Here is a 144,179-nt window from a genome sequence, read left to right as displayed (position 1 = left end):
TATCCCTTTGTTCACAAGACCGACTGTTGTGTATGGCCGAACGTTAAGACAGGTACAAATAGTAAGTACGCCGCCTATGCCCCTGGACGACTGGTTGTCTGTTTCCAGGATAGACGATCAGTCGGCCACTCATTCAATCGGTATTCGAACTATTTATTCAATTGGTCTGACCAAGTAAATAGTATTACCTAGTCGTCAAGGAATTAAGTAGGATAACAAGCGGCGGGTTCCGGTTGTTTCCCTTTATTGCCAATGTTGGCTTTTGACTCGTAATTTGTTAACCTAGCAAGAGTAGTGGTTGAGAGCCCCTGTTTATTAAAAACAGGTGGACGACTCCAACCTTTTAGGTTCCATACCAAGTTTGAAGGAGTGACTATGAGTTAACGTTAGAGTTACTCAGTCGCCGCCACTTTTGTTTGAGAAGTAGAGGTACCAGGCGGCGTAGGCCGGCTAGACCCCTTGATTCCCCAATGTTTGTTGGCTATTAACTCAATAGGTACCCCCTGCATTTATCCCAAGTAATACAGGCGGTTATCTGACTCAGATGTCAACTGCTACCACTGGTTTGGTTAGTGATAGAGTTATCCTTGTCTCAAAAACGGCTACGTGGTTGCCCTTGGGGACAGTCGTATAGGTGCCGTGTAGTTAGTTTATAGAACAATGTTCCACCCAAAAGGGAGCTGCTCTCTGCGACGAATTTCATCCGGAGGGATGCCGTCGGACGCCTGCTATGATGTTGGGACAGGTCGTATTAGTTTTGTAAATTGATCAGGTGGCTTGGCGCCTGGTCTGATCATTCGGCCGGTGGCCTTGGTAAGTTCTTGGTGAACGTAGGTGCTAAGTCAAAGAAGGGTAGCCGCCTGTTAGGCACAGGGTCGGCCAGGCCCTAATCTTTTTAGCTAAGTATTGTGAGTAAAATACTCAATGGAGAGTAGCCGACTGTAAAGGAACAGGCGGCATGCCCCTCTGAAGATAGAGTGAAAAACTCAATGGAGAGTAGCCGACTGTAAAGGTACAGACGGCATGCCCCTCGTAATACAATTAAATAGTAAGTGCAAACTTTATTAAGTAGCTCTTTACTTTACATCTCTCAGAAGAAATATTTTTTAAGGTTATCTACATTCCAAGTTCGAGGCAACGGTTGTCCGTCTGGTGTTTCCAGACGGTAGGTACCGTCCCTGACTTCCTCATAGATTCGGTAGGGTCCTTCCCAGTTGGGAGTTAGTTTGCCAGACTCATTAGCCCAACCAACTGCTTCCATTTTTCTAAGTACAAAGTCCCCTACTTTGAGTGGACGCCTGTGTACTTTTTTTGTTGTATGATCTAGTCATTCTCAGGCGATAGATCTCATGGCGCAAAACAGCATTGCCCCTCTTTTCAGGAAGAGAGTCTAATGCCAGGCGCATGGCTTCCCAGTTTGCCTCTTCGTTATACAGCATTACTCGAAGAGTCGGCTCGTAGTGTTCTATTGGAAGAACAGCTTCTGCACCATAAGTTAGGAGGAATGGAGTTTCTCCAGTCGCCCCTTTTTCAGTCGTCCTAATGGCCCAGAGAACATGTGGTAGTTCATCCGCCCATAGGCCGCCTGCTCGTTCAATCTTTTTCTTGAGACCGTCTGAGATGATTTTATTAAAGGCTTCTACCTGGCCGTTTGCTTGTGGACGGCCGACAGATGCAAAGTAGTTTGCAATTCCTTGGTCACCCAACCAGCTTTTGAGAACAGGCGTCTCAAATTGGGGACCATTATCAAAAACCATAGACATGGGAACCCCGAACCGAGTGATGACGTTTTTCCAAATGAATGAAATTACATCTTTCGTCTTGATTCCCTTTACAGCCTCCGCCTCTACCCATTTAGTGAAGTAGTCAACGGCAACAAGTATATACCTTCTGCCGCCTGTAGCAGGCGTATATGGACCCAGAATGTCCATGCCCCACTTAGCAAACGGTAGTGGGCTGTGAATGGTAGTGAGGTCAGTAGCCGGACGGTGAATTAATTTGCCAAACCTTTGGCACTTGTCACATTTTTTCACCATCTCCATTGCATCTGCTTCCAAAGTAGGCCAAAAGTAGCCCTGCCGCCTTGCCCGTTGAGCAAGCGTCCTTCCACCTATATGTGAAGCACAGTAACCAGAGTGGAGATCGTCTAGTATCTCTCGTCCCTTTTCAGGAGTAACACACTTTAAGAAGGGTTGTAGGTACCCCCTTTTGTGAAGTTCTCCCTTTATAATTTCAAAATTGGTGGCTCGTCTTTTCAGTGCTGCCGCCTGTTGAGGATCATCCGGCAGTGTACCGTTTGTCAGATATGCCCTGATTGAATCCATCCAGGTTGAGCTTCTGTCTAGGACTCCAATAGGGTTTTCCTCGATGCTTCTCTTCTCCATTACTTCCCAAAAAACAGTTCGAGGAGTATCGGAGGAGGCGGATGATGCTAATTTTGACAGTGCATCTGCCTGGTTGTTTTCTGATCTCGGCACTTGGATCAGATGGAAATCCTCAAGGGAGCCGACTGCTTGTCGGACCGCCTGTAAATACTTGATCATGGCCGGACGGGTTGCTTCGTATTCGCCATTGTACTGACTCACTATCAATTGTGAATCTGAACAGGCGTCTATTTTTCTTGCCCCTGCCGCCTTGCACATGCGGATCCCGGCTAGTAAAGCTTCATATTCTGCCTCATTGTTTGAAGCCTGAAAACTGAAGCGTAGAGCATACTCGAACCTGTCGCCCTCTGGAGATTGACATACAACGCCTGCTCCACAACCATTTGAAGTAGAGCTTCCGTCCACATATACCTTCCAGACTTGGTCTGGAACTTGAGAGTCAGGAGGACGAGTCATCTCTACAATAAAGTCAGCAAAGGCTTGCCCCTTCACTGCTTTTCTAGGCTCGAACGTAACTTCGAGGCTCTGTATTTCTATGGCCCATTTGATCATTCGTCCTGACGACTCCATGATGGTAAGGGGCCGTTTGATTGGTTGGTCGGTATACACGACGACTGCATGTGCCAAAAAGTAGGGCTTCAATTTTTTAACAGCCATGAAGAGTGCAAGACCAAATTTCTCCACTAGGGGATACCTCAACTCGGCATTTTTCAGTACGTGACTGACAAAGTACACCGGGAGCTGACAGCCGTCCCTTTCAGCAAGGAGCACAGCGCTTAACGCATGATCAGAGACGGCCAGGTACATGTAGAGATCTTCTTTGGGAAAAGGGCTGACCAGCCTCGGCAAGGAATGCAAGTGAACCTTTAATTTCTGGAAGGCGGCCTCAGCATCCGGCCCCCATTCAAACCTTGCCTTTTTCTTAATTGCCTGGAAAAAGTATAGGCATTTGTCGCCTGATCGGCTTAGGAATCTCCCCAAGGCCGCCAGACAACCTGTTAACTTCTGAACCTCTCGGACGGTACGAGGCGACTGCATGTCAATGACCGCCTGTACCTTCTCAGGGTTCGCCTCTATTCCTCTCTGATTGATAAGGAATCCGAGAAATTTCCCAGACTCAACTCCAAATACACATTTCTTGGGATTGAGCATGACATGGTGCCGCCTGAGTGTGGCGAAAGTTTCTCGGAGGTCCGTTAGATGATCTTTCTGAAGTTTAGTCTTGACAATCATATCATCAATATATGCCTCGACGTTTCTCCCAATCTGATCAAAGAACACTGTGTTTATCATTCGTTGGAAGGTAGCCGGGGCATTCTTAAGACCAAACGGCATGACCGTGTAACAGTATAACCCCTGATCAATGACGAAGGCCGTCTTCTCCTGATCTTTCTTCCATAAGGGAATTTGATGGAAACCAGAATAGGCGTCCATGAAACTCATCAAGGCATGGCCGGCTGTTGAGTCGACCAGGTTATCAATTTTAGGCAGAGGGTAACTGTCTTTGGGGCACGCCTTGTTTAAGTCTGTGTAGTCTACACACATTCGCCAGGTGCCATTCGGCTTTTTAACAAGCACCACATTTGCAACCCAGTCTGGGAAGTAACATTGCCGAATGAACCCTGCATCAAGTAATTTTTTAACTTCGGCGGCTGCCGCCTGACTTCTTTCTTCGCCATGGTTCCGCTTCTTTTGCCGTACCGGCTTCTTTTTCGGATCCACAGCAAGTTTATGTACCGCCAGATCAGGACTAATGCCTGGCATTTCATGGACTTCAAATGCAAAGATGTCCTTGTATTCTTTCAACAGGTTGTGAAGGTCGTCACCAAGGTTTCTCAGAGCAGTCGTCCCAACTTTGACTGTTCGGTCAGGACGTGAGTCGTCTAATATCAGGTCCGCATGCTCACCAGCCGGCTGAGGGCGGAACTCATCCGGCCGCTCCTCTGCCAATGATTGCTATTTTCTTGCTTTTCTTGCGGACTCTGTCTGGGACGCCTTTCTCTTTTTGTCGCCTGTTTCTTGAACAGGCGCACTCTCCTTGACATTGTCAAGGTCTGTTTTTCCTCCACTTGACCCAGTGGCCATAACAGTGGGCTTGACATCCGAGAGATAGCACTCTCGGGCCATCCTCTGATCTCCCCTTAGGGAGCCGACTGTTCCATTATCCCTCTCAAACTTAAGCAGCATAAGAGACGGGATTATAACAGCCTTGGAATTATTCAGGGTTGGTCGACCCAGAATCATGTTGTAGGCCGAGAGTTCCTCTACTACTAGGAACCGGACTACCATGTGTCGTCCTTCCCCTTTTTCGCCCAGGCGAATGGGTAAATCTACTCGTCCCAGTGGGTGGACGACTCCTCCTCCAAACCCTATTAAAGGGTGGGAGGCCGGATGTATGCAGTCCGTCTGATATTTCAGTTTTGACAGACATTTGCTGCTGATGAGATCTGAGGAGCTCCCGGTATCTATGAGGATTCGGCCAACTCTCTGGTTGGCCACTTTACATTCAATAACGAGAGGGTCGTCATGCGGCCCCCTTACCCCTCCTAGATCCTCTTCAGTGATAACAATCTCAGGAAAAGTATATTTGGACGGCCGTTCTTGGTGAACGGAATTTACATCTAACCGCCTTATATTATCTTTGTTGCCCCTAATAGTGGGGCCGCCTCCTGAGAAGCCGCCTGCAATGGTGTAGACGACTGCATCATCAGTGTCGGAACTGTCGGCCTGTTGATTCTTTTTGGCCGACTGCTTTTTTGAGGAGGTGTTCCCCGTAGATTTCTTGACATAAGTGTCAAGATCACCTTGCTCAGCCAAGCGGTCTAGGTACCGCATGAGACTGATGCAGTCATTGGTGTGATGACCAACGTCATCATGATAAGCACAGATTTTGTCTTGGTTCCGGTTGCTTGCAGAACCCTTCATGGGGAGCGGCTTCTCAATTGAGAACCGTCCCTTTTTTCTTTTAGGATAAACTGGTTATCCTTGTTAAACACATACTTTGGGGAGTATGGTTTGAATTCTTTTTTCTTTTTCTGAGCCGGCTGTTTAGAGGAATCAGCCGCCCAGACCTCTTTTCTTTTCTCATCTTTGTTGGACGACTGTTTCTGTCGTCCCTCTCTTTTGTCGAACCTCTTCCCGTCCGACTGTTTTATCGTACACAGATCAGTCGCCTGTATATAGGCTTCTGCTTCAATCAAGGCCTCTTGAAGAGTCGCCACCCTTTTTCGAACTAAATCAAATTTGAAGGTAGACCCGTCTTTGAGACCTCTAAAAAAGTCAGTATAAGCTACCTCATCCGGTAACCCTTGAATCTGTATTCTCATCAGGTTGAACCGCCTGATGTAAGAACGAAGCCCCTCCTTCTCGCCCTGCTGAATTGTTCCCAAATCAAGGGTCGTTTTCTTCGCAGGGATGTTCATAGCGAAGTTGGAGGCAAATAAGTAAGCAAGCGTCCTGAAGCTGTTTACACAACCAGTCGGCAGGTTGCCGAACCATTGCTGTGCAATTCCCTTGAGAGTCGCTGGGAAACACTTGCACCAAGTGGGATCATCCAACCCTTGAAGGTACATCAGGTTGGTGAATGCCATCAGATGGTCTTCTGGGTTAGTAGTGCCGTCATAGGCGCCTACTAGAACAATTTTTACTTTGGCCGGCTGAGCGGCTTCAGTAATTTCCTTGGAGAAGGCCGACGACTGTTCACCAAGTCTAAGCAACCGTAGCTGCCAGTCCATAGGTTGGACGTTTTTTGCTGCAGGTCCACCAAATGGAGGTGGCTGCATAAAATACTGTTGTTGCGGCACAAATGGTAAGTTTGGTACCGCCTGGGCACTATGAAAGCCGGACTGACGGGAGGTGCCGCCTGACTGACTCTCATGGTACGACTGAGTATGCCTCATCGAGGCATTTCGCAAACTGTCTTGAAAATTTGAAGTAGAAGCCGACTCTGATAATCGGTCACTCTTCTTCTGCTCTAGCAGGAGCCGAGCATCTGTGAACGTTTGCTTTGACCCGTCCGCCTGAATATGACGAACCGGTTTCCTATTTCCCGTAGGATAACGGAATTTTGTGAAATCAAGAGCAGGTGTCTCCCGCTTCTTGGATTTAGGATGAGGAGTCGCCTCTCGCCCTTGAACTGGCTTCCTCTTCAGTGAAGTGGAAGGTTTCTTGGCCGACTGCTCTTTGACTGAAGCAGGCGGTTTTTTATTGATCAACTCTTGAATCTCTCCCTTGAAGTCCCTCATGAAGGTCATGAGTTCGTTCCTTGTGATGGGAGCAGACCCATCAGTCGGCTGTTGCCGAGCAAGCGGTGCGCCTGCTGGCTCGCTTCCTGTTTGAAGATGCTCCCGTTCCCTCCTTTCGGTATGACGGGTACGTCGGGCCCTTAGGGTCCCGTCTGGAGCTGTATGAGTTTCAACTTCAAATTCACTTTCGGTATCATGGTCCGACTGAACTTGAGGGTCGTTTAGGGGACGCCTCTCTTCAGGAGTCGGTACAGACTTGGATGCCATCTCAGAAGTACTCTCCCCACAGACGGCGCCAAATGTTTCGGGGTTTTCTGATGTCCTGCGGGAGAGTTACAATTCCGAGACTGGAACCGGACGCCTGTACCTGCAAAATAACGGAGACTCCTGAGAGCTCCGCCTCCAACGGTCAAGTTAGTACCTGATTAAGGAGTAATTAATACGGAAATTAAAGTAATAAGGTCTCTCTAGGTGAGAGTGCTTAGTGTTGGTAATCTGCTTTGTTAGCGAGATCAGCCGGTTATTACTGTGTGTAATTAATGTATTTTTCGTAATCCCCCTCTTAATGAGGATTAAGGGAGGTATTTATAACCTTGGGAAACGTGCCCATCCTAGGTTTAAGGTAAACCTAGGGCTGATCGGGCCTCTAGACTGGATTGGGCCTTGATGGCCGGTTTTCCCATTTGGCATGGGTGGACACGTGGCGTGCCTTGATTGGTCCGTAGAGGACGTATCTGTGATTGACACGTGGCAAGCTCCTATTGGCCTACGTGAAAGACACGTGGCGGAACCTGGTTGGTCCACTTGTCAGACGGTGATTGGTGGATGAAAATCCCCTAATCAACACTCATAATTATTTATTGGTATTTCCTCACTCATCTCATGCAATTTTCTATGAACAAGTCGTGTATTGCACGGGCCAGAAGGCTAGTTTATAATAAATAGACATCAAAGTTAAACTTATTCTTAATAATTAATCAAAATTGAACTCAATATTGGAAGACTATCTAAAGTTCAACTTATTGTTATTAATTTTTCCTAATTATTTTAAATCACTAAAATTTGATTTTTAGTTATTAAAAGAGCACAACTTTATCAATAAAGTATGTGTAACTTTAAAATAAAGTATGTGTAACTTTAACTTATATTGGGATAACTTTATATATGATTTTTTTTTTCATTTTATGGGTAAATTTTGATTATTTTAGGGCAATTGTTTAACAAATTACAATACTTACTGTACACTCGATTTTTGTAAAAATTTGTGTTATCTCTAATTTTTTTATATAAAATGCCACATTTTACTTTTGCTACCCTTTCTTTAATGTTATAGATGTTATTTTATGGTTAACCATTAGCTCATATATGCTACTTATTAGCAAATAAACATAAAACATAGAAAAATGTTCTACTACATACATAATAGGTGACAGGTGGTTGCCTGGAGAAATATATTCAACCAATAGGATCGGATGATAAAAAGTACCAGGCCACTACATGCACAATAGTACAAAAAGTAGTATTAAGACAACTTATACTTTAATGGTACATTATACACGCATAATGACATATAATTTACCACGGCAGAGTCAGTTTTTTTACAAAAGCTTGCCAAATTTACATTTCTGCCCTCCTAGCTATATGCTTTGTAAATGTATAGTAGCTATGCGCCGAGATGCACTCATTATTTTATTGGATGGTACTCCCTTTGATTTGCCCCACTCTACTTAACATATACTTTGACCGTTACAATTACTCTTTTTGTAATGGATTTGGTCATGTCCGTTACAAATAGGCTGTTACAAATGACAATTTTTCCACTAGTGGGTGCATTGTTACATTTTTTTTATTTAAGTTTGAATAGTTGATTGAATATAATAATTGTGAGATTAAATTTGTAGTACTACCTCCATGAACTATTAGTCCCTCCATTCTTAAATAACTAACAGAGTGAAACTTGGCACACATGTCAATGCGTTATTTTAGCCTTAGATACATACTTTTTCTGTTTTTTTTATTATTTTTTTATTTATAGTTACAACACTTCTCTTTTCACACTTGTTGATGCATGATTTCAATCATTAATATCTTTAATTACCAATGTGTAAAAATTATAAACATTTGCTTTTAAAATAATATAAATCGAAACGAATCTAACAAGATCCCAAATGACTGTATTATTGCTTACGTATAAATCATCAAATCTAGCCAAAGTGAACCACATGAATAGTGTAAAGTCAAATTGTTGCAACTATAAAGAAATGGAGGAAGTATATGATTAAATATTAAAAAAACTATATATAAAAAATTAAAGTTATGAAACTATATAGTATTCCCTCCGTTTTTAAATACTTGCTCCATTTCTACATTTTGCATTATTCATTTATTCTACTTTAATTCATGTTTGTGATTTATTCATTAGAAAAAATATAGTCTTATGGGTACTTGTTGGAATCTTCTTAATGAATAGATTATTAATTTTCAATTGTTAGAATTTGTACTTAATGATAATTAAAGATATTATTTATCAAAGATTAACATCAACATATGTGCACAAGAGAAATGGAACAAGTATTTAAAAACAGAGGGAGTAATACTTATTTATATTAACAATATGTTTCATGATAAAATTTAGGAATTTTTTATTTTTACCACCTTCAAAAAACAACTTATTTGCTTTTACCACCTATATATAAAAAAAAGTTTTATTTTACCACCACATAAAAAAAATAAAAGTTGGCTTTTACCACCAATCACTGCCAACTAACGAATTCTATCCATAAATTCGTTAGTGGGGCCTATCATGTCCACGTGTCACCATAATATTGGGTAAATTTAAAAAACAAATAAAATAAAATGAAATAAATTAAACCCAGCTACCAGTCCCACCATCGGACCGACTACAAGCTAGCCCCACCACCAACTCGTCGTACAACCAGCCAGCCACCGCATTGCATGCACACCGCACCAACCACATCCACTGCACCCAAAACACACCAGCCACAAGCACAACACCCACAACGTACCGTCCCACTGCCACCGCACCACACCACACAACGCAGCACCCATAAAGCTCCCTCATACTAAATTTCAACCACTCCTAAAACCCTAGACCCACCAAATTTCGCACTCCTAAAACCCTAACCGCTACCTAATTCCAACCGTCCCTAGCCCCACTCGAAATTCTGACCAACCGAGGTGAGTCGATACTGCTGCCGGCTGGTTGACATGGAAGATCGAGGGAGATAAAGAGGAAACGCCAAAAGGTGGGCCCTACTAACGGATTCATGGACGAAATCCGTTAGTTGGTGGTGAATCTAATTTTTGGAAATTTTGTTGGTGGTAAAATAAAACTTTTTTTTTTAATGTAGGTGGTAAAAACGAATAAGTTGTTTTTGGAGTTGATAAAAGTCAAAATTTCTTTTATTTTTTATACATTATTTTAAAACGATGGTCAAAGTTTGTACGTATGTGAATAGTGAAAAAAATAAAATTAAACATGTCAATTATTTAGGAACAGAAGTAGTATGTGCAATTTTGGAGAGTATCGCAGACTCTGAAGCTAAATTTCCAAATGGTGTTTAACGAAAGTTAATTTATGTAATTAGAACTTTGTGGATGCCAATTGACATTAGGCGGAAAAAGACTAATCAATTCGGCTCCGTTTATTTTGAAGGGAAACAATTGTCACAAAAAATCACTAGGAAAACACTTTGTCAATGGAAAACATGATTTTAAAATCAAATGTGTCAATTTTATTGTTTTGCTTCATTTCTTTCCTTCTATTTTCGACTTTTCCCAAGATCTAACTTGCAGCATAAAGATTATCTAGCACATATACTATTAAATATTAATGCCATAAACATTAGGAACCACTTAATCACTAATACTAGGTGGGTAAACATACTCCATGATTTACTTCACTAATCTACTGAATTTATTATTGTTCCTATACTAGGAACCGGATACTTTGAAACAATAATCCAACAAACTAGTGACATTGTGTACTTAATTAGAAAAAAAAAAAAACAATCACAATCACCGTGACATTTTTTTTATATTATGTAGCCTCACATTTAACAATAATTTTGTTGATTTATTTATGAAATTAAAAGTAGGGGTGTGTTCTATTCACCTGATTTTTATTTATCTGGTCTTATATGAATTTATTAAAACTTATTTTAGTTGTGATTTAAACTTGGACAATCCTTATCAAAAATTATTTTTCCTGAATTGAGGGTCTGAACTGCACCCGCAAATCAAGAGAGAGTCCAATGAACTTTAGCCATTTAGGGTCCCATATCATGAGCTTTACTCTAATACCATGTTAAATCGGGTCTGAGCCGTACCCGCAAACCGAGAGAGAATACACTTCACAATACCAAAGGAGGTTCCATCCCAAAATCACATGACAATAAGAAGAGAAGTCCCTTAGCCTTTTAAAGTAATTAACTCTGTCATCTTCAATCAATATGGAACACTTACACGTGGTGATTCTCGAGACATCTATTCTTCAACAAAAACAAAACCTAAATCATTGAATTCAGTATAGCTCCCTATGTAGTATATTGAACCCTAAAGGTCTAATTATCCAACCCTTCGAGCAAATTGCTCCAAATACGCAAAAGCCCAACCCACAAAACAAAAATCAAAAATCCAAAATCCAAAATCCAAACCCTTACCACAATCATCCCTTCAATTCCCCTGTATTTCCCATAATACATCACCAAAGCCGCTGAACACCCTGCCACTTCCAAATCTCCGGCGACCATATCTCAGCGACGGTGAAATTTTCCGACCGTTCTCATGCATGGATACTTCCGATGCTCCTCCACTACGATGAGAAGATCCTCCTCCATCCTCACCACTTTCCGCCGCCATATTTCCTCCACCACCGCCGTCGTCACCGCCACCACCTCCGACACCTCCGATGACATCACCACCCTCCTCTCCTCCATTCTCTCTCTTCCGAATTGGCAAAAATACCCCTCCTTCAAACGCATCCTCCCTTCCATCTCCCCCACCCATGTCTCCCTCCTCTTTGACCTCCACTCTCTCTCTCCTCAAACTGCCCTCACATTCTTCTACTTTCTCTCTCATCGCCCTAACTTCCGCCACAATGCCCGCTCCCACGCCTCGCTTTTACCCATCTTGGTTCGAGCTAAGGAGTTTCAAAGTGCTGAGAGAATCAGGATGTCGATGATCAGGTACTGCGTACAAGATTCCGATGAGGTGAGGAATGTTGTAAACTCTTTGATCAAGTTGAACTCTAAAGATTTGGGGGAATTTCGATTTGGGTTGAATCTCAGGTGTTATAATTTCTTGCTTATGGCTTTATCTAGGTTTAATTTGATTGATGATATGATTCGTGTTTATAATACTATGTTGAATGATGATGGAATTCAGCCGAATATTTATACTTTTAATATCATGATTAATGGGTTTTGTAAGTTGGGGAATGTTGATGAAGCTCGGGTGTATTTGGGTAGGATTTTGGGGGCGGGTTTGAGCCCCGATTCGTTTACGTATTCTTCGTTTATTTTAGGGTATTGTAGGAATAAGGATTTGGATAGTGCTTTTAAGGTGTTTAGGGAGATGCTGCGAAAAATGTGTAAGAGGAATGAGGTTTCGTATAACTATATTATTCATGGTCTTTGTGAGGAGGGTAGGATTGATAAAGGGTTGCATTTGTTGTCTAAGATGGAGGTGGACAATTGTCGGCCCAATGTGAGGACGTATACGATTCTTATATCTGCGTTGTGTGGAGCGAGTAGGGGAGTTGAGGCGATGAAATTGTTTGATGAGATGAGGGAGAAAGGGTGTGAGCCAAATGCTCATACTTACACCGTGTTGATTGATTACTTGTGTAAAGAACATAAGCTCGATGAGGCTAGGAAGTTGTTTGATGAGATGTCGGAGAAGAGACTGGTTCGTAGTGTTGTTACATACAATGCCCTGATTGATGGTTATTGCAAGCAAGGGAAGATTGAAGCGGGATTTCAGATTTATAACCTAATGAAGACGAATGGTTGTTATCCTAATGTTCGAACTTACAATGCATTGATATGCGGGCTTTGTAAAGTTAATAAAGTACCCGTAGCTATGGCATTGCTTGATAAAATGGCTGCACGTAAACTAACTCCTAGTTTGATTACATATAACTTGTTGATTAAGGGGCAGTGTAAAGATGGGCATATAGAAACTGCTTTTCGATTGCTTGATTTGATGAAGGAAAGCGAGGTGCAACCTGATGAATGGACTTACAGCACTATTATTGATTCCCTTTGTAAAGCGGGAAGGGTCCAAAAGGCTCGTGCCATTTTTGACTCTCTTAAGGAGAATGGTGTAAAGGCAAATGAAGTAACTTTTGCTGCACTAATTGATGGCTATTGCAAGGCAGGAAAAAATGATTATGCCCATGCCTTATTTGAGATGATGCTCCAAGAGAAGTGCATGCCAAATTCTTTTGTCTACAATGTGCTCATTGATGGCTTGTGCAGAGAGAAAAAGTTGAACGAGGCTTTATTGTTGTTGAAGAAAATGATAGTTGCAAATGTGAAGCCAGACATATGTACATATTCCATAATTATTAATGGAATTCTCAAAGATGGCTCTCTTGATGATGCTTATAGAGTTCTAGAGCAGATGCACACTGCAGGTTATAAGCCTGATGCTTGCATATATACTTCATTTATCCATGCTCACTGTAGCAGGGGAAACTTAGAGGAGGCAGAAAATTGGACGAAGATTATGATTGAAGGAGGCGTTTTGCTAGATGTTGTCACTTACACTGTCCTTATTGACGGGTATGGTTGCCTAAGATCACTAACTCAAGCCTTTAATGTCCTCAAGCAAATGATGGATGCTGACTGTGAACCTTCTGAGCTTACTTATTCTGTTTTGATTAAGCATATTTTGAATGAGAAGCGGCTAATTAGTGAAGAAAAAGGAACTGGTACTGTTGTGCATATGTATGTCAGTTCATCTGATGTAGCTTATGTTTGGAAGGTGGTGGACTTTGAAACAGTTATAGAGCTCTTAAAAAACATGACTAAACATGGCTGTGCACCGAGCATTTGCACTTATAAAACTCTCATTGATGGATTTTGCAAAAGAGGACGAATCAAGGAAGCTCAATGGCTGGTTGATTACATGAAACATGGTGGAATTCAACCAGATGAAGGTATCCATAATTCCATCATAAAATGCAACTGCATGCTAGGATTGTACGAAGAAGCCTTCCAGCTGATCAATAACATGGTTACAATGGGTGAGTTACCACACCTGGAATCTTATACATCAATTATTTGTGGATTGTGTGCTAAAGAGGATATGAATCAAGCAGAGGCAGTATTTTGCAGCCTACTTCGTTGTGGGTATAATAATGATGAGATAGCATGGAAAGTTCTGATTGATGGCTTGCTGAAGAGGGGTCTTGTCGATAGTTGTTCTGAACTAGTTAAAGTCATGGAGAACAATAATTGCCACCCAAAACCTCACACTTATTCAATGTTGATTGAGGGTCTTCTAGGTATTTCAGAGGGAAAATAACCTATGATATCACCGTTGCTACCAAGTCAGATGTATTCTTTTTGGTTATATGTGCTCCAGTATTTTTATAAATGGCAATGTAGGATGTTATCCATGTGATGGATTACCAGACGAAGATATTGAAACTGCGGTTCATAATTCAAGGGGACCAAGATCTGCTTTATTTGCTGCAGAGGTTAATTTCCTCCTTTTACTGTTAAATGGCTTACCTCTTGTTTTAGCTAAGAGACAAAGATATCAATTTGGCTAATTGTTTTCAGCAGTCTAACTATAGCAAGATTTTTTGCAGTGGAAAATTTTAGATGAGCCACTCATCCATGGTTAATGAGCTGCAATGTTATGCTGTCCTCAGAAAACGAGTCGATGAGGTTGTGGGATGATTTTTGCGGGAAAGCCTTAACTCTTCAGAGAGCATTATAAGACACCTCATTGAAATGGAGGTATGTTGATAGACAATCTTGATTGCATTATACGAAGTGCTTTTAAGGGCATACCAAAATTGAAGTGAAAAAGGAAATTTTGTATTGTTTGCCATATATATCTAGTTTTGCTTTCTTAAATTTAGATGACCAATGCATGCCCTCAAATTAAATTTAAATCAATTGTCTGATGAGCTGGCAAGGTCATGTCAGCTAATTTGGTTTATGCTGGTATGAGCCAAGAAGTCATCCAACAGGGGAGACTGAAGAACGAAAATTATTACTACCTCCATTTAATATTATTTGCAGCGATTTGACATAAATAGAGAGGAAAATGTCTAATTGTTGCAAATAATATGAAACGGAGGTAGTATGTATAATCTTTATTTCCAAAACTTTATGGTACTGGGAAGGGGGATAAACTACTGTTAAGGACATATTCTTGCAACGGCTATCATGGTAAAAGGAAGATATCTGTTTCTACATGTTTTTTAATATCAATAGTTTGATAATCACTGTATAAAGACCATCAAAGGAATTCGAGATTCTCCAGATTACCAAGTTCAAATATATATCACCATTATTTTTTCCAAGTTTCAAAGCATTTTGTTAACCTTCTAGTGGTACCATATCTTCTCTAAACCTTTGAAGATTGATATAGCTTGTATGGGTAGCAGTCAAATTGATTGATTAAAAAATTACTGTTAAGAAAGTGCTCAGAGGTTGTGCTGTTTTAAAGTGGAATTAGGATAATTGCATTCATTAAAATCCATTCGCTTTACATCTACGAATGGAGGATTTGAAGCATTTTGTTTGATGACTAATATTTCAGCCAAGTATCTCTTTCACTTAAGGTATAGGAAAGATGTCTTCTAGAAAAAGTGTTAGTGGGCCCATGTACCTTAGGGATCTGTCATGCATGTGCTATGAAGTATGAACTCACCCAGACCCCCCCAATTAAGCAAGTGTATGTGTGTCGCTGTGGGAAGAGTATTAGGACAAATCTCCTTGAGTTGGATAGAAGAGCAGAGTGGTGTGAAGAGTTAATTACATGAGAAGAAAGTGACGACGCTAAATAACAGAGACAAGGGAAGGGGAATGTACTGAGCAATTTGTTGTGAACTAAGGAGATCGACCACCATGAGGGTTTACAGGAACAAATAAAATCAAAGTGCACATCTCACAAACGAACATGGGGAAGAATGGAGGCGGGAACAACACAGACAATGCCTGAACAGTGAACACCAATCACCCATAAATTCAAGTTTCATAAAGGATGACATTATACTGTACTAAACTGGCTCAGATCTGGAAATACGGATTGATTTGCAGAAGAGATGATAAAAAAAAAAAAAAAAAAAAAAAAAAGAAGACTCATTGCAAAAGAAGAAAGAAAAAAAGAGATCTAGAGATAGAGAGAGAGAGAGAGAGTTTTCTGTATAAACATTGCCCAGAGAAAATATTTTTGACTGCTATTGAGAGGCAGTTTCTCTCACAAAACAAAAAGAATATTCTGTCATAAATTATTATATGGAAGCCATTTGTCTTTGTAACTATTTGCTGCACAAATATCATCTTTATGATTTTTCGTATTCTGGATCAGGATGGTGGTGAATCTGACACAACTCAAGTTTCTCAAAGGAGTTCAAGATTTAGAGCAAATGTCAGGTCACTAGCAAATGGCTTTATTAAGCCACCAGCCAATGGAGTGATATCGGATCAGGTGCAATAATTTACTTCCTGGTTTATACTTCTTGATGCTAGAAATTTCACCTGATCTCTTTTGAAAAGTATAGGGAAGAACTTCATGTTTCTTTTATAGACTGTATGGAACATGCAGAGTTTAGTTGTTATTGCTTCATTGATTCCATGTATGGAATACTTTCTCAATTATTCATCTGTTTGACTGGATAGGGAGTTCGAGCAAGTACGGAAGCAGAAAGAAATTGACCTACCAGTAATCTCCTCCCCTTCCCCCCCCCCCTTTTTATTGGTGTATGTATGCTTGTAATTTTTTTCTTCCTTCTAGCAGTGTTTATATCCAGTCTCTTGATCAAGAGCACTGCTGGTTTATTGCTGTGAATAGTGTCACGATTCACAGAATTAGGATGTCATTGTCACTGGTCCGTACGTGCGAGGGAGGGTGATATTTATGCTTTATCAGTATGTTGAAATGTGCATTCATAATTACAATTTTCTTTTTGTGGATTCTTTTGGGAATGTATTGTAGATGCTGACCATGCAGTGGTGCTGGTTACTTAGCTAAGTTGTCAGAAGGGATATCTTAATCTGGCTACTATGCTGGTAAATGATGCTAATGAAGTAATATTTTCTACAGAAAATTGCACTTTGATACTAATCAATATCATAGGTTTTAGCTATTGAAGTACCCATTGTCTTGTTAAGAAAAAGTTATACATGGTAGACATTATTGAAAGACTGAGTTCAAACAGTATATTATCATAGAGATTGATTGCCTTTGCAATTACCTGTCAGGATTAATGATGTCAAGTCCTTGGCTTCAGCTTATAAGTAGTGAGACGGAGACCCACCTACCAATGATCTATGTGAGTGCATCTTCCAATTTATTCTTCATTTATACTTATAACTTAGAAGGGGGTTGAAACGTGAACATTTCAGATTTAGTCAAGTTACATGCATATGTTTGGCTTAGCAGGTAGATATTGTGAGGAGAGAGTGATGCCTAATTACTTTTACTTGTGTCAATACGGGTAACAAGTAGAGATTGTGAAACAATGAAAGCAGTTGAACAATCAATGTACCCAGAATATACTATGTGCATGACATTGAGAAATAACCTTTCATGTCCATTGGATTTTAGTTGGATATTCCATGGCACATCCGTTGCACCTTAGCAAATGCTGAATATATGTGGTCTGTAACACTTGATTTATACTGATTCTCTTGTACAAAAAACTCATCATAAAATATTGCCCTATGAAAGTTGCCACTTTGAAAGAATTTGAGCCATACACATACCAAGTACTCAATTTGGTCAACAGTTATATTTGTTTCACAGAATTACTGCCCTTATAAAACGCAATTAGTTGGGAAAAAGGAATTTTTGATAGTCACTTGATTATATATGATCTAACAAAAAAAAGTTGAAGAAGCTGCTAAAACTTTGTAGCCATATTCTATTTTAGCCAGCATCCGAAAGCCAAAATGGAGCGTGTTTCTTGTTGCAAGAGGCACTACAATTTTAAAAAGTCTACTTTGGGTAGAGTAGTAAAGAAACAACGATGGAAGAAGTTGAAACATATTTATCAAAACCCAAGAGAAAGATGTACTAAATTCATATTTTTCATCAGCCACAAAAGTAAATATAGATAAGTAATAATAATAATAATAAAGAAAATCAGCACCTGTTACGATAGATTCTACCATATGCGCATGATAAAAGGATGCATGGTAGGAATTGTCTTCTAACATATGGCATGGTTTTCTGTAATCATATCCAAAATTAAGGTGTAATTGAATGCATATAAAAATGATCACACTTAATTTGATGGTGGCTCGATCTACCAATCTACCATGGATGTCAAGTGTCTCGCAAGGGAACGAGGAGATGCAGGGTTAAGGAATTGCAGTGCAATTCTCCTTTGACAGAAAAGGTTGAGTGTGCTAAGCTTATACCTTACATTCTAATTTTGCCAAACGTGACTTGCCTTGTGATTTCCTTTGCATACATGTGGTGATATGAAAGGCAGTTTCTTATGAGCTAGAAGTAAGTTGGGTTTGTCTTGTTTAAACCTAGTTTGTTGACGATCTCTTTGTTTCTTGTAATCAGACTATCTATCTACATTGAAGACCTTGTTAACGTGTGAATTTGATATTTCTATCTGAAGGTAATAAATCTATCTTGATTATGTGCTTAAGTGGGTCTATATCCTTCATAATCACTTGAAGGTGTTGGGGAATTTGAGTGATAATTGTTCATTTTTGCACTACTTATTAAAAGATATGTACATTTTTTCTTAAGCTTGCTAATGTATATCTCTGCAAAGATCACTAAAAGCTGATGTCTTATTCTAGTAAAGATATATAAAAACTTCTATACTAGGGTCATGGTCATAGATTTAATTATTGATGTCCATTTTTTGACAGAAATCTCCTGTGTCTGCTGGAAGGAGTTCAGTTAACCTTCTTCTTTGGGGCATGTGCTAGTTATTTATACAAGCTTTGGAGAGTATAGAGAGATGAAAGATTCTTCTGAGATTGAATGCTTGATTAGTCTTTGAGATTTGAGGCTGAAAAACTCTTCACAGTACATCTACAGGGTTTATATTTATGTAAGATAGGTCAGTTTACCCAAGTGCCCACTCTTTTTAAGGGTTTTGGAAGCTTTCTTTCATTACTGTTAAGTGTTGGCATTTTTGGAGTATATTTTCCCCTCTATAGTTTTACTGTTATACATTCTTTAACGAACTTATCAGACTGTAATATGAATTGCATGCAGTTATATATCTGAACTTCAGTACCAAGCTTAGAAATCTTGTAAATAATTTGCCAGCACCTTTCTGCTTTATTTGTCAACTACTTATGTGCTTGATCATTACATGAGCTTCTTGAAGAGTCTGATAATATATGGATAATCACATTCAATTTGCGTAATTGACCTCTGAAACCAATCAAACTGCCAGATTTTTGGCTTTGATGTAATGATTTATTCATCATAAAAGCCATATTGCTTTGGATTTGTTTCAGAAACTACTGGAGAGTTTCCCTTAATAACAAGAACATGCTGCATGATCCTCGGCTTTCACTACCACATCTGGATTGACAATCACTTGAACATTGTCACCATTCTGCTACTCAGATTTCTTGTTAAGTGTCAAATTCATGACAAACAAGAGTACCTTTTTTTTTTTTGTCTAGCACAGCAATCTCTATTAGCTGTATGTTTGACAAGCATTCCAACTTATGATTCAGATCATATATGTTTTAAAAAAACACACACACCCAAAAAAAAAAAAAAAAGACCTTTCATCATTCAGCATTAGAACTTGGCAATGACTGATTGAGAAGTCTTTTGGGTTTGAGGCTGCAGTTAAGACTAAATGGAGTATAAAATAAGAGCGCAATTCTTGTTAGGCAGAAATTTTTATCACATAACTCTAATCATGTATGATATAAAATTCTGCCAACAAAGAAATTGACCTGTTAAATTTTTCAATCTATAGGTTGAACATCTTGATGGCACTTGTGGTTGTGTCAATGATTGATGAAATAGTAACCTTTTTTTTTTTTTTTTTTTTTTTGAAAACATGAAATAGTAACCTTTATACCGATATAATTTGTGATAATTCTGTGAACATTTCATGGTTTATGCTATGATGTATTCCTTATACCATATTACCATACCTTTTGTTTATTTGATTCTTTCTTTACTCCTATGGTCCCGATTTGCTAGGTTCCTCAGCTCCTCCCCTGCCTTTTATAGCTTTTCTCCAACATTGCATCGTAGCACAAGGAATTTTGTATGCGTGTCTAGCATGATATGTCTTATTTACACCTGTGAACCTGTCCATTCATGTGAGCCATCTTGGTGTCTTGGAAAAAAAAAAAAATCTTTTGTCTCCGATTTCCTCAGGCTGACCGTTAATCTTCATGCTAGACCTTACAGTTTAAGTGAAAAACATTACTTGTATGTAAGTATGTTAATAGCAGATAAGATGCTCCTCTAAGAGTCTGCTAATACTGCTAAGAGTGTGTCTTAGAGTCAGCTTACATGAGCTCCTCTAAGAGTCCGCTAATTTACCTCTGACATAAGACCATTAATATTCATGCTAGACTTATGACCTTACTGTTTAAGAGAAAAAAAAATATATATTACTCAGATGTATATTACATTGGATAGTGTAATAATGGAAACATCTTGTGAGAATGAGATAGAGATATTTATCTGAGACTAATTTAAAGAGAATACTTACAAAAGCTGGTAGGAGCATTATAGTGTTACTAATTACATATTAACCGGAGTATTACATTTCAAAGCTGTGTTGTTTTATCTTTCGCACTCATTAACCATGAACTACACAAAGTCACAGACCTTAAGCTTCAGATCATTCAAGCAAAGACACCAGCATTGTAATTTGTTGTCCAAAAAGTTCTTCAAACTGTCAACTTTTGCCAGGTTTAAACAAGAAACAACAGTATATATGTTATCTACTCGAATTGTATATATTCTGAACAGGTAGACCATTTGACTGTAGGACTATACAAATCTTGTGCACCTGGAAAATTTTGAGTAATCTGGTTTACCTTCTGAAGTCTTAAGCATTTATCAGATTATGAAGAACCAAGCTTACTTCCTTAACATAGGATGTTTTAGGTGCAGAGTTCTGTATACTTCTGCTGTTGAAGTCTGTACAACAAGACCATAAAAGTTGCATTACGAAATTCTTCTGCTTTATTCTTTTAGAGCACAGAAGAAATAGCAATCCTCCTGCATAAACTCTGAACTAGTAGCTTACTGTAAACATGCCTATGTGCTATGCTGCATAAGAATTACAAGACCGGGACAAAATGTAAATGGTTTAATGCGCCCAAAGAAAAAGCACATTTCATTTCACAATTGACAGGGAAAAAAAAGAAGAGAATTAAGAAGAAAAAACTACTTAGCTATTTCAGAAGCAATGTTTCAGACCGAGAAGTGAATCAAAATAACCGTGGTAGTAAATTACAGGGCAATTCTCCTTTGGCACAACAGAAGTATGCAATGTATAAGCATGGATTGTATGCCAAAGGAGAATTGCACTGTCATTCACCATCACCAACCACAATTTGTCTTCTGAAACCTCTGCCTAATTTGCTCGGGACTTATTCAATGCTGTATTTATACCTGAACTACTTGTATCCTAAACATGGATATTCCATGGGAAAATAGAGCATATGCTAGGACAGCACAAGTGGGTCTTCCCTATCACATTTATGGAGTATGGTCCCTAAGCTTTCTCCTTAATTCTTTCCTCAGTTAATACTCGGGAATCTTTAGCGTGCATCTGCATATCTCTTGTTTAGATTATACTCATATTGTGCATTAGTACAGAAAACAATGTCAAAACAGTCTTAGATTGTGATAGATATTGTGCATTAAAATCTTTATTTATTAATTAAATTCATAATGCAGTTCATAATATCAGTTTAACATGCTTGAGAGCTCAATTTCTAGAGGACTTCAGATAATTGAGCTAGTTGAGATTCATAGTTTCCTAAAATTGTAAGTTTGTTTTGAAACTCACCTCATATGTTTGTCAAAGGGTCTGGAATGTGTATAGTTACTTGACTAACTTTTTTGGGATCTCATAGCAACCATCAATTGTATGTTGTACTTGCATTCGTTACACGGAGGCAACGTAGCAAGAATATTTAGCAGAAGATAAAATGCCTCCCCTTGAAGGAAGTATATCGCCCATGACATATTTCAGCCTATAACTTTCATATTCTGTTCATAACACTTGGATGCTTCTTGTTTCTTATTGAGAATATCCTTGTAAGAGTTATAACAGCATAACCCTGCGTCTAGTACAACATAGTCTCACGGAATCAAATCTTGTAAGCAATTTGTATTCGAAAAGTTATAAAGTAATTGAATAAATGCTGGTAAGAACTAATGTAGGTAGTAATATGTCCTCTGATATCTCAAGGATATGCTGTTTGAACATCCTTATCAGTGCAACATAGCATGGGTCGTAGTTGAACCAAAATCTGTAGTCAAAATTGTGTTTATTTCGAAAGATAGTCAAGTGGTATTTGTCCCTCCTGAAGGGGCAGATCAAATGCTTTTAGAACAAAAATTAAGTACAATGCTAGAATGCCAGATTGTTGTGATAATAATCAGCACAATTTCTAAAGAAATTTATAAAAATATGTTCATATAGTCACATTTGAGTTATATATAAAGCAGTAGATAATTTTCTTTGGCAGATTATATCGCCTAATTAGTAGAAATCTAAGTTCATCAGTGTTTTCTTATGTTGGATACTTGAGTTTTTGCTGTTAATTGTAGTAAGACCTTTAAAACTAGCATGTTTTCATTATAGTTAATTGACCAACGATGTTGTCAATGTAGCTCCTTAAGCAGAGGTGTATGTTTTACTATCATATAACTACTAGTCCCAAAGCCTAATAGGACAAGGTTATGAGTCTAATATAAAACATGTCTGACAAAAAAAATTAGTTAGTTTTTTCTCCCAAAAAGCTAAAACTTAAGCACAAATATGCATGTCTAGGAACCATTGCAAATCATGACAGTTAGACTGCATGTTAAAAACATAATACACAGTATAATGCAAGTTTTATACTTTCTAATGAATCGAGTTACTATATTAGCTGTAGTCTAGTGGATATGCTAAGAATATTCCGTGTTTCTATAGAAAATACTGAACTCTAACATTAGCTATAAATACTTGTGCAACATGTAAGTAATTTGCATCAGTGCAACAGCAACTGCATGGCTGCATTACAGGGCAATTACTCCATTGGCAGGCAACAATTTCCTCTGTATGCAGTTTCTTAAGCAAAAATGGAGGAGTTTAGTTCACTGCCAAAGGAGATTTGCCCGGCAATTCAGATATGCATGGTAGAAAGTCTGGTAAAGGTACTCTTGGCCTTAAACTGGTTACATAGAGGGGGAAATCCTGTTTATTCATGCAGCGATGAATGATTCTTTGCAAGGGTAAGTTTCGAGTTTCTTTCTTTCAAGGTTTGCAGCTGTACTATAGAAGATAAAGCGAAGGGAAGTCATAAATATGCTTGGTTTGTATCCTTATTTTATTTGATGTGAATTCATTTAACATCCCTTAAAAAATAACTGTCACTGCTTCTAACATATCTTGATACCTGTGAATTGACAATACGACATGCTTACTCGAGTTGATTGATCTTAGTAAAGAACAAAATACTATATTTTTTATTTTGATGAGTACAACCCTGAACTTGATGATAATACCTACTTAGTTATGCATTGTGCATGTATTGTTTAGAAGTACAGTGTAATTGATGAAAATGTCAACAAAGAAACAGGTTGTGCAGAAGTTAGTGAGATGTAGTGTATGATTGCTTAATCTTGATTATATGCTTACGTTGGTCTACATACCTTCATAACATGTTGTCATATTCGTTTAACTTCCTTGTATAATGTATGCATATTCAATAATCCACATGCTTGCTAAGGTATTTCTCTGCATATATCACTATAAGCCGAAGGCTCTGTCTAGTACTGATGTACAAAAACTTCTAAACTTGGGTCATAGAGGTATATTATTGATGACATTTTGTTGACAGAAATCTCCTCTTTGTCAATAACTCGTCTGTTGGAAGCGAATTCACTTGACCATAAGACCACTTCACAACATTTGCAGTACTTTTACAGAGCATTTTTTGTAGGATAGGTCAAATCTACCTTCTTTCCCTATGTTCCACTCTTTGTAGTGTATTTGAGCCTTAATTTAGTTGATTTTAAGTGTAGTCATTCTACATTGTATCTTTAGTTTCTTTGGAGTACATTGCTTTCTTTAAAGATTTTTCTTATCTAACAAAGACCATAATATGAACTGCAGTAACACAAGAATACAATGTATAGTAGCGAGTTTGTTTGCAAATGAGCTTGCTGGTTAACATGAGTACCATACTAAGCGTCTGCTTATATCTCTGATCACTACATTTAACTTTTGTTATTATCTCTGAAATTAAACCGCCAACTGTTTGTCTTTGATATATATTTTATAATAGCCAAACTGCAGAGCTAATGGGATTCCATCTCAGAATGGAGTTGCTTCAGAAACTAGTGAAGAAAGTTTCCCGCAATAACAACAGCATGCTGCATGAACCTTGACATTAACTACTGCATCTGGATCAATGTTCACATGAACATTAAAACCGTCTATGTTGCTTGGATTCTCTAAACATGTCAAATTTGTTAGAAATAAGAATACTAATTTCTTGTCTAGCACAACAATCCATTAGTTGTATGTTTCAAAAGCATTCCTAAAGAGCAAAGAATTAAAAAAAATTATATAAGCATTCCAACTTAAGTTTCAGATGATGCAGGTTTAATTAACAAAACACGACCTTTGATCATTTCAGTATTAGAACTTGGCAATAACTGATAAATGATGACTTGAAAAGTCTTTCAGTTTTGAGGTTGCAGTTACGAGTAGAGAATGGCAGAATAACTCTTGTTTTACGTATGATTTAAAATTCTGCAAAGCGAAGAAATTGCCCTGTTAATCTTCTATACCTACACTAATGGATATCATTTCACTTATGTCAATGATTAATGAATTGTGGCTTTTACATTAATATAGTTTGTGATATTCTGTGAGCATTTCATGGTTTATGCTATGATGTATTCCTTATACCTTAACTTTAGTTTCTGCCTTTACTCATTATGGTCCCCCTTTTGCTAGGTTCTTCCTCTCCTGCCTTATACTGCGTTTCTCCAACATTGCGCTGATGCATGAAGAGTTACTTAACGTTTGCGTGAAGCACAAAAAATATCATATCGTATGTCCTTCTAAAACAATAGTTAGTCACTTACACCTGTCCATTCTTGTAAGCTAATATGTTTCATATTGAAATCTTTAAAAATCTTTTAAGACCTTACTTTTTTCTTAGAGAAATTATTATATTTTACTTTTTCTGTCCCTTTTTGTTTGCACCATATGACTCGTAAAGCTCTCACAAAAAGTCGGCCTATGGTGCAAATATAAGGGACAGAGGGAGTATGTATTATGGTGTAACGGTGGAAACATCTGTGAAGATTTCAGAAAGAGTGTTGTAAGAATGAGATAGAGATTTATTGGAGCATTATTGTGTTTATCAATACACTTGATCACATCATAACTTTTCGGAGCAATGACTAACTACATAAAGTCATAAACCTTAAGAATTTAAGATTTAGATCATTCAAGCAAACAGACCTACGTTTAGCTGTTCAAAAGTTCTTCGAACTGCCAAACTTTTGATAGGTTTAAACAAGACCAACAGCAGTAAATTTCTAAGCAGTACAAAATGTTATTTATATATTATAAACAGATAGACCATAAGACCATATAACAGTGGGACTAAACTAATTGCCCTGACATTCACCAAACAAGAGCAACATTATCTTGTACACCTGGAAAATTTTGAGTAATTTGGTTTAGCTTCTATATTCTTAAGCCTTTATCAAATTAAGGGACCTAAGCTAATTGCCTTAACATAAAGTGTTTTTAGTGCAAAGCTCTGTATAATTCTGCTCTGGAATCCTGTACAACAAGGCCATAAAAGTCTTGCTATGTCTAACGAATTTCTTCTGCTTGCCTCTTTTAGATTAGAGCACGAAGGAAACAGCATTCTGCACAAACTCTGTTCGGGTAACATACTGTAACAATGCCTATGTGCAATGCTGCATACGAATAAGACGGTCAAAGAAAAAGCACATTTCCTTTCATACAATTGACAGGGAAAAAGTAAGAGCATTGCACATAGGAAGAGAATTTAGAAGAAGAAAACTGCTTAGCAATTTCAGTAGAAATGTTTTGGACTGAGAAGTTACTCAAAATAAACGTGGTAGTGAATTACAGGGCAATTTTCCTTTGGCACAACAGAAGCATGCAATGTATGAGCATGGATTGTATGCCAAAGGAGAATTGCACTGTCATTCACCGTCACCAATTTGTCTTCTGAAACCTCTGCCTTAATTTGCTCAGGACTTATTCAATGCTGTATTTATACCTGAACTATTTGTACACAAACATGGATATTCCATAGGAAAATAGAGCATATGCTAGGACAGCACAAATGGGTCTTCACTATCATATTTATGGAGTTCTGGTCCCTAGGTTTTCTCCTTTTTCCCCAATACTCTGAATGAATCTTTGGCGCGTACGTATCTGCATATCTCTTGTCTAGATTGTACTGATAGTGTGCATCAACAAAGAAAACAATGTCGAAACTGCCTCAGATTGTGATAGAAATTCTGCATCACAATCAATATCTATTTACTTATTTTTCATAATGTAGTTCATAAGACTAGTTAACATGTTTGAAAGCTCATTTTCGACTGGACTAAAGATAATTAAGCTAGTGATGTATATAATTATTGTACAAGTGACTTGCATGCCTTTGCACCTCCTATGTAAGAGAGAAAACAAAGAAAAATAAGTCGAATAAAGTTTGATTTGAAACTCATCTCTTATATGTTGGATCTATAGTTACCTGATTACCTTTTTGTGACCTCATTTCAACCATCAATTTCTTGTATATTGTACTTGCATTTGTTATACGAAGGCATCATAGCAAGAATATTTAGCAGCACATATATCTTGACCGCGATAAAATGCCTCCCCTTAAAGGAATTAAGTATATCCAAGACATATTTCCGCTTCCTTAACTTTCATATTTCATCATACACTTTGTTGCCTCTACAATTTTAATGCGAATATCCTTGTAACAGGCATAACCCTGCGTCTAGTATATCATAGTCTCACAGAATCAAATCTTGTAAGCACTTTGTATCCGAAAAGGCATAAAGTAATTGAATATATACTGGTAAGCACTAATGTATAGGTCATATGACCTCTGATATCTTGAGAATATGCTGTATAAACTTCCTTGTCTGTGCGACATAGCATGAGCCGTAGTTGAACACTTGAACCAAAATCTGAAGCCAAAACTATGTTTATTTCGAAATATAGTCAAGTGGTGTTTGTCCCTCCTGAAGGGGCAGATACACAAAGGCTTTATAAAAATTAAGTACAATATCAGACTGTTATGTATCAGCACAATTTCTAACATTTCAAGAAACTCCTCCATAATATGTTCACATTATGAGTTATATACTAATTAAATTATCTCCTTCGGAAGATTATATCTTCTTATCAGTAGAAGTTTAAGTTCATCAGTGTTTTCTTATAGTATTGGATTTTGGCTTTAAATTGTAGAAAGAGCTTGATATTCTGGTCCTAAATCTGAAAAACTAGTATGTTTCTGTTATAGTTAATTGACTAACGGCGTATTTCTTAAAGCAGTTAGAGGTTTATGTTTTTACTATCATATCAATGAACTACTAGTTCCAAAGTCTAATAGGACAAGGCTTTGAGTAATGTTGAAATTAGACAAGAAATAGCACAAACTTGAGCACAAATATGCATGTCTAGGAAGTATAACATGCAAATTGTGTGTAAGACTACATGTTGTTCAAACATTATGCACGAGATAATGCAAGTTTATTACATTTGAATGAAATCTATAAACAATACTAGATTGGATATGCTAAGAATATTCCGTGTTTTTATAGGAAATGCTGAACCCGAACATTAGCTATAAATACTTGTGCAACATGTAAGTAATTTTGCATCATTGCAGCAACAACTGCATGGCTGTATTACAGGGCAATTACTCCATTGGCAGGCAACAATTTCCTCTGTATACATTTCTTAAGCAAAAATGGAGGAGTTAAGTTCACTGCCAAAGGAGATTTGCCCGGCAATTCAGACATGCATGGTACTAGTCCTGGTAACGGTATTCTCTTCCTTAATGTACACTGGTTTCTTAGAGGGGATATCCTGTTTTTCATGCATTGATGAATGATTCTCTGCAAGGGTAAGTTTCAAATTTTCTTTGAGGTTTATTTGCAGCTTTTACTATAGAAGATAAGCGAAAGGAAGTCAGAAATATGCATGATTTGTAAGTGACTACCTCATTGCTGCTAACATATTCTGATAATCTGATACTTCTGACATTAGTATTCTTACTTGAGTTGCTTAATCTTAGTGAAGAATAACTAGTTAATATATAGTTGTTATTATGATTTTACCTATTTAGTTATGCATTGTGCGTGTATTCACTGTATTGTTTAGAATGTATGGTGTAAGATTGATGAAAAATGGCAAGAAAGAAACAGGCTGTGAAGCAGTTTGCAGGGAAAAAAATGGTGATTGGATCGAAGCTCTAACATGGAAAGGATATAACATCTCCATCGTACAAGCTGAGTTAACTGAAATACACAAGGCTCTGCAATGGATTGAAGATAGAGCGTAGTCCAACTGTGTCATAGCAACAGATTAGAACCAAGTAATCGAGGAGACTATACAACAGAATAGTCACAGTATCAGACTCTAATCTTCATTCAGTCCTTCACTATAAATCGATGCAGGGAGTTGCTTAACAGTTGTCTTAGAAAATGGAGTTGTAGATATCTTGGGAGGCTAAAATTTACAATGCATACTGGGATACAAGCTACTGTCTTTTGACCCCACTGTTGGTCTGTAATATTTTGATTCATGGTGACAAACATGGTACTGTCATGAACACCGCGACTGTAACAACTTTATGCCATGTCAATTGGATATTAGAAGTTCATATATAAGGAGTTTTGAGGCGAAAAGAACACAACCTAGTTAGATTTGTCCCAATGTAGTGCAATTCAGTTGCACACTTAATCAACTTTCATTTTCACCAGTCTAATTCTATGTGGTACCTTTACAAGTTATATTTTAGTTGGAAACTTTTCTTTATAAATTTTGTACCAACAGAATTCAGCTAGATCAATCATAGGATCTGATATCCTCTACAAAAAGTGTACGGCCATCCAAGCATATCATTCTAAAAGTTCGTTGCAATGAGATTTTATGTAACTTCGAATGTGGAACTGAAGCTAATTAGCTAAGCATGCATAAAGTTTAAGTTGGTTAGTCCTGTAAATGACATTATTAAGGAAACAAATTGACCAAATTATTGGTGCTTTAAGTGATCCTAAACCAGATTTTATTCCTGTAAATGCAACATCACCGGTGTTTTAGAGAGCCACAAAGGCATGATGAAAATCAATCCCAGGATCTCCTAGAAACGAGGAGGGAAGCTCTGACCATCAGAGCTATCACTCACTCTCTGCCTCACTGGTCAACGTATCATTCTCTGACATTTTTTGTTATTGGATACTGCCTAGATCATTATCTACACTGAGTCGACGCATCATTCTCTGACATTTTTGTTATCGGATGGATGTAATGGACCACAGGATTCCTGAGGATATGCCGAGAATATTCTGTATATGCATGAAGAATGCACGGCTCAGTTATCAGCTAAATGTCTATGAAACATTTGTCGCGGCTTTTACATTTATGTCACAGCTGTTGGAACGCCTGGTGAAGACTGATGACAATGAGAAGCAGTTCAATTTAATAAAAAAAAATACTAGAATCTTGAATGTTTTAATAAGTTTCTAGTGAGATTAAGAATCTTAACTGATAGCTTTGTTTTCATGAAACATTAGTCTAGTATCATCAGAGTATTGTATGATACTAAGAGAAGCAGATATTAAAATTAGTCCTGTAAATGACATTATTAAGGAAACAAATTGACCAAATTATTGGTGCTTTAAGTGATCCTAAACCAGATTTTATTCCTGTAAATGCAACATCACCGGTGTTTTAGAGAGCCACAAAGGCATGATGAAAATCAATCCCAGGATCTCCTAGAAACGAGGAGGGAAGCTCTGACCATCAGAGCTATCACTCACTCTCTGCCTCACTGGTCAACGTATCATTCTCTGACATTTTTTGTTATTGGATACTGCCTAGATCATTATCTACACTGAGTCGACGCATCATTCTCTGACATTTTTGTTATCGGATGGATGTAATGGACCACAGGATTCCTGAGGATATGCCGAGAATATTCTGTATATGCATGAAGAATGCACGGCTCAGTTATCAGCTAAATGTCTATGAAACATTTGTCGCGGCTTTTACATTTATGTCACAGCTGTTGGAACGCCTGGTGAAGACTGATGACAATGAGAAGCAGTTCAATTTAATAAAAAAAAAATACTAGAATCTTGAATGTTTTAATAAGTTTCTAGTGAGATTAAGAATCTTAACTGATAGCTTTGTTTTCATGAAACATTAGTCTAGTATCATCAGAGTATTGTATGATACTAAGAGAAGCAGATATTAAAATTAGATTCATCAAAAGTTGGATCAAACATCTTAATATTTGTGCAATATTACATTGATAGAATGTAAAACTAATCTTCGTACTCCAACCATCAACTTAGAGTCTTGGTTAAATTGATCCTTTGACATGGTATCGGAACCACTGTAACAAGGTCCTGAACCATTAGCTTAGGCTTTTAGTACACATAAATATAGGGAAGCCGCAGTCCATGGGTGACACTTGTCAAATCAAGCAAATGAGATCATGTACTAAATTGGACTGGTACATTTTTTCTGCTAGAAGATCAGATCAGATGCCTGTATCATATATCTGTAAGATAGAATAACAGGAAGCTGGATTTCTTTCTGTTATTTCTTTTGGAAATGCTGATATTCTTCCTATATCTCTTTATTCCATGCAATATTCAGGGATTGCATGAGCTATGTTCCTTCCTCAAATTGGATATGCCAAAAGGAACATAAGGCATATGCTAGGACTGAGGACAGTACAGGTTGGTGTACCCTGTCATATGCGGCTTTGCGGAACAATGCTATACTGCTCATCTTCTTGGAATTGCACTTGGTGAAGGCTTAAGTGACAAGCCATATATAAATATGAAGTCATGACTAGTATATATTTCCAAAGTACAAAACCCTTTTTATTCTAGCCTTTTATGAACTTTTGCAACATTAGACATTTGGACTAAAATTTGATTCCTAGAATTTGGTATACTGTATCAAAAGGTATTGGCATAATACAGAAAATATGCTTGAAATGGAAAAGGATTAAACCAATGAGATTTAACGCGATTTGGTTACTAGTACTATAAAGTCTAAGCAACCACTTTGTGTTTTGAATTTGGAAAAGAGGTGTAGCATAGAATATAGTATATGTTATGCTGTTGGATCTTCCCTTTTATGAATATATATAAATAAAATTTTCAAAAAATCGTAAGTGAATTGTAAAGAACTCCACTTCTTGCAAACCTCAAAAGGGCAGGGCAAAAGCAAAAGGTCACAAAAATGGATGTAGTTTGGAATAAAATTTTCTCTTTATTTGCTTCCAGTTATCTTCGGATATTGTAAGAAATCTATGTTATCAGGAGAATGCTATGGACCGTATGAACTCTCAAGGATATGCCATAAATATGCTAAATATTTTGATAATACGCGGCTTCATAGCCTTTAGTCATCAGTTATGCAAACATTTGGTTTAATTTGGTTTGTATCTCCGTGTTAATGTCACAAACCAACTGCATTAATGTGTAGCATGGTGCTCTTACATAGCAACCTGTGTGATGCGTGCGCACTGTTTAGTCATGCAAATATGGATTCATGCCAAAATAGTTTGTTGATCACCCTGAACTGAGTCTAGAAATGCTTATGCAGTATTCTTAACCAATAATATAAGAGGATGATCTGAATATTAAACTGAGTACAATGAGAAGCAGGTTGTTTTTTAAAGCTGATTCTCATTTGTTTTAATGGAAAGAAAAACTACCACAAAAGTTCGTTACAAAAGTTTCACAATACCTTTAATATCTGCTTCTTGTAGACTAATAGAGGCAAATGAAAGTACTTTTTGAAGGTTCTCATAAGTCGCCGTATGATATCTTGTTACTCATAAAAAGTTAATAGTAGTTGGTTTCATTGCTAATTGCAAAAAGACCTTAAAGTTTTGATTCTTTGTTAATGCTTGTATGTTTCTGTTATTGTATAATGACTAACTGCATGTATATTTTTGTGTAGTTTGTTTCAATTTTACATATCTACCAAACAGTTTCTGGTTTAATTATTAAGAAAACATGCAGCATCAAAATAAGACTAAATGTTGATAAAAAAAAAGTCTAAGGAAACAATGTAAAGCTTTTTGGTGGAATGAAATCTATTTTAATACAATAATGCTGTAAAACTATTTTGGATATGCTTAGAATGTTCTATCTTTTACAGGAAATGCTAGCCCCAAACATCAGCTATAAATACTAATGTAAAGATGTCAGTATCTGTAACGTAACAACAACAGCTGCATTGGCTGTATTACAGGGCAATTACTCCATTGGCAGGCAACAATTTCCTCTGTATGCAATTTACTCATCATAAGCCGAGGAGTATGTTTACTGCCAAAGGAGATTTGCCCGGCAATTCAGCAATGCATGGTACCGAAAGTATATGATGCTCTTTTACTTAGAAGGCCAAGTCTAGTGTAACAGTGTAGCTTGATAACCATGCTATATATGATTCTCCTCAGGTGTAAGGTAACATTGAATGGAGGGAAGTTGCATGGTTGCATCTTTATTTTGTTTAATGTGGTTTCATTCTAGCTTCCTGTAAAATGTCTTTCTATTGCTATTACTTTATTTCTGTCATGTTCTTACTCATGCTGCTAAGTTATGGTTGATTACACCCCCTGAACTATTCCATGCACTAGATTTTGGTTGATTACACCCCTGAACTAGAAGATGCTGTGTGCTTTAGGCCGTAGATTTCCTATTATGTGACAGATTCAAGTATGAACTTGCTTATGTCCCAACTAATTGGAGTAACATTAAATTGTCCCAAGTAACAGGTTTTCCAAGGCACAAGTTTAATGTTTCAAATGTGATATGTTTTACCTGCTACAGGAAGACTGATGTCAAGCATTGTGCTGCTAAGTCCTTATTATCATTGTGTAATTAATATTACAAAACTAACGTAGGATCATCGGAGACTATTCCTACTAAATCCTCGTTCTCTCCACCTTGGGGCTTAAAAATTATAAATCGCTTATGCTATGCTCTCTCTTTTAGTCTTTTGAATTTGAATAACATGGTACTAAAGTTTGTGCACTAGTTAACTGAATGCCACATTTTTCTTGATTAATGCAGTTGGCCAACTAAGTGAACTAGCTATGATACTTGGAAGATTTCTCTCCGTTCATTTTATCATATTTTTGTACATTCCTACACCACGCGCTCTTAACTGATGTGACAAAATGCAGCCATCAAGCTTTCGCGTTTCCTGATACACAATATGACTGTACTATCACATTCAACATATTCTAAGACTTCTTATTCTCAGACTTCTTGTTTTCTATGACAATTCCATTGCATGATTGGACAGCAAATTTTTTCTAATAATGAAAATTTGTTCTATTTTAAGCCTTCAACACCACTAGATTATTATTATTATACATGTTATTAATTTGTAAGCCTGAAATCAAATGCAGTGGAGCAATGTGCAAGGGGGCCTTAAACGTCCATGATAGAATTAATACTAGCTAACTAAAGTCACTGATCTGATCAACTATGTTACAAGACTAAAATACATACATGATCTCTTAAGGTGCGACGAATCACTAGTGCTGTATACGTTACATTTCTAAATCAAATTTACTAATTCATGAAGTAAATAGACTAACAAAATTGCACTGGCTGATTAGTCCATTGGAAGACCAAATGTCTATTTGTATAAGAGGTTCATGATACGGTGAATAATTATGATTGTTTTCTTCTTATGAAGAAGTACATTTTTAACTAATCATAAATAAATCAATGCCATATGCCTTGATCAATCAAGATTCGCCAATAAAAACCTCAACTATAGAAGGCATATGCTAGGAGGACAGTACAGCTTGGTGTACCCTATCATGTATGGCATAGAGGGGCAATATTACTCGTTCCCATAGCAAATGCACTTGATGGAGAAGCCATAGTAATAGAGAACATTATTCTTCCCACAAAAGTTAGATTTTTATTATTCAAGGAACAACACAGTTCTATTACACATTTTGAATTTTATTTTACTAAATGACTTAGAATTTGGCTAATATTCTTTTGGAATACTACAGTATTAATGTTTTATGATGCAACATAGCACAGCGATGAGATTTAACTCGTTTTGACAGCTTAAGATTTGAGATTTCAAGCATTTTGACAGCTTAAGATCTGAACTGCCATTATGTATGTGATAAAAGATTGTTGTTAGTACTTTTCGCATGTTGGAATATATAACATGCTGTTGGATCTTCCCTCTTTATGTATTTGAGCGATATTGTCAAAGATAAAAAGTAACAATAACATTAATGCTTCAGTAGATCGTATCTAGAAAGCCTTAAAGCAGGACAAAATGAAAAGTAAGGAATAAAACTCCCTCCCTTTTGCTGTTTCATTCAATTCAAAATAATGTCCTAGTAGAAATTGCCTTTGCTGTTTATAACTACCTATATGTGTGTATTGGAGCAAAACAGTTTGTAAGCTATTCGTCGAATTTATAGGCCAAATATATTTTCTTATTAACAAGAATACTTTCATTAATGATAATTAAACCATTCAATTATGTCACTACACACTATATATACTTGGTTGATCACCCTTGACTAGGAAGGTAAGGGTTATGGAGTCTTCATCACTCAATGATTTAGAATATAATCCATCCTTATCCCAAGATCTGCCTCTAATTATATTGTTAATTGCATACAATATATGGATTAAGAAGAATGACTAAGGGTTTGTTCACTTCAGTTTAATTTCAGTTCAGTTCAGCTTCAATCAATTCAGTTTAGTTTCTAATTTCCTTCTCTCATAAAATATTTATTTTAGCTCAGTTCAGTTCAGTTCAACTCCAATTAATTCAGTTTAGTAAATGTGAACAGGCCCTAAAAAGCACATAACACTTGGAAGACTACAATATTATTAGTAGAAATTCAAACCATTAAAAAAAAAACGAAAACAAATCTGCTGTAAGGAGAATATTGCAACAGCTAAACAATTTCTAAACACTAAAGAAGAGTTCTCATGTGCACAAGGGTACAAAACAAGACGCTCATGTAATGGCTTCTTTGTACTAATAATATTGCAGTCTCATCAAATGTCAGATAGTAAAATAGTCAGCCCAATCAAGATAAATCCATTATAACAAAGGCCTATCTACTTAGTTTAACAATTCAATGGATGGATATTCTGCTTAAGTCTTAGCATATGCTGCAAAGTTCTCGTGTTGATCCGGTTTCAAATTTTCATGGTTTAGATCATCTGCCGTAATCTTTAGAAAAAGATAAAGTAAAGGCCAACTCTGCACTTTACACTTTTCCTAAAAGATTATCATGTTCTTTTGATTAATCCAACTTCATATTCTTTTACTGATCAATTAGTTCCCAATATTCTGAAACTGCAGCGCAGAATATAGAAGTGGTTATAGAGTACATCGTTATACCATTTGACATTGTTTTAAATCAAAACTCTATATTACTCTCACATTAATTCAAATTTGAGCACTAATCAAGTAAAATTCGGTATTTAGTTTATTCTTCAGGATATTACAGATGAACAACATAACATATCTAAAGCACCTTTGTACCTCTAATAGCCTGCAGACTGCAGTAAATCTGAATGAATGCAGAGGACCACAATTTGCTTCAAAAATACAGGATGTGCTTAGAATATCTTCCTCGCAAACAGATATACCTCGCGAGTTTACTTTTTAATTCATTTTTGACTTCAAGAAGAGTCGTAAAACCTTAAAGGTAGGTACCATTGATCCTAAGGCTAAAATTATGTTGTGCTAAGAATATGCGGTTTTCTTCAAATGAGGTGCATCACATATAAATATAGTGTAAGCTCCAACTGTAAGTATCGAAGTCATAAGAAAAGTGTATGTATGCATTACTGGGCAAGATCACCTTTGGCAGGCATCCATTAGTCGCTAGCTCGTACACTGCAGAGACGCTAGTCGATCTAGTGAGCTCACTGCCAAAGGAGATTTGCCCGGTAACGCGTTCGTGCGATGCAATCATAATCATATGTTAGCTTTTATTCTACTGCACTTTTTATTGACTGCAGTATACGAAGTATTTGTACTGCAGAATCTCGTCTGTTTGACAAGGTATGTTTATGTATAACATGTTTCTACATGCATATTTTAGAATATTTTATATCTCCCAAATAATACGCCGAACTTATAAATAATAATTAACGAAGGTAGTATAATAAGATGTAATTTAATTGTCTATTGTTACTCTTGATGGAAAAGTAGATGTGCTTGGAGTCGGGATTTTTTTTTTATCGTATTTTAACTTAATTTAGACATAATCACATAAGTATATTTAGACATAATCACGTACAAATAAAACAAATTCAGACAAAATAAAACTTTAACCAACATAATTAAGTTTAAATAATTTCAGAGATATAATATTCATATGAATTATAACATACATTAATACATGTTGAATGGTCTACGTAAAAATTATAACATACATAAATAAAATTTAAGTTACATACATACTATCTTTACTTAGTTTTTGATATCTAACGAACACAAGTCATAATATTAAGTATAGATGTAATGGCTTAAGTCAGCACCTTATATATATTAATGTGTACGAAAGAAATTCTAGCTAAACTTAGCACCATAAATATATGAGTGTTACCCAGTTAATTTGTTTATCTGGGGTTATAATTGTCTTTTCAAGTATCAGTGGATGGGTATATGCGTATTTTCATGTACTAGTTCAGGGGTACATGTGTAATTTCCTCATCAAACATTAAAAAAGCAAGTTGCAAACAGTAAATTAAACAGCTCACCAAATGTACAGAATAAATGACTCTGCTTTTTCAATATATTTACTAAAATGTCATCAGATTAACAAAAATTCGATATCTGATCGATTAACTTTTATTTTCCTTAAATATATAAACTCTTTTTTATTGAAGTTAGTTGAAGTAGCTTAACAAACATTGCAAATAACCAAATAGTCATTTCCACACAAACAAACTGAATTTAATATGTTTGGCCCATAAGAAATAATCATAGGTAATCATCCATTAATCTCCCGTAATTTGGTAACCATTTAATATTATAAGGTTCGTCTAATAAAGGATTTATAATATTTTCTCTATTTTTTTTAAAAAAAGAGTAACTCACTTATCGTTTATATATATGGTTTCCGTACATTGCACATTTTTTACCATTAATATACTCCGTATTTGATTATACATGATGAATTTAATAAAAATTTGAATACTAAACCTATAATTAGACTTCACTTGCTAATCTTGATCTTTTCCTTTTCTAAAAAATATGGTTTAAGTTTTGTTATAATTTGTCAAAACAAATTATTTTATTATAACCGTGTGAATAATATTGAATGACTCAAACTTTCAAGAATTGTTATTATTATAATTACTTACAACTTACTATGTACTATTTGCTACTGGTATTGTTAATGTATAAGTTTAGGGGTGGGACTTCGGTCTGGCAGTTCGGTTTGACCTCAGTTTGAAACGGTTTCGGTTTGAAACGGTTCGGGTTAAAACGGTTTCATTTAGACGGCGGGTGGGTTTAGTTCGGTTTTGATTAGTCACAGGTCGGTTCGATTTCGGTTTATTTTTGTACGATTTAAATTCGGGTTCGGGTCATAAACGGTTCGGTTTATAAACAGTTCAGGTCATAATCAGATCGGTTAGAAACGGGTCGCTTCAGGGGCGGATTTACTCGGGTCAATGCCGGTTCGGTTTTTAAACGGTTCGGTTAATAATCGGGTCGGTTTGAAACAGGTCGGTTCAGGGGCGGGTTTACCCGGGTCAATGCCCGTTCGGTTTATAAATGGTTCGGGTCATGATCTGACCGGTTTGAAACGGATCTGTTCAGGGGCGGTTTTACCGGGTCAACGTCGGTCCGGGTTCATATCGGTTCGGGTCATGAACGGATTATTTTGAAATGGGTCGGTTCAGGGGCGGGTTTACCCGGGTTAATGCTAGTTCGATTCATATCGGTTCGGTTTATACTCGGTTTGGTGCTAAAATCGTTCGGGTTAGTTTGGTAATCGGTTAAATTGGATCGGGTTGAAATCGAGTTCTAAAAAGTGGTTTTGACCAGTTAGCGCGTTTTGTTTTATATCAAGTTGGGACTAGTATTTCCATTTCATTAGCGGGTCGACATAGGTTGGTGAAAAAAAATAATGGATCGAGTAGAAATTGGGTTTTAAGAGATTTTTGACCGGTTAGCTATTTTCGTTTTATATAAAGTTGGGACTTCGTCACTTTATTTTCAGACATCGGATTATATACAATTACACAAATCTTCATTTATTCAATTATTCTATATCATGTTAATATGTTATGTTTCAAGTTTGGTTATACTCTTGTTGTTGTTTATTCGATATTATCATATTAGTCTATTACAAATTTATAATGTATTAATGTATTATTGTTTCATTATTAAATATATATCATTAGGTTATCAGCTTCTTGTTGGATTGTTTTAGATATCGTGTCATGACCATGTTTTGATGAGTTGCTACTTTGAATACGATAAATCGATTCAGATATCAGATTATATAGAATTACAGAAATTCTCATTCATTCTATATCATGTTAATGTGTTATGTTTCAAATTTGGTTATAGTCTTGTTGTTGTTTATTAAATATTAGTCTATTACAAATCTATAAGGTATTAATGTATTATTGTTTCATTATCAAATATTATCAGGCTATCAGCTTCTTGTTTTAATTGTTTTAAAGATCGCGTCATAACCATGATTTGATGAATTGGTACTTTGAATACGATAAATCGATAATTGATATTGTAATAAACTAATAATTTAATGTTACGGAACTATATTTGGATGTTTAATTAAAATCACGATTATTCAATTTCCCATTAATCTAATAAAGTAATAATTGACAATTGTTTGTAACTATTCCATAATTTTGGTGTTAAAGTTATATTGCTGAATTACTTTGTTGTCTTACCCTCTCTAATCACCTTTTAAGATTACGTGCCTACAAGGCTGCAACATATATATGTTGCAACTTGCAAGTTAAAGAAAACGGGTGGGGAAGTAGAAGTATTCAATTAGATCGATCATCAACTGTTTTAAGTTTTAATAATCAGATACATTTATCGATTATCTATACATACCAATGATAGTATGATACCAATCGTACCATACATTATTATTTATTACATATACTGATATACATATAACTAATATACATTAAATATGTCATATTGAATCAATTCCAATTTCCAAACATTTGTGTTTCTTACAATTTATAAGTTACATAAAGTTAAGAGTACAGTAGTGTTTTTATTAGTACGTAGCTATAAATAAAAAAAAAACATACTATCCAAATCCATTATCCCATGATCCGTGTCACCGTCTTATATTAAATATCAGCCATTGATTTGCATGTCATCTAACGGCCTATCATCGCACACATTCCAATTCACGATCCGTGTGTTTTTTTTTTCCACCAATCAGATCACTCTTACCATCGTCTCTTTAGTACTCTTTTTTATTTCTCTCTCGTTTTCTTAATCCTATTCTGTAATAATGTCAATTTTTTGAAGCCATGGCTGCTAATATGCTCACTGCTCTCTCGTTTTCTCTCTCATCTCCTCTTCCTTCTTCCTTTCTTCTTCTTCCTTCTCCTCCCTTCTTCCGTCTATGTACTCCTTTCTTCCATCTCGTTTCTCCGTCTCCGTCCACCGGCACCACGCACGACGGTTTTTATGGTCAAATTCGACCACGAAACTCTAGATCTAGTTGTTTCATGATCGAATTTGGCCTTTTAAAACCAAATTCGAGGCCAAATTCAGGATTAATATATAAGGTGTTTTCGTTCTTCCTTTTTTTATTTTCTGTTTTTCTTTTTAATTTTTTTTCAAGTTGTGGGCAACGGAGGGGGCCGAGTTAGGGTGGGTGCGGCGGCGGTTAGACTGGGTTCGGGTGGGTGGGGAGGGAGGATTTTTCGAGGGAGGGAGGGAGTTTTATGGTGGGTGAGCAATTAGAGTGAGTTGGGGGGTTTCAAGGATGTTGGGTTTCGTGGGGGTGGGTGGGGTGGGGTTACGGTGGGGTTGGGTTTTTTTTTCGATTTTTTTGTATGGGGTGGGGTGGGGTGTGGTTGGGGTTGGGTCTGGTTTTTTTTTTTTTTTTTTTTTTTACAGTGACGGTGGTGGGTGGGGTTTGTTAAGGGGGTGGGGTGGGGTACGTTACGGTGATGGGGTGGGGTACGTTACGGTGATGGTGGTAGGTGGGGTGGGGTATGGGTCTGGGTTTTTATTATTTACGGTGACGGTGGTGGATGGGGTGGGGTAAGGTTTGGGTCTGGGTTTTTTTATTTACGGTGGGTGGTGGGGTGGGGTGGGGTGGGTTACGGTAATTATGGTGGGTGCGGGGGTGGTGTTAGGGTGGGTCTGGGTTGACGTTGGTGGGGTGGGGGTGGGTTACGGTAACGGTGGTGGGGTGGGGGTGGGTTACGATAACGGTGGTGGGTGGGGGGTAGTGTTAGGGTGGGTCTGGGGTGACGGCGGGGGTGGTGTTAGGGTGGGTTACGGTGGTGGGTGGGTGGAGGGTGGTTGGATTGGGTGGGTGGCCAAATTTTTTCATTTTTTTATTTAATTTATAACTCCTAATTTAGTTATACAAGAATATAATTTTAATTTTATAATAGCAAAAAAAATTACAAATTTAAATCAATAATTATATGTAAAAAAAATTGTACTGTTAAATTACATTAAACATCAAATATATTTCGTGGAATTCTAACAAATTGTTAAAGGCTGTAAATAGTTCAATTTGAATGGAACATGTTGTAAATGGTTCGGTTTAAATAGTTTGTAATCGGATCGGTTTAAACGGGTTGCGGTTTAAAAATAGTTCGGTTTAAACGGTTTAATGGGTTATAACAATTCGGTTTAAACGGTTAGCGGGTTGTAAATGGTTCGATTTAAACGGTTTTTTCCTACGGTTTAAACGGTTTCGGTTTATAAACGGTTTCGGTTTATAAACGGTTCGGTTTAAACAGTTAGCGGGTTAACATTAATCGGTTCAAACAGTTTCGGTTTATAAATGGTTTGGTTTGTTATTGGTTTACGGTTCGTAACGGGTTAACATTAATTGGTTCGGTTCGGTTTTGGTTTGACATTATACGGTTCAGTTCGGTTTTCGGTTTAAAATTAGCGGGTTATAAACGGTTCGGTCCGTGATGATTCGGTTCGGTAACGGATGATTTCACGGTTCGATTTGAAAAGTCCCGCCCCTATATAAGTTGGATAGGCTATATTCATGAATGAATTTAACATGTAGGTCATACAAAGCTGACTTTTCAATCAATTTTATTTACTTGTAGCTTTTTTTAGGCTACATCAATTATTATTATTATTATAGTAACTAAACACAATACAAAACATGTGTTTCACATGCGAAAATTATATAGAGGGAGGTGTACAAATTAGTCAAGTTACTTAGTTAGAAATTATCAAATTAACACATACAGTTAAATTCCTAATTGAAACAGTTTATTCACTAGCTAACTCAACATCACAATCACCACGTATTACTTGGTCATATAGTAGGATTATGTCTCATAATTATGAAATTATGGGAGGACCAAGTCAACAGATTCTAATTGATCCAATATCTAAAAAAAAAAAAAAAGAGGCATCACAACCTATTTGCCTACTTAAGGGGGCTTATCATTCATTGCATACGTTAGATTAAGATATTGGTTTATATATGTAGGCCAATAAATATAATGGACATGATGTAAGCCAAAAAATAAAATTATTTATGGGAAAAATCAACAGATTATTACTCCCTCCATCTCTTAATTAGATATCTATTTCTTTTTATTATGTGAATAGTAAATATTAGAAATAGACATCTAATAAAGGGACGGAGGGAGTGGTGGATATATGTAAATAATTTATTTCACTACGTGAAGATCTATCAATAAGACAACTAGTTAATACCAATGGAAAGGGGATCGGAGTATGTAATTGATAGATGATCTTTTGAAAATGATGAACCACCCTCAACTCCTACAAAGAAATTGAAAAGTGGGAACACAATAAAACTTTATAAAGAACTAGAGTAACTTCAAAGAAACTCAAAGAAAGAAACATCATCAATATATAGCCATCCATATTACTATTTAATTGCATGATTAGTTAGATGGTGCACCCCTCAACTTTGATAGGGACATAACAACTTAAAATTTGGGCACTAATAAATTGTGGCAAGTAAGTTTAAGACATCAACATCATGCAATGTATGAGGGACATCTTTAACAAAGTATGTTTACATATAAACCAAGATATAGGGACAATGAATAAACAAAAGGTAATGTGGATGACCACAACATAAACACCATTATTCTCTGTATGCTCATGCAATGTAAAGTGGTACATAGCACTTTTATGTGTCCATGCAAGATGCAACGCATTCTAAACATTTAATTCTTGCTCATTGGTTCAACTTTCCTTTTCTTTGCTTTTGCTTTATTTGAAATAAGTACTTGATTAAAACAAATTAGGTCAAGAGATGTACACAATACTTGTATAGAAGAGAAATCCCAAATATAACCCTATTCTTTGTCATCATAATTATATCAAAACATAAACATTGTATATTTGTATACAAGCTTGAATTTGAAATGCAAAATTTGATTCACATACAACCAATAGATAATAAAACAATCCACTTTTGTAAAACTATGGATGATTCCAATTATTTGTATTATGGATCAAACAATCCAATTTAGTCTAAGCATGATTAATGATAATCATCAATCATTAGATTGAGAATTTTATCAAATGACATACTAAATCACGAAGTAATGGATTGTTTAGTTCACCTTATTTTAGTTTATCTGATCTGATCTGATCTGGTCTACTGATTTGAATGTCAAATTTGACCAAATTTTGGCCTTAAATATACGATAATCTATATGGAAAAAATTATATCAAGTGGGGTCTTGTTAGATTTACAAAAGTGGTTCATTTAGTTTCCACGGCCAAACAAATCAAAATAAACCTAGAAGAGGGTAAAGAAACAACGAGTTGTTTTTCCAAAAAGACAATGGTCGTGTTTGGGGAAAAGCTGAAAGGTGAAGCTGATTGTGTCAGCTGATTTTAAGTAGCTGATTGTATTAACTGATTTGACTAACTTATTTTATTAGCTGATTGTATAAAAGTGTTTGGTATATAGCAGATTGTTTAAAGCTAATTGATTATGTGAAATGACCAATAAGCTAAATGTGGGGTAGGTAATTCATATAGGATTTTATATTAAATGAGAGTATAAATATCACTTCACTATAAGAAATAAATAAACTAATTGAAAAGACTCCTAAAAGGAGCTTTTTGAAAAAGAGCTCATTTAATGAAAGAAGCTTTTTAAATAAACTTCCCACCAAACACCTTAAATTAGCTTATTTAATAATCAATAAGCTAATATTGATCAAATAAGCTAATTTTACTCAAATAAGCTAGTTACCAAACAAAGCCAATAAGGCAGTAAATAAGTGATCTTAAAGATAAGTCAAAATGCAAATGATGATGCAACATCACATGTGAAACATCAGTGGACTATTTAAAAACAAAAATAAAATAAATAAATAAATAAAACCCTTTTTTTTAATAAAAGGTGGGTCATGTGATTCCTCACGAATTACGACCTTAATATACTTAAACAAATGACAATAATTTTATGTAAACAATCATTTCATCGTTTGTATACTTATAAAGTTATTATACCTTATTATCTTGCGTGCAAATAAGCATTAAAACAACCTTAAATTAGATGTACCTAATTTAACCGATTGTATATATGATGAACATTTTCTAGTATGATGTGTATCAAGTTTCTTGTAAACGTGATTAGAACCTACTCTATGATAATACAAATGTATGCTAAACACAACCCCCCAACCCACACCCCACAACTCTTGAAATCATCTGAGTTCACAAGATCAATGTGCATATATGCTGCTTCTTTTTATTCCTTTAAAAAGTCAAGGTAACAATAATGCTTCTTCTTATTGGAGTCACGTTGCCAGGTTGGCTTTTCTTTAGAATTAAATATAAAATTAAAAAAAAATATGACAATTGTAGTTGACATAAAAGGAAAATAAGAGGAAGAATAAATAAGACAATTGACATAACGACACCAATAAGAGATGAAATTTGTATGGCACCAATTCAGCTCGTGTATCATGTTAAAGGCTGAACTATTAAATATTCCCTGACTATATAAAGTTGAGTTTGTTTGTCACTGACTCACTGACTATATGACCTTGTTTTCCCTAACCTAATCTAAGCATTCTGTCCAAAATATTGTACTCCATCTCTGTTCTTTTATCTTGTATCAGTAATTTTTTGTGTAAAGAATACTCCATATTATGTGAGGATCATATTATATTTACTTTGTAAAAACTAAGAAATACATGCAATGTGCAATAGAAACATACTCCTTATTCTAATTGAAAACAATAACTAGTACAGTAGTACTCCTACTAGGAACAAATTTAAAAGCTGTTGAAAAAAAATAAAATAAAAATAAAAATTAGTATTACCTCCTTTTTTTTTTATTAGTTGACACGTTTTGAATTTAGCAGTACTCATATAATTTTCTTTGACTGTATTTTGTACTTTATACATAATGAAAAATATAGGCATGTAGGATCTTGTTAGATTTGTCACGGTATATATTTTCAAAATATCAATTTTCTAAAATTTTTGCTTATCGATAATTAGAGATATTAACGGTTTAATTTCACTAAAGAAACGTGTCAACTAAAAAGAAACGAAGGAACTAAGTAGTAAAAAGACGTTTAATGATTGGTCAAATTAAAGAGTTGTAGTTCACAAAGGACTCTTCATCAAATGTGCACATATCCACCCATCGAGCATTGTGTGGTCAATGGTCAGACGAGCTGCACAGCGGGAGTTTGACCAGCGGGCGCTGGTTTTCCATCGCCCCAACCAGCAGCTCACACTTAAGCGCACAGCGCACCCATCGCCCTAGACGATGCATGGGTTGGTAGCTTTGCATGATCAATTTTGGAGAGTTTGTATCTCGACATCTTGGAAGCGTATAGGGACGTTCAACCTATCATTGGAAAGCTCTTCAAGTCTAGTTTTCAACTTAGCTTGAATCACTTCAATTTGATCAGTAGAACTCAAGTTATGATCAAAAGAGTGTATAAGGGTCAGTTTTGACATATCGTTCATCATCGTTTAACTTCGTTTTCAACTCAAATTCAATGCCGAAAGACAAATAGTGGCCCTTATGGCTGCTATTTTTATTCCTCATGCATAAAATCCTCATAATCAACATCCACAAACATAGAATATTTAATCAACGAACTTAATCGATCTACGTTTCGTTCACATATTACTTGAATCAACTCTATAAACACCTCGAAAGCATTCAAATTAAATGATTATGAAATCACCTAAAATATTAAGAAAACCACAAGTGGAGCGTAATAGAGCACAAATTGGATAGTTTATGCAAACATGACCCCTAAAAACGACTAAAAAGACTAACACTTTGTTTGGATAGAAGGAAATGGAAGGGAAAAAAGGGAAGAGAAAGCTAGGGAAGGGGACAAACTCTCTTGTTTGGGTAAAGGAATAGGGGAATCGAAGGAAGGGAAAGGATGGGGAGGGATCCATTTTCCCCCTCTCTTTCCCTCCAAATTTGGGGAGATTTGAAGGGAAAATAGAGCTTACCTCCCCCTCCCTTTCTTTTCTTGTCTCTTCCTTCTCTTTCCCTCCTCTTCCTTTCCTTCCTTATTTGCTATCCAAACAAAGCGTAAAAGATGCTACAAAACTAGCATAAATGTGCCTAAAATCCTATAAATATGATTCATCAACAGTAATAGCCGCGACGACAATAAATCTCTCATTCCGAGCTTCATCCAATTTGACTTGAACTTGACTTGAAATGAAGTGCTTAATACGACTCAATCTGAACTTGATTCAAAACTCAATCCAACCTAAAAAAAACCCGACCGAAATGATCCAACCCGAAGTCTCGATCCGATACCTTACTCAACTCAGTTTTTTATTGGCCCAATCGTATTAAATTGAACTCGTTTTGACTTGCATGAGCTAATATTAACTTAATTTGAATAATTATGTACGTGTCCTAACTTAATTAAATTTACTTTGTACAAAGATTGTTTAATATAAGTTCATTAAAAAGAAAGAAAACATACCCAAATTTTTTTCACATGCCCATTAATCTAATCACATAGTGCAAAGCGTGTAATCAACTTAAAAAGACCAAGGACCTACTCTTAATAAATTGTTGACAATTTGACCTTCCCATGAGAGAAATTACATCACAAAAGGGTATTTTCGTCAACAAAAAAAAACCAAATAAATACCCTTTCTCCATCCTTCTGCAATCCACCATCCCCCACAACAAAAAAACACACACACCCAATTTCACCATTTTCTCTCTCCTCACAAAAAAAGCTTCAAACTCACCATTAATGGAGCCTGAAACTCTCCTCAATCTCTATGATACTTATTGGTTTGACCATGATTTACTCACCAAGAAAAAACCCACTAAATTTCAAAAAATCCCAGAAATACCCTCATCAAATCCAGAAATTCCAACTCTTCCAACAATTCAAACCAAATCAGCTGAAAGAAAAATCAGCTCAAATTCTTCTCCCCAAAAAAAACTAAGTGATTCTTCTTCTGCATCTCCAAATTCTGTGCTTTTTTCCCCAAAACTTCAAACTATATTTTCTGGGAGAATTTCAGCAGATTTTGAAATCCCAGAAGTTACCGTTACAACCCCAAAAACTGGGTGTACACCATTGAAGGGTAATTTGGGAAGAATAAAGAAAAAGAAGAATTTAAGCAAAAGTTTATCAGACCTTGAATTTGAAGAGCTAAAAGGGTTTATTGATCTGGGTTTTGTTTTTTCAGAAGAAGATAAGGATTCAAGTTTGGCTACTATTATTCCTGGATTACACAGGTTAAAAAACTGTAGCGAGCATACTCGCGAAAAGGGTAATGATATATGCAGCCGTAATGATACCGATAACGATAACAATAACAATAGTCATGACAGCAGTTCAATTTCAAGGCCTTACTTGTCAGAAGCATGGGAAGAATTGGAAAAGAAGAGAAGAGAAAACTATGTGTTTAATTGGAAAGTTCCTGCTCCTGAAAATCAAGTTCAAATGAAGGATTATCTCAGATTTTGGGCTCACACTGTTGCTTCAACTGTTAAATAAATGATAATGTTGAGTGTTTTTTTTTTTTTTTCTTAATACAAAAAAATTGGGTGTTTTTGTAATATAATCTTTTTCCCCTGTAATTTTGTATGTTTCTATAAATAGTAACTCTCTTTTTTTATCATTTTGTTTGGGTAATATTTCTTCTTGCAAAGTTGCAATTGTAAATACAGTACATAAGTACATTGTTACGTAGTACATCTTTACCAATAGATGTCACTTGTGTTGGGCTCGATTTTGATTCAAATTTGTTACGGAGTATTAATCATCTCGAATTCTAAAAAGGATGAATCAGTTTGATTCTATATTCTCTGCGCGTATTGAATTAATATTAAATTATTTCGATAATAAAAAAGTAAAATTAAATAGTGGAATGAAATTTATTTTTGTTTTAATCTTCTCAATGAGTTCAACTGAATTTTAATCTTCCTAATTTAGAAAGTTCTTTGTTTAAAAATCAAGGTCTGCTAAAATGATTGGTCAATAGTTTTGAAAGGAGTCATATACTGAAGAAATTGTCAAATATTCCAGTTGGTTGACCATAACTAATCAAGGATATTATAAAACAATTGTTAGACGACAAGCTTGTGAACCATGCAGCTGTTGAGACTTGAGATGAAAATTAAAATAAATTTCTTTACTCAGCAGCTTGTAATGAGACATCTATATACTACGAAGTATATTTATAATTATATTAGTACCTAATACCTAATACATCCTTCGTCTCCTTTCATTGACTTTGTTCCATGCTGCAAATTTTAAGCCTTATTAACCGGAAGTAGGCAAAGGTGGTGTGTCCTGTAAACTTGCTTCTATACACTTCACATACATGTGCCGCTATTTGAGTTATACATTGTATACTACGGGTCTGTTCTTATTGACTGAACTCAGCTGATGAACTGAACTGAACTGAACTGAACTGAGCTGAACTGAACTGAAATGAACATTTTATAACAGAAGGAAATTAGGAGCTGAAATGAACTGAACTGAACTAAACTAAACTGAATTTCAACATAAGAGAACATGCCCTACCTCCGTTAATTTTTAGTTGCACTTTTGGATTATTATTTGTGAGATATAAAATATTTCAAAGTTGCAACTAAAAGTTAACGACGGTAGGCCGGTAGTACATAATTTGGATACATGACGTGACCACGATATGTTATGTACACATTTACGGAGTATTTCACTATGACATTTTGCACAAGCTCTGTGAGTTTATACATGGTAATAACATTCATACATGTAGTTAGTGCTTTATATATACAAGTTATTTTTATATGTTAGAAACATATGCTAGTCTAGATTGTGTGCATCATTGCCAAGCATGCACAACTGAACACATAGTTATTTAAGTTGTCTATAAAATTTAGTGTGATTAAGCTCATTCTATAAAAATATATACGCGCTTTTAATCCATGTTTGTATAAACATAAACATAATTTGCTAGTAAGCATATGAGATATCAATTAATTTGAGCATTGTGCTCTAAAATTTACCCTTATTTATTCAAACTCACATTATAGATAAGCTTGAATAATAATCTATTTCTCTTTATTCAAATTAAAGTGTCTAATTCTCTAGAGAATTCCATGCCAACAAGATGCCACCTAAGCTATTATAATCATGGAAAGTCGCTTTCAAAAGTCCATTTAATTTCTTTGGATTCTTAATTTGAGAACCTCTATCTAGGTCACGACTAGTAGTGTTCTCATACTCATTACAAAAATTTGGTTGTTTTATTAAAAGATAAGGATTTGGGTGGCAGAAAAATCAAGGTCCACTACTTAGATTAAGTGTGGTTGTGACTTTATGACATGGATTCGAGGCTTTATATATGCTCAACTAAACCATAAATTCAACTAGTACAAGTATATTCCTTCTCCCATTTCCCCATTTTTAGATGGATGTGCTCTTAAATAATCAACTAATGCAAGTGCGCTGGATATTGCTAAATACATAGCGAATAATAACTCATACATGTACAAGTATACTCCATCTCACAATTCAATCCCTCATCACTCCAATAATAAGTTGGGTAACCCGATTGACTCGATCTAATCTGATGATCCGTTTCCAATAAATAGAGTAATTTGCTAGGTTTTTAATTTTTGAGACAAGTGTCTTACTTGTTAGAGTAGACTTCATAATTGTCGTGTTATTTAATTAATGATGGGAAATAAATCTTATATTAGTAGAGTAGAAGTTAGTTTATTTATCTTACATGATCTAATGCTGGGAAGGAAGTTTTACATTGGTGTAATAGAAAAACTATAACTCGAAACAAGTGTATAAGTATAAATATTTAAAGCTGGATCAAATTTTTATGGAAGTCAAGAACTTTGACCTCGAATGAACGAGCAACATATTTAGATTACGGCCTTGTTTGGGAGAAAGCTGAAAGCTGAAAGCTCAAGCTGATTAAGTTAGCTGATTTTGACTAGCTGATTTTATTAACTGATTTGACTAACTTATTGTGTTAGCTGATTGTATAAAAGTGTTTGGTAAATAGCTGATTACTTAAAGCTGTTTGAGTTTGCAAAATGACCAATAAGGACATTAGCAAATTTAACTTTGAAGAAGTAGTTATTTCATAAATGATATATGTATTTATTGTTAACAAATTTACATGGTAGATATAATTGGGCATATAATTTTATCAATGATATTATGAGATAATTTTTGTACATAATTCATTTTATGAAGTTGTGAAATCATTTTTTATATTTTTTTTTTGAAAGAAGATCATTTTTTATATGAACATTGCAAGAATAATTTTATATTAACAATAGTGAATGCACAACATCAATGAAATCGAAAAAAAATATTACAAGCTGAACTTTGTAATGTTACAATGCAAACAACCTTTTGATATTGGAAAATGAGAATGTCTATTAAATTAAAAAAAATCTATGTCTAAGAAATACGCCGTCGTCTTCTGGATTGCCTATTTGCCATCCGATGTATAATTTTTTTTCCTGATATAATACATATATAATTTAGATAAAAAAAATTAACGTATATATAATTCAAAAGAAAAAAAATCACATAATTAAAAGCCAAAACAGTTAATAAGGCACATATATAGTTTAATTAAAATTTTAAAAAAAAAAAAACAGAATTGTTCTGGGTAACAACTAACAAGGATTTCGAATTTTTGTTAACATGAGATAATTTTTGGGGAGGAGATAAGGATTGCTAAAATTTGGATTAAAATAGATAATTTCTTTTAACAAAAAAAAATGCATGACAAATATAATAAAATAAACTGAAAAACAATAATCAAAACAAAGAAATTAAGGAAGAAAAAATACAAGTTAAGCAAATCAGTTCTTTGAAAACGTTGGGTTACCCAACGTTTTGGAAAACAGCTTATTGAGGTAAATAAGCTTATTCAATAAGCTTACTACCAAACACTTGTATTAACTTATTTGACTAATCAATCAGCTAAAGTTGGTCAAATAAGCTAATATAGCCCCAATAAGCTAACTACCAAACAAGGCCTACGGATAGTTTGATTGCTCGTACCTTGATCGGTCGTGAACTCAAATGTATCATGTTGACAAACACAAACATGTTTTTTGATTTATTCTCCCAATTGGGTGAGTGTATAACCAAAATGTAGTTTCCTATGAATAATTAAGGAATATAATCTGTTCATTACAAAATCAAATTATCTTAATTGATTAATCTTCAAATGGTGACCCTTGACCACAAAAAAATTTAAACATTATAAATATTCATGACCTCCAATTATTAACTTAATTTAAATTCTTTTTTTTCTTCCAATTTTACTATTTTATTCTCATTGTTCTTAAGTGTTCTCATAGAGAATCAATTACTTTGCTATAGTTAATCTATATTTTATCATAGTTGGCCGACTTGTTAGTTGTTATCAGTTTATCACTAAACTAGATGCCACAAAGACCAAATGTTACGACTTATTTGACCGTTGCCTAGATCACTAACCTATAAATGGTCGGTTTTCAAAAAATAAGGTATATACAACTCATGTTTATTTGTTGAACCATTGGACCAATTATAATAAATTTACGAATTTTCATAAGCGCCTACCCACTATTTAAAGCAAGATCAACATTCTTACGAGCGTTTGCATACCATATTTAAAATGGCAAATGGAAATCCAAAATATAACAAAGTGGGTCCATTGTCAATGGTCAATAGCCAATCAGCATGCAACAAATATATCAATATATCAACAGTTATTGATGTTTCAAACAATGATAAAAAAATTAAAATAAAACAACAACATTTATTCTGCAAAATAAGCATTTAAAATACTTCTTAAAGTGGTATTAATTTGGAAATGTATATGTTTAATTTAATATTTCTACTTTTAGTTTTCTTATCCAATGTCTTGTGGTATTCGTTAGCTTTGCCTTTATACAATAACTAGGTTAGATCCCGTGTCATGCACGGTAATTTCAATATTTATCATTTATCATTAGTTTAATACAATTATTTTACTATAAAAAATAATATCAAATTGCAAAATAGGATGAAAGTTCTGTAATTACGATTTTTTTAAATCATTAAAGAAAACGGAGGAAGAAATGCATGCACGACTAATAAAAATAACTATGGATTACATATTTACATTACAAAGTTATAGATAAGATTACATTATTGTATTATATGACTTTGTTCCCATCATAAAATAAATAAATAAATAAATAAATAAATCTTTGTTGAATGTGTAAAAGTGAATATACTTGCCAAATAGAAAAGAAATATTATTGTAAAGTAAGTATTAAATTAAATACTTCTCTAAGAAGCTTTGAAAAAAAAAAAAAAAAACCCCGTTTGGAGGGAAAAAAAATATTAACCAGGTTATGACAAGTGTCATTTCTGGTTTCGCCTTTAGTATAGGTATATTGATTGATGATGATTATTGATGTTTCAAACAATAAACATGATTTCCTTTTACAAAAATAAACATAATTAATATGGAATAGCATAATCATGATTGCAGTTACTGATATAAAAGCATATAAAATGCATTTTAAATTTGATACTAATTTTCCATAAATAACTTTAAAAAATGTCAATCTATACTTGCATATTAAAAAGCGATTCTAATACAGTACAAGATATATGACACATCACCATAATATGTCATATCATCCATTGTCTTATAAACATGTTTCAATTGCAATAAAAATGTTCATCACAAGGTTTGAATACAAGATCAATAATGTAACAACTAAATTAATGTTCCTATCATAACTATCTTTTACTTATGTCTCATATTCAATACACTAAATACTTTAATTTATACAAGACATCAATTTGAGAGCGTTATTTAATTTCATTAATTATTATTGTCCACTTATTTTTTGTAATTAAATAGTTTATGATTTTATAGCTCAAATAATATGTATTGATATTCAAAGCAAAACCCGGTGCATCGTCCGGGGCCACACACTAGTTTATATTATTAAAGAAAGGTTGTGTAACAAACTGATATGCATTCTATTAATGTCAAATTATATTTTTTTAAAGTTAAAAATCACATCATAAATAAAACTTACATATGCGAAAAGAATGAATTGTACCCTATAATTAATTAGTCAAATAGGGTGTTAATTAAGGGCATGTTCATATTTACTGAATTGAGCTGAACTGAACTGAACTGAACTGATTGGAGCTGAACTGAACTGAACTGATTGGAGCTGAACTGAACTGAACTAAGCTGAAATGAATATTTTATGAGAGAGGGAAATTAAGAGCTGAACTGAACTGAACTGAACTGATTGGAGCTGAACTGAGCTAAACTAAACTGAACTGAACTGATTGGAGCTGAACTGAACTGAACATAAGTAAATATGAACAGGCCCTAAGTAAGATTTATTTGTTTTTTTTTTTAAAAAAAAAGTAAGATTTATTCATATAATAGGTTAAGCCCCGTGCAATGAACCTTTGTTAAATTTTTTTGAGAATAATATAATAAAATTTTACTTAATATAATGACTCGAGTATTTAAAATATGGATTGGAGTATATTAAAAATAAATCAAGCAAGAGAATATATTTAAATTATTGTACATCTAAAAAAATTCTCTCTCCTCTCATCTCCTCTCCTCTCCTCCTCTCTTCTAGGGTTTCTCCAAAATCTTGGCCTCTCTTCTAGGGTTTCTCCAAAATCTTAGCCGTTTAGGCCGGAAATAGTCTAATTTCCTTCCTTTAATTCTATTTAGTTTTGCAATTTGAATTTCAATAAATCCACACAAGTAGTGTAGATATTCGTCCGTCTCCCTATGGTGGAGTGTCTCCCTATGGTGGAGTCGTTAGTTTTCGTTAGTTTAGTTGTTTGTTTTTGTTTAGGGTTTGTTTGTGTGTTACGGTTCATCAAAAAAGTAATCATCTTTTGCCCTATTGTTAGTTCTTTGGTAAAGATTTGTTCGGGATCGCAACGGTTGTCAAATTTTCAAATGCGTTCAGGCGAATCAGATGAGAATCATCCTTACGGCTACAACAAATCGTTAGACCGTCTCTCTGAAAAGGAAAACGATCATATGTAGATGCCGGATCTTTTCAACGATGCTAGATCTTTTCAACGATCATAGCTCTAATGAAGGAAAACCTAATTTGATTCAATTTTATGTATTTGTTAATTTAGATTTCATTTGTAGATGCCGGATGGCTTTTTATTAATGAATTGATTTGTTTCAAATATATATATATATAATATATATATAATAGTTATAAAGGATTTATTATTATTACAGGAAAAGAATTATATTTTATATAAAACAAAGGTCATGGTTTTACAGCTAATATATAAAAAACAAAGGTCATAATTTAGATACAATTTTTTTTTCCTTGAATGATTTTTTTTCTTAAAGAAGGTACTTTTGGAGAGAAAATTTTTGTACTGTACAACATTCACAAGTGTCTACTTTGTTTCGCTTTTAGTAGTATGTAATAGATGTCTCGTAAATTTTTATTATAGCCCTTTTAAATCTTGCTTATTCATAAATAAAATAAGTTTCATTAGCCCTTCAAAGTTGTTAAAATACTTTGTATTATTTAATGAAAAAATAACATGTGTACAAATGTGATGTTAGCGATTATTACTTTAGTAATAATTAAAGTAATTAGCTTAAAAACTTATGTGATATGACAAGCTAATTAGACAATTACCTTGTCATTAGAGTTGCTCTTTTATAAATGAAAAAAAATCTCATAGTTGAATTAGGCCCTGTTCACTTCACCATAAAAAAATATTTTAAAAATAATTTTTGTTCAGTAAAATTAATTTCAGTTCAGTAAAATTATTTTTCGTTCTATAAAAATAAGTGCAGTTCAGTAAAATTAGGTTTTCTTAAAAAAGAATTATAATAGAAAATCAATAAAAAAATAATTTCAGTTCAGCATAAATAATTCCAGTTCAGTAAAATTAATTTAAGTTTAGTAAAAAATAATTTAAGTTAAGCAAATATAATTTTGTTTCAATTAAAATAATATCAATTCAGCAAAAATAAGGTGAAATAAACGGGACCTTACTTTATATATTTGTCCATCTACATGATTTTTTAATGTACCTTCTTTATTATTATAGCTAGGTTATTTTTACAAAAATTAATTTGTTAGTCAATTTACTATATTAGTAATGTTCCCATGAAAAGAATTTGTATAATTGTATTCCTATTAAGTTCACAAATAATGTCATCATATTAATTTACCCATGCATTAATTACAATTTGATATTTATCCATCTCAATTACACCTAATTATGCTTCAATGATTTTAAAAACAACTTGACAAGTACTCTTTATGTCCTTATAAACTAATTATAAGAGTGAGAGATAGCTCAATTGGTTAGAAGCTCCTTTCTGACCTAGGAATCTTGGGACCGGTTCTCATCACCTATCCTTATGACTTTCTAAACAACATTAACAAAAGAAAAGAGAAAGGGCAATTTGGTCATTTCATTTCTATATATATATCAATATATGTGCACTTTTCTAGTCCTCAAAATTAGAAGTATTTGTCATATTTTCCCGTTAGGCTCTATTAGCTCCTCCAAGGCTCCAATAATGGATAGCATTGAACCAGAGAATACCATCCTAAACTTAGACTCACTCTGGTTCTTCTCCAACATCTTGCAACCCGAAAATCTTCGAAAATCTTCCTCTTTTGTACAAAAACCCATCACCAATAACCAAATTTCAAACCATACCATTCCAAATTTAGAAACACCCTCATCAACCACACCAAAAACTTCCTCTTCCCTGAAAAAGATCATTCCTAGCAAAGCCGACAATGCCGGTATCCTCGATATCGATAGTCGTCAATCCCTTAGAGCGACGGAGGAGGGACGAGAGATGGATAGATTGTCTAAGATGAAGCGAAGAGTTAAGAAAAGCTTGTTGCAAAAACAGAGTAATACATGTAATGTTGAAGGTATTAATGATGGTGATGCTATGAAGAAGCACTTGAAAACTTGGGCTGTTGCTGTTGCCTATACAGCTGTTTATAATACGAATTCGTCCATGATTATTGCTTGTTCTTGAGATCGTTGATGTATTTTTTTTTTTTTTTTTCTGTTTGTCCAGAATTAGTTGTCGCATTACTAATTTAAATTAGATTATTAATGTGACAGTTAAATTTGGGCCGGAGTTGACGGGGTAATACCATAAATTGATTTTTCATGTCTAGAACTACTACTAATTCATTCAATTTGTTATCTTTTTATAGTCTAGTTTTAATTTATTTGGTATGTAAGAGTAGTTTGTACTCATCCAAATTTTGAGTTCATCACATTCATTGTATTTCTGGAATTTTTTTTGAAATTTGAGTTTTAAAATTTAGTTTAATTCATCTTCTTTTTTTATGGTAGGGATACATCAATTCCCTGACTATGAAAGTCAAAGTATCTGACTTGAAAGCTAAACTCATTAAATTAATATTTATGTTCACAAAAAAAAAAAAAAATTAAATTTATATTTCCAATTCATACGTACTCTGTATGTAGCTGGTTACATCGTGTGGTCGAGGTTACTTATTCAGCGATTACTCGGTCGGTCAGGGATTACTTAGTTAGGTATTACTTGGTCGATCAGATGTTACTTGGTTATGAGTTATTCGGTCAGTCAGGGGATACTTAGTCGGTCAAGATTTATACAGTCGACCAGGGTTACTCAGTCGATCAGGTGTTATTCAATCAATATTTTGGCATGTATCAGCCGGCCAGACAGAAAATGCACGGTTTATTATAATTTACATGTAATATTTATTTATATTTATAATTATTATATGGCCTAAAATCGTTTATTGTGTAGTGGCCTAGTGGGTATAATTTGTGGGAAATGTTAATGAAGACATGATATTTTTTGGAACAGTTAATTGAAACTATTTGGAAATGATGTTGACTTCACAATTTCGATTAATTAAGGCAATAATACATACCGGAGTATGTGGAATTATACCATATAATATGATACAATTATATTCAATTCATATGGGAGCATCCCTTAAAATCTTGTGAAATAGTCAACATTGATAATGCTTCATCTACTACAAATAATATTAATGTAATGTCTTTCTAGTTGGTAATATTCTCATTATTAGCTGTTGGCCTTAAGCTATTATCAATAAAAATAAATTAAAAAACAAGAAAACTGACAACTCAAGACTTCAAGTCGATTATATAGAAAATATGATCCATATTTATATCACTAACATTTGAAGCCTAAGTTGTTCTTCGTTCGTGTTAGGATCAGGAGGCTCACAAATCGTGCAATTGATCTGCTACTAACATTAGGGTATAACAGTCTCCTAACCCTAGTCAACTAGCCGCGTGTTTCTAAAGAGATACTATCTCCGTTTTTTTTAGTTGACATGTTTTGACTTTTGCAGAATTCACATACTTCCCTTTGACCGTGTTTTGTGGTTTATACATGATGAAAAATACAGTCATGTGAAATCTTGTTAGATTCGTCATGATATATATTTTCAACATATCAAATTTTCATAATTTTTGCTTTTCGGTAATTAAAGATATGAATGGTTGAAGTTGTGCGTTAACAAACGTGACTATAGAAACGTGTCAACTAAAAAGAAAAGGAGGAAGTGCGACTATGTATAGTACACTATTGTATACCACATGGTTGATTGTGTCATAGTCTTGCTTGCAAGTTGCAACTCCCCTCTAGCGTCAGGGTACACGGTTATGTTTATGTACCTAGAACTTACATAATCGTGTAGTTTGCTTCCATGCCTTAACAAGCCTCAAACACCTCATATGATCATGCTATCAAACCCCACGATTGTTCCCTTCTACAAACGCTCTTCCTAATCAAACCATCCTTCTAAACCCAACACGTCAAGTCTCCAACCTTAAAATTCAATTATAATTACTAAATATATAAACTAATACATTTAGAAAATTTACAACGAATCATATCGAAAATTTCTATATTTTTATATGTTTTTATTTATATGCTTGGTAATATATCTAATCATTAAGTTTTTATAATCATAAATTTATTTCTAGGTTTTTAAAATAAAAATGTATTAATACTATTTATGTATAAACGGGTAATTCCATGTTTCTCTTCTCGATAAAACATGAAATACATCTCGAAGAGGTAGTTTTATCTTTTCATGTAAATAGTTGGGGGTATGTTGGTCTTTCTGTATATTTGTCAATTATCACATGATTGAGTTCGGTAACAAGGTTAACTCGGTGAGTTGGGTAAGGAGGTTCATTGAGGAGTTGTACGGAGTATTAACAAAGTGACTACCAATATTAGTTTAAACTACCAAGTGAGGGTAATTAGGGGTAGGGGTTCCCTTATCCTCCCCTCCACTTCAAGTAACTGGCCCATAAATATTAAATCAAAAAACCATGAGGGTTGAGGTAAGATAAAAATATTGTTTATCTAAAATTTAGCTTAACTCATAATTATTTTAGTCTATAGTTAGATATCAAGCCATGTCAAATATTAAGTTGTATATAACAAATTGGGTATTTGTTGGGTTGGATGACTTGGATCGTTTATTGGTTTCAAGTTCGGGTTGATATTGGGTCTGATATACGGCCTCATTAAGTCCATAATACTGGACTTTGGCTGGCCCAGTCCAATATGATCAGCCCAAACGTTTATGCAATCTTGCTTTGAGAATGTGACTAAATGACTATTTGTAGTTTTGTACCACTATATAAGGAGTTTCAAACTTTCAATAATAAGCTTAAAAAACACAGATAAGTGGGACAATCATTGTCGTGAAAAGTGGAGTTAAGGCGTGACACTTACATTTTCACTTTTGTTTACTTTAATTGCAAGCAAGAAAAAAAATCTAAATCATCTATGGTTGCTTAGGTATGTGAGAGGATTCTGTTTGAATGAGCACAATTTCTTTGCCTTTAAAGAAAAATCTGAACTGAACTGATTGATGGATAACTACTCGTATTACATAACGACATATACAATCAAAAGGTATTCATCTAGTCTCCGTTGTAGATTGTAAAAAGTACTTTTTAGACATTGAGACAATGTAGCTATGGAAATTAATGTTGTCTACATGTGTTGTGGAGTGCTCATGAGTTTTTACTTTTCATGATCTTTATATTTTCATGTTGTTTTTGGGTTATACGAACAATATACGGAGTACATACTCAATTCAACAAATCCTACTTTCAATTTAATAGTAATCTTCTTTTTGTCCCTTTAGCAAAATATCTTGTTTATTTATTTTATTTTATTTTTATCTAGAATAAACTTAAATCTATTTGATTAAATAAGTTGTTAAACTTCATCTTAAACATACTTCAATTCATGATTACACTTTGATATCAAGCGTATATAATATAATATGACACTTAGAGCTTGTTCATATTTACTGAACTGAGCTGATGAACTGATTGGAGCTGAACTGAACTGAATTGAACTGATTGGAGCTGAATTGAACTGAACTGAATAGAGCTGAAATGAATATTTAATGAGAGGAGGAAATTAGGAGCTAAACTGAACTAAGCTGATTGGAGCTGAACATGAACTGAATAGAACTGAAATGAATATTTTATGAGAAAAGGAAATTATGAAATGAACTGAACTGATTAGAGCTGAACTGAACTGGATTGAACTGAACTGATTGGAGCTGAACTGAAGCTGAAGTGAACAAGCCCTTAAGGCCTGTTTTGATTGATTGAACGAAGCTGAATTGAACTGAAGTGAACTGAATTTATTGAAGCTGAACTGAACTGAATTAAAATATTTTCTGAGAGAACAATTGAACTGAACTTACTCCGTATTAAAACTGAACAGAAATGAAATGAAAATAATCCAAAGAGAACAAGCCCTTAAAATCTATTTAAATCATTTTTACATCACTATCTTTTACCCAGTACAACTCTCTTAACATGGCGTGGATAAGTCATGGAATATCAAATCTAAAATCCAACTCCCATCAATTAATCATTTCACTATTCAAACTTCAATAATTGATTATGTTTCATTTTTTTTTTTAAAAAGAAAGAAAAAACCGAATGACAAGAATAAATGTCTCCTTAAGTAAACTATCTAAGCTAACATGTAAGTTTGTAAGATGAACACGAGCAAAGCAAGTAATTCTTTAATGTAGTATGGGAGACAGTTAGGTATATTCCCTCCCAAAGTTGTGGTGCTTCTTTGTCCATACATCACATGCACAATCTGAGTACAGCAAATTTTAACTGGGCTTTTGTGTCATCTACCATTATATTTTAGGATTTGGACGGCTTTACCAGTAAAAGACATATATGCTCCATCAGACCCTCTCCCACCATATCACGTTTCACACCTTTATTAGTAACCCGTTCCTCGTCTAGATTAAATATAGTCACGTATACTAATTTGAGATGCTCGTATGTTATTACATTTTGCATGATATTGATAGATTTTGGTTGATGTGGTGGAGAGTATGTAGACCTAGCATATATAACAAACCTATAACTGAAATACTCGACATGAGACTTGAATTTGATCTAACCGAAATCACAATTTTGTTTCTCCTTGACCCATACCCAATCTGATCCAATCTGGCCTGATAATTTTTTTTTTTTTTTTTTTTTTGGTGTTTAGAGAGCCACAGGGGCGAGGTGAGAATCGATCCCAAGATCTCCTAGAACCGGGAGGAAAGCTCTAACCACTTGAGCTATCCCTCACTCTCGATAATCAATGTTTCTAATATTGGGTGATTATTTTATTAAAAAAATCACACTGTTAATAGAATCGAAGATAATCCAACCTGACCCAGGTCAAAATCTATCTAAATGAATTTTACTCAAAAACAACATAACCCGTATTAACCTGATGTAAATGACACGATTACAACCTCTAATGAGCAAAAGATATTTTCAATTTCTAGTTGTATATCAAGGATCCACAACATCCACACTTTGGTTAATGAAACATCTTGCTTCCTAGTAGATTTTGGACAATCCCATGTGTATGACAGTTGTTTAATATCTTGTTGGCTTATGCAATTATGCATACCATTTTCCTAGTTGGACAAATCATTTCATCAATAAATATAAAATCCAATAATTTATTTTGGGCAAAGAGGCAATATATTCTAATTTCTACAACCCATGCATGTGCATTCTAGAATATGATCTTTTGAGTCAATTTCTTTTAACATATGGTTTACAGTATAAATTTCATGTCCAGCATAACAATTATTTGCAGTACTGAGTTTGGTCGGGATGAATATGAAGTGGAATAACAGGAGTAAAATTTAATGGATGAGGGAATCAACCGAAAATCATCAGGTTGTGCAGGGGCTTCACTGTATGTCTATAGGAATTTTGTTTTATTTTATTTTATTATCGGACAATAAAAAGAACCATGAGGAGACCTTTCTTATAGCCTAAAGACCACCAATTTTAAAATTATTGTTGCAAATTACCACCATTTCAATGTAAAATAATTGATAATTTTGACTTAAAAGTGGTATTTTGCAACAAAAATTTTAAAATTGGTGGTCTTTTGCAACATTTTTTGTAAGAGGTGATTATATGCAAAAAAAAAAACAATATTTAAAAGGTGGTTTTTTGCAAAATTTCTTTTTTTTTTTTTTATATTTGGTTGAGTTTTTCTTTGTAAAGAAATTTCATCCAAGGGGTTCTAACTCACCAAGCTAAGCTTGGTCTATTAGGAAAGATTGTACCTTCCAACCTCAAGGTTGAGAGTTCAATCCCTACTAGAGGCACTTTGAGAGTGGGGATCCCTTATCCTTCTCCCTTACTCTCAAAGTGTCTAACTCGCAAATATCGGACCAAAAAAACTATGAGGGTTGAGGTTCGATCAGGATTCTTCTCCTTACTGTTAAAAAAATTAGAAAATAAAAAAGGGTTCTAACTTTACACCATACCCCTAGAATCCCATAATACCCAACGCTTCTCCTAAGATTTACAATCCTTTCTCTTCTCTTAATGAAGATCCATTCCAACAATAAAACTAAACAATTTTGAATCAATATGGGTTTTAGAATTCATACCTCTGAAATATGTATAAGACTTCATACCAATCTGTTTCAATTTGATGAACCAAACGTCCCCTAAGAGTCTTAGGACCTGTTCTCTTCAACTTATTTTCAGTTCAGTTGAGTTCAGCTCACCTCCAATAAGTTCAGTTCAGTTCTTAATTTCCTTCTCTCATAAAGTATTCAGTTCAGTTCAGTTCAGCTCCAATAAGTTCAATTCAATTTAGTTCATTTCAGCTCAGTTCAGTAAATATAAATAGGCCCTTAGGCTCTATTATATTCTTTTGAATTGAATTAAACTGAACTAAAATAATTGAATTGAAATGATATGGAATAATTTTAACTGCATGAATTAATATGTTAATTAGTTAATCATAATAATTAATCATAATTTATATAATAATAATTAATTAATTATTATTATTAATAAATAATTAACAGTGTATTTTCTGTGTGGCCGGCTAACACAAACCAAAACACTAATCGGATAGCCCCTAACCGAATGAGTAACCCCGGCATTTGCTGGTCGAGTAACCCCTGACTGAGTAATCCATGAAAAGTAGTTGGAAGGAAAATTTTGGCATGGGAGCGAGGTTTATTTTATGTTAAGGGACCGATGTATATTTTATGTTAAAAAAATAAGGACTTTTATTTTTAAAAAAATGTATGAAAATATTAGTACCTAGATTAGTATCCATGAAATGCATGGTAATATTTTATTTTTTCTTTCAATATTAATATGTACTAATATATAATATTTAAATTATTAAATTATTTAGATGAATACTTACGGTTTTGTAGTAGCTTAGTTAAGAGTATTTTTTACTAGCTTTTAAAAATTAGAGATTTTATCAAAATTGTTATATATTTTAGTAATGTGTAAACCTTATCATGAACAAAAGTCATTTTCACAAATAATTACAACAAAATACCATACATTGATATACATAGACACATATTCATAGAGCATTAGTGACAGCTGCAATTACTCTTCTCAAAGGGCTAGCCATATCGCGCATGTTAGAGTCTCTAGTAATACTCTGTATCAAATTTGCTAGCCATATCGCGCGCTCATTAGAGACCCCAATTTTGCTTTTGCGTATAAACCAAAATAAGGGATGACTAGGGGCATGTTCTCATTGACTGAACTGAACTGAGCTGAGCTGAATTGAACTGAACTGAACTGAAATGAATATTTTATAAGAGAAGGAAATTAGGAGCTGAACTGAACTGAACTGAGCTGAACTGAATTTCAACGTATGAGAACATACCCTAATTCTTCATCAATTATCTCCCACCTACCTTATTAGCTTCTTCCAACACGAATTTTACATTTCAAGTCAAGTCATTAGTACTTTATTATTTTGTTTGCGAGTATTGCAAAATTGGAGTAAACACTCTCACTTTGATTCTTCAGTAATTTCGAACTACATTGATTATTTGATGAATTAGTAATGTTATTTATTCTTTGAATTCTGATGTGTGATGATTAGTCAGCTTTTTGCTTACATGTGTGTAGTTTTGTTATGCTACTTATGTTAGTAGTCATGTTTCTTTCTTATGATGGCCTTACGACGATCCATTTTGGAATTTGTCCTTAATGGTGAGTAGTCAAGTTTGTCTAAGCAGGATAATCAATTGATCGTAGCTAAAGGAGCTCAAGTGTTTCAATTAGTATTTTATAATGAGTTTGTAAAGGTTTATTATTAATAGCTCACTTAGATAATTGAGTTGTATTATTGAGATTTTGTAAGCCTTAACACTTGATAAGTTATTGAGTGTGGCGGTAATACTACCGATTTAGGTGTATGCTTCAGCATATTTATTTAAAGGTTTTTTTCCCCTTAAATTCTTATTTACTTTTAATTAATACATTAGCGGTGTTAGAAACTTAAAATTCTAAAAAAAAACTCTGAATAGGTTAGCGGAGGGAAAGAGGGTTGCTTTCAAATCGGGTTTCAAGGTCGGTCGATGAAACAAGAATCAACGGCTACCTCTAACGCCGCCAGCTAGTGGTGATCGAAAAGATCATGTCGGTAAAGTTAAAGTTAGGGTTAGGGTTTGTTTAGTGTTCTTGTGTTGGGCTTTATTCTCGAATCTTCTTCCTTTTGTGAGTTCGGGGTTTGTTTCGAGACTCCTACTGCGGCCGTCGTTTGGGTTGATGGTGAAGGGTCTATCGGTTTAATAGGTTGTTTCCAACCTTGTGTTTTCTTTCTTGTTTGAATGGCTTTTAATTCGGTTTTAGCTTTGTTTTTAATTTTCCTTACTTTAACGGGTTTTTGTTGTAAGTTTATTGCTCTTCGATGCGGTTTTCTTTGTCCTAATTGGGGTTTTGTCGAGTTTTCTGAGGATTTAAAGGAGTATGTTAAGCTCCCGTTTATAGTTTTAGATATTTGAGTTCCGGTATTTTGGGGGGTTTGCCATTGGAGTGGTATCCTTTGGTTAATACAATTGGTCAGGGCTTGTAGTTTGGTCATCGTTTCCTCCTTCGATTTTTTCAATTGAAGGTTTTTCAGAAGGTTATCCCTTGATATCCTTTGTTTTAGCTTAGTAATAGATTTTCAATCTATTACTTTGAAAATTTCCTATCTTAAGACTGCTCCTCAAAATGAAATCTTTAGACGCCTTCAAAATTCATTTTTGGGGGTTTATTGTATGTCAATGGTCTCCTTCCCAGAGAAGAGATCAATGGTACCCACAGTTAAGGGTACCGAATCACTTAAATGTGTGATTCAATTTGTGTTGTTATGCCCTAACCACTTTGTTTCCCTACCCCATTTACTTTATGTTATTGGATATTGGTGGTGCTTTTTTCATCTGGTTAATATGTATGCCGAAATTTGTTTGTTCAACATCCTCTTATGCATTCTCCAAGTTCAATTGAAAGTGGGATACAATAATAGAATGTTGTATTCTATGTCGTATGTTCGAAGGCAATTGGTAGATTTCTCACCCCGGCAAGATCAAGCATGAAAGATGTTCTTTAATTTAATACATTCTCGTTGTAACAAAGGAGCTAGTAAGGCTTGTAGTCTGTAATAGTGTTATATTTATTTAAACCGTTGTCAAAAAAAAATTAAAAAAAAAACTTAAAATTGATTTGATGGACATAATTAACTAAGGGGGTAATCGGATAGTTCAAATCAACTTACTTTGGATTGAGTTGATATGAGCATTGGTGATGCCCTTTGATTTACTTTCTTGTCGTTGGTTGGACTCAAATGGTTGATATAACTAGTTGTATGAATTGGTTTAATTAATTATTTAATTGTATTAAACTACTAGCTTGTTGTAAATCTAATAGCAGGTTATGTAAAATTGTTTAGTAAATATTTGTTTATTGTTAATCGTTTTAACACTTAGGCCCTGTTCACTTCACCTTAAAAAAAATAATATTAAGTAAAAATAATTTCAATTTAGTAAAAATAAGTATAGTTCAGTAAAAAGTAAGTACAATTTAGTAAAAATAAATTCAATTCAATAACTTTAAAGAAGAAATATAATAGAAAATCAGTAAAAAAAATAGTTTCAAGGATAAATTGGATTTTAACACCTGACAAAAGGCTGAAAATGGTTTTTAACACCCCCCAAAAAAAAACTTTTATTTTAACACCTCCCAAAAATATAAAAGTTGGAAGTTAACACCAGTTAACGATTTCCGTCACGGAAATTTAACGTGGGTCCCACAAATTGGCTTCAACTTCAATTTTCACCCAGCAAAACACGAAACTTCCTCTCTGAACCTTCATTTCATTGATTTTATCCATTACAGATTTTTGGTGCTCATAATTTACAGATTTACAGATTTTTGGTGCTCATAAATCAAACCATACAAAAAATAAATAAAAAAATTCAACACCGGTTCATCTTCTCCTTCGTTGGAGAACAAAGCGACTGAGAACTTCCATTTTTTTTACCACCAATTCCGCCGCCCATAAAGGGCCCTGTACGGCTACTGACCAAGCCTTCGCAGCCAGCAAACATGTTTTGTCCTCTTCCAACCAAAACACTAGAATAGCCACCATAGAAACCACCACTCCGGACAACCAACAGTGGCGAAAATCGATTTCCCCAGCGAATCCAACTCGACCAAACCTCCAGGCTATTCCCTCAAAATCGTTGTGAACTCAACCAGCAAGCCCACAATATCCACCACACAGCTCGCCTAAACTCTGCAACCAATCTCACAGTCAAATTTTTCAGAGCCACCACGTTCCTTACCAGCACCTCCGCGAGATCTTCCACCAGATTCGCCAGCGAAGCCACCTCGGCCCCCCTCACCTTCCCCGTCCCGATTCCATCCCCCCTTCTCCGTCCTGATTTCGGCCCTCCACCCGTCTCAAAATGTCTCAATTCCCCCAATTTCATCAAGCTTTAACTCAATCAAGCCCTAATTTCCAACTCCGAATCGGTCGCGAAAACGACGACGACCTTATTTGGGCTACTATCCAACGACTTCCTTCTATTAAATGATCAAATTTTGCTGATTATTCGTCGAAATGACGACTGTGGTGGTGTGGGAGTTTCTACCATTAATGTAACCAAGCTTGATCGGAATCATCGCGAGTGCATTTGGGGGTGGGTGAAGGGGGATGGGTTTGAAAGGAGGTGGGGGCTGGCTGTCGGGAGAATTGTCAATGGCTGTTTGTTGGCCGGTGCCCGGTGGGCAAGAACGAAGGAAAGAGTTTGGGATGGCAGCCATGAAGATGAAGGGAGGAAGAAGACGAAGAAAAGATGAAGGGAGGAATAAGAAGAAAAAATGGGATGGCAGCCACGAAGGTGGGTTTCGTAAAAAATTGAAAACGAAGGAGAGCGAAAACCAATTTATGGGACCCACGTTAAATTTCCGTGACGGAAATCGTTAACTGATGTTAACTTCCAACTTTTATATTTTTGGGAGGTGTTAAAATAAAAGTTTTTTTTTGGGGGGTGTTAAAAACCATTTTCAGCCTTTTGTCAGGTGTTAAAATCCAATTTATCCTAGTTTCAATTTAGCAAAAATATTTTAATTGCTGTAAAACTAATTTCAGTTCCGCAAAAATAAATTCGATTTCTTAAAAAAAAATTGAAATGAACATAGTGTAACACCCAGACCCCAAACAAATTAGGGAGGTGCCTATTGTCACGAAATGCGCATCGAGGGCCAACAACTATCCCCACAAACCAACACAAGTCCTTCCGGCACACTTTGTCCTCACTCATGCACGCCTCGAGAAAACTTCCCAGGAGGTCACCCATCCCAAGACTACTCCCAGCCAAGCACACTTAACTATGGAATATCTTAGCAAATGAGCTCCCTAAAAAGAAGATGCATCTTATTGGTATGAGTAGTATATTAAACTCATTTAAAGCAATCATGAGGCGTATTTGAACATAGCCTTAGGGCTTGTTCTCATTGACTGAACTCAACTGAACTAAATTGAGCTGAACTGAACTGAATTGAGCTGAACTGAACTGAACTGAGCTGAACTGAACTGAACTGAATTGAACTGAGCTGAACTAAATTGAGTTGAATTTCAACGTAAGAGAACAGACCCTTAATAGTACATCTTTTCAACATGTACTTTTCCTTGAAGTGGTTTGAATTTAATTTGATTATCTAAAATTCTAAATCCATTCGAACTTATCTTAGCACTTATCAATAAAACTATTTTACAAATCTTTGTATGTAGTTGGCCAAATGGTGCGGCAGTGGTTACTTGTAGGGTGTTATGAGTTTTGTTAGGGGTTACTTGTATGTGTTACTTGTATTGTGGGGTTACTTGTATGGGTGTTCCTGGTTTTAAATCAAGGGTTGTAGAGTGTTACTAGTTTGGTATAGGGTTTTGGTTTGGATTTACTTATAGGAGTTACTCAGAATATAAGTAACCCCACGATACAAGCTAAGTAACCCATACAAATAATCTCATAATACATGTAACACCCTACAAGTAACCCATACAAGTAACTCATACAACTAACCCTACAATACAAGTAACACCCTACAAGTAAACTCTGCCGCACCATATGACTTGCCGCACTGAAAAACCTCTGAAACTATTTTGACGTGGTATTTGTGAAAAGAGTTGAGCACTCGAGCGGATGCTGATAAATTGATCATCTAAAAATTTCATGCAATAGATCGAAATTATAAACAACCGTTCTTATTGGTGTGATTACCATATGCTTTGGTGGAAACATTTTCCATGAAAATAGATTCTTTCATTTCTAAATTTTCTTGTGTTTGAGAGTTGAACACGTACAATTTTTACATGGAAGAAAAGTAAGTGGCTAGTCATATGGTGTGACCACATTGATTTATTATAAGAATAATCCTTATTTATATATATGAGTAACCCTAAATATTTATAAGAGTAATCTCATTTTGTTCATTAAAGTAACCCCGATTGATTATATGAGTGAGTAATATCAACTAATTTAGAAATAAGTAATCTCATTTGTTCATTCAAGACTTCAAGTGACCCCTATGTTTTGTTTTAAAAATTAAAAGAATGATTCCACTTATATAAGTGAGTAACTTTTTTTTTTATACGTAACTCAAATACGTTAAAGTAATCCCATTTGCACAATCACCATAACCCCATATTATTTAATTAATTTTCTTATATGTGAAGTGATCATACCATGTGGGTAGCCACATATAAAAATTTGTGTACATAGAAAGTTTCTTTTTAGATTAGGAAAACCCCTTTAACTTTTCCAAGTAAAGCATAAATACAGTCCATCAACTATTCTTTAAGGGTAAGTTTTAGTCCCTCTTAACTTTTTTGGAGAGTTTTAGTCCCCCCCCCCCCCAACCTTAAAAGGTGTTTTCCAGCCAAAGTTTAGGGACTAAGCTGACTAGGCATTAGTTTAGGTTAGTTTAGGGACTATGACTAGGCATTAGTTTAGGGACTAAAGCTGACTAGGCGTTAGTTCAGGGACTATGACTCAACATCCCTAAACTAATTTGCTGAGTCATAGTCCCTAAACTAATGCTTAGTCAGCTAAGTCCCTAAACTTTTGGCTGGAAAATACCTTTCAAGGTGGGGGAGGGACTAAAACTCTCCAAAAAAGTTGAGAGGGACTAAAACTTACCCTTATACAATAGTTTAGGAACCGTATTTATGCTTTACTCTAATTTTTCCTGTTGTAACGAAGGTATGCTATCTTTTCCTCTTTACTCTTCAGTTCTCTATTTTCACTCCTCTAAATATCTTTCACCTCATTTTGATTTTGGAATAGCTTTTCCAAAATCAAACCAAAAAAACCTATTGAAAACTGATTTTGAATGAAAAATGTTCTCTACTAAAACAAACGGAGCCTATATGTGAACGACCACTCCTAAAGAGTAAATATCTTGTAAATTAAAGTGATGAATTGATCATAATTTTTCATAACTTATTTAAACATTTGCCTCATAAAAGGATGGAGTAGACAATGGGGTTGTTTGACAATCGGCGGTTGGCTTGTTTGACTAGTCGGAAGTTTTAGTTGTATGATTTGGCCTTTTAAGTTAGTTGTCGTTTGATAAAATTTTTAATGGTTGCTAGCTATTTATTGTGATAAAGTCGACCAACAAGCCAAAAACCAATAGAAAAAGTTACTCCTATTAGCTTTTGGCTTTTGATGGAAAAGCCAGCTTAAAAGCTGATATAAAAAGCCAATTACCAAACATATTGGTTGTTTGACCAAACTAAAAAGCCAAAAGCGAGGCAAAAACCAATTTTCAAACATCCCCAATAGTTTTTTTTTTTATTCTCTTCTAGCTAGTAAGATGCGGGTTAGGATGAGCAAACCGGCGAATAACCAGTCAAAATTTTAGGACCCGGGCTCGGAATTGGTTGGTACCGGGCCTAAAATCAGGAATTGGAATTGGTTTAACCAGGTCCTAAAATTTGGGACTTGAAATTGGAACCATCGGGTACCGGTTATGATTCCGAGTACCCACTTATGTATATAATTGTTAAAATATAATGTAATTTATAATACTTATTTCCCCCCGAGGGGGTTTTGGGGGGAAACGTTCCTTTCCTGTCTCCTTCGATAAAGAAGGTTTCGTCTATTTTAATTTTGAGTAATGTTAAGGGATGCATATAAGCATTTAATATACTTCCCTTTTTAGTATTAAGTTGAGAATTTATTGACAATTTACGAGTAAATCGGTGTAATAAATGGTTATTTATTGTCCTCTTTTCATTTTTAGCTTTTTTTATATGCAGCCCTTAGGGTTGCATATATATTTTTTCCTTTGATTTTAGCGTTTAAAACTTATTTAGTGTACGTAACATATGTTGGGTCACCGGGTATCCAATAGGTTTCGGGTCAAAAAAATCAAGAATTGGAATTGAAACCGATTACAACCGGCTCCTTAATTTATTACCCAAAATTGGAACCTAGTCCAATTCCGGTTTGGAATCCGCCGATTCCTAACCGGTTCCAGTTTCAATTCCGAATACACGATCTTTTTTCTCACCCTTAGATGTGGGGGATCCCCCGTTGCCCACCCTATCACAAGAATGAGGAGGGGAGTAGACAATAGTTATAAACATAACATTGATTACTTTAACATACTAAGGGGCCGTTTGGTTAGGGTTAATCATCAAAGGGAATGAGAATCAATTGCCCACATTCCCTTTGTTGTTGTTTATTAGCCCATTTTTCCCATTCCCTTTACCCCCCTTCATTCCCCCAAATCCCTCTAACTTCATTCCCCACCCCCCCCTAGGTATTTCCATTCCATTCCCTATCCACCTTCACATCACCACCTTCACATCACCACCGGAAAACCAGCCCAGACCACCGCCGCCCCTACCCTTACCACCGCCGCCCCTCCTCCGACCCTCCCCTGAGCCTCGCCGCCCTCCCCTCCCCCAAAAAAACCACCCATAGCCCCAAAAAACCCTAACACCAATCTCCCTTGACCCCGAAATCCGGCGCCCAGCCCTCCCACCAGGGTTTCGAGGGTGGTGGGAGGGCTGGGCGCCGGATTTTGGGGTTAAGGGAGATTGGGGTTAGGGTTTTTCGGGGTTATGGGTGGTTTTTTTGGGGGAGGAGAGGTCGAGGAAGCGCGACGAGGGGTGGTGGTGGCGCGGCAAAGGGGGGAGTTGTGTGGAGGAGGTGCGGCGAGTGGGTGGAGTGGCTGGGTGGTGGCTAAAAATGGTTGAAAGTGAAGGCGAGTGGTGGTGGTGTGTTGGTTGGACCGGTGGCCTTCCATTCATTCCATTCCTTTGTTATTCAAAACAAACAACAACCCAAAATTGGGGGATTTTCATTCCATTTCTTGTCTTTCCCTTTGTTCATTCCATTCCGATTCCCTCGTGCGAACCAAACGACCCCTAAAGATATTAAACTGAATTGAAAAAGAGATCTCATATGACATAATGGCTACTCTCTGCAAGACATACTTGAAAATTTTAAGGATTAATAATAAGTTTAATTCAAATGAGTTAATGCAAATTAGTTCGGCTATAAATAATGTCATAACTCACTAGGGATGCTCAAGTTTATTTCGCAACTATAGTAACATTCCTAAGTTATGTTTAGATAAATAAATAAGTTTTGCTCTGTTTAAACACATACTTATCTAATTGATTGATTATTAACACTTTCTCCGATTCATCCCGAATTAGGGTATGTTCACTTCTGCTTAATTTCAGTTCAGTTCAACTCCAATCAGTTCAATTCAGTTTAGTTCATCTCTTAATTTCCTTTTCTCATAAAATATTCAGTTCAGCTGTATTCATTTTAGTTCAGTTCAATTCAACTCCAATCAGTTCAATTCAATAAATGTGAATGGACACTTAGTTGCATGACTTTTTTTTTTTATAAAGTCATCCCAAATTACTTGCTACACTTTGGTGTAAGAAAATTTATCCACTATTTTTTGTTAATTACTTTGGGACTTGCATAATTTTTTTTTTTAAAAAAAAATACATTAAAACAAGGTTTACACTCACACCTCTCAAAAAGAATGTCCTAATTTCTACTCATAATTTTTTTATATGTGGTTGACCATACAGTGTGGCAGGAGTTACTTGTAGAGGGTTACTTATTTGGTCAGGGGTTACTCGTCTGAATTACTTATTTAGGGGTTCGTTACTTGTTTGTTCAAGGGTTATTATTAAAGGGTTACTCATTTAGTCAGGGGTAAATTATAGGAGTTATTTATCCAAAGGTTATTCGATCGGTCATGGTTACTCTCCCACTGAAACCGCACTAACCGTAAGAATAAGTAACTCCCATAAAAGTACAAGTAACCCCTAAATAAGTAGTTCATATAAATACCTCCTGCCACACAATGTGGCTACTCACACAAATAAGTTGATGATTTCTACTAGCATCTACAAGTAAGAGAATAAAATCCTACGTCGTCAAATCAGTGTGACTAATAATTTGAGATAGAGAGACTAAACAAGTAACAACTAACTTAAGGGGCACCTACTATATTATAGAATTTGTACAAGAATAAGGCATTTCTTTTGAAGTCATTATCGAAGGCACTGAATTTTGTTAATGACAATCTAATTTATCCCATTAAATAGTGCTGTAATATTATCATTTATCAATTAATCTCCTCACTACCGACGCTAAAGTATAAATAGGTGGTTAGGGTGCAAGAAAAAGACAAGGATATAATAATATAGCACTATAAAATGAATGTGACATTCTTGACTTTTACATCCAAGAGTTAGTTCCCACTTTTTTTATTGGAACATTTAATTTTTCACAATTGCTTTGAGATTAGATTATTTAACTTTATAAATGTATAAGAAGCATATGCAATCAAGCAATCCAACGAATAAAACGAAGATAGTTTGTCCATCAAATCACGAGTTGTGGTTTATATTAAACTCCAACCTCAACAGGTCTAGTTTGCAACAACTTTTAGGCAATGGATCTCCATCACTAATAGTTAGCTTTACCACAAACTAATTAAATGGACAATGGTAACCGTTCTTCATAAGCCTATACAAAAATACAATCGGTCCGTTGGTTAGTCGTTTATTAGTAATAGTAATGAAAATGAATTTAAGTGTAATTTGACAGGAAAGGAATTACGTCGATCATACTAAAAACTCACCACTAATTTGTATTTTCTTCTTTCATGTTCATTACCTTTCAATACCAATCCCCAAGTGGTTATAGAGGTTAAAAGGTTGAGAAGAAATAAAATATAGTGTAATAATATTTTGAGGGTATACTAGTAATTAGTTGATTACCATGAGAATAAACATTGGTTTTACACATTTATGCTTGCATACAAATTCATTCTTATTATCACTATTATCAATTACTACTAGGGCTGCAAACGATCCGAGCCGAATTGAGTTTTTACTTGTTCGAGCTAAGCTTGATAAAGATTTCAAGTGTTCGAACTTGCTCGAGCTTGAACGAGCTTCATAATTTTGTGTTCGAGCTTTGTTCATTAAGGTTTTGCCTTGTTCGAGCTCGGCTTCACTACAACAAAAAAAAAAAAAAAAAAATCAATATAGCATCAACTAAAATTTGTTGTTATTCACCAAAAATCCGTTGCCAACTCTATTTAGCAACTAACGGGTTGGAAACAAAAATTTGTTGTTGCTAAAAGGCTTGTTGCCATAGGATTTTGGAAACCAGTTGCAAAGAAATTTTGTTGCAATATTGCATCAATTTAAATATAGTTTCCATGATTGTTGCTGTTGGTGCATTCGTTGCCAACTTTGGCAACAAATTACCATTGGTTGTTGCTAAAATTAGCAACAAATTATTAATGTTAGTTCCTAAAATAGCAACAAATTATTAATGTTGGTTCAAAAAAATAGCAACAAATTATTAAAGTTGGTTCATAAAAATAGCTATAAATCATTAGTATTGGTTGCTATCAACACTATACGAGACAAAAACCCAATGGTCACTCAGGTTAGGTCAACTCGGCTCGACTTTGCATGTAAGGCTCTTTGAATCCCCAGTCTCAAGAATCGCATTTGGTAGGAGTCGAACTTGCGACCTTAAAGTCAAATGGTGAATCTCTTACCAACTATACCAAGTACTATTTGTTTACTTCTATGCATATAATTTATAATAAGTGAACAAAATATTAGAGACGAAATTGAAAAATTTGTCTCCAAATTAGGGACAAAATCAAAAATCCGTCTCTAAATTAGAGACAAAATTGAAATCTGTCTCTATTTGATATCATTTTAGCAACAAATAATTTTATACATTACAGCAAAAAGTGGCTTAAATATAAATTAACAACAATATATAACACAACTCGTTTCCAATGGCAACAAACAAAATATATAATGCGTTATCAATTAGCAACAATAATTTAGAAGACTTGTTTCTAATGGAAACAATTCAAAAATTCATTCTATTTGTTTGTTTCTAAATCAATACAAATAAAATATTTGTTGTCATAGTTTGTTACTATTTGGCAACAAGAGAAAAATACTATGCCGTCTAGTAACAACTAGTAAGACAATTTGTTTTAAAAAGCAACAAATCAAAAATATGTAGCCATTGTTTAATAAAAACTAAAGCATAAAATGTCGCTTTTAATTAGGCAATGAAAAAATTTAGATTCGTTGCTATTTAGCAACATTTTAAAAATCTGTTGCCAAACTTAGTTGCTAAAAAGCTTTTATTTTTGTAGTGGTGAGCTCGTTCGTTTGCGATTCGAGCTCGAGCTTGCACAAGCTCTAATGTGAACGAACTCAAACGTGAACGAGCTCAATTAAGCTAAGATTAATCAACTTTGAAAAATTATAAGTATACTCCAATCAGAAAAGTCGTTTGATGATATTCATCATAACAACAAGATAGGCAGTAATAAGTGTTTGATATTATAAATGAGAAATTTGAGCAAATATACTATTCATTTTCTTAACAATAATACTCCACATATTTTAATCTTATATGATACTCCGTATTATTAACATGGCTAATTTGATTATATACGATAATTGATTATAATTGATTTGGTTCCATCTTAAAATTGTACTATTTTGAGAATAATTCAAACGGTGAAATTAATTGTTTCGAGCTTGAACGAGTTATAAATGAGCATACGAACGATCATATGTACGAGTTTTTAACGAGCTATGAACGAGTGTTTGTGAACAATAACAAGCCGAGCACGAAGGTGTTCGAGTTGGGCTCGTTTACTTAACGAGCCTCATATTTTGTTCAGGCTCGTTCAATACTTAATAAACAAGTTTTGACTGAGCTTTGACCGAGCTTGTTCGCGAGTTGCTCCTCATATTTTTGTTCAGGCTCGTTCAATACTTAATAAACAAGTTTTGAATGAGATTTGACCGAGCTTGCTCGCGAGTTGTTCACAAACATATCGGCTCATTTGCAGCCCTAATTACCACTTACCAAATAGGTGTACTACCAAGCATAGCTTGGTCTAATTAATGGTAAGGTTTGTATCTCACAACCATGAGTTTGTGGGATCAAAATATTATAAAAAGTTGGTACTTATATCTTAAAAGCATATACCAGACAAATCTAAAAACACTCCATAAGACTATATTTTTCCTAAGATTTAAATAAAAAAAAAAGATGGATAAAATAGTTTGCTTGAATAGTGTAAAATTTTCAAAATTCCCATAAAAAAAGAACAAAGAAATTATTAGAAATTATAAGAGATAAATCGTCATAAGTTAGTGATTTTAAACCAAAAAAAAAAAAAGAACTATAAACCATGTTAGCAAATTATATTAGTGATTAGTCTGATTACAAAGTGCGGTTAGAAGCATTTGTGCATGTTTATGAACAAAAATGAATTGGTAGAGAGGAAAGCATCCCATGGATGTCCAAGCTCTAAAAGTTTGTCTTCTAGTCAATATCTATTATCTAGTATAAATGTTTTTTTAACACTCACTGTCTACCTTAAGTTTATTTAAGAAGACTAAATAAGTCCTTGAAAACAACGACGACTAAATAAGTGCATCTATGAGCTTAAGGAGCGAAGATGAGATGACTTCTTATTTGTTTTTTTTGAAAAAATAAAGTTCAAATTTTGACATTGGAAATTTTTAATTGACACGTATATTTCATATCTCTGATTGGATGACATGGCATCTTTTTAGTGAAAGAGAGGAGAAATGTCATGTATATTTGATTATGTAGATTCTTTTATAATTAGGAGATGGTTTTTTTTTATTTTTTTTTTATTTTTTTTTTATTTTTTTTTATTTTGACAAGGCTTTGGAGATGTTTTGTAAGAGAATATATTTGCATATTCTATGCTACGAATAGTTAATTTAAAGAGATTATGAGTGACCAAACTGTAAGAGTATTTGTTGATTGTGATTGTTTCTTCCTATTATTGTTGGTATTGTTGTTGTTTTGCTACTGCTTGATTGCTGACTTGGTTGTGTTAATTTGGATGTGTGATAATTTGGGTTAATTGGATTGAATTTGAGTTGATTGTCTTATGTGTGACATAGTGGGTATTGTAGTGATCCCTTTACGATTCTTACAAGTGGTATTAGAGCCAATGGTTCAATTGGGACATACACAAAGCCTTATGTGATTGGGTGCTGGAACACATGGGTGTAGAGTGTTGCAGCTCGATGACGTGGGTACAAGTCCTTGGTAGCATGGTGTAGGACGCTCCCTTAAATGTGTGACCTCGCAATTGTGGTGCCTTGCGTCAAAAGTTCTCCTGATACCGTGGCTTAAGCAGTGTGTCTCGTGGTGATAGGAGATTAGCGGTGGTGTAAGATAGTTTTGCGGGAAGGGAGACCATGTCCTTGGTTGAGGGGAGGTTTGTTGGGGTTGTTCATCCCAAGTCCCACATGAAACTTTATAAAGAAGAGATAACTTTCTTTTTTTTTTTTTTTTTTTTACAAAAAGAAGAGATAACTTTCTAATAAGTGAAAGCACATTCAATTAGTATGAGTCCTTTGAAAAAAGTGCCCAAAAATAAATCCGTATTGACTTAGCTCAAAGCAGAAAATATCATACTAATATAGAACAGAGTTTGCGTGCAATCCGACAAGGTGGTTAACCAGAGCCCAACAGTATCCATCAACGAAAATCCCCCTGTGAGGCTGTGACTCATAACTTATAGTATTGGATCGGTCAACCATGAAATTAATATAGCAAAATGAGGGTGTGTTAAAGGAATCTCTGATCTTTGTACGTTAACATTTGAAGAGGCAAGAGAAACATCATCTTAAACTCCTGTAGGTAAATTGCACACTACTAGAGTACTAGTAGTAGACTATTACTGTACTCCTTAATTCTCACTACTACACTCGATTTAAATAAATTAAAAAAGAAAAGAAAAAGAAAATGACCCACAAAGGCCACAATATATCCACCCACTATCCTGTCCATTTTACTAAAAGTACAACGGGTTGATATCAACCAATAATTTAAGGTAAAAAGTAGACATCACAAAATTTGACCTACGTAACAATTCTATACCCAAAATTATGTTCTGTTTTAATCTGACCCAACTAAAAATTTGACGTGACTAATAATAATTGCAAACAAAAATTCATAATTATTACCAAAAAAATCATAAAATTTATACTACTTCAGGTTCAAATACTAGTATGTAATACAAAGTGAGTATTTATTATCTATCCGTATTATATAGTACTCCGTAGTAATTAATTTTAAGTGTTATAAACTTATAAAGTTACATTTATTATTCCTTAAAAAGTTACATTTATTATGGAGTTATAAGATACAAATAGGAAATTGGATACGGTCATTCAAAACTCGGACCCTAACCATCTTAAAATCATACATAGCCTATTATATGGAGTTATAAGTATGGAGTATTAACAATATTATCATCCAAACTAGTCACAAATCTTGGACGCAAATATTGAAAGAATCAAAGTTTAAAACTTTAAACTTGTAACCTTCTACTTCAAAAGTCAAAATTAATCACACTTCGACAATATCTTCCGAGTACGGACTAAAAAGAATAAAATTATTATGGAGTAAGTTTTTAGTTTTTACTAATAACATTAATAAAATCACTTGGGTCAGGCCCATTTTACCGTCGGACATGGTATATCTTTAATTTAAACTTAACTCGAATTAATAATCTCAATCCAAACAACCCGATTATCAACTCGGATAAACGTATAATCGTAACTATACAAACCTTGGGAAAAGAAGAGAAAAGAACGGTCTAAGGTTAGATTTGTCCAATTCATAGAAAGATACAACCGTATAGCAGTAGTGCCCGTAGTGGGCACCGAAGCAGTCATTAGGAGAGATTAGAACGGTACACAGACAGACAGACACACAGGAAACTGAAAAGGAAACTCCAAACCAAAAAATTAAAGAGAGTTCTTTTTTATCAACTTATTATAAACACATCTCAACTCTTTTTTTTTTTTCTTTTCTTTTCTTTCTTATATTTAAGTTATTAATCACATTCTTATATTTTCTGGAATTATAATGTCAGAAATTTAGCACCCATTACTATTTTTCTTTGTTGCATGATTAGTTTTTTGGTAACTTCAAAAAACTGCTTTTAATTTTGGCTTGCAGAGCACCATGTCTTCAAAGTCCAAGTAAGTAAACTTGTTTTCTATATTTTTCCTGTCATTTAGATCTGGTTTGGTTTATTTTGTTTGATCTTTGAGTTTTTTTTTTTTTTTTTGGGTATTTGGATGAAATGGGTTATCTTTAATTTCTGCTAATTATATTTAATTACCATGAAAAAAACCCAATATCATGAATTAATTAAAAAAAAATGAGAAAATTTAAAATGGGTAATTACTGTTACTATAAAATATTGTGATTAGTTGGGTTTTTTTCCAATGAAATTTGATGAGATTGTGACATACCAATTCTGATTTTACTGTAAAAAAATGGGAATTTTTGTGTTGGATCTAACTAAAATTTGGACCTTTTCTAAGTTTTCTGTAACATGGAAACTAGTAATGTTATATTTATGCTTACTGTTTTTGGTAAATTGATCTGCAATTGCAATGTGTAATGATCACATTATGAACTATGGGCAGATCTGATACTCCCAGCAGCAAGTCTGCAACAACTACACCTAGAGTTGCCAAATTAGGTAAGGCAGGATCACTAAAATCAGATGCTGATTCACCTTCTCCTGCTCCGAATTCGCGGCTTTCGATTGATCGGTCTTCACCACGGTCTGTTACTTCAAAGCCATCCATTACTCGATCCACCACTCGAGTTTCGACACCGGAAGTATGTTTAACTGATTCCCTGATGTCTCATTTTGAATTATGGTTTTTGTTGTTGTTTTATCAGTGTTGGGTGTACTTAGATGCTGCTGGTATATTCTGATAAAGCCATCTGTATAGTGAAAATAGTAGTAAAGTGGATAAAATTGTGACTGGATATCGAAATTGATTGGTGGAATTGTAAGCTTTTAGGTGATAATGCTTTTTCTTTTGTATATATAGGTGTATTTGCAAGTTTATGTGATGATTTTTAGGTTGGTATATGTTGTGAGAATAGTAGTTTCAGCTACTTAAAACCGAATGTGATTGGTAGGAATGCGATATTCTTTTATGGGAATTGAATAGGATTGCCAGGAATGCAATATTCTTTTGTGGGAATTGAATGGGATTGGTTGGACTGTAATATTCTTTGATGGGAATCAGTATAATTTTGTAATATTCTGATGTAAATTTCTGTTTTTGTTCATTCAGAAGCCACTGCCGCGTATTTTTAAGCCATCAGAGTTGCAGGCCCAGTTATCAGCTGCGCAAGATGATCTGAAAAAGGCAAAAGATAAGCTACATTTGGCTGAGAAAGAGAAGAATCATGCGCTCAATGAGTTGAAAGAGGCAAAGAAACAAGCAGATGAAGCTAATAAGAAGCTTGAGGAGTCTTTGGTGGCTCAAAAGCAAGCCGAGGAGAGTTCAGAGATTGAAAAATTCCGAGCTGTTGAATTGGAGCAAGCAGGAATTGATACTGCACAGAAGAAAGAAGAGGAATGGAAAAAAGAGTTAGAAGCAGTGAGGAGTCAACATGCTTTAGATATGACTGCTCTTCTCACAGCTACTGAGGAGCTTCAAAGGATTAAGCAGGAGTTGGCGATGGTTACTGATACTAAAAATCAGGCTCTTAGCCATGCTGATGATGCCACCAAGATTGCTGAGATTCATGCTGAAAAGGCCGAACACCTCTCAGCTGAGCTTGCAAAGCTGAAGGGTTTGCTTGAGTCAAAGGATGACAGTGGAGATTCTGAGAATGGGTTAGTTGCAGAATTGAGATCAGAATTGGATTCCTTGAGAAAAGAACTTGAAAGGGCTAAGAACTTTGAACAAGAACTCCATGAGAAAGATAAATCTTATGAGAAGGTTGTGGAAGATTTGAATTCAGAGCTGAAAATCCTTCGGGAAGAGCTTGACAAGGCAAAGGCATGTGAGCAGGGCTTGATTGATAAGGAAAAGTCCTACGAAGTAACGGTGGCAGAATTGAAATCAGAAATGGCTTCTTTGGAAGAAGAGCTCAAGAAGGCAAAGTGTAGTGAGCTTGACTTTATAGAGAAGGAGAACTCTTATGAAAATGTTGTAGATGAACTTAAATCAGAGTTAAATTCTCTACAACAAGAGTTTGAGATAGCAAAGGCCTTCAAGGTAGAGTTGATTGAAAAAGAAGAGTCCCATAAGACGGTTGTTACTCAGCTACAGTTGGAAATTGATTCCTTAAAGAAAGAGCTTGAAAATGCCAAGTATTTCGAGGAAGAGTTGGCTGAGAAGAAGGTATCCTTTGACGTGACTGTTATGGAGCTCAAGTCAGAGATAGATTTCCTGAAACAACAGCTTGAAAAGGCCAAGGATCTTGAAGAGGATTTGGTCGAGAGAGAGAAATCAAATGAAAAAATTGTAAGGGACTTGGAATCAGATATGCAGTCTCTACAGCAAGAGCTACAAGTGGCAAAGGGCTTCCAGGAGAAGTTGGTTCAGAAGGAAGAGGCTTATGAGCAGCTAAATGTAGAGTTGGAAGCTGCAAGGATGGCTGAATCGTATGCCTTGAATTTACTAGATGAATGGAAAAGCAGAGCTGAGGAACTGGAATTGAAGGTGACAGAATCAAATAAATTGGAGAAATCAGCGTCAGAATCAGTTGAGTCAATTTTGAAGCAGCTTGAAGGAAATAGTGACTTGCTACATGATGCAGAATGTGAAATTGCAGCCCTTAAGGAGAAGGTTTCACTGTTGGAAATCTCGCTTGAAAACAAGAAAGTAGATTTGGAAGAATCAGAGTGCCATCTTGAGAAAGCAAATGAAGAATCTAGGGATGCAGCTAAGAAGATTGAATCTCTTAGGTCTGAGCTTGAAACCGTGATGGAAGAGAAAGCCCAGGCTCTGGAGAATGAGAGGCTTGCAGCTTCTAGTGTTCAGGACCTTTTAGAAGAGAAAAATAAACTGATTAATGAAATGGAAACATTGAAAGAAGAAGAGGAGAAGAGCAAGAAAGCCATGGAAAGCTTAGCTTCAGCTTTGCATGAAGTTTCTGCTGAAGCAAGGGAAGCCAAAGAGAGTTTGTTATCAAGTCAAATAGAGCATGAAAACTTTGAAACACAAATTGAGCATCTGCAGCTGGTTCTTAAAGCAACAAGTGAGAAGTATGAGGCCATTATTGAAGATTCAAAGCGAGAGATCGATCACCTTACAAACACAGTGGAACAATCGAAGATAGATTTTGATATTGAAATGGAAGATCTGAAGGAGGTTTTGAAGGCATCGAATGAGAGGTATGAAAGCATGCTTGATGAGTCCAAGCAGGAGATTAACCATCTTACAGAAATGATGGAGCAATCAAGATTAGAGCACCAAAACCAAAAGACCGAGTGGGAGGTGAAAGAGCTGGAGCTGAATAACTGCATAAAGAGGCTAGAAGAAGAGAAATCACTAGTTGAACAGTCGGGGCTGTGTTATGAGGACACTAAGGCTGAGTGGGAGCAAAAGGAGCTGCAGCTTGTGAATAATGTAAAAAAATTTGAAGAAGAAAAGTCCTCAATGGAGAAAGAAATAATGAGGCTGGTGCACTTGCTTAGGGAAGCAGAAGATAAAGCTGATGCAGCACAGGAGGAAGGATCTCAGTTAAGGAGTTCGCTCAGGGAAGCAATGTCTGAGACAGCTTCCTTAAACGAAGCCCGTGATGGAGCTGAGGCTGAGAGTTTGAAGTTGAAGGACAGCCTGCGTGCTAAAGAAAATGAAATGCAAAATATGATTAGAGAGATTGAACAGCTTCGGGCTGCAGAAGATGCAAATGTCTGGAAGATAGACGAATTGACCAAATTGCTTGAAGAAGCCAAGGCCTACCAAAGAACCCGAGAAAATGGTGAGCTCTCAGACAGTGACAAAGAGTATGATATGCTCCCAAAAGTGGTAGAGTTTTCCGAAGAAAATGGACATTGTGGCGAGAATATGCCATCAGTAGAGCTTCTACCTCAGCAAACAGAAGCAAGTGAGAAGCATTTGCCTGTTGAACTGAGCAATGGTGTGAGCAAGGGAGTCGAAACTGTTGATCTTTCAGTTGACCTTGAGAATAAAGATAATGGTAAACCCACTGTAGTAGCAGAGAATAAAGAGATGCCAAGAAATGAAACCCCAGAATTTGAAACAAAGATGTGGGAAAGCTACAAGGTCGACAGAGATGTCTCGACTGAGATGGAAACAGAACAAGGTTCATTGGACGACGAAGTTGATTCCAAGACCGAACCTGCTGAGACCATTGATCAGATGAACGAGCTTCCGTCAGATAATGGTGCAAACTCTGACTCCAAGAAGAAGAAAAAACCTTTATACCGGAAGTTCGGAAATCTACTGAAGAAGGGGATTAGCCCCCAAAAGTAGGCCGTTTTTTAGGAGCTGCAAGATAGCAAGCAGGTAAGAATATGTTTGTTCTTTTCGCTCCCTTTCAAATGAGGAAGTATGAAGGACTGAAGAAGCTTGTATTATGTCTAGATTCTTTATTTCTTTTTTCTTAAGCATGTAGTATGTGATTTCTTTTTTTTTATCCCTTCGTTTTACCCTTTGGCTTTGTATTTGAAGAAAGGGATTATAAATTTGTTTTACATCTATATGTTTATTGCTGGTAAAACGTAAAAGTGATGATGAGTTTTTGTCATTACACTTGTAGGCTGATTCTTTATATATATGATCATTTGCTACGACGAGGAGTTGGCTGTTTTTTTTTTTTTTTTTTTTTTTTTTTTTTGAAACACGAGGAGTTGGCTGTTTGTGCTGTTGTATTGTAATGATATTGTGTACATATGATTACATGTGGTAGTACACTAGTACCTTAATTAGTTAATTGTACGAGTATATCGTTCTGATGGATACTGGCGATTATGCAATATAAGTATTAGAGATTATGATTTTGTATATAGCATATGTTTTTGACAGTCTGATTGTAGCAGTACTGTGTCTTAGCTGACTTTATAACCAGACGAAGATGGACCATGATGTTGGCTGACTGAAGGTTTGCCCAGAAATGAGTAGCACAACAGTTCAAACAAGATGTGTGGCCGTGTGCGGACTGATGCTGGTGGTTCTGTTGTGTACTTCAGAATGCTTTTCGCCTATTTGTTATATCGATTTCATCCTGTTGTAGTGTTAACGGAATTGCCACGAGTGATAAGGAGTTTAGGGGGATTGTGTTCCTGGTTGGTTTTAAGTAATATGACCAATTCATCCAACTTATCCAAATGAAATATAAGAATTGGTTGCAAAGGTTTGTTGTTGCCATGATGTTTCTCATACAAGTGGTTTTGACTTGAAGGGCCAACTCACGGGCAATTTAGTTATGTTTTTTTTGCTCAAAGACCTGGTAAATTACCTTAAAAAAGAGTCAAATAGGGGGATAGTACATTGAATGGGAAACTTGTTTACTTTCTAATTTTTTGAGATGTCTAAGTTAATTTATTTGTCACATTAATCTCTTACACAAAGTATATGGTTAGCCTAATAAGTGTATAAAGAGTCCTAAGCACTTGTCAAAAATTTCAATAATATAACTGTCGGTGAACCTGTGATCAAAATTAATAGGTGCATCCGGGTATACAATGCTCATTGTGAACCTGACATCTCCATAAACTAATGATGATTACTACGAAGTATATTTCTAATAGTCCTAATGGGTGTGACACAAGCCCAAGTGTAATGATCAAAACCGGCCCTATATCCATAGAGTAGGTCCAAGCCGTGCAACATGGTGCCAAAAATGAAACATGGATCTTTAGATTCAAAACAATTTAATTTGAGTTATATCAAGATTGGAGAAACACTTGAAGCCCCTTATGGTCATATCAAGATTGACACTGGCAAAGAGTTAGCTACCTTAAATCCAACAAAACTATGCATAACTATACTCAAATCAAAAGTGACTAACAAGTCTTAGGGTCTGTTCTCTTACGTTGAAATTCAGTTCAGTTCAGTTCAATTCAGTTCAGTTATGTTCAGTTCAGTTCAGTTCAATTCAACTCAGTTCAGTTCAGTTCAGCTCAGCTCCTAATTTCCTTCTGTTATAAAATATTCATTTCAGTTCAGTTCAGTTCTGTTCAGCAAAGTTCAGCTAAGTTCAGTTCAGTTCAATTCAGCTCAGCTGAGTTCAGTCAATGAGAACAGGCCCTTAGTCATTACTTGAATGGTGTTTAGGTTCAAAACAATTTAATTTGAGTTATATCTATGTGATGAGTCACATAATTTGAATTCAAATTAGTTTACAACATATACAAATTAAGTTTTTTAGGGAAATAATTAAGTTAATCTTAGCTTGATAAGTTGATAATTAATTAATTCAATAAAATGTAGAGTAACAACAATATTTTAATTCAATGAGTTGGTGCTGTGAGCAAAATTCAATTCTAATTTGGGTTTTAGTTGGTCTAAGGGGTTTTTTTTTTAATTTTTTTTTATCTTTTCTTTTTAAAAAAATATATATATTGCGAGTTTTAGTGGTCATTGGGTTGAATATGAGGTATATAATAACGAAGGAAGAAGCTTTTCCCAAGTATATCTAAAGAGGTGGGAAATGTGTTTTGGTTGAACGAACTACTCCCATGGTTAGTTTCATATACCATGGGAGTAGTTCGTATATTTTAAGGATAGATAGTGAAACTTCTTTAGTAGTGTAACTTTTAATGTTTTTGTCTATCAAACAATATCACAATCTTCAATCAATACTCCCTCCATCCCTAAGTTACATTTATATTTCTAGCATTTATTCCTCGCATAATAAAGAGAAGTATGAATGTAATTTAGGAAAGGATGGAGTAACTTTCTAAAAGTCTACTTTCTGTGACAACAAACAAGCACATATTTCATTATTCAATTTAGTACTCTTACATCTTTGTGGATTTAGTTTGCTCATTTATCTTTTTTATATACTTCTCAAATTCGAGATTTGTGCCTCTTATTCATCAATAAATATACACTCCCTTCTTTTAGAATCTCAATATGACTTCTGCACTATTAACACACATTACTTTAATCAATGTTTGTACTTATACATATACTTGTAACAATTGTCTTAATGTATATTTTGTACTTTTTTATTATCAAATTTTCAAATAGTATATTTATTCATAATTAAATACATTACTCCTTATTAGTTAAACTAACTTTTTGGCTTGTTCAATGCACGAGTTGTTACTTGGGTTAATTATACGAAACAAAGAGCGAGGGTAAAAATGTGAAAGAAGATGAAGGAATTTAGTCAGATATATACATACATGAAGATTGTGGGATATGAAATGACATATTAGTTTAAATTATATTTAAAGTTTAGGAGATGAAAAGACAATTTTTGTTATAATTCATATGTTTATGTAATGTGTACTAATTAATTGAACTTTATTTTATTATGGCGGAAATGAAATATTTCAATTTATTACTTGAATTTGCAAGTTGTAAAATGCATAAAGACTTAAATATAAATATTAGGGGAGGTGACATGTGGCATATAGGGGTAATGAGTGACTTGTGATGCCATGTGTCATATAAAAAATTTGTGATTTGTGTTTTTAAATACTTATATAGATATAGATATAGATAGATTTTTAGTTTGTTATGTGTGCATAAATGTGCCAGTCAAACAGGAACACTTATAAATGACATAGGGAGAGAGTGATAAAAAGCCCGAGTGGTTAAAGCTTTTTTCCAATTTCAGAGACTCCGAAATTGATTCTCATCATTCGTACTTATGGCTCTCTAAACACCAAAAAAAATAGTCCGTATAACAAAGGGATAAATATGGAACCCAACCCGCTCGATTTGAGATGCAATTGTTGTGGACCAAGTGTCAACGAGGTCGGTTCACAAGACAAAGTTTACAACGTGATTTTGCTTTATATTTGTGAGGCACACAAAGTAAATTATCAAGATAAGAGAAACTTTGTAGTCCACAACCCAAAAAATCCAAGATAAAACAAATTTTTGTTATAGATATAACAATTTGGTACGTACACTTCATAATTGGGCAAATTCCAAACTATATCACAACTTCAATTCCTCTATTTCCTCTTATCTCAATCAATCAAAGATGACTACCCCTAGCTCAGGAGAAAAGAAGGATGTTCCGGTCAAACAAGCTGCTATTGTTGTTGGTGTGCTTGCACTTGGTGGTTTAGCCGTTCAGTTGGTCATCAAGACCTTCTTTAACAAGGATTCGGACAAGCCCGATGATGCCGCCCCGGCTGCTCCTGCTGAGCCCACTGCCTAACCGGGTGGAACGTTAGAAGAAAGTTTTATATGCACCCGGGAGCACCTGTCTTAGGTTTATTTGTTCGCGGTTCATTTCTTGTGTTTATGGTTTTTATTTGTTGGGTCTTTTGTTGCTTATTATGTTAATGTGAACAATTTTTTTCTATGAATAAATAAAAATAATAGAGTGATGTTTGATTGTGTTGTTGTCAAATATTTTTATTGCTCGAGTTAGGAGTCGTTGCATTTTACGAGTAACAAATTATTGGAGATATTGTTTCTCTTTATTTTTTTATATGGGTAATGCTATCATTGAAAATTATATAAAATTAGGAATTTATGACAAAAACACGCATAGATCAGTATAATTAGCGTGAATTTGTCATGATTTTCTATTAAAATAGTTTTCAAGAGTATTTTTAATGCTTATATGTAGCCTAAGGAATATGTTGCCTATATATAGCATTTTCCTCTTTATATTGCTTAACTTCTTTCTCTAATTACAGCATTGTAGAAATAAATGTAGTGGCTAACCATGTACGGATGTACCTCCATTTTGTAGGTAAGTTAATAAAATTAAAGTAGTAGTTAAAAATTAAGGTTTTTAGAGTACGTATTATCAATTAAATATTGTACTTTATTTTAGCATTAAGTTAATCTGTTTATTTTAGCATTAAGATCCAAAAGATTAACCATTTTTAATGTCTTTTGGCAAGGTCAAGGATTTTTTTTTTTTTTTTTTTAGACAAAGGATACAAACAATTACATAAGGATTTGGTTATTGTATTACCTCTGTGTCCTATAATAACGCAATGTTGTTTTTCGTTAATTTTAGAAAATTTCAGAATGATTAAATATATCCATTTTTGGAAAATATACCAGAGATACAATCAACAAAAGTACCATGTCATGGGTTACAACCTTTAAGTTTATTTTGGTAAATACAACATAAAAACACATCTAACATTCAAAACAATTAAATTGTACACAAATATTTAATAACATCCGATTTACACTAAATTAGTGTAAATCGAGTTGGGCAACTTCATCAATCTCTAAGCAATGGAGTCACAGCCGAAATCAGCCGCACCACCGCCGAGAAAAACACCCGCCGCCAAACCACCAACCATGTTGCCACTCCCAGCTGCCGACCATCAAACTCCCTTAGCTTCTCCCAAGCAGTGGCGTATCCAGAAATTCTGAACTGTGGGTTCGGAATCTTAAAAAAACAAACGATGCTCATATATTAATTAAATATTCAATATATAAGTTCAAATTTTTTATTACAAATGGATGGATTAAACGGTTACAAAATAATAAAAAAAAATAATAAAAAAAACCCTACAAAAGCATTCTTCGAGTTTTATACTTTAAAAGCGTGCTAAAACATTACTACTATAAATGATAAATCTATATTTATATTGCAAAAAATCAATATTACACGAAAAACAAAAATCCCAAGTCCCCAATAAACATAAATTTGACAATGTAAAATTTTTCTAATTATCAATTAAAAGACCAAGTAAAAATTTTAAATTCTAAGTTTCTAAATTCAATTTGTACGTCAACAATATATCCAAACTAATTAAACAAATCAATAATTAATCTAATTATCACTAATTTACAAACAAATAAAGATTTAAGAATTAAGAGGAGTAGAGGAATAAGAGGACTGTTGAAACTAATACGTACTAAAGGATAAAAACAATAATAATATTAGATAAGTATGAAGCAAGTAAAATAAAGAACTCAATAATATTTCTTCATGCTTAATTAACCAAATACAAGAGCCGTATATGTAGGCTAACAAACAACACATAATAAGCTAAAAAACTGAAAGTATAATGCCATGATTAAACCCACTAAATAAACTCATTAACTTCTAAATTCTTTTGACTCTCTAACTTAACAAAATGACCAACATACTACTCCTAAAATTATTGACCCAACTATGGACTAACTCAGGAAGAACAAAGGAAGAAATCAAAAGGGAAAAAAAAAAAAAAAATGAAGTTGGCTAGTCTCGAACCCATGATCAAGAGGAGCCTTACTACTCTATTAGTCACTCCCTTACCAATGTGCCAGAGTTACATATTAGTTTATTTAATTCACAAAAATTTGTTTTCACCTTATTTTTTTTTCTTTTTTTTTTAAAAAATAAAAATCAAAACTTATAATTTTTTTTCAAAAAATCTGGGGGTTCAATGAACCCCCTTGAACCCCTCCTAGATCCGCCTATGCTCCCAAGAATCCCCCCCCCCAATTTCGAAATTCAACTTCATATTGACTGTTAGGATGTTGGATACTCATATCCCCAACGAATACAAGTTCAGTACGATGATTAAACAGAGTGCCTTTTGGTGCTCTTTTTGATTCTCATAGATTCACTCTTTTTTTTTTATATATAACTTTTCTACTTTCCATGCCTGTTTATATGTTGGTTGTTGAATGCTAGTCTTTCATTTAGTCTTACTCAATAATGTTGGTTGTATGAATGTTAGATTAGTGATCAAGCATATTTATAGAACAAAAACTTTTGCATTTTGTGTTTATTTTTTTGATTTTGATATTCTGTTTTTGTGAAAAGAAAGTGTCACTTTTGTGAAAATATAGGTCACTTTGTAAATAAACAAGGGTCACTTTTGTGAAAATATGGGTCACTTTTGTAAGAAAAAAAGGTCATTTTTCACAAAATGTTCGATGTACAATAAAATTATTGTAATCCAGGGGCATGCAAAAGTTTTTGTAAATTGTAACCCACTTTATTTGTTGTACAGTAATTGAGACGTTCAAACTTACACATGTCAATGCACTATTTTGACATTTTTTAATATAATTAAATATTAAAGAAAAAAAAAGTTATATTATGAAACTTTATATCAATACTTATCTAACAACATATTTTATGATAAAAAATATTTTTTATTTTTATTATGTTAATTAAAAAAAAACATAGTCAAATTAATATATGAATAATGTAAAAAGTCATCGTGCCAATCATTCTGGGATGGAGGGAGTAATTTATTAGGTCGGGATAGCCTGAACCCAAAAAAAATCTTCCCAAAATTTGGCAAAACTTGGATGGGGTTGTATTTGGTTAATTAGTTTTAGGCTTTTCTTCACGTTTTTTTGCTAAAATAAAATTTTAATGTGAACTGAAATTAATTAATGTTATGGATTAAACTTATTTTTAATGGTTCATTTTTGTTTTTGTTCTTTAAAAGACTAATTTTCAATAATTAAACCTTATTTTTACTAAACTGAATTTAGGCCCTGTTTTCATCAGATTATTTTCAGTTCAATTCAGTTAAGTTCTAATAAGTTCAGTTCAGTTCAACTCCTAATTTTCTTCTCTCATAAAATATTTAGTTCAGTTCATTTCAATTCAGCTCTAATAAGTTCAGTTCAGTTTAACTCACTTCAGTCAATGAGAACAGACCCTTAATTTAACTGAAGTGAAATTATATTTAACTAAATTGAAGTTATCTTCATTGAACATTATTTGAATAAGTACACTTGAAAAGAATATGGCCATACTATACTATACTATACTTGGTATACCATTTAAATTAAAGATGGCTATGGATCACACTAGGTTGTGTCACATGTTAAACCCAAGTGCATGTGCCTTTCTAGAACTGACCCACGACTAAGCACACTTGCTAAATGTCGTGCTAAAATTTTAAAAATGACGACAAAGATGTTATATAACACGTGACACTTTTGGCCGATTTAGCCGATCATAATAAGTTGGGGACTTTTCTAAAAAAGAACCCCGGGGTTACACCATGAGTTAATCGATAGTTAGGATCGTGTAAAAAAGAAGATCCATAATTAGGGTTGGTAGCATCAATTTTCTTAAATTTAAATCTTGAGAGATATTATTTGATTCATCTCTATGTGACAATTATGATCTTTCATCAAAATGATTTCTAAGTGTAGGAGGGTGGTTATGGAAGTGGTTGAGTGGTTTATAAAGAGTTAGGGTTGTGGAATTTTGGTGAGGCGTGATGAATTTCGGAAAATTTTAAGTGGTTTTGACGGAATTGAGTGGATTTTGGAGATGTTTGGGGGTCGGTGGTGGTGTTTGATTGTGTAGATGAAATGTATGTGTGTTTAGTGGTCATGTGCATGAAAAATGGGTGGTTAACACTAGAAAAGATAATTTAATGTCTAAATCTAGCATAAAGTAGGGTTTTTTTTTTTTTTATGCATAAAATTCATGTGATTATTTTTAAATTTGTATATTTTTCGATTATCTTCTTTCGATGATTATACTCTGTTCTTAATGATAATTAAACATAAGATAGTTCTAGGACATTTTTTTAAAATAGAGAGAGTATCTAATATTATTCCCTCCGTCCCATAATACAATTCTAAATTTCTTTTTTGGGTTGTTCCAAAATCTTGTTTTTTTAGACACTATGAAATATCGAAAAAAATCCTTATTATTATTATTGTCTTTATTTATTGCACTACCCTTACATTTCTTCTTATTATTTGTGCCCTCACCTACTTTCATGTACTTTTCTCTCTTTTTTTTATTTTTTTATTTTTTATTTTTTTATGTCTAGTTATGTGCACGTGATAGGTCACATAGGTGTGTGGTCGATATATTGAAGAATATTTTTATAAATTTTGACCTATGACCTTAAAAAAAACATTTTATTAAGTGTATCTAGTGTAAAAGGCAAAGTAAAAAAAAAATGTAAGGGAAACATCATTGAAAATAAAATGGAAAACAAAAAAAATTATTTGGAGTTAAATGTTAACGGCGAGAGATTGATGTACGCAATTTCTTTTGAACCCCTAGAATGCCATGCACAAGGTATTTCTGTAGGTTAATAAAATTCATGTTATTTTGATGTGAACTTATATTTATATATATATATATATATATATATATATATATATATATTAAAAATTCTAGCGTAGTTGTCGACTACGGACGACTATGGTCGACTACAATAAGAGACTAAGGCCTTGTTTGGCAATTGGCAGTTGGCTGTTGCATTGCCTGGTTCACTTGGCTTGTTTGACTAGCTGGAATGTATGGCTGTTTATAATGGCTTTTGAAATTGGCTGTTTAAGCTGGCTGTTTATAAAAGTCTTTGGTAAATTAATTGTTGGTTGTTTATTAGATAATTTGTGGGCCAACAAGCCAAAAGCCAACAAAAAAGCTATTCAAAGCAACTTTTTCATTTTAGCTTAAAAGCCAGCTTTTTCGCTGAGTAAAAAGCCAATTACCAAACACATTTTTTGGCTGTTTGACCACCTAAAAAAGCCAAAAGCTAACCAAAAAGCTATTAAAACGCTAATTACCAAACGTGGCCTAAATCTGAACCATTGATATATATTTATTTAATCTCAGCCATCTAATTCAACACCTATGCTACACTGTCATCAATAGTTTGTTTGGTTACTAGATAAATTTTTTTACCACATATAATTTCTTTTAACTAAAATCAGAAGAAAAAAAAAATCAAATTGTAAAAATACCATTTTCAACCTTAAATCATCTTTTACATTACAATTGAACTTGATCTTCAACCTATGTCTTTTTCATCCTTAAACATTTCATCTTCAACCAAAAATTTATATCGATGAATTTGTGAATTTAACTACAGTACATAATCATTTGAATTATTCAATTCAATTGTAGACATATTAATTGTATTAATCAATTATAGTAATGTGATTCGAAGAATAGGTATTTTATTCACTCTTTGTTAACTTTATACATATTTCTTTCGAATAAGCATGTACGGAGTATTATGTTTTATGATTTTATTTTATTAATTTAGTTACATGTTTTATTATATCCGCCATTATTGTATTTTGATACTCTAAAATGTAAACAATATGCCATTGTTGAAGGTTGAAGGTCTCAAAGGTTATAAAATTAAATTGAGAAGGTGATGGCATGATTTTAGGTAAAATATTAAAATAGATTTACTTGTTTAATTAACAAAAAAACTGAAATTATAGAGATTTACGTTAAAAAAAAATAGGTAACTATTAAAATAGATTTTTATTTGTTTTTTAGGAACAAAAATTCTGAAATTAAATAAGTGTTATTTTTTTAAGAAAAAAAAAGAAGTTTTTTTTTAGAGAAAAAGAAGAGTTATTTAAGGAGGAAATATCCTGTCAAAAAAAAAATTAAGGAGGAAATATATTAAAAAAAAAAAGTTAAAAAATTATCTTTTCCTAAATTTAATTGATTTATTAATTCAAAAATATATCTTTTCCTAAATTTAATTGTTTCGATAAAAGTGATAATTGAAGGAATTGTGTCTTCGATAAATGCAATTACTAGATATATCAAGGATCACTATTATGGAGATAATAAGTTCGTTCTCTTGGGGCGTCATCATCTGTTGCTAGACTATGAGAGATGATCTTTGGGCTAGTCAAATGGTCCAAAGCCCGCTAGAATGGATCCTATGAGGTCACACACAAGGGTATTGGGTTAAGCAAGTTAGAGGCCCATTAATGGGCCTCATGAGCAATTAACTAATCATGAAATGGATTGGGCTAGCATAGTTAAATTGGAATTAAGTATTGGGCTTTTGACATGGGCTCTTATTTAGAGATGAGATCTATAAATAAGATCCATGCCTAGGGTTGCAACCAGGAAGTCATAATTCACACACAGTGTATTTTGACATCAAGGCAACCAATTCCAAAGACCCTAATTCCTCTCTCTAACTCACGGCTTTCTCTCTCCTCCCCTCGTCCGTACGGCCGGCCACCTTGGTGGCGCGTGTGGTGGTTCGTTGCTCGCACTTCTCCATAGAAGGTCAATTGAAGGGTTCAATTGCAACTAACTAGCATTAGTGGAGGTCTTAATCTGTGCCCGTGGACCAAGTAGAGGAATCACGCTTGAGGTTCTTTATCTCCCATTGTTCTTGCTCGATCGCACGTGGAATCACGCTTCAAAGGTACGATTATATGTTCTTTATGTGTTATGCATTAGATCCTGGGATTAGGTACTGTATGAATATGATTCATGATTATTTCCGCTGCGTAGTACCTATAATTCCCTACAATAATAATACTCTTATTATTGTTCCTCAAAAAAAAAAAAAAACTCTTATTATTCTTTATCCAAACATAGAAAATTTACAGCTTTATCCAAACATAAAAAATGCACATATAACCTATCTTATATCCTATGTATCATCTTTAATTTTTATTGTTCTAAATAACTACAGTATATTTCTACATTTGCTAATATACAACTTCAATTCCACAATTGTAATCTAATTATCTTTAAATATATAGTTGATTTTACGACTAAAAAAGTGTCTACAAAATAAAATTATAAATTGTTTCAATAAAATAAAAATAAAAATAAAATTAAGTATATTTGAAAGATATCTCCATGATAAAAATAATATACAAAGTTATACAGTATTTATGATCAAAATAAACATGTAAATAGTAAAAAGTCAATATAAAAAAATTTAATAAAAATACTAGACGGAATATATATATGGACTCTTTATTAAAGAAAATCTTGTAATAGACCATCATTTTGATTTCATAGGATTGGGTATCATTTTAAAATTAACGGTTATCTGATCCGACCCGATAAGCGATTTTTTGTTTTTATTACCTATTTAATCTATTTTTCCAAAATATAAACTCTGACCTTACTTCATACGAGTAATCACTTTATAATGTCAATGATTAGTAATATTATTAATAATTTGGCCAAGATCATGTGGTATTGTTGTTAATTGGTGTTAAATGATATCATAATAACTACATTTTTAATTTTCACTATTGGATATCTTTGGATACTCGATAACACCGTTCCGAAAACCCGGGTACTTTTAGTGATATTGGTTTTCGGTTATCTGAACCGTTTGTACTAACAGTACGGGTATCCGTCTCATGCTCACCCCTAATAATAATAATGTAATTAGAATGTCTAAACGATTATAGTGTAATCCCAAATAAATAAATTTAAAACAAAATAAAAGGGTATGCTCTCAATGCGTAATTATCAAATTAGGTGGTTCCAATAAGTATTATGTAGTCGCCATCAAGATATATAAAGGTTTTTACAATCAAATTAGGCAGTCCCAAGTATTGTAGAGTGTTAATTAATATAGTATACATGCGGTTATTATTACAATCAAATTAGGCAGTGTAGACACCCATTTGTGTCTCCCCAAAAACCAAACCCAGTGATGAGTACCTTTCACGTCGAATCATAATCGAATGAAGCGAAAGTGTGGAAAGTCTAGTGTTGCGGATAGTTTTAATTTATTTTCTCTTCTCTCTGTTTTTGAAAACTTATTTTTAAGAAAACAGCCAATCCAGTTTGGTTGGTCCATGATATGGGTCCAATAGTAGTGTAATTGGATGGGGCTTGACAAGAGCTTTCCAACGATATATTATAAGCCCAATTTCGATAAATATTGAGGAAGTTATGGTCAATTTACTAAACTGGGCCCGGTTTAAGCCTTATATGCGGCCCAATGATCTAAGGGATGGCCTAATATGATTTATCATTCCTAGTGCAATTAGAAATGGTTTTAGTCTTCTAGATTCTTCTAGAAGGTTCTTTTCATTCCTAATTCAATTAACATTGATAAATTGACATTTGTCGACTTTTCAGAGTTTTAATTAAAATCAAATAGCATTTTCGAGGAAAAGATACGATTTTATCCTCCAGTACGGCAAATTTATCTGATTTTCGAAAACGCATCAAAAACAGGACTAGCGCCTGACGCCATTGGCGCCTAGGACCTGGCGCCTGGCGCTGGCATTGGCGCCTGGTGCCAATTAGCTGGAGTTGGCGCCAGCTCTGTTTTAGCTGCGTCAGCTCTGTTTTAGGTGCACCAGATGCTTTGTTTTAGGTGCGCCAGATGCTCTATTTTGTAATTTTATCTTTTTGGCTGATTTCTCTATAAATAACGTATTAAAAACTCCGTTTTCATTCACCTACAATCAGTTTTCAATTCTTTCTCATTCTTTTCAATTCTTATTCTTTCATTCGTTAATTCTCATCAAGATTTCCTTAATCATTCATTCATCCATTTCTCTCTCTCTTTTCTAAACCTTGCTTTTACATACAAAATTCCGCATTCACAAGATCTAGAAACACCTAGCCATATTCGAAGTTGTCTTGGCCCTAGACGTGAAAGGTTTTAATTTCTGAGGGTTTGGTCCCAAATCTCTATTTCAATTATTTAATTTAATTGTTTGGTTTTATTATTTTCCTTGAAGTTACTAACGTGTGTATTTTGTTATTAGAAAGAGGTACGAGGCATCAAAGTAAGTACTTTAATTGATTTATTGATGTTATGATGTAGATATCATGTTTAAATTGTTATTATGATATTCCTAGTATCATGTCTAGGGTAACTTTTAATATTAAATATGATTGTTACGATGCTTCCTATGTTCTTCCTAATATTTATGATTGTTAGTATCATGTTAGGGTTAAATATTTGATTTTTATTGCTTAGTGACATGGTAGGGTTTGTTATTAATCTTGTTAGTATCATGCCTAGGATGTTGCTATTATTATGCTTTAATATTAACATGATTGTGATTATAATTTATAATGATTATGAATATTATGAATATTGTTATTTTGATGATGATTGTTTTATTATGATAATTATTTAATTATTATTAATATGATGATTATAATTTTATTATCATGATATTTATTTATTATTATGTTGCTTGATGATTTTATTGTTATTGCTTGATCACACCTTTTATGCATGTTTAAAGGGAATTTTATATTTGTAATCACGCTTAATAAGATAATTAATAAACTTGTTAGGGTTAATTTGATTATAATTTCAAGTGATCGCCAATAATAGTTTGTTTGTGCATTAAATTCAACCAACATAGATAAACAAGTTTAGGGTTAATCATATTGATTGCATGTTAATTAGAAAGCGCACATGAATACGATCTGAACAAAGTAGAGCCCTATTATTAGGGCAGGTTCAATCTCTTTTAGGTTGGATTTGTACCTTCATCCCCGAACCCTTATTTGGTTCTAGACCTTATGGAGTTGACGATCTCTTGGATCGTTAAGGGGTGTAACCTTCACCCTGTGAACGGTTTTCAAGTTCCTAAAACTTGTTGGCGGCTCTTTTGCTCTATCTTCTTCCCTTTTGGACGCCACTGTACTTTAGTGTATGATCACAGTGGGGTTCAAACTAGGGGGTTAAACGCTTGAAATTATTCCCTACAGGCAGTCCCAACAAGTGTTATGTAGTCTCAATCAAGAATATTTGAAGGTTATTACAACCAATTTAGGAAGTCCCAATTAAGTATTACATTCCTAATAAATAATATTTAAGGTTATTACAATCAAATTAGGCAATCTCAATTAAATATTATATAGTCTCAATATCTTTCAACAAATTTTTTGTAAAGGTTATTACAATCAATTTAGACAATCTCAATAAGTATTATGTAGTGTTAATCAAGAATATATAAAGGTTACAATAAAAATTAGCTAGACAGTCCCAATTAAGTATTATAAAGTCCCAATTAATATAGTATATATGCGATTATTATTACAATCAAATTAGGAAATCCCAATAACTCAATAAGTGTTATGTAGTCTCAATCAAGAATATTTGAACTTTATTACAACCAAATTAGGCAGTCCCAATCAACTACGGAGTATTATAGAGTCCCAATAAGAAAGTCGTTACAATCAAATTAGGCAATCCCAACTAAGAATTATAGAGTCCCAAATAAGAATATTTGAAGGTTATTACAATCAAATTAGGCAATCTCAATTAAATATATATTATAAAATCCCAATAAAGAATATTTGAAAGTTAATATAATCAAATTAGGTACGTAGTTCTCCAACCGTTCATTATTATTTATTTTCTTTATGTTTTCATTTTCTGATCATATATGTTTACCATTAAAGGAATTAAAAAATTGATAAGATAAAAATATAACATATGAAAACGACAAGTTACCCATAAGGAAAATTGGTTAGATAAAAAAAGAACATAAAAGCTACCCATAAGCTATCAAAAATTGCCCATAATTCTTTTTTTTTTTCTTCCTGCGCCACAAAGTAAGTTAATGTACACTCAGTTTTTTAAACGTTTTTGTTTAAAATTATATAATTCATCTACCGTAACACAATGAGAATGCTCAATCATTACTTGGCACTTTAAACCAAACAATAAGGTTGAAGATAGATATATAATGTCTTATCTTTAATGTTAATTCAAAATTTGGGTATCCCCAAGATTAAATAAGGGATATCTAAAAGTGAAATTTATGTATGCTCAATGGGTTGTGAGTTTTGTTCTATACAAGAGTAATCCGTTGCAAACAATAGAACTAATCGAAATTGATAGGATTCTTGTGTGTATGGATTTTGATAATTATCCTTCGACTAAAGACAGATTGATCTTTAACGTTTTATTTTGGGACTAACTAGTAGTCGTTTGGGACCACCTATTTGTATTCATTGTTGCGTACTACGTACATGCGAGCTTATGTTTTAAATTTTGCGTATCTCTAAATTAAGATAACGGGGTTTCGTTCCAAACAAGGACGATCATGATTAATCTAATGAGACTTTGGAAAGATAGAATGACAATTAATCTAGTCAAGAGTACTAAAAACGGATAAAATAATCTGAAATAACCTTATACTTTTGTATTGTTTAAAATATAATTTCACTTTAGCTCCAATCAGTCCAGTTCAATTCAGTTCCTAATTTTCTTCTCTCATACACAATTCATTTCATTTCTATTTAGTTCAGTTCAGTACAATTTAAATTAGTTCAATAAATCGGAACAGGTCCTTACTCATTTTTTAACTTTATTTTTTTATTTATTTCACCTCATGATGTGAAGAGTTTAAGTAGAACTTATCTAGTATTAATGTATTATTATATAGAGCAAGTGGGCCATGTGTGTCATTGTTGGTAAATTGATAAGAACATTTAAATATTGAATCCAACATTAATTTAATCAACAAGGGTGTCATTGTTGATAAAAAATGATAAAAATGTAATTTATTAAGATCATCTCTCTCATTCACCATACCTTAACAAGGTATGGATACCCACTCATGATCTAGGACCACCCTATTAACAAGAATTTAAAATATGATATCACGTTTCATTTTTTTTTTCTGGGTATGTAAGTGTATTTTTATTTCTTGTGGCCAAATGGATTTTTTCTTACTTGAGATAATTAAGAATAGATTTTGTTAAAAACATCACTATGATTCAAGGGAAGTAAGAAACTGATATATTTTTTGTAGTAAAAAAAATCGTATAATTCAATTTACGTCTTTTTTCAAACAACTGCATTTTCGTTTTGTTTTTAACTAAGGGCCTGTTCATATTTTCAGTTTAGTTTAGCTCCAATAAGTTCAGTTCTGTTCAGTTCCATTTAGTTCAGCTCCAATCAGTTCAGTTCAATTCAACTCCTAATTTCCTTCTCTCATAAATAATTCAGTTCAGCTTAGCTCCAATCAGTTCAGCTCCAATCAATTCAGTTCAGCTCGGTTCAGTAAATATGAACAGGCCCTAAGCCAATTTATTATTTTTTTACTTGAGATATTCAAAGCTCGTCAATGGAGACTAAAGTACAAAATAATCTTGTTAAGAAGACTTTTCAGTGGATACATAAAATATAGCCATTGTAGTTGTTTTTAATCTCAACCCATTAAATATTAAGAATCAATCTTGTTCGTTTATTATATTTGACTTTATAATTATACAAGTTAAACCTGAATTTCAACTTAAAAAATGCATTGTATATTTAATTTATCGAAAAAAAACTAAGTATTTAAAAAAATATATCATGTATGTATTTTATGTATATTTTCGTATACAAAAATAATCCATATTTTATAACAAATCTGTAGTAATATTATAATTATAATTAGTGGAAACTATTTATTGACTACAATAAATATGTAAGCCATTGTCCCATTGTTAATGTTTTCAATCTAAACCATTAAAAGTTTAAAGATAAATTTGGTTCATTTATTTATTTGACTATGTAAATCTTTAACATTTTCACCGTTTTTCTTTCAAATCTTGATTTCCACTAATATATACTTCCTCCGTTTTTTTTTACTTGCAACACTTCCCTAAAAAGGAAATGTTACAATACTTATAACACACTATAAAAGGAAAGTTAATTAGGGAAAAACTATACTATTTCCCTTATTTAAAGCACATGGCCCACTAAATTACACTCCTAACAACCACTCATCCTATTTTAAAGTTTATTATATCATGTAAACCCCACACTTGCTTCTTAATTACCGCGCTAAAGGGTGTGTTGCATCTAAAAAAAATGAAGGAAGTATGTGTATAATAATACACTAATACAGCAGAAAATCAACATGGTAAATTTTATAGTATCATCAAAAATAGGAATATTATTATACATATTATTATTTTATCTTCTACAATATAACTTGGTTATCAAAACTCATCAAAATAGAAAACTACTCTGTATTCCCATAAAAAAGTTATGACCGGACACCAATGTTATGCGAAATGCATCTTATGATTGAAGTCGAAATTCGAATCTAATAATTTTAACTATATATTTTTAAAAAATTAAATGTTAATACACAAGTTTGGTAAAAAAAAAAATCATGTTTTAATTATATTGTAATTTTGTAACAAATTTTTTTTAGGTAAAGATAACCAAGGTATATTTAAAGATAATCAAGGTATATTTAGTCAAAGCTATCACCCCCCCCCCCAATTCACGGAAAACTAGCTACACGTAATTATTATTATTATTATTATTATTATTATTATTATTATTATTATTATTTTTATTTTGGGTAAATCAATGTTAATATTCTTTTCTTTCCGTCCAAAAAAATAATGTTAAAATTCTTTTTAAAATTTTATCTAAAATCATATGACCACCAGTTATTATCAATTTGAGATCTTCAACCTATATATATATATATATATATATATATATATATATATATATATATATATATATATATATATATATATATATATATATATATATATATATGTATATATATATGTATATGTGTATATATATATATGTATATATGTATATATGTATATGTGTATATATATATATATATATGTTATTTTTGAATAAGTACATGTTATTTTATATATGTATGCTTTTTTTTTTTATAATTATATTCAACATCGATCATTTCATTGTATAAAGCTCTTGTGTTAATTTGAAAATTCCATACTCTTAACAATAATTTTCATGTGATATTTAATTCTGTCAAAGGAGTGAGAATACGCATAAGTTCGTTTTAAAAAAATAATAATCAATAAAAATAATTTCAGTTTAGTAAAAATAAGTTCAGTTAGTAAAAATATTTTCAGTTTAGTAAAATTAATTTCAGTTCAGTAAAGATAATTTTAGTTTAGTAAAAATCAGTAACTTTAAAGAAGAAATATAATAGAAATTCATTAAAATAATTTCTATCCAGCAAAAATAATTTCACTTCAATAAAATTAATTTTAGTTTAGTTAAAATATTTTAAGTTTCGCAAACAATAATTTCAGTTCAGTAAAAATAAGGAAATTTTGCAAAATAACACCACAAAAAAGCTGAAAAATTGATTTTAACACCACAAAAAAAAAAAATTTGCTTTCACCACCACTTAACGGATTCTTGGATGGAATCCGTTAGTGGGACCCCTAACAGACACGTGTCTCATGTCAATTGGTTCAAAAAAGATAAATAACTAAATAAATAAAAAGAAAAAAAACCTAAAACCCAAACTAGCTACCACCCACCAGGCTTCCTACGCGGCATCGCCGGCCAGCCTCATTGCCGTAAGCCCAACCACAACAACATCATCACCGTCGTCAGCCTCCCTTTCCGTACCCAGAATGTCGTCGAACTCCTTTCCCCTACCAAAAATGTCGCCGAAACCTCATTCTCTCTCCCTGGAAACCACCCTAACATACAAACCACCATGAATTTTACCACTTTGGGGTTCGAAGGTCAATTTCAGCCTTACCCTCCGCCCTCAAAACGGCCGAAATCGACCTTCGAAGTCCCAGAAACTTAGATTTCTCGGTAAAGGGTAAGGGTTGTTTTCGAGGAGGGGGAGAATGGGCTGGGTGGTTTGAATGTGTTGGGATGGTTTTCAGGGAGAAGGGGGAAAGGGGGAGTCGCCGGTTTAAGAGGTGGTGATTGGGCTGATTTCGTCGGTCAAGGTGGGCATAGGGCATGTTGGCGGGGGTACGGTATTGGTGATGGGGTTGGGCTGGGGTTAGCCAATTAGGGTTTTTTTTTTTATGTTTTAGTTTTAAAATTAATTAAATTTTAAAACCAATAGCCTATTGACACGTGTCTATTATAGGTCCCATTAACGAATTCCATCCAAGAATCTGTTAAGTGGTGTTATTTTGTGGTGTTATAATCAAAGTTTTTTTTTTTGGGTGTTATAATCAATTTTCCAGCTTTATTACGGTGTTATTTTTGAATTTACTTGATTCAATAAACCGAGGAAGTACTAATGCATAACTGTTATGTACGAGAAAATATTTAACGAGTCCAACTGCGAATCAAACTAATATCACTACAGGCTACAATGACATATTTTTAAGCCTTAGTTGCACAAATTATTTATCCAGTAATATTAAGCTATTTCTCAGTAATAAAATAATTTAAAAACTTCAATGTTCAGTGGTATTCTTAATAGTTCTAGTAATATAAAATTACTATCTAGAGATATAAATTCAGTGTTTAGTAGTAGATTTTAAGAAAATAGTCTTCAAAGCTAATAAATTCTCTTATCTTTATAAATTCTCTTAATAATCTAGTAGCTGCGACGATTTGGTATCAGAGCCATACGGTTAAAAGCTAAATTAAGTTGTTAATAATTAAGTAAAACTGGAGAATACTAGGCCCTCTATTGAGTGTAAGAAACCTGATTTTAAGCATTATTATCACATTCCTGAAAATACTAGTAATTTTGGCCCAGTCCTTAATTATATAGTAGATCAAATTGGCGAATTAAGATCGGAAGTTGATAACATACATGCTCGTTGTATTAATATAGAAAATAAGATATCAATAATCACAACCGATATTAATAAAAAAAGTAAGCGGCCTAAACGAACAAGTTAAACAAGTTCAACTAGCTCTAACAAACGAAGTTAGACATCAATTTGGAAAAGAAGTATCACCAAATAAAGAAAAAATTGTCCCATATAAATATAAATATCCTTTTCAAAATCTGGATAAAAATAAAAAGTTTACTGTAACACTCCCTAATAGACCTACCACGTAACCAAGAAAAGAATAAAGAAACTAAACATGAGCCCTCATCTTCAGGAGAAAACACTAAATGAATTACAAGTCCTCTTCGACAAAGAAGAAGACCTTAATAAGCTTGACGAAATCATGAACTTAATTTCTAAAAAAGGGATTGCTTCTGATAATGAAATAGAGGAAACTAATTATGCTACTTTAGAGGAAGATTTATATCAACAAATGGTATTAATGAAGTTAAATGATCTAGACTTTCTACCCATAGAAGTTGTTCAAGAAAAGATCGAAAACAAATTAGGTAAAAGAGTAATGGATAATAATGATGTTGGAGAAGAAATTATTAATGAAAACATTAATGTAAACAATGTTATCCAAAGACCTAGGTATCCGAGGAGAAGGAAGTTGCACACGACCAAGATACATACCAGGGAAGACTACCCGGTTTAGTGTCAAGGTTATGCCTACTCATATACCTAAACAAGAAGAAGTGACTCTTGAACCCATAAGTCAAACTGGTTATAAACTTAAATTAGACGGCGTAAGAGATAGACAAGCTAAGACGTTTTAGATCAATGGAAGAAGAGTATGAGTAGTGTACTTAATTTAAATACTGAATGGACTTCAGAAAATTTCTTAAATTATATTGAACATAGCCTCTACGGCTGTGTAGAAGATTGGTACGATGGAATGGATGAAGAAGTAAAAACTGCATTAAGAGCTAGTGAATCACCTACTAGAATGTTTAGGCAGTTATGTCAATACATTGAATTAGAATTTATTGGTCCTAGAGCCGATCCTAATGAGAAACGAATGGAATATCAAAGAAAGTTAGTTCGTAATATGAAATATGTCGAGGACTATATTATGGAATTTGAAACATATTATTATAAAATTGGCGAAAATGAAACAAATCTTGGAATGTTCTATGATAAATTACCAAGTCCCCTTAATGAAGAAATTAGTGAAAAATATCAGGAATGGAGAGAGAGATTCTTAGCTAGGGATGCCCTAGGTAACAGAATTGCTTTCATAAGAAAATGGATTGAAAATAAGTGTAGAGAGGTTGCAAGAACTCAACAAATGAAGAGACAATTTCTCACTTGTTGGGATTTCCGAAAAACTATGGATGTGAAAGAAAAAACCATAATAAAAGAAGAAACTATAAGAAAAATAAATTTGACCTATCAAGAGGAGAAACCTATAAGAAGAAGCACTAGTAGAAAAAAACAAAAAGGCACCGCTCAATGGCCACCGGTTTTCGAAAACCGGTGGCTTAAAAAATGGGCAGGATTATATATATTTAAATTGCCACCGGTTCAATCCGAACCGGTGGCATAAATGGTAAAGGCCACAGGTTTTGAAGCAATGGTTTTGTTAAAAAAAAAACGCGCCTCATCTCTACTTCTCTCTTCTCGTACTCTCTCCTTTGTTTTCTCTCTCTTCTTGATTTCTTCGTCTCCTCTCTCTTCTCTCTGCTCAAACCCTCCTTTCTCTCTCTTCACTTGCCTCCTCTTGCTCCATCTACCACCGCCCCATCTACCGCCACTCCACTCTTTCTTTCTTTCACTTCTCTCTTGGCAGCACTACTGGGGAATTTAGGATTTGAGGATGACGGCGGTGGTGAATGTTGTCGCCACCATCGTAATTGACGGTATTTTTATTTACCGGTGCCAGATCTTTGCAGATGTGGTGGAATTCTTCACGAAGGTATGTGCTCTTCGATTTGAGATCTAGGGTTTCTGATTTTTATTTACTTTTTTGTGATTAATGATGAACAATTGAAATGAATTGGGCGTTTGATTGAATTAGTTGGGGTTATGTTGTGATGAGGTTGATGAACATGTTGTTCTCTTCATGGCGCCAAGGTGATTATGGTGACGGTGGTCGCGATCCGCCAGCCCACTCCATCTCTCTATCTCTTCTTGAGTCCTCTACTTAAATCCGAGAATAAGGTACTTGTATTTGTAATTTTTTCGATTGTTTTCGATTTTTTTTTTTGCTGAATTGTGTTTTTAGGGTTAGGATCTTGTTCAGATCGGGCTTCAATTTACTGAAATTCTGATTTTTTTTTTGTTTGAATTGATTTGGAATTGATTAGGTTGTTGTGTTAACGTGTGACATACATGTTTCGATTTTTTATGGCATTTTTCTGGGTGTTTTTGAGTGTTTAGTGGGTTTTTTTGGGGGTGTTTACAGCTGATAATATGAATTTTGATTTTGATTTCGATTTCATTGAGTTATAAGGTTATATTTTGGATTTTGTGATGTGGTTGCTGTGTTTGGGTTTGAGTTTGTATGTGATGTTTGATTTTGAGTTCGATTTTGTCCCTCTTGTTAGCTAATAATAGTAAGTTACATGAATGGGATTAAATTGGAATCGGGAGTAAAGGGGATTATGGGTTTGATTGGGTTTTAGTTGCTAGATCTGATCCAGGAGGAGTTATGGTCTATTATGTTTTGAGATCAAAGATTAGGTTTGTGGATGTTGTTTAACTGTTTGTAGTTTAATCTTTGATGGGTTTTGATGCTTATATATTTTTGATTTCTGGGTGATTGTAGAAAACGGAGGGAAAGATGAAAGTGTGTCTCAACCGAGTTTCATTGAGTTCAAATTGGACGAGATAAGAGCTGCTGCTTCTGGGTTTTCTTATTAATTACTGTTCATATATTTAAGGTCTTATTTCTTGTCCACACCATATACATAAAGGGTTCAAATGTTCAAATTGGTGTTAAGGTTATAAATTACTGCTCATGTTAATTTTATTTTAGATGGATTTTCGTAAAGGATTGAATTAGAATTAGATTTTGTTTTTTTTTTAAATTTTTTTTTTATTATTGTTATTATGATTGAGTATCTGTTAATTATTGAATGATTGGTGTTTTAAGGTTGGAATTTGCGAGCTTCCATTTCATCCAATTAGTTCGGAGGTTATTGGAGGAGTTGGTGGAATGTAAGTTTTTATTTAACCTTTTAATGTAATTTCATTTTTAAATATGTGATATCTGATATGATTTAGATTATTGTTGCTTTTTGTTTAGCTTTTGATTTGGTGCAACTGTGATCTTGTTTGTTGAAATTGTAATACTTTTGGTGTTTCGAATTGAAAGTGCTTGTTTGGTAACTATCATTTTTGTTTGTATTGTGATATTTGTAAGTGCATATTTTGTGAATTCTAAGTGCAGTTCTTTTATTATTGCCTGATCTGTTTTTCTATTATTTTTTTTTTGTGATTTGTTTCATAAGTGTATATCTATGCTTCACCTATTGTGGAGATTGATTCCATAGTAATTAAAAATATCATAGTGTTTTTTTATTCAATTAGTTGTTGAAGAGTTTAAGTAGAGAAAGAAAATAGATTCTATCACTAATCTTACATTTATTTGGTGCTATTGTTATTGGTCTCTTTTTCTGTGTTTTTCTTCTTTGCAGGAAAAGTAATTTCCGAGGCGTGTGCTTAATAAGGACAGGTTTAGTTTCAATTTTGTTTCTTAATTTTTTTTATTGTTAATTTGTGATTGCAATTACTGATTGTTCTGGTGCATCTGTTGCTGCAACTGCTGCCTTGCAAGCTGCTGCTGCCTCGCAGGGTGTTGCTCCTGTGTTGCTGTTGTATCTGTGCTATCATGTTGCTGCTGCTTCTGTCTTGTGCTTGTAATGTATCAATGATTCTTTTCCAACAACATCTATAGAGTTTCTTATTTTGCTATGGCCATGTGATCAGATATTTCCTTGTTTATTGTGATTGAAGGTTGGTAGTATAATAACTATGTGCACAGTAAACACGTTTTGCTGTATCGATGTCTCTGATCTCTCTGTCACATTCCTCTTTGCCTTGTCATACTAGGTAATGACAAGGCAAAACATGGTTTTTATCTTCTAATAGGCATAATGGAAGTGAGTGACTCTAGGTTTCATGGTGTAGAACTTGTTATCACACATAATTTGTAGTTTTTTGAAGTTATCCAAAGTTGCTTTCTTTGGAGTTTGCCAAGGAAATAGCTAAATATATGGCCAAAAACATATTCGAATGCACATTGGTGACATATGAGTTGTAGCCTAAACCTCTTAACTTGACTGGAATGTTTTTTGTAGGAGACATCTGAGAAAGAGAATGTTACTATTTAGAGATATTTAGATTATGCATATAGTAGTCTCTCCAAATATTTGAGAGTGTTTCTCAGTGTAAAGAATTCCAATTTGGTTTCATTTATCTTATGTTCTCTTGCTAAGATACATACGAGTATAAAAGAGGAAGGCATTATTAAGAAAAGGAGGCTTTTGGTGAAATTGGAGTTCCAGAGTGCCACATATCTTGGGGAACCTTTCTTACGTACCTACCTGTTTTGACATGGAAATATGTGTGAACAGTTCAACTTAAGGTGTGCTTGATCATTTTAATGGGGAATTATTTATCTTGCTAACCCATGTTGCTTATTATTTCACAACTATCGAAATATATCTGTATGGTGGTATGACCATATGCTTTTAATACAAATGTAATGGTTAATATATGAAACATGGTCCAGCAGATGTTATGATATGGACATTATTGTATTGATTAGTAGACATTTGTTGAAGGGTATTAGTTCTTGTTGCCATCTCTGATTATCTAATTTAAAGATTATTATCTTGGTCCCATCCCACATTATTTCTCAAGAATATTACAGGTTTAGTTTCAATTTTATTTTTTATTCATTGTTAATTTCTAATTGCAATTTCTGATTGTTTTGGTGCAGCTACTGCCTCGTAAGGCTGCTGCTGCTGTATCTGTGCTGCCGTGTTGCTGCTGCTTCTGTGTTGCAGCTGCTTCTGTGCTGCCGTGTAACTTTGTATTTTATTTTATTTTTTGGACGAAAATTGTAATATTACATCATCTTTTTTATAAAAATATGTAAGTTTATATATATATATATATATATATATATATATATATATATATATATATATATATATATATTAGTGTTTATACATCAATTTAAGTGAAAAAAATGCAAAAAAAAAAAAAAAAAAAAATTTTTTTTTTGCCATTAAAGGCACCGGTTTTGAGCAAGAACCGGTGCCAATAACCCTTACAAAAAAAAAGCGAGAAAGGTTTTGCCACCGGTTTTGAACCGGTGGCCTTGAGTCTGTTTATTGCCACCCCCCAAATGCCCACCGGTTCAAAACCGGTGGCATAGGGGGGTTTTGAACTGGTGGCCAAATGATATTTTCTACTAGTAAAGTATTATAAACATAAATATAGAAAACCAAGTAGGTTTTTCAGAAAGGCAACATATTGTCCTGAGAAAAAGAAGACATGCAAGTGTTGGTCTTGTGGAGAATTAGGACATTATGCTAATGAATGTAAGAAAGCTAATCATAAACTAATGGAAGCCTTAGGAAGTTGGGATTGCATAGAAATACTAGAAGACGAGGCTTTAGAATTGACTTTAAGTAATAATAAAGGAATAGTAGAAATCATAGAAGAGGAAAATGAGTATAATGAAGAACCTGAAGTTAGTGATGAGCTGAGTTTGAAGATGAAAATTATGAAGAAATAAATAACATGATGGAAGGAGAAGAAGGAGAAAAATCAGAATCAGATGACAATGAGGAAGATAAAAGCAAAATGACAATAGGTCAACTAAAAAGAGCTAAGTATTCATTTGAGGATAACGACCTAGATCAAGTAAACAAAGAAAGCTAGAATTTTCCTCAGATTACTAAAGATAAAATATTTAAAACTTCTTTCTTTAAAAATAGATCTAAATATGTATGTGAAGAAATGGAAGGAAGTATAGTAATCGAAGATTGTGAACAAAAGACAACCGAAATTAATATCATAAACTGGAAAAGTATTAAAAAAAACATAAAGAAAAAGGAAATTATAGCTATATTTGTATTGGTGCAGTACAATTATACATAACTCCATTACAAGATTTTGGCAAGGATGTTAAATGCTTGATTTTTATTTGTGATATTAGACATAAATAATTTAATGATCAAATAATTAGTGGTATCACATGTAACTTAAGTCAAGGAACGGTAAGCTATATATGTGAACCTAGATATTATGTGAGCTTAGAGGATTCCTTTGCGTCAAAGTTTTTAGCTATTAAGTTATTAACAGAAGGAGTGAAAATGCATAAAGGAACACGACTTATACAATTAAGATGGAAGGTGGTTTATAAGTTGGTAAACACTATAGACTCATCTTTTAAGAGACAAATAGTTGATGCTCAGAAATATAAGCAAGGAGGAGGTCCTAAGAAGAAAATTACATTTATAAAGGTAAATCCTAATGAAATTGAAATTGAAAAAACTTAGGAAGAATTCTTTATGAACCCTGCAGTTAGTAATAGATCAAGTAAGATGTTAATTGATGAATCAGGACTACTTCATATTGGAATGAATACAAAACCTAAAATACAGAGAAATCTGAGTCTTAGAACACCAAGTCTAAGTAGACAAAATTCAACAATAATAAAAATGAAAAACAAGGTGATGAAAAGCCGGAAGAGGATGAAGAAGAAATACTAGTTCTATTAAAGAAACTAAATGAAAAATATGAAAGTAAAAAGGCCTTAAAACAACCAGCAAGACATAGTATTGAAATGGGATCATGTTCTAATTTCGAAATTAATAAAGATATAAATAATCCTATTGATAAAAGGAAGGTAATTGGATACAAAACCAAAACTGTTAGTGAACCAGTATATGAGGATGAAGTTAATATGCAAATGGAAGCTTATAATGAAATATCCAGTACTAATCCCAATAGTATTTATATACCAATTGATATATGCATTGAAGATTATAATAAATATAAATTATGTGCATATATTGATAGTGGTTGTTCTACATGTTTTGGAAACAGATCATTATTTCCAGAATTTTTGTGGAAAAAGTCCAAAAATCCTATGCAAGTTAGAATTGCTAATAATAGTGTCATGATGCATACGGAGATAATTGAAGATTTAAAAATAGAAATTGGAGGAGTTCAATGTGTTATTCCTATTTTATGGGCAACTGATCAGCCTAGTCATGATATGATAATAGGAAATAATTTTCAAAGGTTATACTCTCCATGCACTCAAACTATTGATCAAATAATCTTTACTATTAATGGTCATTATGTTCCCATACAGAAAATAACAAAGACTTATACTCATCAGACAATGGAATTTACGCGCAGCCAGCGTGGTGATAGGGTTACTCCTACACAACGAGAGGTTGCACTTAGAATTTCTGAGTGTGATGCATCATTAATATATCATATAAATAAGCAATAAGAAAAACTATGCGAAAAATTATATTCAACAAATCCTTTAGAACATTGGGAAAAGGATAAAGCATTTGTTAAAATAACTCTAACAAATCCTAATAAGATTATTAGAGTGAGACAAATGGTTTATACCTACCAAGATATTCAGGAGTTTGATGAACAAATAAAAGAATTGCTTAATAAAAAGCTAATTAGGAATAGTAAAAGCCCTCATAATAGTCCAACATTCATGGTAAGAAATCATGCAGAAGAAAAAAGAGGTAAAACTAGAATGGTCATTAATTATAAACAACTAAATGATAATACTGTTTTTGATGGCTATTACATTCCTAATAAAACCGTGTTATTTAATAGAATACAAGGAGCCACATGGTTTTCTAAAATGGATTGCAAGAGTGGCTACTGGCAAATTAAAATGGAAGAAGAAAGCATTCCATTAACTGCATTTAGTGCCCCTCAAGGGCATTATGAATGGTTAGTAATGCCTTTTGGATTAAAAAATGCTCCACAAATATTTCAAAGAAGAACGGATAATATTTTTAGAGAACTTAACCATTGTTGTTTGGTCTATATAGATGATATTCTAATATTCTCAAAAGATTTAGAACAACATAAGAATGATCTCAAAGCAGTAACTCAAAAATGTGTAGAGCATGGTATAATCCTTGGAAAAGATAAATGTGTTTATGCTAAACAAGAAATTGAGTTTTTAGGAATAGAAATTAAAGCAGGACAAATAATACTGCAAAAACATATTCTAGAAATAATTGAAAAATTTCCTGATAAAATTGAAGATAGAAAACAGCTAGAAAGGTTTCTAGGATGTTTAACCTATGCTTCTGATTTTATAGAAAATCTTGCTTTATTAAGGAAGTCATTGCAACAAAAACTCAAGAAAGAAATAACTTGGAACTGGAAGGAAAGTGATTCCAAAATTGTTCAAGATTTAAAGCTATGTGTAAAGATCTTCCTGTACTAACACTACCTACTAGTAAAGATGATTTAATCCTTGAAACAGATGCTAGTATTGAGCACTGGAGTGCTGTGTTAAAAATAAAAGAAGGAGAAAGACTTTGCAGATATAGCAGTGGAAGTTTTAACATAGTTGAGTGAAATTATCCCACAATGAAAAATGAAATCCTTGCAGTCATTAGATGGATTGAGAAGTTTTTAATCTTCTTAGCCCCTAAACAGTTCTTAATAAGAACAGATTGCAAAGGCATACTCGGTTTTGTTAAAAAGAATTTGTCTAATATGCAAGCGCAAGGGAGACTCCTGTGTTGGAAATTATGGCTTAACCAAATCTCTTTTACTGTTGAACATATACAGGGAACAAAGAATTCTTTGGCAGACAGCTTGACCAGAGAATTAGCTAATGTCGTCCAAGAAGCTCAATATTACACAAAAACCTCCTGCATACCAACTTCAAAAGATGGATGTAGAGAGGAAAACTCTCATTGATGAGACCGAAAAGGCAATGGAGCGGGTTTCACCCTCCAATTGGGCCTTAATGCAAGGCTTGATCATATCGGCAAAACAACGTTCGCGAGATGGTTTAATTAAGGGTTGCCATCGGGCAATCCAAAGGTTATTGATGTTCGAAGTAACAATTATGTTATTTCACCTCATTCCTGCTGTACGAAATCCAATATTAAACAAAATAAGTGATAACGATTTTAGGACATGGTACAAGTTGGTGGTTACAAGGTCCAGTAAATTCTTTGATCTTCGAGATCTATGGGGAGAAAGAATAGAGTTTCCCAAAAACTCTAAAGTTGCATCATTGTGAAACTACCCATATCCTCTTGATAAGAATGCTCCATTCATTAGTATACATTACAAGGCTTGGGATTATGGAGTGGTATATGATTTCTATGAATTCCCTACTCCTAATGACTCTTTCTTTCCAAGACTTACAAAGTTCCAACAGTACGCATTCAACAAGGTTCGAAAATATTGTGATGACAAAAAAGACGAATTTCAGTTAAGAGTAAAGGTGCATTGTGCTAATATCAAAGTTAAAGAAGGAAAAGTTAGTCCCCCGCATTACTTGATAATATTTGGGGAAGTGAGGTGTTGCAAAGATCCCATACTAATTCGTCAGAAGACTGTTAGAAATCCAACTGAAGCAAGAGCACTGGGATTTTTCTACATTTCACAATATCTTAACGATTTTATAAAAAGGAAAGAAATTCCTCTTGTCACGTTTCATGTTGGTAACACAACAATTGTGGCGCCTAACGAGATGAAAGAATATTTAGTAGATGGCATGAACAACACCGAGTCAATATACAAATATTTAGAAGATATCGAAAGTGGAAAGTTTCTGTCATTTGAAGGCTATGAGCTCTGTTTGAAGCATTCATGAGTTGGGATGAAGAGTATGCAGCCAAATGTGCTGCAGACCTTTGCAGAGAGAATCCTATGTACGAAGACAGTAAAGATAGTGAGGGAGGCCTATAAGAAATGATTTGGATGAAATTATGAATGCTTAACCCCACACCAGCAATAATTCAAGGCATCTTTACTGTAGCCACGTTTTACTAATTATTTCTGTCTTAAAGTAAAAAGCAATGGTGTAGAATTGCTTGTTGAGTCAGGATAAGGATCCTATGTAACTTTGTTTCCCTATATAAAGGGACTTAAGCCAAGAAGTGAAGGCAGAGTTGGAAGAGTTAGCTAGAGAATTACTCTGAAAGATTTAGAGAGTCCTCTAGAGAAAGATACTCACCTTAAGAGAAAGATTGGTTCTGCATCTCTCTTAAAGTAGAGAAAACTCTAGTTCAGCTTATGTCTGTTTAAGCTTTCAGTTTGTGTGTGCTGTAATATATGAGTGTTGTAATCTTTTCAAATTAAATAAAAGTTTCATTCAAGAAGGGAATGTTATCCCCTTGAACCTTATATATCAAATGAGTTATCTTTCTGTTAAAAATTCCATCATAAACACAGTAAGGATTGTTTAATTAGAGATTACGATCTAAAATAGGAAATGAATTAGATCTGTGCTGAGCCTGATCTAAGGAAGACAGGGTTGGGGTTAGCTACCTTGGTAAAGCTGGAAGCTCAGAACGCTGGAGGTTCCATTGTCGACTAAGTTCAGGTATTGGTCAAAACTCTCTAGTTAAATAATTATTATTGCGAAGCATGGTGGGCTATTAAGCTAAAAGTTAATTTATTTAGATATATAAGTAGTAGAGTTGTGATAATTAGTACCGTTAAAAACCATTAATTAGAAAACAAGTGACTATTACTCTTAATTATAAAACGTTCTTATTTAGTGTTCTCTTTAATAGTACTATTAATATCATCAATGGTAAAATATACAGTGTAGGTCATATTATTAATAGTATCAGTAGTACTATAACAAGTTCTAGTAGGACTTAAAAAAAAAATTAAAATAAAAGGGAGCACTTGTTATTATTGTTGTCAAATTTCAAACCGAAACCGTTTAACTGTCCGAAACGAACCGATCCAAATGAGAACCGAACTGATTAAAAACCGTTTTTTTGAAACCAAAAACCAACCCGAACCGTATGTGAATGAACCCGAAACCGAACCGACCCGAATAACGTTACACCGTATAAGAACCGAACCCGTTAATGAACCGAACCAGTTCTAAACCGAACTGAAATCAAACCGAACCGAAAAAGAACCGAACTGTTTCTAACCCGAAACCGCTTTCAACTCGAAACCGTTTGAACCGGGATAAAAACCGTTTACACCGAACCGTTAACATCCACAACCCGTTTGCACCGAACTGTATATAAAACGAACCGCTTGCAAACCGAATTGTTTATGAACCGGATCGCTTATAAACGAATCGGCTACAAAGTGCTTACTATAAAGAGAATATTAAAATGAAGTAAAAAGGTGTTTTAAATGAAATTTAATTTTGCACACATGTTTACTACCGATTGAGCATTAAAGAACCGAACTAGTTATAAAGTGAACCGAAAAAGAATCTACTAGGTATAAACTAAACCGTGAAAGAACCGAACCAGTTATAAACTAAACCAAAAAAGAACCGAACTAGTTATAAACTGAATCGAAAAAGAACCGAACTGTTTCTAACCCGAAACCGTTCCCAACCCGAAACTGTTTGAACAGGGATAAAAACCGTTTACACCAAACCGTTAACAAACCGCAACCCGTCTGCCGTTTACTACCCAAACTGTTTACTCGATCCGAATTAAAACCGTTCAAGAATAAACCGAAACCGATCGAACCGATAACTATTTAAACCGAACTAAAACCGACCTGCGAAACATTTAAACCGATTCCAAACCGACCCGTTTTAATACCGAACCGATTTCAAACCGAACCAAACCCGAACTGTCAAACCGTTTTGACAGTGCTACTTGTTATGTATGAGCATATACATAACTAACCTCCCTTTCGAATCCCTCCAATAAACTCATCCAAATTTGATAATCACCCTCTGGCCTCTAGTCTAGTCCTCGACTCCTCGACCCTCTTGCCCAGGTGACTAGCTAGGCGAGACAGTCGCAACAACCAAAGTGATGGAGGCTTCACGGACTCCGAGACGACTGAAGGGTCACACTGCCACCGCCACTTCCTGCATCTCCTCTCGTCAACGCCCTTCTGTCGTTTTCACTGCCGCCGAGGTTCTTTCCCCTTTTTCCTTCCTCCTATTGCTTTAAGATGCTTACCCTTTACTTGTTTTTTTGATATTTTTATTTTGATTAATTACTTTAATCATCATTGTTTTGGATTCAGTAATAATCCCATTTCCCAAAATTTGATTTTTCATTGCCCCTTTTCTTCATTTTTCTTTAGTTTATGTTAATTGTAACGTTTACATCTTTCTTGATTTTGGGAAGTTAGGAGTATGATCATTGTTTATTATGTTAGATTGTTGCTGGGTTATGAATTTAGATTTCTTGGAGTAGGGTTAATTTATTGGAATGAAGGATGTTTATTTTTGGGGGATTGATGCTTCTTATGTAGGAATGTAGGATTTTGGATTGAATGTTTGGATTTGGAAAGCTTTATTTTTATAAGAAAGATTATGAACAAGAAAATACGGATAATGCTGCTGGCACACATTTGAACAATAGATTGTTATTTTACAGGATAAATTGAATAATAGGATAACCAACCTGGGTGAATTTTGTAACTTGTGGGCTTTGCCGCTTTGGAGCACTGTGGAGTACCTTAGCAAGTTCTTGCCTTTGGGAAATAAGATTACCAACTAGAATTTATCGATAAAATCTTTGTGAAATTCAGTCTCAGAGATATCCTTGGAACTAGGTTGGCAGTTGTGAAATTAAGTTTCTTTGTAGGTTTGGCAAGGTATTAACTATTAAGTCTGTAACAGCACCTATAAGCTTTGGAATTCTCTCTGGAAATTGTTGGACTATCACCTTGCACAATGTGATTTTTCACCACTTCTTTCCATCCGCTACGAATTAAGTAAATCTTATCAATGGCTTTCCAACATTAAACATAACTAATTGTGCATTAAATTCAAATTTGGTGAAGAACATATATACTTGATAAGAGGTAATTACCCAGTTTTTGCCGACTTGTGTGTGTTTGTATCATTGTGCTATTTGTGTTAGTGATCATGTCTTTTTGTTTTGGACCTTATGGTGGCCTTGTAATGATCCATTTGACTAAAGCTGACTGCTTGTGTTTTTATACGTGTCCTCGTTACTTGTTTCTTCATGATGCATTCACGAATCTTTTGTTTCATTATTGTCCTTCATTTACATTTTATTTTTAAAAGAGGAAATTTCAATGGCTTGATTGCTTGAAAATCTACATGAACTATGATTTATGTGTTATGGTGGTGCTTTACGCTCTATTTTTAATGTCTCGATTGCATGTTGTCATGCTTTCATGTCATCAGGATGGTTGCTTGTGTTTGTTTGACTTGAGATGCAAAGATGTTCAACAAATTATGAAGTTAGGCAATGATGCTATTTCGTCTTTGTGTTTCAAAGAAGGTGTGTTATCCTTACATTAGTCTGTTATAATAGAATTGTTCTACATAAGCCTCCCTTAATGGTCTTGACCTACAACTACATACTCTCGTGTACTCAACAAAGGAAATCAATAATTATTGTGACATGTATAGGTCTTTTGTTTCACAAACTCTCTCCTCCTCTTTACTAGCTAGCTCATACTAATTGTAGACATACTTCTTTTACTTCATTATTTATTTATATATTATTATTTTAATTAAAACCAAACCAAAACTTTCATTTTTCAATGTAAAATGTATGTTCATAAGTGTGTAATTTAAAAAAAAAATTATTTTCACTATAAAAATTATTAATAATTCTATGTTACCATGGTTCATCTCTATCAACAGTCTTAAACTTAATTTTAATGATGGAGATGCTATGTTACATAGACTTTGGTATTAATGAAAATCTCTAGTATTGTACTTGCTTACATCCTCCCATTAATCATCGGTGTTGTTCACTTGAGAAGAAGCAAATAAGTTTTGTTTACTTGAGAAGAAGCAAATAATTGCTAATGATTCCTTATGTTTTCTCTCAATGATGCAGGGAATGAAAATATGATATACATTTCTTCTGGGATAGACATCAGTTGCTTTGATGTTCAAATGGTATAAGTTATACGGTGTGTTTCAGTGTTTTTGGCTGGAACTTATTTGTATTCTTTTGTCTTTGTATTCCATATAACGTGGTTGGCTTTGATCTTTTAGGCTACTTTTGAGAAGCCCATGGAGTGCTACAAATACAACAAAGAGGAAATTAACCAGGTATTCTAGTGTCTTGTGAAAAATTTCATTACATCGGAGGGCTTGCATTATAATTAATTTTTTGGTGCATTGGTTTTGGTGCATAACTGTTTTATTGGCTTGAGAACAAGCTATTGATGATTTATCGTGTATGATTGGCAATAATGTTGCTAGGGGGATAATAAATGCCTGTTATTTTTTAGTCATTTCTTTGAATTTATGCTTGATTTTGGTGAGTATGACTTCCTTAAAAAAAAATGATGATAACCAGTCTTGAATTTTTTCTTGAGGTCACAAATTATTGCATTATACAAGATCCAATCTTGGCACCATAACACCTCAGATCTGTTTATGTACAGATATCATGTAACTTGAAGTCATCTTTTCTTGCTGCTGCAGATGATAGCGGTGATGTGAAGGTACTTACTATTTATATTATATTTGATGAAAATTGCAGTTCTGGCATTGGCTGAAGAATGTTTGTTTGTTTGTTTATTATTCAACCCTTAATTGGTTTCTCTTTCTTTATTATATATAACACATCTCTTTGTTCATCTTTAGTACATGTGATTGCCTTAGATTATATTGGGTAAGAGCCAAAAGAATTCATTTAGGTCATTTTATTGTTTTGTATGGATTATATGTGTAATGATATCTGCACTAGCTTATGTTATCACATGGGTTCATTTGCTGATCGCTTTGCTTTGCTAATGGGCAATCATACTCATATACCCATGTCTGACATAGGTATGTATACAAGTGTCCAACTCCTCTATTTTGTGGGAACATTTTGTGTTTTTGAAATGAAGGGTCGAAATGTTCTATCCTGTCTTAGTGCTGAGGATTTAACACGGGTAAAATGAAGAGTCCAAGTAATATTGTCATGATTGTTGATGGATTGGTCACTTTGTATCCAAATATTCATTTGACAATTGAAGTGCTAAAAGTATTTGTAATCTTGGAGAGTATGTTTGCTTAATTGAGGCCATGGACAGTGAAGATTTCAAACCAATTACTGCAGTGCTGGAAGTTTATGATAACTTTCATGAAAGACATGAGTAACACTAGGAAATAACTAGAAAAAAAAAAATGAATTTTGCATGATCATATGCCGGAATGTAATGTTAGTTGGCATTATTAATAACTATTTAAGCCATAATGCTTAAAGTTGATTCACTTGATTGCCATGCCCATCTAACAATTTAAATTTTAATAAATGTGATTTTATTTTCTCATTACCTTCAATGGCTTCAATGGTGGTATAATTTCAAGTAGTTATGTAGCTTTAAGTCCCCTTGTACGTTAAGAAGCCACAATTCTTGTATTTTATTTGTCTCTGCCTATGTTATTCAGATTCTGACTATACTAACTTTGGCAGATAATTGATATCCAACGGCAATGCCCTTTCAAAACATTGAGATCTGGTCATGATAGTGTATCCTTCCACCTTTATCTTGAAAACTTTGGGTTCCTTAGTTGGATGCTTTTTATTAGATATTTATGAGCATTCAGCTAATGTTACCCTTTGTCTTGTTGAAGAATTTGGGATGATGTTTACATAATCATTTTAATTGCACCGTTTGGATCCTTTTGACCATGTTTTGTAATTTATACGAAGTACCTAACAAAAATTATATATATGGGGTCTTGTTAGATTCATTTTGATATATACTTTCAAAATATCAAATTTTTGTACTTCCTCCGTTTTATTTTTATGTTCTTGTTTTATTGTGGACCAATATTATCCCTAATTACGCATCGTTAAAAATTGATATTCTTAAAGCACTTATCGAGACGTATCATACAAGATCCCACATGATTTTGATTTTTCTCATATGTTGATAATAATTTAGAAGATTTTCTCAAATTATGTATAGTTGCAAGTTTTAAAATTGGAACATCAAAAAGGAATGGTGGGAGTAACTTTACTAAAGGATAATTACAGATATCATGACCAAAGTTGTGCACTGGCTAGTGTTGATTGACAAACAGTGCTATTAAAAAAAAATGGAGGAAGTATCTTTGACAAATTGATACTTCTTGTACATAACTTGAGTTTCTATTCCTGTATAATTTTGATGCCTCTCTTCACTTGCATTCCAAATATTAGTGGTACTATGAGTAGTGCTGTGAATTTCTGTGACCTTGACCCTGCATGTCTAGATATGTAGCAGTGTTCAGTTTGTTCCGTGGAAGCCTTGGGAAGGTACATGCTAATGTTTTCACAATTGTAAATTTTAATTGGTGATGAAGTGGCTAAGAAACACCCGATTTCATTATCAGATATAAAGCTATAATTTTCGTTATAATTATTGAGAAATGAAAATGTATACACTTACCAAGGCTGCTATTATTATGTTAACTCGTGGTCCTAGATTCTCCCCCTAGTTTGGTAAAGTAAAATAATGATAATGTTGCTAGTCCTTAGGCAGTTAGGCCTATATAATATCAACTATCAGATCATTCTATGACAATATTAACAGGTATTTTTGTCCAGATTATTGGAAGCTAATTTATGATATTTTAGAAAGAGATAAGTTGCTTTCTGAAATGGTGTGGCAGAAGATAAGTATCAGCAATGAACCAAGCCATTTGGTGACACAGAAACATTGGCTATTCAAGTCTAAAAGTTAAAATACATCTTATGGAGGTTAAGCATTTCCCATAGATCGTGTACATGGATAGAGAAGAAGAGAGGGGGGGGGGGTTGAAGGAGGAGGGTGGTCAAGGTCCCAGGTTTTGTTTGTAGCCATTGTAGGCCTTAGGAGGGTGATTTTGGTCTCAGAAATATTTTGTCTTGTTGGATGGGATTATGTTTTAAGGCTTAGGGATGAGGGTGATCTAGGTCTGCGGTTTTGTGTCCAACTGTCCATGAACAATTTTTTTGGTAAGAAAATGATTAAACCATTCTCATGGACTTGGATTCTGTTAGTCCTGAATCATTGGATGCAAGGACTTTAGAGGAATGGATGAGATGCACTTGCAAGAACCCATGGCTTTTACTCCAGCTCTCGAAGTTATCTCCTAGATATACTCGTTTTCTTTCCTTAAACAACTTGGGACTCATGAAAATATAAATTTTGAGGGAAACCTTTGGCTGGGGAGGTGTCATTTCTGCTTCTTATCTTTTGTCTTTTATCACTTTCTCTTCTTTACATGATGCTTTATATTCTGATATTTTGGGGAGCAAGGCCTAGGGGTATTATGAAGTTAGTATTGTCAGTGTAATTCTGAACTTGGAAGTTGTAATAGACTGCTTTTCAGACTTAGTATATCTGATTTAACAAGGAAAATGAATACAGATGAAAGCTTGATGTTTGATTGATAATGGCAAAGAGCTCTTTGATAACTTGAGGTTACCATTCTCTCTCATTCCACAATACAAATCTCATGTCTTCTACTGCTATACTACTACTCCTTGTATAATCAAACAAGCTACACTAGATAACAAAGATAACCTAATATTAATTTTGTCACTATTGGACAGAGTATCAAACCAGCAGGCTTTTGTTACTCCTCCCCTTTGTGTTTCATTGATGAAGTTTTGTTCAATAGTGCCTTGCTGTCCTCTGCTTCCCATTACACTTAGGTGGCAACCCCATTGAGTCTGTCACAGAAGACTGATTAGCTGCTGAGATCACAATCAGATTGAAGAAATTTGTTTCCTATTTTAATTTCTAAGATGCAATCCTTCAAGCTGCAATGTTATTTTACCTGCTTATTAGTTAGTCAAATTTCTTAATTAGCATTTTGTGTAAATAATTTCATAGTACCTGGGGGAGTGGTTTTGTTTGTTGATGTTCCTTGTGATGCAAGTTGCCAATCAGCCCTTTTTATGTATGACAATATCATCTTCTGGTGTCTAATGTTTTGATAGTTATTCTGTTCTTGGTCATTAAAAGACAATAGCATGTTTTTTATTGCTTCTTGTTTATATCAGACATCTTCCTACTTAATATTTTGATAATTTTCTTACTTGCTGCTTTGCAGTTATTACTGGAGGTCTGGATTCTAAGATGATCATGTGGGGTTTTTCCAAGGGACGGCCATTCCTTGTTGTGGATTTTGGTACTATTTCTCTTAGCATGATTTTACATACTTATCTTTTGAAATTTACCATGGCTCATTGGCTGCAAACTGCGTTTCCAATGTATGATTGTTGATTCTCTGTGTGTTCCAAGTATGGATGATGAACATTGTTCGAGCTTGACTAGGCTTTTAGATTTCTTGTTCAAGTATGGCTCCTTAAACTTTTGGCTTGCTCATTTTCACTTTGAGCTCAAATTCAAGCTCGAATGAGGCTAGAATTAACAAATGAGTTTTTGTGATAAAGGTACCCCCTCCATTTCTAAAGTATGTTCTTGTTTAGTATATCACGTTAAAGAGCCAAAAGTTTGATGAGTATTCACCGATATATTAGAAAAACATGCCAATGTGGGATTTGCTTAGATACATCCCGACGTGGCATTGCAAAATATTTACTTTTCGAAATTTTGATACACAAATATATGCATTGGAAACTATGAAAATAAAAGCAGGAGCATCTGTTTGAAACAGAGATGTTGAATATCATATTAGTGGTCTATTGTAATTAGGGGCTGACCTGAGTGATGTTTATGTAACAAAAATGATGTTTTGGCTTTCTGAAAATGTAGGTAACATTGCAGGACATTTAAAGGTTGTTCATCATATTGATCTATGCATTTTTTGAGCCAAGTTATATAATTACAGGACATTTTAGTCATTCAATAGGTCTTTTAATCTTGCCACAAAAACGCCACTAATCACTATTGTGTTATGCAGGTTAATGCCAATGTCATGCCTTCTGGCTTTGCTTTTGTACCTAACACCAGTTACACATGCCCTCGTGATCACTTTTTTAAAATGAATCGTATTTAGATTGTCAAACTGATGAGCTCTCAGCTATTACCCTAATATGCAATGTATTTCTGTAGCAAACCAGCCTTTAAAATCCTTGTATTCTGTTTGTGTTTAGTCAGGCTGACTCTCATGCTTGGAAGATGGAATGTCTTCTATCTGTCCTTATACCTGCTTGAACACATAAGTGATGCTGCTGTTGTTTGTACCAGGGAATCTGGAGGAAAGCACTAAAAACACCGGACAGTTTTACAACCCAGCTTTCATCCATGCTATAGCTGTTCCTGAAATGGACATGTTGGATAAGTTAGGAAAGGCATGCGCCGTTGCAAGAGGAGATGGGATTGTCAGCTTGATCAATATAGAAGCAGAGCTTGCTGCTGTTAAGTCAAAAGGGCTTTCCAAAAACGATAAATGTCCCCAAGGCAGGTCAAGTAATGCTGCTGCAGTCTCAGATGTTAAACGAAATGAGATGAAAAGGTTGCATTTGGATTATACACTCGGAGGCCATTCTGCAGCTGCTTCTTGCGTGTAAGTACTTTACCTTTATCTTGCAAATGTACCATGCTTTTAGGATGCAACAATTGCTCCCTAGTATAATCCCACTTGTGTTAGGGTTCAGGGAGATCCGAATGACGGGGCCTCTTTGAGTCAATAACTGGTAATATAATCTTGTAGGCTGGTGACTTTTATTTAACTTGACATTTCAGGACATTTTCAACATTTGGAGAGAGAGGGAAGTTCATAATATCTGGAGGAAATGATAAATCAGTTAAGGTCTGGGATTGGTCTCGGTATCTTGATGAGGCTCAAATAAGTGCGGACTCAACTTCAGTAATTAGCATTGATTTGCCAAAAAAAGTAATGCACCTTCCTTTTTGTGGTTATTTTCTGGTCGAATTAACATTTTTCATATAAAGGAGAATAGCTCAACAAGGCCAAGAGATAACGGAAAAAAATTATATTGGTCTGTATGACCTTTCCTTTGTCAGATTTTTCAAGTTTGCTGTACTTGGCAGGTTAACTGGCTGTGCACTACCCCGACTGATTCAGACAACCTTGTTGTTTGTGATACATCCAAAGTGGTAAAGGTTTATACTCTTGCTTAAGTTTAGCAGATAAAATCATTGACAGCGGAGCCTAGAACAGAATTCAGGTGCACCATTCGAGCAACATTGTTTTAAAAAGTTTTCCCCGCTTGAGTTTGAGGATGTAAATAAATCACCAAGCTCATAGCTATTGTTGGAGCAAATATTTGAATTGTTGTTCATTACCCTGAAAGGAGAAATAGATATTTTTGGGTAAGGGCTATTGCATTTGTGGATTTTTGAGATTGTAAAAGAGTCATTTTAGCAGCTATCTTGTATGTATATTTTGAGTCTAGGCTTCTGATAGTTAACTAGTTTGGGCTTGAATGAGCTACTTGTATAAAATAAAATATAAAGATAGCAGTTGAACTTTGTAAGATGTAACATCAACTTGATATGATCTGTGTACTGATTGTACTTTTTTTTTTCTATTGTGAAGCCATTTTAGTGGCGGTGCAAGAAATTTTGAACCTGACAAATGGACATCGCATAGAATTGTTGGAAAAATTTACTCGATACAAAGATCTCTATTATACTTGTGTAAGCCAAGGGGGAGGGAGAGAAAAAAAAAATGGTGTTCACGTTTTAATTTCTTTGACCGTGTTTTATGATTTATATACATGTAATGAAAAACATAGTGATGTGAGATCTTATTAGAATCATCACGATATATATTTTTTAAATATTAACTTTTTATAATTTTTTTTATCGGAAATTAAAAATATTATTGGTTGTATTTGTGCATTGGCAAACATGACTAAAGAAACATGTCAACTAAAAAGAAACGGAGGAAGTGTATTACCCCTAAAGTAAAATATTTTTATGTAATACTACCTCTATTTTATAACAATCACAACTGTATGGGTGCACATAGTTTAAGAAAAATATTGAGTAGGCTTGTAGGCTTTAATAATAATTGGAAGTGGGAATTAAAAGGTGTTGAAATTATTTATAAGGATAGGAGAATATCTGTATTATTAGTATGGTAAGTTTTATTTGAATAGCATGGTAAGTTTTATTTGGTAGTATGTTTTATCTTATTTAGCCTATAGTTCTATAAATATTGAAGAGGGAAGAGGTATTTTATTCATTACTCAAAAAAAAAAAAATAATACAATGTCTGTATTATTAGTGACGAGTCTAGGTGATGTTGTGATCGATCTTTTCACCGATGACTGCCCTTTGACCTGCAAGAATTTCTTAAAACTTGCCATGATTAATTATTACAATGGCTGTTTGTTTCATAATGTGCAACAGGCTCGTTTTTTTGAAGATGAGATACACTCTCATCTCAAACACTCCAAGAAGGGTACTGTCGCAATGGCTAGCGCTGGCAAGAATCTCAATGCATCACAATTCTATATAACTTTAAGGGATGACATTCGCTACCTTGATGGCAAACATACTGTTTTTGGGAATGTTGCAGAAGGTCTCGATGTCCTAGTGAAAATAAATCAAGCTTATGTTGATGATAGGAGGATACGCTTTGATTTTAGTCAAAGTGCTTATAAAGAATGGCATAAATATAGGTTCAAGATGACCCGATCAAGATCCCTTCGACCTAAGAAGAATCCTAGATCCTTTGTGCACAAGCCTACAATGGGTGGACGAAGAGTGAGTTCTCACGGATGAACAAAGGGTCAAACCAGAATTGAAGCATAGATCTTCCAAGAAAATCAATTGTAAACTCTAAAATATTGCTGCATTATTTGTTCAGAAATTTTTATTTGAACAGAATGTTTGATTTTATTCTCTGATGCGGTTGTACTGTTCAAATATTGTGTCTAACTTGTAGAATCGATATCTTTTTATTATTTAATCAACAATTGAATGCATATGAAATGATCAACAATTGTGTGGATTAAGGAAATCCAAATCCTTAGATGTTTTACTGTCTGAAATCCAATTTTCTCATTAGGCCAGTCACCTGTCTAACCGCCTGACAGGTTAGCCTGCGTACTGCACCAATATTTTCTGACAGAAATCTGTTTCTCTCAATCACGCTGTTTTTTATGTTTATTTTTCCGCGGCTTCCTAGACTTGGCTTTATCACTCCAACTGAGTCTGAAAGTTGATGCTCCTCCACAGTTGAAAAGGTTATTTGCAACCAGTTAATATCCTGACCCAACATACATGTCACTAGTAGTGTCTCCTCTCTGCTTGTATCTTGGTGTGCTACTGACTGCGCAGTAGATAGATATAAACGGCTGTTTCACCTCATTGCTCTGCTTGGGGTAAGATAAAAAAGAAAGAAATTTAGTTTAGTTTGTAAGTCCTTCATAAAGTAAAGTGGTTAACTGACTGCGCTCTACCCCCTACCCCTACTGATTCAGGAATCCAGAGTGCAGCAGATGACATCAGTAGCAGTGAAGTCTAGAATAGATTTTCAGATGTAAACCATTCTAATAACGTTATTCTCAAGAGTTTTCCTTCCTTGACATCGAGGATCTCAATAATAGTAGCTGTATAGCTGAATTGTGATAGGCAGCCGTGGAATTAGGAGGTTGCGAAACAACCATTATCAATTCAAGCATCCCAGCAGCAGCTAATATCATGTATGTAAAACTTGAGTCTAGGCTCTGATAAGTGTTAATATTTGGGTTCCCTTTTATAAGACCTTAATATATTACTCTTTATAAATGAGTTGCTGTGATATTGGAATTGAGTGTGATGTAAAATCTTAGGTTAGCAGTTGAATATCATTAGATGTGACACCTACTTTGATGTATGATGGTTTACTAGCTTATATGTTTGCACAAGTTTCAGTTTGACAGATTGTGCTTTCTACCTAACATATCAGCTTTTAAATTGCTTCACCTCATTTAAAACAAAAACAATTTTGTAAAATATGGAGTATAAAATATTTTAATTAGACTACACTGCATAATAAATTACACTTGCAATGAATTTGATAATCTCTGAATAATACTTGTACAAGAAATAATGAAATTACTAATAATTGATGGAAAATATCTCTATTCATATAGTGTATGATATGTGTATGGTTCAAATAACACAATTTAGTGTGAAAATTGAAAAAGTATAGCGTATTTTAGATGAAAAAGTGCGTGTGAATAAAATACCGTAAAAGTAATAGAGTAAATAAATTAAGACGTCAAAAAAGATGAGACGAGTACCTTAAGACGCATAAATTGCACTTCGTATTTAAGCTCACTTCTCAAGCTACAAAATTAAGTTCTGATGTCACAATCAAAGTTCAAATAAAATCAAAACGGACTATCAATGCCCCTATTGATATCATTCCTGTAAATCTGTAATACTCATCTAGATATTTTTAATTCCACACTATAGTAGTATAGTGACCTCATTAATGCTCATCAATATTGACATAAATTTGATTATAACTAAATAGCTAAAATTGAATAAAGTGTTTAGTACTCCCTTTTGGCCTAATTTTAGTTTCAGAATGATCGACCCATTTGCATTAAAATACCTACCAATTTACAACAATATTTGTGCAAAATTAGTTTTTCCATATAAAATTTTGTTTTTTCATGTACTTTTAATACATTCTTTCCCTACTTTTTTTACAAACCCCATACTTTTACTTTTTCCAATATGCTTTTATTTTTTTATTTAACTTTCTTAATACCCGAAAATCAACCCAAAAAGGATCGTTCTTTCGGGGATACAAGGAGTAGTATAATACACAAATCCCATAAAACTTTATTGGTTGTACTATATTTAGTGCTTAGAATTAATGATTTATATGATAGTAATTTTATATAGGAATTTATGACAAAATCATACATTGACCGTGTGATCGATGCTATTATCAATATTTGATACATAGTAATTTGAAATCCTTTTATTTTCATCTTTGGAGTATTATTTTCCAAAGAAATGACATAAAAATATTTACTTAAAATCAATTAATCAGAATAGTTTATAGTTTATACATTAATTAGGTAAGAAATTATAGGAAAAAATAATAAGATATAGCTGAGTTGTACCTTTTCAAAAAGTAGTTGATTAGTTAAAAGATGTACACTTGACAACAGAAACATCTTCCTTAAAACTCCCGCAATTTTTCAAACTTACTAAGACGTTGCTTCTCATCTCTCTTTCCTCTTTTATTCACTTAAGAAATTGGCACCAAACTAACTCTCCTACCAAACTCTCCCATACAAAATCCTCTCTACACCGCCTTTGCTTCTGAACAATGAGTGATGATCATCTTCATCTAATATAAAGACTTAGCTAAACTCGGGTTTATTGGTAGAGAAAGAAAGAAAAGCAGTCAAAGATGATGCAATCTGGCCTTCCACAGTGCAACACTTGCGGCGAGCCAGTAGGACTTGATTCGAATGGAAATGTGTTTGTGGCTTGCCTTGAATGCAATTACCCTGTTTGTAAGGCTTGTGTTGACTATGAGATTAAGGAAGGTAAAAAGGCTTGCTTTCGTTGTGCTGCTCCCTATGAAGGTGTGTCACATGATCTCTTTCTCATTAGTCCTAATCATTTTTTTTCGTGTTGAATCATAATAATTTTATGCAAATATGTTTGAAGTTCAATTTGTGTAGTATTGCTAGATTCTAACTTATGTCGAATGAATCATTAGATAATGTGACATATGATGAGGCCGGTGTTGAGGCATCTGGTAGTCACAAGAACAAAACAACCCATCTTACTAATGAGCAGGTATTAAAATGGTTAGCCAAAGTTGTAAATTTCACGATAAAGTTTATTAAACTTGTCTTATGTTATGTATTGATTGATTTATCTTGGTTGAATTCGTAACAGGATCATGGCCTACATGCTCGAAACATGAGCACCATCTCCACAGTTGATAGTGGTGAGCATTTCTAACCTTGTATGAAGTTTATTTCCAACTTTTTTTGTGTTAGTGGTTGCATAACTAATAAATCAATTATGTGTTATGTCTACTTTATCAGAATTGAATAGTGAATCTGGAAGCTCGATATGGAAGCATCGAGTGGAGAGTTGGAGAGAAAGGAAAGACAAGAAAAAAAAGAATGTTAAAGAGTCTAAAGCTTCAAAAGAAGTTGAACAAATTCCACCTGAACAACAGATGGAGGAACAGCAGTGAGTTTTTCAGATAAGAATTGAGAATAACATTTTGCAATTAAGTACATTAAAGAAGAAAAGAAACATTTATTGGACCAAATTAACTTAAATTTGTTGAATTACATCCTTAACAAATTTCTTAATGAAATGCTTTTGGAACCCAAGTATTCGAAAACCAGGAAATTGATTTTGTAGGCGTGTTGAATAGAGAAAAAGGAATCCATAGTTCTCAGATGTGTGCCGCTGTTTCAGGTTTTCAGAGGCTGCTGCACAACCACTTTCAAGAATTATTCCGATCCCAAGAACCAAGATCACCTCATACAGGATCATGATCATTGTGCGGTTGATCATTCTTGCACTATTTTTCCACTACAGATTAACTAATCCTGTGGATAGCGCCTTTGGTCTATGGCTCACTTCTGTTATCTGTGAGATCTGGTTTGCTTTTTCCTGGGTTTTGGATCAGTTTCCTAAATGGCAGCCCATCAATAGGGAGACATTTATCGATCAGTTGTCCTTGAGGTAACCTTTTATGTTAACAATATCGTGATGATTTTGTTGTATAATACGTAGTCTTTAGGCTATTTGATGCATCATTTGAAACCATAACCCTGCTGTTTGTCTATAATATGGAATTTTCATATGAATACATTGACAAACTATTGATTTGTATTACTTCAATGTAGTTTATATGCTATTTGGGACTCATGATGAGAGGGATCCAGTTTACTTTTTTGCATCCTTGAAACCAATAGTTCAATCATTACTTTTGTATTAAAGTAAAATTATATAATGATAATCTTATGAAGTTATATTAATGTTACATTTGCTATCAATCAATGTGCTTTTTTGCATATTAATTACTTGTATTACTGTAACATGTTTGGATAAAATATTAAAGAAAATGATTATTATGGAGCAGAGGAATATGCAAGGAATCCTTGTAGTTGTAACGAGTCATGAGTTCATACTTCGTATAATTTTCATATCAATCTAGTTGCTAATGTATGGAAAGACAATTAAGATATGAAGGAAAATCAATGTAATTTGAGTATAATAATCATTTTTAATTTGTTCAGGTACGAAAGAGAAGGAGAACCTTCACAGCTTGCAGCTGTGGACTTCTTTGTGAGTACGGTGGATCCATTGAAAGAACCGCCTATAATCACAGCAAATACTGTACTTTCCATCCTTGCAGTGGACTATCCTGTTGATAAAGTCTCCTGCTATGTATCTGATGATGGTGCTGCAATGCTTACCTTTGAATCACTTGCTGAGACTTCTGAATTCGCGAGGAAGTGGGTTCCTTTTTGTAAGAAATATGAGATTGAACCGCGAGCTCCTGAGTTTTACTTCTCACAGAAGATTGACTACCTTAGGGACAAAGTGCAGCCTTCTTTTGTGAAGGAACGCAGAGCAATGAAAGTATGCAACTCATGTGACTAAAATATGTAATGTCTGTTTTTATAATGATTTGTAAAGGCGATCTTATGATGTTTAATTTTTATATGACAGAGAGATTATGAGGAATACAAGGTGAAGATGAATGCTTTAGTTGCCAAGGCACAAAAAACCCCAGACGAAGGCTGGACTATGGCAGATGGAACACCTTGGCCAGGAAACAATACTCGTGATCATCCAGGAATGATCCAGGTGTGTATTGTTACATCTTTGTTTTTGTCTTTAAGATGTAACTAGAGTTGATCATATGTTCAGGCAAACTGTAAATTTGAGCCTAAATTTCTGCCTCATGTCATGTCTAATGTTGTGGCTAAAAAATCTGCCCGAACCTAGGATATCAGGGCGGACCTGGCCATTTAGATCAGCTCTGTATGAAACAAGAAACTTGTATATATCTTACATATGTTAGTGGACCAACTCAACCAAAAGCTTAAGCTGATGGTTGAGGCCCAAGAATATGTTTTATACTCTATCAGTAATTCTGTGGCAGTCTGAAGCAATATTCATTTACCTGCAAATTCTAGTCTGATTCTATATATATCTTACATATTCATTTACCAATTCGGAATTTTGTAGGTTTTCCTTGGAAATACTGGTTCTCCTGACATAGAAGGTAACGAACTTCCAAGGCTCGTATATGTTTCAAGAGAAAAGAGGCCAGGATTTCAACACCACAAGAAAGCCGGTGCTGAGAATGCTTTGGTAACTATCCTCAACCTAATCAAACAAGAATCAACTTAAATTCCACCTTTAAGATACTACTTCTGACATTTTACATAAACTATTTTTCTATCACAGATCAGAGTATCTGCAGTCCTCACAAATGCTCCCTACATTCTGAACCTTGATTGTGATCATTATGTCAACAACAGCAAGGCAGTTCGCGAGGCAATGTGCTTCCTGATGGACCCTGTAGTCGGTCAGGATGTTTGTTATGTTCAGTTCCCTCAAAGATTTGATGGTATTGACAAGAGTGATCGTTATGCCAACCGAAATGTTGTCTTCTTTGATGTAAGCTGCACTATTTTTTAAAAAATATTACTATTACAAAATTTTAAATAAACTTTATGCATATTATGGAAGTAATTTGCACTACTCAATGGCATTGTGAAAAATAAGATATGTAGGGAATTCATAATTAGGAAAAAGTTGATGTTACTCTCTTCGTTTTCCTGTCCTTGATTCCTTGAACTCGTTCAGGTTAACATGAAAGGACTTGATGGGATTCAAGGGCCAGTTTATGTCGGAACTGGTTGTGTGTTCAATAGACAAGCACTATATGGCTATGGACCACCATCACTACCTAGTTTATCCAAATCATCCTCGTCTTCCTGTTGTTGCTGCCCTTCCAAGAAGAAGGAAGAAAAGGATGTCTCAGAGCTTAACCGTGATTCAAAACGTGAAGATCTAGAATCTGCCATATTTAACCTCAAGGAGCTCAACAGTAAGCTTACTTATACCTGTAGTTATTTATATATCAAGAATGTCAGGAAAAAAATAACCATCAGGATTAACACTAACTATTCTAAATAATACTACAGATTATGATGAATATGATAGATCAATGTTAATCTCTCAAACAAGCTTTGAGAAGACATTTGGATTATCCACTGTGTTCATCGAGTCTACATTGATGGAGAATGGAGGTGTTCCAGACTCTGCTAACTCGCCAACATTGATCAAGGAAGCGATACATGTCATTAGCTGTGGGTATGAAGAAAAGACAGCCTGGGGAAAAGAGGTAAAACAACTTTGTAACAACATTATACAAACTAATAAAAACTTCAACCTTTTAGCAGTCTTTTGAATTTATTAAAAATACCATGAAGTATATCATGTTTTACTAGCCCTTTCTCATTGACCGCCTTTTCTTTCCATTTTGACAGATTGGATGGATATATGGATCTATTACAGAAGATATCTTGACAGGGTTCAAGATGCAATGCCGAGGATGGAGATCAATATACTGTATGCCCTTAAGGCCTTGCTTTAAAGGGTCTGCACCAATTAACTTGTCTGATAGACTGCACCAGGTCCTTCGTTGGGCTCTTGGATCAGTGGAAATTTTCTTTAGCAGACATTGTCCTCTTTGGTATGGATTTGGAGCTGGCCGCCTTAAGTTGCTTCAGAGATTGGCATACATTAATACCATCGTTTACCCCTTTACTTCCCTGCCTCTTGTTGCCTACTGTACATTGCCTGCTATCTGCCTCCTCACCGGAAAGTTCATAATTCCTACTGTAAGTTTCCTTTACATCATCAGATAATGCAGTAGTATTTTTGGAATTTCAGCAACTAGCTTAATTCATTCTTGTGAAAATTGTCTAAGAAACTAAGAAAGTTATAGCACTGATGAATTACATTATCAGTATGTAAACTTGACATTGTTCTTCTGATTTACAGCTATCAAACCTGGCAAGTGTGCTCTTCTTAGGCCTCTTCACGTCCATCATACTCGTCAGTGTGTTAGAACTAAGATGGAGTGGAGTAGGCATTGAGGACTTGTGGAGGAACGAGCAGTTCTGGGTCATTGGAGGAGTCTCAGCTCACCTGTTTGCTGTCTTCCAAGGACTGCTGAAGATGCTTGCAGGACTAGACACCAACTTTACTGTCACGTCGAAATCATCTGATGACACTGAATTTGGAGAACTCTATGTTTTCAAGTGGACTACCCTTCTTATCCCTCCCACCACCCTCATCATCCTCAACATCGTCGGGGTGGTGGCAGGGTTTTCTGATGCCTTGAACAACGGCTATGATTCGTGGGGACCACTCTTCGGAAAGGTCTTCTTTTCCTTCTGGGTGATCCTGCATCTGTACCCCTTCCTTAAGGGTCTCATGGGAAAGCAAAACAGGACACCTACTATTGTGGTGTTGTGGTCTGTGCTGTTGGCCTCAGTTTTCTCCCTTGTTTGGGTCAAAATCGATCCGTTCGTCAGCAAGGTGGACAGTAAGAGTATTGCTCAGAGCTGCATTTCCATTGATTGCTGAAAAAAAAAACAAGCAAACCTTAGCATATAATTTTTGTTATCTTTGTAGAATAATTTTGGTTTATTTTTTGATATATGTATGAATTGATCATAAGCTGTTGGAGTAAATTTTAAGCAAATTCCACTTATGGCATTAGTTGGGTGTCTTTCTTTTTTAAGAAGTTACTCTTTAGCTAGTAGAGAGTATTTGGCATTGTAGAGCAAAAGGGTGTGATGCACTACATACTTTTACGTACAAACGTTAATGTTAACTACCGTGTTATTGGTTAAAAGTCTTAAAGGTGAGGATCAAATCTCGTTTACATCAAATCTTGTTGACATCTATACCAGTTTGTTGGAGGGACCTAATAATGCAAACTATTTCAACAATTTGAGTGGTCATTACCATAAAATAATCATACACTATTAACTTTCCTCATGTTAAAACTGGTTAGAATTTCAATTTTGTGTATAATAAAATTAATAGTAACAGAAACACCATCATGAATAATTGAACAGTGAACTTTTAAAGTGTGGGATCTTCCTACATTCCAACATTATTATGGATTAGTCTCAAGCTAAATAGTCATGCTAATTATGATTTGATACTAATACATTCAAAGTGGCCATTGAACACTTGACCATTGAAATAAAATATGATAGATTAATTAGTAACATTTAGACCTGACAATCTTGATCGAGACCCGATGACCCGAATCGACCCGAAATCAATGACCCGAAATTAACCCAAAACCTGAAGTAACCCGACCCGACCCGACCCGAAGTGGAACTGACCCGACCTTGACCCAAAACCCGAGATGACCCGAGACCCGAAATGACCCGACCCAAAGTTGACCCGACCCGAAAATGACCCGACCTTTAACTTCTTTTAGTAAATTATTGTATAAGTTATAAAAGTTTATATTAGGAAATTATACATTAAAATAGACCCAACAACATCTTACATGACTACATTGACTTTTATATAATAGCTAAAAAGACGGTCAAAGTGAGATGTGTAAATAGTGCAAAATGTCAAATCGTTAAGAGTAATTTGGGATGGAGAGAGTATAAGAATAATTCAAAGAAATTAATACAACAATGACAATTATAATAAGAGTACGTATTAAAACTAAGATCAGTAAGAGAGTGAGGTATAACTCAATTAGTTAGAGCATCCCTCTTAGTTTCAGGAGATCTTGAAAATGATTCTCAATCTAAACACACACACACACACACACAAAAAAAAAAAAAAAAAAGAGGTTAATATAAGTCAAACAATTACTATATTCCATGAAAAAAATAGCCTTAATAAATATAGTGAGTTTTTCGTCAATAAATAAATAAATATATATACAGAGTTGAATTTAACCCAATGAATCACCCGAATATGACTCGACTCGAAGTTGACCCGACCCGAAGTTAACCGGAAAATTGACCCGACCCGAACTGACCCGACTCGAAAACTGACCCGACCCAAACTCGTCCGAAGTGTTGACTCAATACCCGACCCGACCCGATTATCAGTCGAACCGAAATCAACCTGAACCCAAAATGACCCAATCCGACCCGAACTTGACCCGATAACCTTTTGACTCGAAATGATCCGACCCATATCCGACCTGAATGACCCATTTGCTAGGTCTAGTAACATTATTGCTCAATACATGAAAACGTTAGTTAAAATTAATACTTGTATAATTTGTACAAAAATTATCAGATATCAAGTTCTTACCTATCACATAATAACGTTAATTTTTCTCCCCTGACAAAATTTTTTTATATTGAATGATAATATTTAAATATAATTTATTTTTAGTGATATGTATTTTCTTCTAAATTATGGAGTACAATCAACCTTACTTTAGCTTCTTATTGATTGAGTTTCTTTGACCAAATTTGTAAACCCAATTTTATTTTCAATATCTTATATTATGCGTTGTTAAATATAAAGTGTAAAATTTCAAGTAGGTGTTGATATTATTCCTTCAAAATTATTTGTAATTAAGTTTTTTTATGTTCTTAAAAGTTAGGAATTAATAGATATTAGGTTGTTAGTGCTTTAGGGCCATATTAATCTCCTCTAATAAAGTACGTATTAGATTTTTAAGGAGTATTAGAAATCAGTACATATTATTAGGTGCACACTCATGCACCTAGAAATAGGTGTAACAATAGCACAATATGAACATTAGCTTTTCAGAAAGTGAACATTAGGTTTCTTCTCCTTTATTTTTCTCCTTCATTTTTTATTTTCTCTGTCCTCTGTTTTTTAAATTTTCCTCCTTTTTTTACACTTTTTTGATTGAATTTGTTTCTTACAACATGAAAGTAGTTATTAAGTATGAATTTTTGTGTGAATTTCGATTTTGTGCTTTAATTTTGATTGATTAAGGTATATATGAATCTTTGAATTCACAAGTTATACTCTATTTTTTCTCCTTCCTTCTTTAATTCCTTTTTCCTCTGTTTTTTTTCTATTTTTTCTCGTTATTTTTTATTTAACGATTGAATATGTTACTTACAATATGGAATTGGTTGTTTATCTGATTTTTTGAATTCATATGAATTGAATTTTTTTTAGCTTCGATCAATTTCATTTGTGTATGAATTTCATTTGATTTTCTGCATTTTTTTATCAATGAACATACACTAGTAGAAAAAACATAATGACAAGCGGTTCAAACCCCCTAATGGGAAGCGGTTTTGAAACGCATGCCCTTAGGGGGCTTGCCATTTGGGCTTTTAAATGGCACGCGGTTTAGAACCGCTTGCCATTTGTAGTGAAAGGGCAACGGTTTTGGCTTAAAAATTTTTTTAGAAAAAAAAGTTTTAATTTTTTTCACAGAAATTGATACACAAAAATAAAACATATGTATAAAAATATATATTTCCATAATTATTTGTAATATTACATTATAATTCTTCCTAAAAAAAAATTATATTATAATTCAACACAAAAAAAAAAATTACATTATAATTCAACAAAAAAGAAAACTAATAAACACTTTTAGAAAAAAGTCACTGCCACCACCGCCACCAGTCCACCACCATAACCATCACAACCACCACCACCAGCCCACCACGCACGCACTGCCACCAGCCTTTGACCGCCTTCCTTGAAATCAGCTTTAGATTTACGTTTTTTCACCCTAGAAAATCAATTTCACTAAAATAAATCACAATCAATACCAAATTCAACAAAAATATTCAACAAATCAACTAATATAAACAAATTCGAAGTCAATCAAACACAAATTTCCAGAAAATATAAAAGAAAACAAAAAAAACCTCATCCCCTAGGCCACCACGACCTAAACGTCATCACAAAATTAAAAAAAAAAAACTACCAAAAATTACTTAAAAAAACAAAATAAAAAATAAAAAAAACAGATGATACCTTGAATTCCACCAAAACCTTGAAATTGGCTTAAAATTTAGGTTTTAATTGTCGAATTCGACCATGAAAACTCTAGATCTAGAGTTTTCAGGGTCGAATTTGACATGAAAAACCGTGAAAACCGAAGTTCGTGAGACCGAGAACAAAGCTTGTCGAAGTTGTTGTTGTTGGTGTTGTGGGCGGTGGCTGTTGTTGGTGTTGCGGGCGGTGGCCGTTGTTGGTGTTGCGGGCGGTAGAGGAGATCGAAAAGAAAGAAAAAAAGGACTCACCATTTTTGTGGGCCGAGGAAGAGGAGCTCGAAAAGAAGGAATTCATGTTGTAAATACAAAAATTCGCCATGAGAAATAAAGGAGGAGAGAGAAATGAAGGAGATCGAGAATGGAGGGGATGAAATGAGGGAAGAGGAGAAAGAAGAAGAGAGAGCGTGAGCAGGAAGAGAGGAGAGAGAAACGAGCGTGAGAAATAAGAGAGGAGAGAGAAGAAGAAGAGGCGTGAGGAGGAGAGAGAACCCGCTTTTAGGGTTTTTTAGCAAATGGCAAGCGGTTCAATGTCCAAACCGCTTGTCATTTACATTTTGGCAAGCGGTTCACCCAAAATCCGTTTGCCATTTGCTTGTTTTAATTTTTTTTTTAGGTGTTATTGGAAGCGGAATTCAATAACCGCTTGCCATTTGGGGCTTCTCATTACGTTTTTTCTACTAGTGATAATCATGCAAAATATGAACATATGCATAGGTTCCCTTAAATGTGAACATAAACTTTTCAGAAAGTGCACATAAGCATAAAACATATGAACATATGCATTTCAGAAAGTAAACATAACAATTCAAAATATGAACGTAAGCATTGGTTTCCTTAAAGTGAATATGACCATTTAAAAGGTGAACATATGCGTAAAAAATATGATCATATGAATTTAAGAGAGAGAAGATATGCATAAACAGACTTAATGAGAACAACAAATATTTACTATGAATATTTACATTATGAACATATAAAATATTATTATGAATATAAGGCATTTTATTATGAACATAAAAAATTGAAGAAATAAAAATAATATGATTATGAAACATATGCATCATAATTCATAAGTATTAAAAATATGAACATATGCATTCAAAATATGAACCTATGCATTGGTTCATATTTGAATGCATATGAACATAATTAAGCATTTCAGAAGGTGAACATATACATAAAAAAAATATGAACATATGGATTTAGAAAGTGAAGATAAGAATTTTAGAAAGTTTACAAACAGATTCAAAATATGAACATAAGAATTCAAAATATAAACATATGCATTTCGAAATATGAACATAAAATATCCGTTTGATTTCACTAATTTTTTTGACAATTCCAATAATAAATTTCGAACAATATTCAAACAAAATTAAGTGATAATCATATAAATTCAAACAAAATTAAGTGAAATTTACATAAAATTGCGGGAGGATCCTTTTGATTTTGCATCTCTTTCCTAATGTCCATTGATGTTTTTGCAGTTTTTTAGTGAAAGAATGAAATAGAGGAGAGAGAAAGTGAAAAAGAGGAGAGAGAAAATCATATAGAAGTAGAAGATTTTTGAGTTTGGAAATGACGTTACATTTATTGGATGTGGGTGGGTGTATTGCACTTTCCGTGTTTTTTAGTTTTAGGGCTTTTTTTTAATTGGGTTGTGTGTAATTAGGATTTTGGGCTATGTTGTTACACCTATTTAAGGTGCACAAGGGTGCACCTTAGACTAATTGAGAAATCAGTTTATTTTGGTGGAGTAAATCATGGCTCATGTTTATCCACTAAGGGCCTGTTCTCATACGTTGAAATTCAGTTCAGTTCAGTTCAGTTCAGCTTAGTTTAATTCAGTTCAGTTCAGCTCCTAATTTCCTTCTCTTATAAAATATTCAGTTTAGTTCAGCTCAGTTCAGTTCAGTTCAGCTCAGTTCAGTTCAGTACAATTCAGTTCAGCTGAGTTCAGTCAACGAGAACAGTCCCTAAGTACTAGCATTGTCCATTTTTTTGTTTAAGTTTCTTATTGTTAGGTAAGAAGCATCTATGTATTTCACAATTGAATGACAGAGGTTTTTCAGTGTGGTTGGCCACATGGTGCGGCAGGGGTTACTTGTATGGTATTATTGGTTTTGTCAAAGGTTACTTGTAGGTGTTACTTGTATTTTGGGTTTACTTGTAGGTGTTACTTGCATTCTAAGTAACCCCTACAAGTAACCCCAGACCAAACCCACATACCAAACCAGTAACACCCAACCAAAACCAGTAAAACCATACAAGTAACCCCGGAATACACTATACAAGTAATACCTACAAGTAACATCCTGACCAGATGCAGTAACACCCTACAAGTAACCCCATAATACAAGTAACACCTGCAAGTAACACATGGTGCGGCATGGGTTACTTGTATTTTGAGATTACTTGTATTTTGGGATTACTTGTAGGGCTCATTCTGAATACAAGTAACACCCACTACTACAAAAAAAGCCCAAAGAAACCTATAATAAAAGACCTGTTGGTTACTAGAACAGGTCTCTTTGATATAAGAGACCTAATAATAGTGATAACAGGTCTCTAAAATGCTAGAGGGCCCACCACTTTTTTACTTGAGATAGAGTAAGAGAATTAAGAGACCTGTTGTATATTTCAACAGGTCTCTTATGTGTGTAAAGGCCCACAGCCCACTACGATCCTTTCTTGTTTTTCTTTAATCAAAATTTTCCTTCTCATTATCATTCATACGCCCCATCTCTTTCTCAATCCCCCTTCTATGCGCCTCTCTCCTTCACCCTCATCACTTCTCCTTTCATCTCCATTTTCTTTTTTTTTTTATCCTTGAGCAATTGATTGCGCCATTAAATCCTCCGAGCCTCATCTACAACGTTATTGCATCCTCGTCCTACATCGGCGTTAGGTTGTCTCCTTTTAACTCGAGTTAGAGGATTTAAATGTCAATTTTGATCAAGAAAACTCTAGATCTAGAGTCTTATGGTCAAATTCGCCCAAAAAAATGCCACAATTTGCAAAGGTATGTTTCCATATTAGTTTTAATTTGAATATTTTGAAATGTTTTTGAGTTGGTGACAAGGTGTTTTAGTGGAGGTGGTTTTTGGTTAGATTGGGTACGTGGCCGGTTTTTTCGTGGGTTGATAGGTTTTACCTGGGTAGGGGTAGTTTTTGTTTTAATACAAGGGTTGTTGCGGGTTGGGGTTGTTAGGGTTTTACCTGGGTAAGGGTAGTTTATACGGGATCGAGATGGTTTTCATGGGGTGGGGGTGGGGGTGGTTTAGCACGGGGTTGGTGGTGGTTTCTACGAGGTTGGGATGGTATTGGGTTTTTGTACAGGGGTTAGGAGATTTTTACGGTGGTGTTAAGTGAGGTTTAGGATTAATGTTGGTGTTGATGGGTCAATTGATTGCTTGAAAATTGTCTATAGATGCTTGAAAATTGATGATTTTTCTGGGTTATTTTGGATATTATGATTGATTTATGCCTAAGAGTTGATTTTTGTGAAGATATAATGTTGTTTAAAGTGATTTATCCCCTTGATTTGCTATTGATGATGAGACTTCCATAATGAAAAAATTTGATGTTGTTAGATTGTATAACAAAATTAATTAATCTAAATTCATTCAGCTATACAGGAAGAGGATGATTTGTTGCTAATACAGTTGTTAAAGTTGTGTTTATGTTGTTAAAATCTAGTTTTTAATTTGAATTATAAGCTTTGGTGCATTTTTTTTAATTGATTCCCTTAGTGGTTTACAGGAGGATGAGCAATTCGAGAAACTCGCTAATCTGATAATGGAGGGCTAAAGAAATTACCAAGGATGGGAATGTTGTTAGTTTTGGTAACTTAGAAGTAAATCCATAAGTTCTTATATACTTGTAAATTATTCATAATGTCTTATATACTTGTAAAGTATTGTTCTTATATACCTGTAGATCTTACTCATTGTAATTAAGTTACTATATATTAGTACATTCAATAATAATATAAGTTTATGTAAATTTATCAAATTAATTGTTTCTTTTTGTAATTTACAATTTCTTTCTAATTTTAGAAGAGTAATTACAAAATAATAAATATATATCAGCGATTTTTTTTTTAAAAAAATAAATATATTTAAGAGACCTGTTATCTTAGATAACAGGTCTCTTTATTGATATCAAAGAGACCTGATGTCTTAAATAACAGGTCTCTTCCCCTTCTTAAATATATGGTGTAATTACATGCAAAGAGACCTGTTACCTTAGTTAACAGGTCTCTTATTTATTTCAAAGAGACCCGTTCAATAGAACAGGTCTCTTTATCAAAGAGACCTGTGAGCTAGAGACCTCCTCTAAAGAGGTCTCTTATGCCATTTACAACGGGTCTCTTTTGCCTTTTTTGTAGTAGTGACCTACAAGCAATCTCGTACCAAACACCCATATCAAACCAATAACACCTGACCAAAACAAGTAAGATCATACAAGTAACCCCAGAGTACAAGTAACTGTTAGTTTAGATGAACTACTACGAGAGGGGTGGTGAATGGTAGTAGGTTCCAATCGCGGAACTTATGCGGAAATAAACAATAAAAACATAAAGAAACTTAAAGCACACAACAAGTTTTACGAGGAAACCATCCAGTGCCTAACTGGAAGTAAAACCTCGGCCCTATTGGGACTTATAAACAAATTCCACTATAAAAGACAACTCTCCTAGTACAACCTATTACACAGACCTTTGCTTCGCAAGTTCCTCCTAAGACACTTGCTAATTGATAAGAACCTATCCTATCAGACCTACGACAAACTCATGCACCTTTTTCGACCCAAGACACACTCATGTTCCTTTCTCGACCTAAGACACACTCAGGTTCCTTTTTCCCACTGTGCAACCCAAGACACACTCGGGGTGACTGACTACCACTCGAATTTTAGAGAATTCAAACTCATACACTCAAACGTGAATTTAAGAGAATTCACAATATTACCCCAAAACCAATTACAACGCAAAGACACACTCTAACACATAAATGGAAAACTACACATGAAACCCGAAATCAAAATGATAAAGCTTAAACCTTTGGCAAACTTACTCTTAAGAACTAAGTGGTTTTCACGCTTAAAACTCTCATTTTGCTAAGCTGAAGTACTTCTATATTTATAGGAGTTTCTCAACTACACAAACTAGGATTTTCGCAAACAAGATAAATCAAGCAGAAATCTGATCTTATCTTCTTTAAAATCGAAATCAAAACAGATTTAATTTTGCTTTATCTGAAAACCAATTTTGTCAAATTCGTTTTAACTAAAAGATAGAATTTTATGAAAAAGATAAAACTAAGTTTGTAGGGAATAGTTTCAAGCGTTAATCCCCAGCTTGAACCCCACTGTGATCATACACTAAAGTACGGTGGCGTCCAAAGGGAAAGAAGATAGAGCAAAAGAGTCGCCAACAAGCTTTAGGAACTTGTAAACCGTTCACAAGGTGAAGGTTACACCCCTCAACGATCCAAGAGATCGTCAACTCCATAAGGTCTTGAACCAAATAAGGGTTCGGGGATGAAGGTACAAATACAACCTAAAAGAGATTGAACCTGCCCTAATAATAGGCCTCTACTTTATTCTGATCGTATTCATGTGCGCTCCTTGACTAACATGCAACCAATAGGTTTAACCCTAAACCTGTTTATCTATGTTGGTTGAATATTAATGCACAAATAAACTATTATTGGCGATCACTTGAAATATAATCATATTAACCCTAAACAAAATTATTAAATATCTTATTAAGCGTGATTACAAATACAAATACCCTTTAAGCATGCATAAAAGGCGTGATCAAGAAATAACAATCAAGCAACATAATAATAATCATCATAAAAATAATCATAATCAAAATAATAATTAAAATAATAAAGCATAGTGTAGGGAATATTTTCAAGCTTTAATCCCACTAGCTTGAACCTCATTGTGATCATACACTAAAGTACGGTGGCGTCCAAAAGGGAAGAAGATAGAGCAAAAGAGTCGCCAACAAGTTTTAGGAACTTGTAAACCATTCATAGGATGAAGGTTACACCCCTTAACGATCCAAGAGATCGTCAACTCCATAAGGTCTAGAACCAAATAAGGGTTCGGGGATGAAGGTACAAATCCAACCTAAAAGAGATTGAACCTGCCCTAATAATAGGCCTCTACTTTATTCTGATCGTATTCATGTGCGCTTTCTAATTAACATGCAATCAATAGGATTAACCCTAAACCTGTTTAATCTATGTTGGTTGAATATAATGCACAAACAAACCTATTATTGGCGATCACTTGAAATTATAATCATAATTAACCCTAAACAAGATTATTAATTATCTCATTAAGCGTGATTACAAGTATTAAATTCGCTTTAAACATGCATAAAAGGTGTGATCAAGCAATAAAAATATAATCATGACAATAAAATTATAATAAACAATATAATCATAAAATCATAATCATAGAAATCATAATTAATAATAATTATAATAATCATAATAACAAAAATAATAATAATAATAATAATAATAATAATAATCATGTTAAAGCATAATAATAGCAAGATCTTAGGCATGATACTAACAAGATTAATAACAAACCCTAGCATGTCACTAAGCAATAAAAATCAAATCTTTAACCCTAACATGATACTAGCAATCATAAATATTAGGAAGAATATAGGAATCATCGTAACAATCATATTTAATATTAAAATTACCCTAGACATGATACTAGGAATATCATAATAACAATGTAAACATGATTTCTACATCATAATATCAATAAATCATTAAAGCACTTACTTTGATGCCTCGTACCTCTTTCTAATAACAAAATACACACGTTAGTAACTTCAAGGAAAATAATAAACAATGAATTTAAATTAAATAATTGAAAGAGAGATTTGGGACCAAACCCTCTGAAATTAAAACCTTTCACGTCTAGGGCGAAGGCAACTTCGAATATGGCTAGGTGTTTCTAGATCTCGTGAATGCGGAATTTTGTATGAAAAAGAAAAGTTTAGAAAAGAGAGAGAGAGAGAGAATAATCAAGGAAATCTTTATGAGAGTTGGTGAGAATTGGTGAATGAGGAGAATTGGTGAATGAAAACGGAGTTTTTAATAAGATATTTATAGAGAAAATCAGCTAAAAAGATAAAATAAACAAAACAGAGTCTGACACACAAAAAACAGAGCTGGCGCCAACCCTGGCTAGCTGGCGCCAGGCACCAACACTAGCGCCAAGCGGCAATGGCTAGCGCCAGGCGCTAGGCCTGGTTCCAGGCGCCAAAGCCTGGGGTCAGGCGCCAAGCCTAATTTTAACGCGTTTTCGAAAATCAGATAAGTTTGCCGTACTGGAGGATAAAATCATATAATTTCCTCGAAAATGCTATTTGATTTTGATTAAAACTCTGAAAAGTCAAAAGTCAATTTATCAATGCTAATTGAATTAGGAATGAAAAGAACTTTCTAGAAGATTCTAGAAGACTAAAACCATTCCTAATTGCATTAGGAATGATAAATCTATATTAGGCCCTCCCCAAGATCATTGGGCCGTATATAAAGCTCAAACCGGGCCCAGTTTAGTAAATTGACCATAACTTCCTCAATATTCAGCGGAATTCGGCTTATAATATATCGTTGGAAAGGTCTTTGCAAGCCCCATCCAACTACACTACTATTGGACCCATATCATGGACCAACCAAACTAGTTTGGCTGTTTTCTTAAAATAAGTTTTCAAAAACAGAGAGGAGAGAAAAGAAATTAAAACTATCCGCAATACTAGACTTTCCACAGTTTCGCTTCATTCGATTATGATTCGATGTGAAAGGTACTCATCAATGGGTTTGGTTTTGGGGAGACACAAATGGGTGTCTACAGAAGCCCCCACTTTGATTGAGATTGGAGAAACGCAAGTTTCGAAAAAAAAGTCAAAGTAGCAATAGGGACGGAGAATGATTCAGAACGTTCTGCGATCCTAAATCACTCTTGTAACGCCGATACCTGCAAAACTAGCATTAGTTAAACAGATAAAAGAGTTAAGAAACGCGTATCTTGCACCGTCGAGCACACGTCTCTAAAAGTAACCGATTGTTTTGATGACCTCCTGTAAGTTAGAGAATGCCATCCCGCTTGAAAACTGCTACACCTGTAACTGCTTCCAAATTAGAAGACTGCTTCACCTGAAACGATCCTCCTCCGCTATGATAATATTCCACATCCAAGGGAATACCATCGAAGATTGCTTCTCTTGAAACAATCCTCATCCGTATTGATAATATTCCACATCCAAGGGAATACTATCGAAGATTGATTCTCTTGAAACAATCCCCATCC

General features: G+C 34.2%; 4 protein-coding genes and 2 long non-coding RNA genes across 9 annotated transcripts; 5 read left to right on the top strand and 1 right to left on the bottom strand.

Annotated features, from left to right (window-relative positions):
* The first annotated feature begins 10,860 nt into the window (after positions 1 to 10,860).
* On the top strand, positions 10,861 to 19,177 carry LOC110691543 (pentatricopeptide repeat-containing protein At5g65560-like). Its single transcript, XM_021868480.1, has 6 exons — positions 10,861 to 14,354; positions 14,469 to 14,619; positions 16,202 to 16,321; positions 17,095 to 17,165; positions 18,410 to 18,467; positions 18,727 to 19,177. The coding sequence occupies exon 1, from the start codon at positions 11,435 to 11,437 to the stop codon at positions 14,177 to 14,179; it is 2,745 nt and encodes a 914-aa protein (XP_021724172.1). The 5' UTR covers positions 10,861 to 11,434; the 3' UTR covers positions 14,180 to 14,354; positions 14,469 to 14,619; positions 16,202 to 16,321; positions 17,095 to 17,165; positions 18,410 to 18,467; positions 18,727 to 19,177.
* Positions 19,178 to 46,807: 27,630 nt separating this feature from the next.
* LOC110692258 lies at positions 46,808 to 47,563 on the top strand. Its single transcript, XM_021869257.1, has one exon. It carries the CDS (start codon positions 46,808 to 46,810, stop codon positions 47,561 to 47,563), a length of 756 nt encoding a protein of 251 aa, XP_021724949.1.
* A 30,645-nt stretch (positions 47,564 to 78,208) lies between these two features.
* Positions 78,209 to 83,161, top strand: LOC110691532 (WEB family protein At5g16730, chloroplastic-like). The gene is made up of 3 exons (XM_021868471.1): positions 78,209 to 78,563; positions 79,017 to 79,215; positions 79,683 to 83,161. The coding sequence occupies exons 1-3, from the start codon at positions 78,547 to 78,549 to the stop codon at positions 82,839 to 82,841; spliced, it is 3,375 nt and encodes a 1,124-aa protein (XP_021724163.1). The 5' UTR covers positions 78,209 to 78,546; the 3' UTR covers positions 82,842 to 83,161.
* A 21,127-nt stretch (positions 83,162 to 104,288) lies between these two features.
* Positions 104,289 to 107,864, top strand: LOC110691518. 3 transcript variants are annotated; one of them, XR_002505314.1, is made up of 6 exons: positions 104,289 to 104,671; positions 104,774 to 104,916; positions 105,524 to 105,638; positions 105,851 to 105,915; positions 106,395 to 106,432; positions 107,702 to 107,864. It is a non-coding gene; the product is annotated as an uncharacterized LOC110691518 (long non-coding RNA). The 3 variants fall into 3 exon arrangements; XR_002505315.1 differs by lacking the exon at positions 107,702 to 107,864 and having other exon boundaries at positions 104,290 to 104,671; positions 104,795 to 104,916; positions 106,395 to 106,997; XR_002505313.1 differs by lacking the exon at positions 107,702 to 107,864 and having other exon boundaries at positions 104,292 to 104,671; positions 106,395 to 106,997.
* A 6,778-nt stretch (positions 107,865 to 114,642) lies between these two features.
* Positions 114,643 to 132,700, top strand: LOC110692241 (cellulose synthase A catalytic subunit 8 [UDP-forming]-like). The gene is made up of 25 exons (XM_021869238.1): positions 114,643 to 114,854; positions 116,102 to 116,198; positions 116,766 to 116,827; positions 116,927 to 116,983; positions 117,322 to 117,381; positions 118,341 to 118,397; positions 119,126 to 119,168; positions 120,953 to 121,030; positions 122,053 to 122,371; positions 122,551 to 122,701; positions 122,860 to 122,946; positions 124,186 to 124,542; positions 127,172 to 127,373; positions 127,511 to 127,590; positions 127,693 to 127,744; positions 127,845 to 127,995; positions 128,230 to 128,499; positions 129,057 to 129,402; positions 129,493 to 129,630; positions 130,015 to 130,140; positions 130,237 to 130,449; positions 130,639 to 130,882; positions 130,980 to 131,179; positions 131,325 to 131,678; positions 131,842 to 132,700. Exons 1-25 carry the CDS (start codon positions 114,750 to 114,752, stop codon positions 132,427 to 132,429), a joined length of 4,437 nt encoding a protein of 1,478 aa, XP_021724930.1. The 5' UTR covers positions 114,643 to 114,749; the 3' UTR covers positions 132,430 to 132,700.
* Positions 132,701 to 134,682: 1,982 nt separating this feature from the next.
* On the bottom strand, positions 134,683 to 136,230 carry LOC110691511. 2 transcript variants are annotated; one of them, XR_002505311.1, is made up of 2 exons: positions 135,808 to 136,230; positions 134,683 to 135,576 (listed from the first exon to the last, which is right to left on the bottom strand). It is a non-coding gene; the product is annotated as an uncharacterized LOC110691511 (long non-coding RNA). The 2 variants fall into 2 exon arrangements; XR_002505310.1 differs by having other exon boundaries at positions 134,683 to 135,559.
* Between the last annotated feature and the right edge of the window lie 7,949 nt (positions 136,231 to 144,179).

This window comes from Chenopodium quinoa, unplaced genomic scaffold (genome assembly GCF_001683475.1).
Source record: "Chenopodium quinoa cultivar QQ74 unplaced genomic scaffold, ASM168347v1, whole genome shotgun sequence".
Classification (NCBI taxonomy): domain Eukaryota; kingdom Viridiplantae; phylum Streptophyta; class Magnoliopsida; order Caryophyllales; family Amaranthaceae; genus Chenopodium; species Chenopodium quinoa.
Note: the sequence above shows the minus strand (reverse complement) of the source record. Positions and strands in the feature narration are given on the sequence as shown.

What these genes read in the sequence shown, in the direction of transcription:
- LOC110692241 (XM_021869238.1), top strand. Translation starts at nt 114,750, where the DNA reads ATGGAGGCTTCACGGACTCCGAGACGACTGAAGGGTCACACTGCCACC. An exon ending in TCGTTTTCACTGCCGCCGAG is followed by an intron (nt 114,855 to 116,101) that starts GTTCTTTCCCCT and finishes TCATGTCATCAG; the next exon opens with GATGGTTGCTTGTGTTTGTT. An exon ending in CATCTCCACAGTTGATAGTG is followed by an intron (nt 127,745 to 127,844) that starts GTGAGCATTTCT and finishes CTACTTTATCAG; the next exon opens with AATTGAATAGTGAATCTGGA.
- LOC110692258 (XM_021869257.1), top strand. Translation starts at nt 46,808, where the DNA reads ATGGAGCCTGAAACTCTCCTCAATCTCTATGATACTTATTGGTTTGAC.
- LOC110691543 (XM_021868480.1), top strand. Translation starts at nt 11,435, where the DNA reads ATGCATGGATACTTCCGATGCTCCTCCACTACGATGAGAAGATCCTCC.
- LOC110691532 (XM_021868471.1), top strand. An exon ending in CTCGAGTTTCGACACCGGAA is followed by an intron (nt 79,216 to 79,682) that starts GTATGTTTAACT and finishes TTGTTCATTCAG; the next exon opens with AAGCCACTGCCGCGTATTTT.